Source organism: Diuraphis noxia, unplaced genomic scaffold, assembly GCF_037042655.1.
Source record: "Diuraphis noxia isolate RWA-SAM2 unplaced genomic scaffold, SU_Dnox_SAM2 contig0001, whole genome shotgun sequence".
In the NCBI taxonomy this organism is placed as follows: Eukaryota; Metazoa; Arthropoda; class Insecta; order Hemiptera; family Aphididae; genus Diuraphis; species Diuraphis noxia.
The window spans coordinates 63,365,053-63,508,006 of NW_028301711.1; the positions used below are offsets into that span (position 1 = coordinate 63,365,053).

The 142,954-nt window shown below is 27.7% G+C and overlaps 5 protein-coding genes and 4 pseudogenes across 19 annotated transcripts; 7 read left to right on the top strand and 2 right to left on the bottom strand.

Moving 5' to 3' along the window:
• The first annotated feature begins 1,961 nt into the window (after window positions 1–1,961).
• On the top strand, window positions 1,962–10,025 carry LOC107168905 (putative ATP synthase subunit f, mitochondrial pseudogene; annotated as a pseudogene). The gene is made up of 4 exons (XR_016192486.1): window positions 1,962–1,968; window positions 3,818–4,608; window positions 7,729–7,864; window positions 9,949–10,025. The product of XR_016192486.1 is annotated as a putative ATP synthase subunit f, mitochondrial pseudogene (transcript).
• LOC107168906 (voltage-dependent L-type calcium channel subunit beta-3-like) lies at window positions 8,355–86,513 on the bottom strand. The gene is made up of 9 exons (XM_015518458.2): window positions 86,188–86,513; window positions 43,663–43,779; window positions 42,144–42,263; window positions 38,536–38,695; window positions 29,313–29,550; window positions 29,000–29,174; window positions 28,846–28,944; window positions 23,557–23,860; window positions 8,355–18,050 (listed from the first exon to the last, which is right to left on the bottom strand). The coding sequence occupies exons 1-9, from the start codon at window positions 86,245–86,247 to the stop codon at window positions 17,473–17,475; spliced, it is 1,851 nt and encodes a 616-aa protein (XP_015373944.1). The 5' UTR covers window positions 86,248–86,513; the 3' UTR covers window positions 8,355–17,472.
• LOC149061240 (uncharacterized) lies at window positions 25,012–26,626 on the top strand. The gene is made up of 2 exons (XM_089215577.1): window positions 25,012–26,330; window positions 26,397–26,626. The coding sequence occupies exons 1-2, from the start codon at window positions 25,757–25,759 to the stop codon at window positions 26,624–26,626; spliced, it is 804 nt and encodes a 267-aa protein (XP_089071703.1). The 5' UTR covers window positions 25,012–25,756.
• A 23,106-nt stretch (window positions 86,514–109,619) lies between the features above and the next one.
• LOC149061241 (uncharacterized) lies at window positions 109,620–110,156 on the top strand (annotated as a pseudogene).
• A 5,100-nt stretch (window positions 110,157–115,256) lies between these two features.
• LOC149061242 (uncharacterized) lies at window positions 115,257–116,839 on the top strand. The gene has a single exon (XM_089216786.1). The coding sequence runs from the start codon at window positions 115,257–115,259 to the stop codon at window positions 116,823–116,825; it is 1,569 nt and encodes a 522-aa protein (XP_089072912.1). The 3' UTR covers window positions 116,826–116,839.
• A 5,948-nt stretch (window positions 116,840–122,787) lies between these two features.
• On the top strand, window positions 122,788–124,015 carry LOC107168901 (zinc finger BED domain-containing protein 6-like). Its single transcript, XM_089230896.1, has 4 exons — window positions 122,788–122,831; window positions 122,896–123,515; window positions 123,581–123,864; window positions 123,947–124,015. Exons 1-4 carry the CDS (start codon window positions 122,788–122,790, stop codon window positions 124,013–124,015), a joined length of 1,017 nt encoding a protein of 338 aa, XP_089087022.1.
• A 5,434-nt stretch (window positions 124,016–129,449) lies between these two features.
• On the top strand, window positions 129,450–131,018 carry LOC149061243 (uncharacterized; annotated as a pseudogene).
• A 3,100-nt stretch (window positions 131,019–134,118) lies between these two features.
• On the bottom strand, window positions 134,119–139,053 carry LOC107168904 (putative glycosyltransferase ALG1-like). 14 transcript variants are annotated; one of them, XM_089216761.1, is made up of 6 exons: window positions 138,762–139,033; window positions 137,851–138,399; window positions 137,644–137,767; window positions 136,412–136,572; window positions 136,246–136,329; window positions 134,119–136,141 (listed from the first exon to the last, which is right to left on the bottom strand). In XM_089216761.1, exons 4-6 carry the CDS (start codon window positions 136,488–136,490, stop codon window positions 135,969–135,971), a joined length of 336 nt encoding a protein of 111 aa, XP_089072887.1. In that variant the 5' UTR covers window positions 136,491–136,572; window positions 137,644–137,767; window positions 137,851–138,399; window positions 138,762–139,033; the 3' UTR covers window positions 134,119–135,968. The 14 variants fall into 14 exon arrangements, with proteins under 14 accessions (XP_089072887.1, XP_089072890.1, XP_089072893.1 ...); XM_089216764.1 differs by having other exon boundaries at window positions 137,644–137,715; window positions 137,796–138,399; XM_089216767.1 differs by having other exon boundaries at window positions 136,246–136,357; window positions 138,762–139,004.
• On the top strand, window positions 134,175–135,035 carry LOC149061244 (uncharacterized; annotated as a pseudogene).
• Window positions 139,054–142,954: the final 3,901 nt, after the last annotated feature.

The window sequence follows — 142,954 nt, forward strand, 5'->3', positions numbered from 1 at the left end:
ACTTGAAATTTTCACCAAATGTTTATGTTAGTGTTATCTATATACAGTTTAATTTTCAAAAAATGTTGACTTTTTTTGAGTTATTTATAGACCACTGAAATTGTCGGTAAAAAAATGTTGAAAGACTACCTAGTGGTCTATAAATAACTCAAAAAATCGCTGTAGATTGGTTCGGTCGTGCGGAAAACACGAAATCCATAATCACGAAAAATATCCACATTTACCGAGCACTGCGCCGGGTCGCGGGTAGGTAGGTAAGGTACCCGAGCGGTTTGGCATTCGTCTCGCATTAGTTCTCTCGGACATGAAAAAGAAATACGTTTACGCCAGTTGTATATTATTTCTATCGATATAGTATACCTAATAGCAAGGCTGGGCATTAACGAGTTAAAAAGTTAAAGTTAAGTTACTTTTAACTAAGTTATTTAACGAGTTACTTTTATTTTCAAAAGTAACATCCAGCTTAACGAGTTTTTTTTTTTAAACAACTTCTAACTTAACGAGTTAATTTATTAATTTGTCCTAATATAAATTTCATATATTTGATATTGTGGGAATAACCAAATACTTTACGATATGAATGGGAGTGTTTTGCATTATTTCTATATTTGAAATTTCAATATACTATCTAAATTTGGGAAACGATTTACGAGTAATAATAATAGTATTAGATAATAATATTTTATTTTATTCTGCTTATTCGCAGAAAAAATGAATATATATATTATAAAACAAAAATGTTATAGGACCATAATAGGGGTAATCATTATTTTGAGAAAAGAAAAACATATTATTTAATTTCCTTGTATACAGAGATAATATACTCTTACTAATTTAATAGTTGTTATATTTAATTTCACATAAATTACAAGTACATGGATAACTTGGCCTGCAGAGCAAATAATTAAATTTATACCCAAATGGTCTAATGTATTTAGGTACTATAAATAAATGAACAAACTAGCCACACAGTAGGTCGATTATTATTAATATTATTTTATATTTAGAAATTAGTAATGAATAAATAAAATAAAATTTTTAAGTTAAGCCATCATTTTGGAAAACGTGTAGGTAAAAAAAATACATTGAAATAATTTATTTGTTTTGTTAGATTTTATAATTGATTGAAGTATGTAAGTAGTACTTACCAAGTACCTACTGTAATTAATACAATTACATATGTTTATTGAAAATAGTTAGACTTCCATTATATTGTGTTATTTGTTAAGCTTTGATAAAAATGTATGATAATTTATTGTACATGAAAAAAGAAAATTAACTTTTAACTTTTAACGAGTTAAATAAATAAGTAAACTAACTTTAAACTTTAAACTTAACTTACATTTTTCTGTATTAACTTAACTTAACGAGTTAAAATAATTAGTTAACTTGCCCAGCCTTGCTGATGTCTGATTATGAGTTAGACAGTTAGACAATATACTAAATACTCGTATCAATAAGACTACATTTATTTTTTAGTAGCTTACCGTACGCCGTAGTGCCTATAGTGTGTTTTAAGGTATAGCAAATTTTAATTTTTAACATGTCTGAAAAAGCGACGTTTATTGAAAATTCTCGAGGAAAACCTTTGATAATTCGTGATACCTAGTTATAAATATTTCTTAGCATATAAGTCAAAATCTGAATTATCACGTTGGTGATGTTGTTTAACGACTTGTCAAGCAGTTATATACCCTAATAAAAATGAAGAAATAGTAGCCGATGAATTACACAAAAGTGTACATAATCATTTGCCATCACCAAAAAAAGTAAATCGACAAATAGTGAATAATGCGAATCATGTAAGCGAAAAGCAATTGACGATTTATTCTCACGACCAAAAAAAGTGATACTTAAGGAACTAGGACAAAGTTATGTAAGTTTATTGGAGGAAAATGGACAGTGGAGGAAAACGGTATCTCGTTTTTGGAGGAAAATGGCTACGGCCGGTATATCATATCATGACAGGTAATTGTAATAATAACGCTCGGTTTTAGGTAAGTTGTCTGTTTGTTTTATTACACATATTATTTTACTTGCACATAAATATAAATTAAAAAATATATAAAAATTAATAATTATAATAATAATATAAACAAGCTGTGTTTATATACTTATATTAAATCAAAAGCTGTAATTAAAAACCCAATTTTTTTGGTTGGTTAGATTTTTTTTTTTTAATCGATACTGGACGCTTATAATTTCTATGTTTAAAATATAAAAATATAATGTAAAAGCATATTGCATAATATATATATTATGCTCGTTATTACTGTTTTAACGAAAATATTTAATTATTTTTGGTTAGGTAAGTATAGCTAATAAGTTGGTAATACCTACACCTAAAATTGTTTAAATCTTAATAAACTCCGGGGAGGTACGTCCAGACCAGCTATACTAACAAAAAAGTATCTATAGTAAATTGTAACTTGTAACCAGTTACAAGTTTAGAGTAACTTGCTCGACCTATATATAGATCAATGATGTATAATATGTATATAGATCAAATGAGAGATGAAAGTTATACGATGACTGTAAAGAAGTTTTAAATGTAAACCATTCATGTGAAGTTAAAATTGAATTAACTGTAATTACAATATTGATTATCTATATTCAATTTAAATATATTTTTAAGCATTATTATGTTTCAATTATTCGAATTAAATGATGTATTTTAAAAAAAGTATAAATCATGAAAATCTCATTTCGATTATTATTACCACGGAAATTGAATTTTATTTTTTTGGTAGGAAAAAATTTAGCTAGGTACCTACATATTAACACGTCATATAGTTCTTCATGTGGTTAAATTCAAGTTAGAAGTTTCAAATTTGTGATAACGATTTATTACGAATGGGTAATTAATTTGTAAAACTATTTATCAGTGTGTGACCTCAATAAATATTTATGATTTTAAAGTATTTTAATTTGTATTTATTGATTTATTTTAACATTATCTGTTATCATGCCGGAAACTAGTATTATTTTGTTTTTATTGGATAATATGTTACTACTTTAAGCAAATGTGAAAATTAAATTATATTAAATTAAATTAATACATTACAATGGTTACTATATGAATATTATAGGTATAGTAGGTACGTAAGAAAGTTTTTATTTTTTTTAAATATTGTTTTTGTTGATTTAAAAATTGACGTGGCAATTACTATTTAAAATGGACCATGTTTCGTCGATGTGCAGCAGATAGTAGTTATTGTTGACAATTAGTCATTTTTGTTTATCTTTGATACTCGTATTTATAGCAACATAATGTAATCAAAACTCGTTTTTCAATATTATACTAGTCAGCAGTCCTAAAAACTTGATGGAAAAAAAAAAGTGTAAAGTTTCAGCTCCATAATTACTGTTTTTCCTTATTGTGTAATTCAAATTTCAGTAAACATACATCGATTAGGTGAAGGCGTTTAAATAATATACTATCAAACAACATTTAAGAAATACCCTAAAACTCTTAAGACCGTGATTGCACACACATCTGATTTCCAATATGAATGATTACTTTCAGAGGATTTCCTGCTATTGTAAGTTTAATGCGCAATACACTGGCTGGCGAGTCTCGATAACTCAAAACTCGATTTCTCAAAATCCTTAAAAACTCAAATGATTTTCTTATTCCTTGAAACGATTTAAGTTGTGTTTGGGACGTATGATGGCAAAAAAACCTGATTCAAATAAATTTGTTTTTATTCTCCTTAAGATCCGAGTTATCGAGACTCGATTGCGAATAATACAATATTAAATATCGATAAGACGCGCAACCGTGGCCAATATCGATGTTTTTATCGTCTGTTCTCAGTCAAGACTGCGGTGAAAAAAGTTCAGGACCATCCCGCCACAAGATGGTACAAGTTCAATGGCATTGGTGACTATCCCGCCGAGTACAATCCCAGAGTGCACGGACCCTACGATCCTGCCCGTTTTTATGGCACTCCCCACACGCCGTTTTCGGAACTGAAACTCTGCGAGGTCCCCCAGTGGCTGAAGTGCCGGAACAAATCGCCAAAATCAATGGCTGGGTTGTTTTCCCGCGCATATTGGCGATGGTCACACCGATACGTACAACCGAAACGTACAACAGTCGCTCCGCTGATTCACGGCATCGTTGGTATGATGATAGTGTTCTACGCGATAAACTATGGCAAGATTATCCGTCACCGAAACTACAAATACCATTAAAATCTAATAGACTGCCGAAATCATATTTTATTGTGCGAGTGTTTAAACCGTGCTACAACGCTTACGAAACGAATTATAAATAAAAATTTTGCTGTTTACGACTACATAATATATCGTCCGTGCGCGCGATTGTCGCGAACAGCAGAGTTTATATTTTTAGCTCGGTAAACGCGGCGGTTTAAAAAGCATTCTATAAATCACATAAAATGTGTAGGATTTGCAGCAAAAATAATAAATATAGTTTAAATATCGTTACAATTGTTTTGTTTTTTTTTTTGAAATTTTTTGTTTTTATATTTTTCTACAAGCATTTAAAGTTGGAATTTCGGGGAAATTCGTCATAAGATTCCCCATGAGTTTTCAGAATTGCTGTTCAAAAATATTACAAATACATAATTATGCAAATGTTTTGTAAGTATTTTAATAAATTTGCTTATATTCTTTTGTAGTTAAAAATTCATAAGATGTTAATAATTTAAACTGCATAGGTAATAGATTAGTCTCGAAAATTTAACTTAAGGTTCCTCATGTATCAAAAAAAAAAAATAATAATAATAATAAATAATTATATTTTTTTTTTTTTAAACATTTCTGCAAGTTCAAATTTGGAAAAAATTAAATATTTTAACAAATAAAAACAGTATTAGTTTATTACTTATAATAATTAAAAAATATTATTATTGGATGCTTAGACTTTTAACGTTTATATTATTTTATTTTGTACATAGTATAAGCACACTATGATATTTTTAAGTGCAATATTTGTGGTAAAATTAATTCAACTTAGTGTATTAAGTAAATTAAAATACTTTAATGTCAGTCAGTATTAATATACCTAAAAATAATAAAATATACTTAGTAATATAATGTAGTTGGCTTACCGTCTTTGCTCAGATTCGATTTTCGTATGCAAATCTTATTTTATTTGTCATTGTATTAGGATTCAACATATTTATTTTATTAGATATAACTTAACTATAACGATTTTTGTTATTTTGTTGTAGCTCAAAAGTTATTTGGCATTCAATAACATAATTCTACATAAATTATCATTTTTCATAAATGAATTTTAAAATTTTCAGACTAATTAATATCCTAAAATAATTAAACCGCTAATACCTATATATTTAAGATTACTATATTTTGAGATTATACCTATAGACATTCGGACAAGAAACATATTTAATTTTATAGATAGTATGATAGCATTTGAAAGTATATAATATTTTGGTTTATTTTAATAATAATTAAATTATTTTAAAATAGGTAGGTATATATAATATAATAAACGATTTCGCTTGGGTATAATTTTTTAAACAATTATTAAAATATATATTATTACTTATTAGATAATGAAAGAAAATTAAAACATATAGCACCATCTATATATTTTATACCTATCAGAAATTAAAGATGATTAAAATACGATTTATTAATGTGGCCTCGCCATTATAATCATTATATTATATTTATAAATCGATTTATATAGAGAAGTACAATAAAAAAAAATGGAAAAAAGTAATTAATTTTTTTAAATGTTTTGAATTCTTCAAACATTAAACATTTTTTGTACAAAAATGTATCGAAAATAATGACAAGTATTTTCCCATTAGTTTTGAAAACATTGCTGGAACGTCGTTCAACGAATTGACATAATTTATTATAGGCATTCTTAGAAATCGTTAACACCAGAAGTATTGAAAGTGTTTAAGTGTTATACAATACACCGGAAATCGGCATTAATGCAATCCATATATAATTAACATAAATATATATTTATAATTATTTAAGCGATTGTTATATGGAAGCGACAACGAAACCAGACCGTTTGAAGATTTATTTCTAGTACTAAAGTCAGTGTTATTATCACTCGCATATTGGCCATATTGTATCCGCGTTGTTTCGATCGTCTCTTAATCATTTGGGAGTCGTCAAACCGCCTGTGAACATCGCACAAAAAAGAGCTGTGGGATGATTATAAAAAGCTTGAATAGTTGAATACCTCTGGTTTATTATAAAAAACTTTGTAGGTATCTATACACATTCTACACAGCAAAGCACACGTCGTAAGGTGTTTTATAGACGTGCGCAGACACTAAAAGCAATAAGTGGTGCCCATCAGTGGCGTGCAGAACATTTTTCAGACCTGAGGCAAACTATACAATTTGACACGCACTCTACAACAATAACAATAGGTTATTATTGTTAACAATTAGGGTTTTCACTTAATAAAAAATTGTATACATTTATATGATATTTAAAATGTACGAACAAATTAGTGCCCAGTTGCACCCATCACCCACCCACCTATATTTTCCCTGAGACAGTTGCCTCAAAAAATAGCTGTTCAGCACGCCACTGGTGCCCATACAATTATCATCGGCCCTCATTAATTTTACAAATACATGTAAATTTTATTTATTTTTTTAATATTTTTACTTGTGAGTAATAAATCACGTTTTGAAGTCTTATATTAAAATATTATAGAAAATATAAACAAACTATAATTTTATTTATAAAATCAATTATAAAAACTTAAAAATTTATAAAAATAATTCCGAAACATTCAATATAGCCAATTTGTAAATCTTATTTTGAGAAACTTTGATATGGTAAAAAAATGTATTTAAGTCAAATGGCTGATTTTTTATACAATTTTTTGAATATCAATCTCGTTAAGTAAATTATACGATCGTTTATGTTAGAAACATTATATAATTTCAAAAAATATAAATATTTTAAAAATATTTTTTATGAGCATTTTAAAATACCATATGCACCTAGATAAATTTATATTTTTTGAAATTATAATGTTTCTATCGTAAAGTATATCATAATTTAATAAACGAGAATATTGATAATTAAAAAAGTTGTGAAAAATCAGACATTTGACTTAAATACATTTTTTTCAAAATAAGAATTACAAATTTGTTTTATTGAATATTTCGGAAATTTATTTATACATTTTTAAGTTTTTTATTTTCAGTATTAAAAAAATAAAAAACGTTTAAATTAATTTGAAAATTATAAATTTTTAAGAGATATAAATATATAATATTTGATAATTTGCTAATATGAGTATATTTATTAAAATATTTACTTATCATAATATAATAGTATTAACAATTTTTGTCATACGTTTAATTAGCATAATTTATTTTATTTATTTTTCGTCAAACCTTTTTGAGACACCCTGGCTTGTATGTAGTGAATTTACATAAATAATACGTATGGTACCTATATCGGCTATATCCTAAGTCTATTAACTGAACTAAATACATAGGATGTGTACAATTATATTCTAATATAATATGAAAAAAATAAATAGCAACCTATGTATAGATTGTTAACAATTATTATTGATTAACTATACACTATACTACTATAGGGCCTATAGTATAGGCGGTTATAGTCAGTTTTTTTTTTTTTTTTAGTGTTAGGACTTCGACAACTGAGGTCATTAGCCTATAGTTCGTTAAGATAAAAATGTATAATTCACAATTTTTAAATGCATATTTGTTATTTCTTTAGATTTTCAGTGCATAAAAATCCGAGCCTTATAGAACGATCATTTTGCTATGCGGACAACACGCAGGAATCTATTGTTATTGCCTACACATGTTTCCTTACAAACGGTGCGTTTCAAAGCTTCTTCAATAAGGCAAAGGTTCCGTACAGTTGGTACATTTAGCACATATTTGTTAGTTGATATATATGATAGTCATATACATAAACGTTCTTTACATGTATAATATTATGTTATGTTACGTTGAAAGCGAAAATCGGTAAATTACGTCATTTCAAAAAATGATTAAATTGTATAGATAAATGTTGTAAAAAACACGTTTTAAACTCAAATGTACATCTTTCACCGGCCATTGAAGTAGCTAGTTTACCGATGTGTGGCCAATGATGATTAGGGCCCGGAATTACATGCATTACAAATGAACGAAATATGCATGCATATATATGCACTTAAAATAAGCATAAATATGTGAACAAAAATACATTTTAATTAAATTTATTTCGTTTAAAAATGTATATAATTCATTAAATAATCAGTATGGAACAACAAAAGTGAATACATTTCAATGACTAGTTTATATAATTTAATTGTTATTTGTATGATGTCTCATCTAAATAAAAACTCGTGAACAAAAATCAATAAAAACAAATTTGGTATATTTTTTTAAATATAATATTTCAAAGTTACCCGGGGAGTTACAATTAAATACTAAAGAGTTGGATAAATTTTCAAATAAAAATGCACGTCGATTTTTAGCAAAGTTTTTTCTTTTTGCATTCGTAGGTCTTACATTTTACATAGGACATAGCGTTAAGTCTTAGTACTAATAACTTAAAACTATTTTTTTCATAAATATGCATTACATATTTTTTTTAAAAGGTAAAATATGCATAAAAATTAAAAATGTTCCAAATATGCAAAAATATGCAACATAACCACAATAACACATTAGGTCAAGAATAAAATTTGTGTCTTATATATAGCTATTTTTTAATTTAATAAATACAAATATGCAAATGCGTACAATTCCGCCGGGCCCTAATGATGATAAATCTCAAATAATACATCGATTGATTTTACTATATGGTCCACGTAGTAAAACATTCTCTATTGGTTAAGTTAATTGAAATTAATAAGATTGGTGCTTATTATAATTTATTTGTTGGCACAGTTATGATTGTTATAAAATGTTGAACAGAACAACATTTCCGTTGCACATTATTATTGCTATATACTTGCGAGCACATATTTTGTTAGTGCCTCAACCAGTTTTGTGCGTGCGCCTAAACTTATCTAGTTTTCTTTAAATGTTATTTAATATTACCGCAATGACTTTGCCATATTACAGTCTTTTTAATAATACAAAAATAACATTGTAGATTAATAAATTACTAGTTTCACAATAAAGCGAATAATGTTGGTTTTTTGAGCCGGGAAAACATTTCGAATGAGCATTAAAGTTATGAGATAATATTTTCCCAATTATTATAGAAATATTATGTGAATCCATTATCTAGTCCTTCACGTTACGTCATGTTAGTGCGTTAAAAAAGTATTAAAATATGTGCTTTGTTTTTGAATGTATGATTAATAATAAAAAAATTATTTTATAGGAGGTTATAGATTTTGACCTAAATTAGATTAGTCATTTTTTTTTTTATGATGCAGTTTCAAATCGTGGAAAACGCGCCAATATTGTTGGCATTTTTACGATGAAGGTTTTCTTTTGTATTTACATAATATCTAATGACACGTCGCAAAATTCACTCAATCGTGTCGTAAAATATATGTTTTATGCTCAATAATGTGATAGCCTCATTGCGTCAGTACTTAGGTTAACAAGTGTCAGCCCAATAAATAATTAAGCGTAATTACGAACTATAACAACTAATAAGTCAATGTATTTCGTTTCTATATTTTTATTCACGTGTCTATATATGCGAACAAGTTTCTTGAAAACATTACGTTTTTTTTCTCATTTCAATTCTGCATAATATTTCTATAATAATAAACATATCCGTTTTCAACGCAGAGGCGTTTGTTTAACACAATTTGTTTTAATCAATAATATTGTATATGTTGGTATACGTAGGTATTATTTTATAATTTTGAGTATTTTTATAATTATTATAGACGTCATACAATTTCATTGTAAAATGGGTATATGATGGATTTACATAATATTAAATAATATTCCGGATTGTTGAAGGATTTTTTTTTTTCAGGCCGTGGAAATTTTGGCATACATTTTTACATAAAATATGTTCGGTCAATCGTTCACAAGCAAAAAGTATATAATGTTCAAGATAATAATGTTATTAGTACATAAAAAATGACCATAAGACATTTGTACAAATCATGTATGTATATATATATATATATATATATATATATATATATATATTATATTATATATATTATATATATATAACTTTACATGATAATAAAATCGCGGAAAATCATTATATATTGTATTTTTTTTTTTTATACTGGAATTAATGAAACAAAATTATATAATTTCATACAAATATAGTAATAATAGTAATAATAATAATAATAGTAATAATAATAATAATAATAATAATAATAATAATAATAAGGTCGACATTAATAGTGGAGACACACATATTAAGAACTAAGAATAATATAATAACACCTTTATAATTAATATATAATAATAATAATAATATGCATACATTATCCTTTAATCACGTATTTTGTGGAATGTCATAAGTCCCGTAAAAAGTAAAAATTTTAAGTTTGTTCCAGACAATGTTTTATTTTTATTGATTATTATTTATCATTACTATATAGATCGCGTCTAACCTCGTTTTGAGCATGATCTCGTTTATACTATTTAAAGAACACTTCAGTTAATCACTTGTCTTCAGATACAATCACTATTTTTTGTAAAATCTTCAATCATCGACATCGTATTTATGTAAAAAACCAAATCTCAAACAAAAAACAAACAATTACAGAGCGTACAAATATTGTAGTCCTGCAAGGAAAATGATATAGCAAAACACAAAATGAGAAAAAGACCACAGACCAGCTGCAATTGATCTCCGGAACGTCAAATTAAAATAATTCGATCAGTAAACGATGAGAAAAGATAAGTCCGGAAGAATAGAAAACAGAAAACTATTCGCAATTTTTGCACATAATATCGGAAACGGAATAATAATAATAATACGGTTAATATTCACAGATTTTTCACGCAGACTTCTATATATATATATATATATATATAGGCAGGGAGAGCGGAGTTAGTTGTTACACGGGTTAGTTGTTACAGTGAAGATATTTTATACATCCAATTATTATGATAAAACTGCGGAGACTGAACGAAAAAATTACGTTATCATTAACTACATATGTTTTGTGATAATATCGAGTACATTTTATCTGTGTTTTGAATTGACAACGTTTTTCTGTAATTTGTTATCAAAAGTAACTTTTGTTCCGCGACTAGCGTTTTTTTTTACAACTCATAAATTCAAGGTGAGATTATTTTGTCATTTAATAATTCTTCATTATTATGTAGTACTACATCATATTCTAACAATAGAATTCAATTTCATTAATCCATTTCGAATAAATAAATTATAATAGAAAAAAAAAAAAAACGATATGATGCACGTTGTTACATTTCGCAAGGGGCATGTTGTTACTTATTAATACAACGACTTATGATATAACTTATATAATATAATATAATACTTTATAATATATTACTTATAAATTATAACAATGTTATTTTAACAATTATTTATATTTTGATTTTAAATAAGGCAGTTACCTATATTTATTTGTATTCAATAGGACTACATCAGTATAAATACTCATAAAAAGGAAAATTGTTTATTTATATTTTGTTACTATAAATATATTATATTATAAAATATGTTTATCATTACTTTTACTGTTGATTTCTTATTTATTTTGGGTAATAATATTTCAAAATGTAGAATGTAACAATGTGCCCTTGGACTATCACAATTTACCCCACACCCGGGGGGAAGGTTGTTACATTTTGACTTAGTGACTTTACCAGGGTTTTTTTAGTATTAAAAATTAATTATTTTTATTTTACTATCATAAAAACATACCCAAGAAGTTACTTAATAGAATGGTATCACAAAAATTATGATCATAGTAAAAGAAAAATTATAAAAAATCGATAAGGAAAAAGTGTAACAACTAACTCCGCTCTCCCCTACAGGTAATACCTATACATATCGGACAATAAGAACTCGTGTCATCAAGTTGATTTTTTTCCTCTCAATTTTCTCGGTTGAAAAATCGACGCGAATATAATGTAAATACCTAATACTTCAAATAAGTATACCTATAATACCTTTCGGGGACTGAAATTCTAACAATGATCGTTAGTTTTGTATTTAATTCTGTGATAATTTATACCTCCACAAGGATTGCTTATCTTATATAATTTTTGTTAACGGTCATTTATTCGCTCGGAATCCTTAAAAATCAGACGTATACTTATTTATTTATTTATTACTTTATTAGCGTATAAACAAATTAAACAGATACCTAAAGTTCAAATTTAAGCAAATCGAAAAAAAATTGCTTTAGTGTGAATAACTGATTTATAGTTTTAAAAATCGAAACCGGACCAGAATCTTTCAATGGAATTGTTGAGTAGGTACCGAAAAGTTACGGTGTCGATACGGAAAAGACAAAAAACGTAATAGTTAAAAATTACTTAAAAAAAATTAGTTTAAAATTAAATACATTTTCCAATTAGAATCGTGGCGGTCGACCTATAGGATAATGTTTAATTTAACCTAATTAATTTTATCCAGAATTCCTATTCTAATAAAAAATACTTGCGAGTAGGTACATACAGTATAGAAATCTGCGGTGGTTATATTAATTCACTATTATATATGATTATTATCATTGGAAAAGTACCTAGATTTCGGTATATATGTAGGAAATTCTTGCAATGAACGAAAAAAAAAAAAATAATATAAATAAATAAAGCAAAAAACCAAGAAATCGAATATCAGAAAAAAATATAGAACTCTCGTCTCATATATATTTATGTATTCTTCGTATTATATTATGATACACAAATGTCGAACAATCGAAAACCAATATTCATACACTAAAACTCAATAATCTTGTATAATAATAATAATAATAGTAATAATATAATAATAATAATAATATCAATAATACGTTAAATAAATGAAATAACAAATCGATGATGATATTATTATTGTATTATTATTATAATTATTTCATACTAAATCAACACGAGCGATCTACATAATAATAAAAAATAATAATAAATGTAGGAGGAAAAATATCAAACACATCAACAACCAAATAATAATAATATTATAGAACTTATTATCTCATTCGATAGATATACGTATATTGAAAAAAAAAAATAATAAAACAGCTTAATAAATTAAGGAATCGCGTACTATTACACATAATAGTATATATTAATATTATTCGACGTTCCTTGTAATTATTTATTTGTTCAACGTAATTATTAAAATATAATTTCAGTATACAATATTAAGTGATTTTCATAATCGGTAATATATTATATAATCGATAAATATATATTATTACAGAAGGTGTTTAAAAATTAATAATAAAGAACTAGAAAATAAAATATAAAATCAAAGGGAACTCTCATCGCAAATCAGCATATCAACAAAACCATTAAACATAATATAGGCAAGCATGTGTCAATATAATAATACAAATATTCACTACAATAATAATAATAATAATAAAATGCAATTATAATAAACCTATGAGTGGTGCAATATATATATAATTATATATTATATATACTGTTGACACGTATTGTAGAGCGGCCAAATCGGAAATAATATACTTAAAAAAAAAACATCCGTTATACACCGGATACGGAATAGATTGAATGCTTATAATAATATATATTTTGTATTGCTATAGGATGACCAGGCGTCCTTTCTTTTGATCCCATATATTTTTTTATCCATTAAAATGTCCGTGAAATCGTCCGTAGGCGTTTTAATTATAATCGTTTTAAAAGTTATATTTCGTTATACAATAATAATAATAATAATATATTGTATCGTATGGTCATCGAATTCTGTATTGAAATAATTAATATTAAAGGCACGATTAAAAGCCAAAGCGTTTAGAAACGTTTAAAATAGTGGCATTATAATATTTCACGTAAAAAGTATACAAAAAATTGCATTCGTATTAATAGTATCTGCGTTTAGCCACGTGTACCTACGCGTCTTTGCTACCGGTAGTCATCGAACAAACAAAATTAGTTTTTGTTTAAAAATGCAATTATATGTAAATCGAATTATGAAAATGCAATCACACGGTACACGTTGCGGTCGAATTGACCAATCTCCAGTTCACGATGTCTTGTATAATACTTGTAGGCAGATATTTTGGGGAAAACGTTTCTTTTGTGCTCGATGATACAACGAATATTCTCAAAATGTTTAAAAAAAAATGTACCTACTATATTATGTATGATATAAAATATCGCGGTAGTAGGTTTGGACACGACGATCGGAATAATCACGGATGAAACAACGGTATAGTTGATAGTTCAGATAGTTGGTGTTATAAACATTAATCCTAATAAGTTACAAGTATGCCTTTGAATAATATCTACTATATGATAATGACGACGTTTAGATATTATTACTATGGAAGTCGAATGAAGACATACATTATATAACAAAAGCAACTAACACACAACGACACTGACGTCTATATTAGGTAATAATAATCGTGTACGGTAAGTAAAATAAATGTTTATCAATAAGCGTTAAGAGCGTGTACCTACTATATGTGTGGACCCCGCCAACGAAAGGGGAAAAAAATTGGTCTATTTAAAACGGGAAGTCTTCTCAAGAGTAACGACAACTACTATTAAACCTACTTTTTATTATTTTTCGTTAAATTTTATTTTCAAATTGACTTGATAGAAATCATTAATAATTACTTCCAATTGTCCGATTAAAATATTAGAAAAAAAAAAATTAAAACCAAATGAATGGTAGGTACAATAAGATAAATTATTATTACATATTATAGTCCTTAATAATATAAGTAAATAAAACCGGATGATAATAATATAATATAATATATATACAACATTAACGTTTAATTTCCGTTCCTCTAGTTGAAACTTAGAGATAGGAAATCATAGGACCGTCAATTAATTATTATAATTTATATTACGGATAACAAAAAGCAATCTAATTTAATAATTAAATTACATTTATACACAGTGATTTCCAAATTTCATGTTACAAAAATCGAGGGGATTGCGTTATGCTCTATTAAGTAAGCATTACCCGTTGTTTTTCTATAACGTGAAATTCGGAAAGACCCTGTTTACAGTGTGTGTTATAAAATTTTGGAAACATTTTTCAAAAACCATAGATTTGTACATCAGTAGGATAAAAACCGCTGTTTTTGAACACCGTGTACGTAGGTATTTGAAAAAAAAAAACAAAATATTCAGAAAAATAACGATAAAAAAAAATGTAATTCAAGTACCTAATTAGAACTAAAATTAAAATTAAATCTTATATTTAAAAGCAGTTAGGTACTATAATCAAAAAAACATAAAAAAAAAAAATAAAACAACACAAAGGCGATTAGGTAGTATAATATTGATAATTTTATCACGTTTAATTTGAATAAACAAGGACAAGCATTATGAAAAACAATTTTCCTTAAAATTAGTTATTAGTTATTACCCGTCATAATTTATTATCCGTAGGCAAACCTACTCTAAGAAATCTATACAAACCATTGATAACACTAAACGTTATATATTTCATAAGAGTAATTAACGCTAGCTTAAATAAATGTTGAGAGTTTTATTTAGGGTTTAATGTTTTCAGCTACATTAATACAACCCAACGGCGGGCATTTATTGACTGGATAAAAAATTACATCTAAAACAAAAGTAATGCACTTTAATTCAATAATATTATTTGTATGAATTTTATGCTACAATTATATTTAAAAACTAGGTATTGAAATTGTTCGGATAATCTCAGCCAGATTTATACGTTATAAAGTTGATATTATACGAAATACGATTGTAAATAATCAGTGACGTACTGGCGACTGGGGGGAGGGGGGGGGGGTATCCGGCCCAGTGGGAACACGGGGTTACCGCGGCTCAAATAGTGTGGAATATGAAAGGGCCGTAGCCTTGTCTTTATAGTTGACAACTTGCATTTATAACCATATTATATTACCTAAATTATAAATTACAATATTATACATGGATTTATTTTGATAATCATTATCGCCTATTTTAATTGAAGCTTAAAATGTACATAATAGGAATTTTCCCACTTTCCCATCTGGACAGTCCACCTCTGTAAATAATTATAATAAGCATTCAGAAATAATTTGTTGGTCCAATTAAGGCAATTGAAGTTCAATGTAATATTAATAACGTATTAATTAAATAATAATAATAATAATAATAATAATAATGTATTTACACATATTATATCATATTATTATTGACTATCATGTAAGGTATACACCTCCATAAACATGTATATTTTATGAACACGTACTTTAGGCTATACAACTGTACATGGGTTTACCTGAAGTGCCGCGTTTTCTCATAGATAATAAAAAAGTGGATAGAGTATCGATACTTATCAGTTTTTCCAATAAATATTATGTACATAAATTTATTATCTATGCTTATCATACGATAATTGAGTGATAAGTTATAGGATATTCTCCACAGACAAAAATATATACTCGTTGATAAGACGTTTCCAATTGAGGTGTGAGGTCGTTATAGCACAGAATAAATTGAAAGAATCGTCGTGGAATGAAGGTAACATGGTGGTGGTGGTGGAGAAGGGGAGACTTGAGGGTTTAAAAAGCGTATCTGACATTGTTTGAGACTCGTGATGCCAGTTTAAGAGAAATAATTATTCTTTCTTTATGTTTTTTTTTTACAATTCGGTCAACAATGTGCATCTGAATAATTGAATTTATACAAAAATATGAGAAACGATAAGCTGCATAGCAACACGTCACAGAAAACTTTAAAAAAAAAAAAGGATATATGTGTCTATTTTCTGGAACCAATGACCTTTAGGATTATTATTGAAAATATGTTTAGACGAAATTCCTTACCGTTTATTCTGTGCTGTTATGCTACTCTTGCGTTTAGTAAAGCGGACACGTCCTATTCATTTATACAGTCGAGTCTTAGATTATTTTCTTGCTGCCTGAAGTGTTTTTAAGTTCTGTTTGAGTATACAACTCGAGAAGTACATAAGTCAAATTTATTTTTATTTCCCTTGAGATTCGAGTTATTGAGAGACACGACTGTATACTATATTTTATACCTATGGTCCTATCAGTTTCTTTATTATCTACCACCTACAAGATGTGTTGACTAAAATTAAAGCAGGTAAATATAATATCGCAATGATACCCAAACGGAATTTTACATGACATTTGTTTTGATTACGGCAATATTAATGACAATCACGCTGACGACTGTGTTACTACAAATAGCGATCGCTATGGCAATAACAACAACAACAACAACAACAATGACAACTTCGTTCAAACACGAAACACAAACCAAAGAGTACCCACACCGTTATTATTATTGTTGTTATCGTATCACCTGACGAACGCTATCGGTCACCCTAACGTCACACGTGCTGTTATTAAAATTCCGTCTGTTTGTACTAAATGTTTACGTTGCCACGCCATGTGGACGAAGATGGCCTGAGCGTAGGCGACATGTACGACATGAGATGGTCGGACGAGTTCTCCGGCGGGCTGTGCGTCAGCATATCGGTCTGCGAGCTGAGCTGGTACGACAGCTGATGGTGTACGTTGTGCGAGCTGTCGCCCGGACGGGGTTGTCCGCGTTGCGATTGGCCCCGTTCAAACGACACGCTGTGCTGCCGTCGCATGGGTGGTTGCTGTTGTTGCTGCTGATAATGCTGTGGATGCTGCTGTTGCTGTTTTTGCTGTTGATAGTGCTGTTGCGGATGGTGCTGCTGTTGCTGCTGCTGATGATGATGTTGTTGTTGCTGATGATGATTTTGTTGCGGCTGGAGGTGATGCTGCTGCTGTTGCTGTTGCTGATGATGATGATGCTGTTGCTTGTGATGCTGTTGCTGCTGCGGTTGTTTCGACTGGTACCCGATGGCCGGTGGCACGTACACCATGCTATCATGATCGCCGAGTTCGTAGTCGTCGTATTCGGTGGTGCGCATGCGCTCTAGACGCGGTGGCATGCGATCCATCGATTGGTATTCTGCAAACACATATTCACGGCGAAAACCGTTTGTTATGAAACAAATTTTATGGGACATATTGTATTGTTATCATATTATCAGGTCCAAATTTATGTTTATGGGTAAGGGGGGCATATTGTATGGCTCACTGATTTTAGTTATTAAATTAAATAATTTAAAGTTGTTTTGAAGTGAGAAAGGTTGATATTTAGAGGAGTTAAGGGGGATCCACTAAATGTCTGGTGTTTCTAGACCATCATAGTAGTGTAAGGATGGGTTTGAATAATACACAGCAAAGGATACTAGCAAAACTTAGTTTGTTTTTTCATTATATTATATGTATAATATTAAGAGGATGTCAGCGCACTATTTTTTTTCTCTCTGGCCCAGAACCATTTTTCTATGTTTTTAAATAATCTTAGAGTAAAATTACCCGTTTCAAAAAATATAGAAAATGATATTTTTGAGGGAATGACATATCGTTATTGCGTTATATTGTTATTTGATTTTGTATTCGACTTTCAAAAAAAACAAAAAATATTGTACATTTAAATGTTATTTATATTGTTTCGAGACAATATTTTATAGATAAATTGATATGTCATAGCCTCAAATATTTTATTCTCCATCTTTTTATAATGAGTAATTTTACTCTAACATTACTTAAATACATAGAAAAAATAATTCTGCATGAATGCGTTTTGTCTATGTTCAGCGTAGGCTATAGAGAGAAAATAAATAGTGCGCGTACATCTTCTTAAGTAAGTCACAAATAAACGTCGCGGACGAAAATCGAGCTACCCATGCATACACCAACACACATAGGGGCATGGGTATTTATGATACACCTGATTGAACTATATAGTCATGAACTCATGAACCATGGATAGTAAAGGAATGCGTGATATGACATAAATGCTTGTAAAGCGAGATTTAAATGAGCTTTACTTTACAAGCTATAAGAACATGGATTCAATCATTTTCATTATAGGTACTAGCTAGTGCTACAAAATGTAAGAGAACAATTGCCGCAATTCCATCACTGTACTTATTTTTAAGGGTATACTTCATCATCTACCAATCATATAAAGTACTCTTTATCTCAGTTTATAATTTTTGTAAACAACATCAAAAATCTTTATATTGTGTATCTCTTTTTAACAAAAGGCAAACACTTTCCATCCCTCTTCTCCAAAAATGACGGCGACTCCATATGTAGTTGTCCCTTACTAGCGATATACTATTTATCCAATAAAACAAACAGTTATAAGATTCATAAAAGCTGCAGGGCATTGTCTCAAAAAAAGAGGTTGATAGAACATAAACACAATGTCAGCGGATACTCAAAATCGTTTGATAGAAGTAGATTCAGCGAGAAATCAAAGTGTGTTATTCTGTAGTGTGTAAAGACACACAACAAAGAGACATTTAAATCCTACAATATAAATATCAAAATCCGTGATTGTTGGACTGGATGGCAAGAGAAAGAATTAAAGATATATAACAGAACCTAAGGCACTATAAAACCTTAAAAATTCACTGAAAGACCCTGAAGTTTAATTTAAAATTAAATGACAGAATTAGCTTAAATTAAAAATTTTGCTATATTATCGAACAGCCAACAAATGTAAAAGAAGATTATCAAAATTGAATTCGTTATATATTAAGACTTTCTGAAGCCCAGTTTTACTATAAGTTAATATAAATGCACTTGGATATAAATGAATAACCCCAGTGACTACGTATATATTCATCTATGGACGAATTAATCCCTAGTCTACATCTGACCCCACGAGAACAATAGAATAAACTACTATAAAGCGTACAAGTTTTTTTATATGTAAAATAAATGCTATCCACGTGATTATACACAGCCAAGGACATGAAAAGATATTTTGATGTTCCCTAGGACTTCATGACCCTAACTCGATTGTCGTCCGCGAATAAACTGTGCTGGCATGTTACGAAGAATGACGATAAACTAATTTTTCGGCCACTCCATTAAAATATTCCGACTAATTCGTTGATAACATTGATAAACATAACTTAACAAATGATCATGTGAGCGTATTATGAGAAAGACCTAAAGTTAACTTGTGACAATTATAAGACACATCGAACACCAAATAAAAACATGCGAAAAACTCAACTATTTTATTGTTTTAGATTAAATTATATCAAATTGTGTGGTGGACGTATTACATTAAGGAGTTCAGATTTTTGTATTCTTTGTCGTGATTAATTTTGAAAGCAAAATATTAGCATTCGACTTAAGGGTTGGGTACAGAAATTTAAAACGGAAAGGTTTAGTTTTTAAACTAGCGAGTATAATCGAAGGATGCAATAGACAGGACAACAATAGCTATATAGTATGGGAAAATTTGATGTCACAGTTAAGTTATAAATTAACAAGTTATATTAGTTACCAAAAACATAAACATTAAACCATAAAATTCTTGGAATTCCAGCTATACTTTTTAAATAAAAAAAAAATCATTAAAAGTTAAGGAAAAAATTAAAATTTTTAGAAAACGATTTTGCTGGTGATAGTTTGACTCTTAATAATTTAAAGTCCGTTGAACTAAACAACAAAATTATAAATGATTGCAAGTTCTGGAAAAATATAACTAAAATTATCGCGCTATTTTATCTAAGATAAACAACTATCCAAAGCAATTATTTTAACGTTGTAATGATGGGTTAAGGGTTTCCATGATTTTCTACAAATGTTAGAAAAAAAAAACAATAAAATGAAAGTCGTTAGTAGTATATGGAACAAGTGTGGAAAAAAGTGACATATTGTACTCTATACACAACGACAACGATCTCAATAAAGCAGATAGGTTTTGAACGGAAATGTCGAAAGAGTGGGATATTAAGTTGTGATCGATGTCGAAATGATAGTGTATAAACAGTCCGAATTTTGTGCGAACAGGTTGTTTCAGCATTCAATATCTGGATTAATTTCAATCGGACACGTACCTGTTTAATACATCCTTTCAGAAATTATTGTAGCTCATAGTGTATTATCTACCCAAGTTATATTAAAATATCGCATTTTGTTCCTTCACAACGCGTTGTTTATCCGTTTTAATGACAACGCACGATAATATAGCCTCATTATAACATTAAGATATTATTATATTACCTTTAAACGAACTTCGACCGCCTAAGACTCGTTACAGTGTTGCATGTTCGTTTATTAAAACAAATGTAGTTTGTAGGACATTAGGTAACGCGCGTTACTCTCGATGATAACATTTATATTTATCATAATAATAAGCATGTAAAAGCACGATTGAGCATAGGCTGCTGTGAGTTAATGTGATTGGGGTTGTAAAAAATACTTATAAAAAGTATTTAAGTACAGGTATTTGATTATTATATATATGGAATAGATATATTTGTGATACTTAGCAATTATATAAAACGATAAGATTTTAGTGGTGATCGTTTATTTACTACCTAAACAATTCTAAATATTTTAAATCTAAAGTAGAATACACAATGTTATATGGAATTATTCAATACAGTAAAATAGTATTTAAAATGTACTAAAATATTTCACGACACTGGTTTTAAGAGGACTTCTCTACATCTATCTAATCAGTAATAAACAATATTGGAAAATTCTACTAAGTGAAATCGAAATCGTGGCGCCAATGACAACGTTACGAAGTTTAAACATCTACTAATCAAATTTTAAGGGGATAATATTTTTAGGATAACTTATAATTTGAAATTGTTTAATACATCATTTACAACGAATTAGTTACGAATCTTCTACGTAATTGATATACCTATAGTATCTGATCATGTTCTCTTCAGATTTGGTAAAGGGTAAAGAGGTTGTTAACTGCGTAATATTAACTTAGAATTCATGGTTTCGATTTTCATTGTTGGATTTAGTTATACTTTTCGTACTTATTTAATTTATGCGAATTAAATGTATTTCAATATCACAACATTACGGAAACAACGATCTCCACTCAATATAGTATATTATTATTCTATATTATTCCGACAAGATTGTTGGAATATCTTACAACAGGATGGATAGAAGGAACCAATAATATACGTTAATAATGCGAATACTATAATATAGGTAATATATATAGGAGGACTATAGTGAGGGGCCTTGTTTGTTAAAAGCTCAATATACAGCCAGGAAATAATTGTATATAATTGTTAGGTATATATTACGGTACCTAATCGAAATATTCAAATATTATGAAGCATAAAATTTCTTTTTAAATATAACTCGAGACACTCGTTATTGTACCTTGGGCAGTTTTATGTGATTGAATATTTTAGTTTGACTTGTACCAATAAAATTAACATTATCCAACAAAACATTGTGAGTTTTTTTTAGTGTTTTAACTCTTATTAAAAGCAACAAATTTACGTTAATTATTTTTCCTAACTAACTCAACTAACTAAACTAACTAAACTCACTGCTAACTTTCAAAATGCCCAATCTTGCAAAATAATACACAAGCAGGATTATTTTTTAATCTACTCGGAATAAACGACGTTACAGTAGCTGAATATAAATATAATATAACAATATTTGTCTCTTTCAAATCAAAATAAAACCAATCCATACAGTACTATAATATAATTTTAATACAACAAAGCGAAATCATATGAGTACACTTTAAATACAGGTAACATAATATACGTTTTGTTTAACGCGTTCATACACTGTATAGTGTATACCTAAGAAATGAAGTATATCTAGAGCTCTAGATGGGCAATACCGAGGTTAAAGTTTTATAGAAATCTCAAATTTTACCATGAGTGCTGAAAAAAATAGCAAAGTAAGCTTAAAAGATGTTTTGTAATTCCATAGAATCAAAATTAACATTTTTATTTTGCATATTCTTAGATTTTTCTGAGTTAATTTTGGAGTTCTTTTGAGACCAGATTTATAATTAAAATTGTTCATATTTTATGAATTAATGAAATTTAAATGTAATTAACATGATTCCCAATACACGTGTTCAGAATTATCGTGAAAGGAGGAACTAATGAAATAATTTGTTTTATAAATCTGCGTTAATGCGTTGTCGGAAGTACTCATTTTTGCACACGTGAGACTATTAATATAGATACTTTATCTACTTGTTCGAAATTTGTTTGGAACTTTATTACAATATGTTTATTTTTTTTTTTTTTCATATATATATAAAGTATTTTATGTTATTTTCATATGATAAAAATTATTCAGAAATTATGATATAAAATAATAATTAATACTAGATATAATATAACTATTTTTGTTATTTATGCAATTAATATTATGTATAATTCCAACTACCGTCATTACATCTTACGATACGAATAATAAGTATTATACGTAAACATATGTGGATGAAAATAATTGTTTGTATAATATTATATATAATAACAATGTAATAATATATTGAATCAATATAATAATATATATATATTATTGCATCCGGATGATGGGACTAGCGAACACGTTGATGCTCGACACCAACGAGTACGACAGTTGCGACTCACCTGTCGGCTGATAGTTGTTCATCATTGACGACATGATGGGCATGTCCATGCTCGGCGAGCTCCTGATCGGCCTAGTCAACAGCTGTTGTTCGCTGGGATCGGGCGTGACGGGCGGGTGGGTTGCGCGCCAATACGCCTCCAAGTACTCGGATATGTGTTCACACGCTTCTTCCAGCTGATTCTCGTCCAGTATTACGTCGAACATCTCAGGTGGACATTGAGCTAACTTCTCGGACGCCACCATCTGCACGTTCAGGTGTCGGGTCTGCGACTTGCCCCTGGACTTTATCAAGCGCTGAAGTACCTGTAACAGTATATGCAATGGAAATTGTAAACTCAACATCTTTTTTGTTATAAGCTCGGCACTGATTTAACAGGTAATAAAGAAAAATAGATAGTATAAGCTCAGTCAAATAAAATATAATAAACTTGAAAGTTTGAATTAATTTGTTAATGATAAGGTACCTATATATTGTCGCGGACAATTTGTTGTTAAAAAAAATATCATTAATATTACATATCTTATATCATCTACCTATTAATATATTATTACAACTGTATTATATTATGTGCTTGTTATTAATGAAATCTTTACTACTTTAAAAAATGTCTCCTTGTAATGTTAAGCAAGTGTAACACCTACTTACGTTAAATATATACATTTCTGTCAATTATATTATGCTTTCTGACTGTAAATAAATAATAAAGTTTAAAATAAATAGATTAATTTTCGTTTTGGAATTTTGAAATTACGTTTCAGTGCTGTTTACAAAACCATCACAATAATTGTTGATTCAATGAAATCATTTTTAGAGGATAATAAGAATATCCTTTCTTTTGGTTATGCTAAAGCTAAATAGTCAAATGGTTCTCAAAAATATTATAAGTTAATAGGTACCTATGAGTAAATAGAGTACTATTTTTAATTCTAACAGGATTTAGATATCAATAATTTTTCATGAACTATAAGTAATATAAGTATTCAAAAATCGGGAGCAAACGTGTGCACATATTAATAGATATATATATATATATATATATATATATATATATAATCAATATATTTCGCTATATAATATTAATCTTCCGATTACCGAGTATAGTATATATATTAGAAGGTACTATGTCAAGTGTTCGAAAGTCATGTGTTAGAAAGTCAAGTGTTATAAATTTAAGTCTCATAAGAGTCATGTGTTATAAAACGGATTTCTCATAAAAATCATGTGTTATAATATAATATTTTTAGAGCGGCCAATGACCTATGTTGTCGAGGCTTTGTTCTTTATAATAATAAAAAAAAAATATATATATTATTAGAGTACCTAAATGTAGTAGCTAAATGTTATCTTTATTTGTTATCGGGGCGGCGTGGTGATGCACAATTATATCGTGCAAGAGGCAGTTAAGAATATAGTTTGTCATTAGTAACTCAGTCTACGAAAACGAATAGTCACTCAGACTACAAAAAGTTATTTTTTAAAGTTTTTGTATAATTTAATGAAAATGGAATTAAGTTTGACCGTCACTCCATCCATTCATGAGAAGCGTGATACATTGGATATTAATGGCTATTTATATATATTCAATAGACAATATCAACGAAAAATTGACGATAATCTTGTATTTTATTGGATTTGTCGATGCGGAGCACGGATATAGGCTATCATAAAAAATAATATTCATATAATTGATCCAAAAGGTAAGCCTTTTTCAACTAATGATCATTCTCATGGGCCAGACCCACAATATTTACAAATAAAAAAAGTTAAACAAGGCGTCAAACGAAAAGCCGATGAAACAAATGATACTGCTTCAAATATCTATCAAGAATCTATAATGTCAGCGTCTGTCGCAATTTCTTCACTAATTTCTAAAAACTCAGTTAGATGTTTAATTAAACGACGGAGAATGGGTAAGGAGTGTAAAGAGCCAAAATCAATTTCCGAAATTATTATTCCCGAAAACCTTCAACATACATTAGACAATAAATTATTTTTAATTAAGTCATTTTATCGTAAGACATTCTATCGTCATAATATTTACTACAATAGAAAATTGTTTGATTTTAAAAAATGCGTAATTTTGGGTAATGGACGGCACATTTAAATCTTGTCCTGCATTATTTAATCAATTATTTGTTATTCATGGATCAGTTGAAAGATGAAATAACAGAACGTTTGTTCCATTAGTTTATGCGTTAATGACTTCAAGAGATGAAGATTTATATATTCAGTTGTTCAAAAATATTAATAACTTTGCAGCTGAAAATGAAATAAATTTTGAAGAAAATTCAAATTTGGAAATAATTACTGATTTTGAGTTAGCATCAATAAATGCAATAAATGAAGTGTTTAATTTCGCAACACATTCAGCGTGTTTTTTTCATTTTACACAATCAATTTACCGAAAAATTCAAAATGTTGGTCTTAGCAATAAGTACCTAAATGACGATAATTTTAATCTTCTTGCTCGTCAAATACCAGCTTTGGCATTTCTTCCTGTTAATATGGTACGTGATGCTTGGAGTAATTTAAAAATGCAATTTAGCAATTACGAAAATGAACAGCAACTTGTATCATATTTTGACGAGAACTATATTAATGGTAAAATTCGAATGCGATATCGCAATAATAGAACACCGAAAAGAAATGAACCAATTTTCCCTCCTGAAATGTGGTCTGTTTCATCAAGAACATTAACCGGAACTCCAAGAACTTCAAACTCTGCAGAAGGATGGCATAATAAAATTCACCGTCTTCTTACAACTCACCCTGGTAAATTTTATTATTAATTATTTTTAATTATATTGTGTAACATAATTAAAATTTATTTTATTTAAGGTCTATACAGATTTATCCGAGGAATACAAAAAGAGCAGAAAGAAACAGAAGTAACCGTAGAACGCTTAATAACAAACTCAACGTCCATTTCCAAAAATACAAACGACCAAAATATCCGACTACAAAATATATGTAAACGATTAGAGCAGAACAAATTTAAAATTTTAAACATTTTTACAATTATTCCTTTTTTTAAATTGTTTAACATTAACATTTTAATTCACACATAATATATAGTAATTCAATTTTTTATATCTACTGTAATTTTTATAATACATAACTTTTATGACATATGATTTTTATGAGAAATATATTTTATAACATTTGATTTTTATGACACTTAATATTATAATATCTGACCTTATAACACATGACTTTCTAACACTAGACCTAGATTCTATTAGAATTGTTACCTATGATAGATATGGAAATTATATGAAATCTGATGGGGAGACGTTTTGCTCAAAGACGTTTTATGGGTGATATTCATCAGCGCACTACATAACAACATTTTTTTGATTGAAAATTGACAACTTTTAAATCATAGATTCCATTCTGAAAAATTATGCTTTTCCTGACTCTGATCTCCCTCCAGTTATGCGAGGAAGTGTATGGAACAACAATCCAAAGACAACAAATGGCGTAGAACATTTTTATCATTATTATAAAAGCTAATTTTACATGAGACATGTCCATTGTCCAAATCTAAAAATATAGCAATATTACAAATTCAATCAAAATAAAACTTAAAATTTAAATCAATAAAGATAAATATTATTAATGTTCAGTGATATACGTGATGATTAAATTAAATTATTTGGACAGTTAATATTGGTAAGAATTATGTAATAAATGAATAAACCAAATGGAATATTTAAATTAAATATACACAAAATTACGTTGCACACAAATTTCATTAAAATTTTAAATTGAATCAACAAAAATTAAAACATTTTTCATATATAATATAAGGAGTATAAACAATAGCATAAATTAAATCAATAAAAAAAATATAAAAAACGCCTGTTGATGCAGACAGTCCTAATTCCTAAACCTGTAAAAGTGAAAAGGGCAATTTTTGAAAACAATTTTACAAAGTAACTGAACACGTGTCATTTTCTGTAACTTCTTTTGAGTTTTAGTTGACTTTTGATATAGTAGTACGCGAACAGTTTTTATGTTTGAGTCATTTTAGAGCAGTTGTAAAAATTCACGTGCACAATCGAGTTCTGAAGTTTTGCGCTAACTAGTCGCAAAAAAGGGCTAAAGGGTGTACCCAAATTGTATAGTAGGCTAGCTGGATACAGAAATATTTCCCACCCCTCCTCTCACAGTTTAAAGACCTGATTTATAGTACATAACATAATAGGTAAATACATTTTTATTTCTAAAGCATATTTGAATTTTGTGGTTTTGTGTGAGTTTAACGATTGCTATGGTTAGTCAATAAAATATTTATCAACGGTGAGAAATTAACTTGAGTGAGTTTATTTAAGTTCATAACTTAATATATTTTTACCAAATAACTCTAAAAGTTAATATAGAACAAAATATTGATTAAGTTGTAAATAAGTTAGTAGGTTATTTTTTAGTTATCACCCAGGTAGGTAGGTACAATACATTATTAATTGAACTCTTTAATAATAATTGTGAAACTCTTAATTTTTTTAAATAACTTATTTTCCTAGTACTTATTATTGAATAATGTTCTGATTTAGGATATTAAAAGTTTAAGTCTACTAAATTATTGAGTCAAGAATTATTTATTATTTGATTAAGTAGATACTTTTATTTAAAATTATTGTCTATCCAGCGCGATTAAAAAAAAAAAAAAATAATTTGAAACACAAAATAGATTTGTTTAAATATGATTTAAATTTAACGTGTGTCTGTTATTTTTCAAATTAACTGAAAATAGCTGAGTAATTAAAATATTTAGTAATTACGTTCATTAAAAAATTAGCTAGTTAATCAAATTTAAAAGCTTTTAAAATTACCTTTTAACTATATGACAAATTTGCAAATAATAGGTACACTAAAAGTTTTTCTATAAATCGTCAATAGGTATGAGTATATAACATCAATGATGGAATATGAATAGGTAGGTTTAAATTTTACGAAAAGACATTCCCTCGCAAAACACCAATACACCATGCTTTTTATTCAGTCCCTGATGTTACATTTATGTAATAATTATATTGCAGTGTTATAGTGATCAAAAAGTCGTTTCATCATTTCAAATACCTAAATTTATACCAAAGCTTCAATTATAATTATCAACAATAATAATTTAACTATTTGTTAAAAATATGCGTTTTAGGGTTCGATCCTCAATGTCTGCAGGTTTATAAAACAACAATTATTATTTATATTCGATTTATTTTTATTATTAATATTATTACACGACTACGAGGACACCCTGGTAGTCAAATAAATTTAAGACACTTACTTTAGGTGACGAGACTTTTAAGTAAACTATGGTTGGTGCCAAAGAAGTTTTTGCTAATTGCGATGGGTGATTGATTGTATCACAATCCAAAACGACAAGCTATAAAAAAATTAATATTAAAGACGGATGAAATTATATAATTAGTTAATTGAACCTGTAGTGTTCGCGCGAGCTCGAAAATCCGTTCGATTTCCTGTTGTACGTCAGCCATAATATTCGATCTTGAGTTTGAACCAGGTTTACTTTCGATAACTGTTCTTTTCGAAGGATTATTGAGAAGAGATCTTTTGGCCAAAGATATATCAGCCATTACACGTGTAATAATTATTCTGAAAAAAAAATCAAATAATAATGAGAATAGCTGATTTTTCCATATCATAATGAAAGAATGAAAATCGATAAAACGTCAATTTCGTTTAGTAAAAACATTTTCCTTTAAATACAATTACAACTCTATAACAACGTACCGTCCTTCAAACCGATGTTTCAAAAAGTCGAACAGAGCTTTTTGCATCATATCAGTCACTTCGTACCCTTTGAGAGATGGACCAACAAGCACAACTGGTCTCATAGATGGTACGACATCGTATGGTGGTGTGGTTTCTTGCTTTTTAAAGAAAATTTTGCGTTTGTCTTTAGCTGTGGGAGCGGTTAATGTTGTTCTAGCGGATATCCGACCACTTCCAATAGGATCATCATCTTCAGCTATTATAAACAGAAGCATAGATATAAACAACAGTTTATTTAAATCGTATTGAATACTCAAATATAGATATTATTGTAAATTTAAATAATAATTTTAAACATTTAATAATTATTAGATTTTAATAACACAATACCTTTGAGCAAAACGTGATAAGCATAATGTTATGAATTTACGAGTGTGTCTAAAATATTTATTTCCTTATAATCATTTAATTCCATGGTCACTAACATAATACGTTATTGTTGTTATATATTATAATTTTTTAATATAATTATTTTCAATAAGATAACTCTATACCACATATTGTGTTGTTTGCGCCTTACAAACTCTCAACATATCAAATTTTGCATTAGGAATAATATATTTAATAATGTTATTTTTAATATTACAATGGATCGGCATATTATATAATTTGAAAGTATAAGAATACTATAGGTACAGATTTTTCTCAATATTTTAATTTTCAAGAATGTTATGGTCATTTTAAATTTCGCAAAAATATGTATAGTTTGTAAAATACTCACAAGTCACTTAAAAATTAAAATGTAAAAATATCAAAAACCTAACCTTGAGAATTACAATCAAAAATTTAGTACGAGTTAGGTAAAAATGATACACAGACCGCTAGTTGCCCATCTCCATTCCCCGCTATACAGCAAAAGCTAGTCTTTATTGATTATATTTCAGAAGAATTTTAAAAATAATTAATCATATTATGGCTAATATGATACGCGTTTCGTATTTATAAATACTCCATTCAATAATAAAAATGTCATATATAAAATATAAAAAAAAAACAGGTAAGTAGATGTCGCTCTTCTGTACAGTAAGAAGTGGGATATTAGTTACAAGTGAATAACTGTAACGGATGGTATTAAATTTGAATTCAATGATATAATATCATAACGAAAAACGATTCTGAACGGAGACGGTTTGCCAGCCTAAGATATTTTATACTATATTAATTATATTGTTATTATTTCAAAAACAAGTGTAGGCACCTATAAAAGAAATTCCAAATTAATCAAATCAGATTATATGTACCTGAATCACTTAGTCATTCATACTATATACAATAAACTATAAAGTATTATAAGTCATTAACAACATTACAATCAGAAAATAAATACTTTATTTTACACTAAAAATTTCAAGTACTCACGAATAACATTTTTAAATTGCGACAATATAAAAAGGGCCATGGTTCATCAAACTCATATATACAATTCAATACTCAGACTATCATACTTTCCACTGCATTCAAATGTAATCTTGATCCAAAAGCCAAATAAACCTCCTGGTTCTACCTCTTCCTACAGGCCAATAAGTCTCCTATCTTTCTTTGCAAAAATCCTAGAAAGACTACTGCTCAAACGTATCGCTCCAATCATGGCTGAAAAACAAACCCTCCCCGATTATCAATTTGGTTTTCGTAATTATTCATATTCAACTATACACCAAGTCCACCGCTTGGTAGATGCAATTTCCTACTCTCTTGAAAAAAAGTTATATTGTACCTGTACTTTCTTAGATATTTCTCAGGCATTTGACCGTGTTTAGCATCAAGGTCTGTTATACAAACTGAAGTCCTTCCTACCTACATCATACTTCCTACTTTTCAAATCTTATCTCTCTGATCGCTCTTATAAAATTTGCTATGGAACTGCCACGTCTGAAATAGCAAGTATAAATGCTGGAGTTCCTCAAGGTGACATTTTATCTCTTTTACTCTACAATATCTTTGTGTCTGATCAACCCACGTCTCCAAACACCTCAGTCGCCGACTACGTGTATGATAAAGTGATTATCTCGATTAACGATGACCCGTTTTTGGCCTCCGCATATTTGCAAACCCATCTAGGCATGACGGAAAGAAGGTATACCAAATGGAAATTTAAAGTAAATCAAAATAAATCAGTGCACACTACTTTTACACTAAGACAAGCACCTTGCCCAAGGGTACTATACTTTATGGCATCTCTATTCCCTCATCACCTTCAGTAAAATACCTTGGTCTAACTCTCGATCAACGCTTAACCTGGGATCAACGAATACTTGAAAAAAGACTATCCCTAAACAATCGGCTACGTATGCTTAAGAATTTAATTGGTAACAAAGCCACCCTATTAATATTAAACTCCTCTTGAATAAAACCTTATTAAAACCCATTTGGACATACGGATTGCAGCTATGGGGAAATGCTAAAAAGTCAAACCTGAATAAGATTCAAGCTTTCCAAAATATGACCTTAAGGAAATTATTTAACGTCCCTCCATACAAATCAAACCATACCCAACATTTAGATTGTAACTTAAATTCATGACGAAGCTAAACGTTTTTATAAAAAATTTCATAACTGTCTATCCTCTCATTCAAATCCACTCATTAAAAACTTATCATCCCTCACAATCCCAGGTAGCCCTCCAAGGCGACTTAAACGTAAATGGTGCAGAGATTTATTACTTTAAATAATAACATATAAGATATAATTAAATATTTAATATATAATTTAAATACTAACATATTACTAAATCACTAATATGATAAACCAAGACGAAAGTGTCATCAGTGGGTGGCTTCTTTCCTCAAATTTATGTAAATCACCCTATTATTTGTTTCCCTTATCGCACATACACTTATTATTTCTAAGATATAGATTGTATATTTTCTTCTAAACATAAAAAAAATTTTAAAAAATGCAACAATATAACTAAAATTGTTGTTCTGTTTTATAATATGTAATTTTGTCCAAATTTGAACTTAAAAAAACTATTAAAAAAATGTGTTTGAATAGTTTTTCAGATTTCTTTTTGTCACAGAATTAACTACTTACGTGAAACCTTGATTAAAATTTTCAATCCTTAGCTATTAGAGTTAAACGTTTTATAAATTTTTAAAAACTAAATAATTAGTAAATTTTCAATTTAATAATTTTATTGACATTTATAGAATAAAAAATTTAAAAAATTTAAAATTTAAATTTGTTCTATTATATAATATATGTATTCTAATCATTATATTATTCTAAATAACTTTAAAAGATTTGAAATATTTTGAAAATGTTATCAAGTAAGTATAGGAATTTATAAAATAGGTTATTTACATATAGTGCAAATTTCAAGTATTTACGGTGATTCATTTTTGAATAATAACAAAATAAGAATATCGACACAAGAGAAATCAAGTGAATATCCTATTATGTTGTAAAAATTCAAAATTCAAACGCTCATAAAAATTTAATTTGACTTTCCGGCAGATATTTTGTATTTGATTAAAGTAGGCAATATTTATGAAAAATATTGTATTGAATTTTAGATTCTGAGCGGAGCGATGAATGTATTGATTTTACCATGATGTGCACTAAGGATATTCACTTTTTACATAGGAAACCACCCCCAAAGTTTGAAATTGAAGCATTATTTCGACTAGTTATGCTGTACACAGACACAAAAAAAACACATCATTGTAAAATCAATACATTCATCACTTCGTTCAGAATCTAAAATAATAATAGGTAGAACATTTTTTTTCAGGACTTAAACGAATAAAAAGATAATCTAAATATTTTTATATAGATAAGATAAAATTAAAAATATGTTTAAATAGATAAATTATCTAAATAAATTTACAACACTACAGTAATTATAGTAATAACAAAATCAATTATTAAACATTTAAACGTATTTATTAATTAATTACTCGATAATTGCCGTAGATAGACTAAGTTAAACGTAGTGCATAGATGATAGAATGATTGACATTTGTAACGGATGAAAAGTCCTAGATAATAGTTTTCAAAAGTCAGGAAAAACAAAGAAAAATTGAGGGTAAATTGAGATTTTTATGTAAAATTGGTTTTCGACAAAACCAAATTTTGGTTTTTAGCGTGTAACTTTAAAAAAAAATGACTATAGATACATGACATTTTCACCGAATGTTTAACTATATTATCTACACAACATAAAATGTTCAGTTATTATACATAAGTTTTTTTTAAATTAATGTTGACAAAAAAATTTTCACTTGTAAAAAACCTTGAAAATGTAATAAAATGTTCCTCATAAGTTGTTATTAGCGTAAATTAAAAAGCGATGAATGTATTGATTTTACCATGATGTGTGTTTTTATTTTTTTTTTTTTTGTGTCTGTCATCACGTTTTGGGGCAGTAAAAATGCTTCGATTTTTGACTTCAGTACCTCGTTCGATCAGAAAGTGAATCTAGTTGGTACTTTGGGGGGTCAAAAGTAAAAAATTCTTAATACTTTTCTAAATAATCGAGAAAAACAAACTAAAAATTAAGGGAAAACCGGGAAATTTTACACACACTAATTTTTCGACAAAATCGATTTTGGTTTTTGATGTAACTTTAAAACGAATGAACATAGATACATGAAATTTTCACCAAATGTTTATATAAGTATATTCTATCCACCATGCAATTTTCAAAAAATTTCGACTTAAGTTGAACTATTCATAGGCATTTCAAATTTTCGATCATTATTAGTTTTTTTTAAATTAATATCGATAAAAATTTATTTGTTAGGCAGAAAAGCTTGAAAATTTAATACAAGGCTCTTAACATATTGTTACAATAGCAGTAGCAGTTGAAAAATAAAATAAATTCATAGTCACAATTTTTTTTTATAAGCATTCAAAGTTTGAATTTTGACAAAATACGTAAAAATTACGAAAATTCACAAATTATTTTAAGCTAGAAATTCATAAAAATTTTCTTTTTAAATCTAAGATTTCAAAATTTAATACAAGATTCCTTACAAGTTTTTCAATCTTTATCACAAACAAAAATTCCACCGGAAATTCAAATTAAATTTTTATGAGCATTTGAAATTTAAATTTTTACAACATTGGATTTTCACTTTTAGCGATTTCCTTATTTTGCTGTAACTCTAAAACAAATGACCGCAGTACTTGAAATTTTCACTGAATATTTATATAGGCATTTTATATATTTGATACAATTTTCAAAATAATTAGATTTGTTTTGAGCTGTTTACTGACATTTTAATTATTCAACTTTTTTAGTTTTTTTTTCTATAAATATCGATAAAAATTTATTTGTTCGGTAGAAAAGCTTGAAAATTTAATACAAGGCTTCTAACACATTGCAACAATAGCAGTTAAAAAATATTAAAAATTCGTAGGCACGATTTTTTTTGATACGCATTTAGAGTTTGAATTTTGACTAAATACGTAAAAATTACGGCAATGTTCAAATTATTTTATGCTAGAAATTCATAAAAAAATTTTATTTTAAATCTAAGATTTGATTTTTCATAATCTATAATATATCCTAGACAGATAAACCGTCTTCTCTCAGAATCGTTTTTCGTATACAATGATATAATATCATTGGATTCAAATTTAATTACATCCATTACAGTAACCTATTTGTAACCTACTGTACAGCAGAGCGACATCCACGACTTACCCGCCTTTTTAGAATTAAGATTTAAAAAGATAGAATTTTGCGAATTTCTAACTCAAAATAATTTGCAAATTTTTTTGATTTTTACGTATTTTGTCAAAGTTGTAATAAATATTATTGTTAAAAATACACACATAAAAATATTTACTGTGAAGGAAATTATTGAAAGACTTATTAAAAATTAAAAATTACCAAAATTTATAAGAAGTTGTGGTATGAAAATTTTAGGATTCGTCGAAGATACACCTTGTTTGTCTGAACGTCCTAAGGGAATTGGTCGATGTTATTTATGTGGAAGAGCAAGAAACAAAAGTACGAGAAAATCATGTGAACGTTGTTTCAAATGGGTGTGTTCAGATCATTTGGAATATATTTGCATCGGGTGTTGTGATCAAGAACAGAGCGAAGAATCGACGTAAAATAATTCATTATAATTAAAATGTATTTATTTTTATGATTAAAATACTTAAAAAGTAAAAAGTAATAAAGTACCTACTCTTGTTTTTTTGTAATTTTTAATATAGAGAGCTAAGATACTCGTATATGTAAAATACTTAAATATTAAATAAAATTGTGATTATGTATTTTTAATATATTTTTATAAATTGTAATGATAAATTAGGACCCTTGTATGAAGTTCTTAAGCTATTTTTCTTAATGAATAAAATATTATGGACATTTATAAAAAAAAATTTTAAAAATGAAAATTTTAAATGTCTATAAATAACTTAAAGAGATTTGAAATAATATGTTGAACATTTTATCAAATATAGTAAATTCCAACATAAACATTCAGTGAGAAAATTTCATGTATCTAAGGTAATTTGTTTTAAAGTTACACCAATGCTCTTAATTTTTTTTCCCAGCGCTTTTAAAAACTATTGGAAACTTTGTTAAATTTTGACCTACTCAATGCATCAACTAAAATCATTTTCCCGCCTGAAAAGCTACTGATATTTCAAATCAAAGCATTAATTCGACAACTTATCGTGTAGGTACACACACACACACACACACAAAAAAAAAACATACATCATTGTAGTCAGTCAGTTGTATTGTCCGCTCAGAATAATCTAAGATAATTCAAATAAATACAAACTAGAAAGATCAAAAATGAAATAAAGTTAAATACTTAAGTCGATTAGTAATACCTATAATATAATATACTGCTGTGTCAGTGTATATTACAAAAATTAAAAAGTAAAACCTATAATTTATAATATAAATAAAATAGTGGCGTATCTGTTTGTACTTTGTAGATGCATGTACACAATACAGAAATTTGATTATTACTTAGGCATATAGATTAGAGGCACACCGTCTCCACTCAGAATAGAGCTTTTCATAATATACAAATGATTTATATTTAAATTAAAATCTAATAAATTCATTATTACAGTGAACTACCAATGTCAATAATGAGGTAAACTCGAAACACAACGAAACAACTGTATACTGCAAAAGCGAGTTATCTCGGTATGTCTCTTTTAAATTAAACTTTTTTGACGGAATACATTGCAACGGATACGTTTCAATTTCGATGTAAATACCAGTAGGCACTTCAACTAAACGTTTAATATTCAAATCCGGTGTATAGTAGGACGGGTATCGACTGAACAGTTTGAAGTTTAATATTATAATTAAACTCTGAGTATAAGTAAATAGGAATTAAACTCAACTAATCTGCAATACGAGAATGATCCGTATTTTATTCGTTTACTTTTAAGTACTTACTGATAATTATATTGCCATTTTGCGAGGGAAATTCGTTTTTTATTTTGGTTTCGGAAATTTTTGTTAATCTGTATCTTAAAACTTTGAAGTGGGATTATTATAGACGGGTTTGATATTTATTTTACTTTTAACTTAACTTATATTTATGAAAGCTATAAGTTTTATTCTGGAGTTAATACATAATATGATAAAATCTATTTTAATTTTATCATACCTACGATCTTAATACATTTGAAATTCTTTGGAGATAAAATATATTATTCATAATTATGATTAAGCCAATGTGTTATGTACTAATTAATCGATTAATAGCTAAACCAATTTGGCATTTATTTCTAAAATGTATGTATAACCATAGGTGCAACTAGGAACTTAGCCCCTTAAAAAATTTGTATTTTAATTAATGTATTAAATCATTCATTAGTTATCTAATCAACATAATTATTCAGTAAACGTTTTTTGAAGAAATTATTTTCTTAAGCTTAAACAATGATTTATTATCCATGTGTTATCGATAGTAGATATCAGATCTACCCACAGAACATAATATAGGTATAATAATATTATTACAAATTAGCATTTACAATATATTACTTGTATAGACTACAGTTGATACTCGATATTAATTTTTTTTTTATACATTTGCAATTTTGAAGGTATACTATAAATATAGGCAATTATTTTATCATTGAACACTCATTATTTCAAAAACAATTGTTTTGCAAAAAAAATCTTAGACGATGTCTTTAATTAAAACCATGTTTTCGAATATTTTTTATCCTCATATTAAAAGTTTTTAATTTTTTGAAAGGCAAACTACAGCTTTAATTTTATATCCAAAACCAAAATACATTTCTTAGTTTTCTAATGCATAAAATTTAGGACGATTAGTTTATGAGATATATGAGTATTTAAAGTTTAGATTAGTAAAGCGATACGCGGCTACCTCATAAAATATTAGCACACTATTTTCCTCATCTAAACTTTAAATAGGTACTTATAACTTATAATCCATTAGCTACTCGTCCTAAATTTGATTTTTATGTAACGAAATCCTTAGAAAAATGTTCTGATTTGGAATATGAATTTAAAACTGTATGCTTTTATTTAAAAAAGTAAATACTTATTAAAATGATGGGGATAGAAACAATAAAAATATTTGTAATATATATTTTTCAATAGTTGGTTTTCTAATGATTAGAGCCATGTAAATTTTTTTTTCAAAAACATTTACATTTTTTAAAATGATGAATGTTTAATAAAAAAATAATAAATTGTTATAGGTAAGTACCTGAATGTTGTAATTTGTTTTACTAAGAAAAATTTTTATTTTAGTAAATGAAAATGTACCTTTTAAAAAAAAAACTAAATTGATTTTGTCAAAAACTTGGGTTACCTACGTAAACATTTCTGTACTTCGCTGTTTATTGTTATTTATGAAATTTTCAACTTTTAACTTTAATAGTACCAACTTAATAAAGTATTTGGTAGCAGATAGGTGATAACATAATAAAAGTTGAAGATTGAGGTACATTTTTGTAATAAAAAAACACAAATCATTGTAAAGCCAATAAAATTGTCGCTCATCTAAAAATTCTTAAATGCAAATAAATGGAATGAACCTCAAATATTATTCTGTCTGTTCTTAAATACACATAACACTCATATTATAGGTTACGAAATCAAATTGAAATCATAATAGTATTGTGGTTATTTTTCACAATTTAGGATATTATCGGTGAACCCTGTAGTCAACCCCGCCCTTATTTTTAATGATAGACATCAAGTAATTTATTACACCACCTAAGTTTGACGATGACGAGTTTTTGGAAGAATGATTTTTTGAGCTTCGTGACGGGTTCATCTGACGCAGGAGTTCGAGTTTGGCGGGGGATGGTATAAAACCCACATCAGAGCCCTCTTTCACCAGTCGGCCTATCCACCAGTTATTGTCATATTTCTCCTGTAACGATTTAAAAACAAATAATAACAATAATAATAATAATAATAATAATAACATAATGATACAAAAACTAATTTTTCATTAAATATTAAAATGGTTTTTATAAATCTGTAAAAAAAATCGGGTTGGTGAAAATATCTAGGTTAATAATATATGTATTCTAAAACGTCCACTCTATTCGTGACCTTTTGTTTGCGATACCACCATAATACGCAAATGAAAATACAAATTTTTATTTAACTAACAATTATATATTGTTTGTTGTCTTGTATTTATGTCTACCATAATACAACGATTTCAGTGGTATTAAAATTGTTTTAACACATGGTCCAGAAACATGTGATTTACTATGTACATCGCACACTAATCTATAATTTCATTGTACAACGTTAAATATTTATTATTAGTTTATAGTATTACTTTTAAAAGAATTAGAACAATTTAATTTAATAATCCATTAAATCTGCGAATGCTGTTGAGCTACCATACTGAAAAAAGTATACATAAAATTAAAATAATAATTATGAATTACCTAGTATTTATTTGTTGAATTGATCATGAATTATAGCAAAACATTGAAACACTTCAATGGGCATAATACGATAAATTAAGTATTTTATATGCATGATTAGTTATCAAAACATTTTATTAATTACGCATTTCTAACAGAATTTTTATCGTTTTCTATTAAATGGGCCTTTTATAAATTGAAACAAGATAGCACTTTCGAAGTTAATTATATACGACTAGCATTAAACTGTTTTGAAATAGTTTATTCGCTAGTTCATTTTTTTCCATAATATAATTTATTAATAAATAATGTTTAATGTTAAACAAAAAATGTAAAATCATTCTGTAAATAATTTCACAGAAAATAAACTTTGGTCAAAATTGTCTATGGAACACAAGATTCCTAGTTCAAAAAGAAATGAAATATTTTATTATCTTTTTTTAGGTAAATATATCAGTTTAGTTAATGCCAATTAAACGTTTTTCAGTACTTACGTTAATGGCACGATTAAATTATATATTATGTAGTCAAACAAGTATATAGAAGGTTTTGATTGTTTAATACCTTCCCAAAAAGTCTGAAATATTTTTGCCATCTCAATGTAAGGAATAATGACGTGTTTCCTATGCATATTATATTATTTATAGTTTATTTATTGATTCACAATTTTGAAACAAAATGTTGACTTAAAAATGTTTTTGCAAGTACCCAACCGATTTCTTTTTGGTATATAATTCTGTTGATTGTACAACATTATAAGATAATATAATATATATCATCAGATTTTATATTACTTGCATCCCGTGAGATTTTTTGGTAAGAAAGCCGTAGTCATTTTCCTTCAATAATGAGATACGAGGTGATATTTTCATAAAAGAAAAAAATTAACTTTGAATTATTAACAATTATATTATTATTATTTGTCATGTTATACAATATGAATAAAATAATACCAAAAATATATTTTCAAGTCATATTGTATAAACGAAGAAAAACAATTACCTTTGAATTTTGAATAGTTATATATTTTTTTAATTAGGTTTATTAACTTTTTGTAAAAGTACATTTAATACAAATAAATTTAATAGCCAAAGGGGCTAAAAAAGGTAAAATATCAGCTAAATAGTTTAATATTTGATATACACTGCAGGCTATCATTTTAGTCCAATAAAATTTAAGGAGGAAAAAAGAGAAGTAATCAATAAATAAAATTGAAAGAACTGAAACTATAATTAGTGAATTTAAAAATAAAAGGTGTTTCACGTTATTCATAATTGAGACATTTTGTCATATATTTTTAGCCAATATTGACTTATAATGTTTTATTTATCAATATGCAATATTATTTGAACTTTATTATTAAATATAAGATATAACTATATACCTTACAATATCCTATATATAATTTTTTTCTTATGTACCAAGCTGTCAAATTATATTGATACGGTGGTAATTTCGTTACGAAATTATTAAATTATCGTTTAGGACGCGAATAACCCGTCAGTACGACAGGTATGAGTTTCCTACTCTTATCAATTTGGGACGCAAGTAGTATGCACCGATATATCATTATAATGTTCTATATTTGTATTGTTGTAAACCCTTTATCCCCTATAAGCCTTTATATAGGATCAATAAAAATAAAAATAATATTCAGTATAATTATATAGGCTGTATCAGGAAATTTTTACAAGTGGACATTAGAGTGGTGTAAAGGTAAGTAGTGAAAAACATTTTGAAGATACTTGAAAACGTCACACAATTCTATTCACGAGACATACATATAGCTTTACACTATATGCATAGTGCTATAAAATCACAAAGACGAATTTCGTATTTTTATTTTTAAGGGCGAGAAACTTTGTGTAAAAGTAGTTTTACAAAGATAAGGGCCAACAACCCTCTTTTTGGTCATTTATATACATTTTTCATCATACTTTTCTTAAAAATAAAAATCTTTAGGTATATTATGTTTGAATTATTAGAAGAATGTGGGTTTTAAAATGCATTAATCACCTAGTTATATTGATGTTCAAATTGATTTCTTTATTTTATGTATATTCGAATCGATTTATATGATATTACATCATATCAGACTATATTCGGACTTTGATTAATTCTATCAATAATTTATATAAACGTAATACGAAAATATGTTGATTCATATTAAATTCATTTTCAAATTAATAAAATGTTCCTTAAATCTTTATATTATGATTTCAATATAAGCAATACAACAAAAATAAATAATTAATAAAACAAAATAGGTAATTACTTAAAAGACAGTATAATTGGTATACATCAATATTTCTTTCATCACTTTTTATGTACAAAATATGTATTTACATGTATTATTTTAACCCAAAGCTAACCTTTTGTAATTAATCTTACGAAATAGATTGTCTTTAACTCTCATCAACCTTGGTCTAAATGTATATAATTTTTAACTGAATTCAACTTTACATGTTTAAGGCAACAAACTTGGTTAATAAACTAGACTATACACATTATACTAAGTATTAAAAATAAAAGATTATTGTACTTTGAAAACTAATGTCTACTTATTTAGTATGTTGTTGAGCAAAAAAATAAAACTGAAAATCATGCCAAGTGTTTTACGAACTAAGCTATGTGTATATATTAAAAGAAAAAAACGTACAACTTAAAACACAATATGACTGGCTGGTCCATATGGCTTTCTTCAATTTCCTGCCAGTCTGACATGTTATAATAGTATAAAAATATAATACGAATAATAATCTTGTAAAAATCTTTCTACAGTGAACTACATGTATCGTCAAGAATTTAAGTGTATTATGTATCTAGAAAAATATTAATTATACAAATATACAAACGTATTATTTTATATTAATCTAATATTATAACCAAAATACTACTGTGATATTTATTTTATTAGAAAACACCAAACTACCATACCTTGATATGCAAAAAATCTTTAATATCAAATGTGATCGCACAGCCTTGTATTGGTGAGTCATCGTCCTTTTTACCATCAAATGCGACATTTGTGCGAACGGCAAACGCCACCGGTTTTGTCTGAAAATCACAAATGCTTAACTTTAACACCATCGTCACCATCGTATAAAAATACAATATTTGCACAACCATTTAAATGTCGAAAACATAAAATCACATTTAACAAACATGTTAGTGGAACATTTTACATTATACTTTAAAAATGAAATAATTTTCAAGTACTCTTATAAGAGACAATGTATTGCTAAAGTAAAAAAAAAAAACATAAACAATTAAATTTTGTATGATGTTGATAATTATTAATGTATAGATTATAGACGTATAGTAAGGTCTATAAAACTCATATAATTATATAATTATTTTGCGTAACCCAACATTTTCATGAATCTATATAATATTAAAAAATATTTTAAAATGTACTTTTTAATGAAAAAGCATGATATTTGAGTAGTCGTTTTGTTAAATATTACACCTAATGCATATCAATATTTCAACTAGTTACAATTAAAAAAAAAGTTATAGTTTAAATGCATTTTAGACTTTTAAATTTTAGAGTACTTATATTATAGTCGACAACGAAATTATAATTTGCATTATTTTTAGTTATTTTGGGTAGTGGTATTTATTATAATTAACGAAATCTTTAAGAAGTTTTATATTTTTTAACTGTTTAAAAATGGTATTTATCGTCCATCGTATAAATAAATATTACCTATTCAGTATTTATGTTGCTATTTCCAATTGATTAAAGGTGGTTAAAATGCGGCTTCCAAATCGCATGCCAAAAAAACAAACATAAATTGGAATATCCAAATTGCATACCATCTCTTAGAGAGGTATGTCCGGATTGCACACTATGTATAATTTAAAATTTTGCTAAATAAAATAATTTATTTTACTTTCCACTGAATAAGGGCTTATGTTATACTGCAATAAAGTGTATACATATTTTAGAAGGCAACATTGTGAGTATTAAATATTATATAAAACGATCGTAGAAATTCAGTGAATGCATTTCACATTTTGAAATGTTATTTCAAATAAATTATAATAAAAATCTTTTTTTAAATAATAAAACAGTAATATTATTTTTCAAAATCGTTAATCTTAATATAATATATTAATATATAATTTTAATTAATGAATGAATTAACATATAAATATTTTAATATAGAAACTATACAGTTGTTACAACCATATATACAGAGCTTTTATATACATGTGGTTTTTTTTTTTTTAAATTAGAAAAGTTCAAAAAGAAGTTTTTGTGCATATAAGTGATGTATGATAAATAAATTTTTCGTTACGTTTCATTAAATTCGGACACACCCCACTAAAAGATATGGCATGCAATTTGGACAGACCTATCTATTAGATAGCATGCATGCGATTTGGACTTTTTTTCGCATGCAGTGGGTTAAAATAATAAAATTACAATATTTATCTTTACTATACTTACACGACTGTTAAGTAGTTGTGAACGAGCTCTGTGCTCATTTTCGCGCCGCAGCGCTTCCTTTTCAATGCCCAGAGACAGGTCCGCTGTATTTGTTATAACGTCTGAATCTTCAGATCCCTATAATAAAAAATAAAAAATAAAACCATTAGTAGGTACCTAATCTAATAGTAATTTATTATAAATATATTATAAACTTTGAATAACATGTACAGGTGCAAGCGTTGTCTCCGTCTTACAAGTTAGAAACATATACTGCGCTCAGAAGATCACGTTTAGCTCAATTAGTTTAGAATTTAAAGTGAATTGACTTCTTTTAATATTTAAAGTTAATATTATTGTCTAGTCAATATCATAGGATTTTTATTATATTTTAATTTAAAAGTGAGTTATGAGTATTTTAAAATTGTGAATTTATCGTACATATTAAAATACTCATAATTCAAGTAAAATAAATATGATAAAAGCCTATAAGATTGACTAGATAATTATCTTACCTTTAAATTGTATAGTTATTCTAAATTTTAAACTAACTGAACTAAACGCAATCTGCTGAGCAGAAAATTTGTTATGATGCGCATTTGTAAGAGAGACAACACATTTGAGTATCACGTATTCATGTCCTCTTAATCAATTAATTTATATTATAAATGGAGTGTCGAGTTGTACGAAACTTAATATTTTTCTACACACTGATGTTCCAGGACAATATTAAAAAATATTCTCTTACAAACTTATTCAATCCGTTAATGTCAGATGTTGGTTATATTGTGTATATTATTTTATAATGTCAAGCTTAATATAATCGTGTGAGACATTATATAAACGCTTAAAAATAATACACACTTATATATTAATTTATTTATTAAATATTATTTTTTAGAAATTCTAATTTACAAAAATTAGCGTCATCTGATATTTTATAATTACCTAATTACAAACACAATTACTAACTCTTTTAGTTTATTTGATTTCTTTATTTAGGAAATAAATGAAAATTTCGTTTCTGTGTGTTAGAGGAACATTATTGTTATTAATGACATAATATTTTTTTCTTATACATTATAAATGATATACTGTATATTAAATTGAAGGAGGTAATAATTATATATTCAGTTGATAATGAGTTTCTTTTAATACTATTTCATTGCATATTCATATTTCACCATGGCTTTCACTATGTACGTCATATAAATTCAATACATTATTGATCCAACCTATACTAAATATTTAAGGCATATATAGGTAGGTATTCGAATAAATATTTAAAACCGTTTTGGCTACATCCTTGGCTAAGTTCTACTAACTTTTGGAAAAGGTCTAATATCTCATCCTTAGTTTTTTAAGTAAAAATAAAAATAAACCAATTGATAAGTAAGTACCTACTAATAAAGAAAAAATGTATAACATTTCATATAAGAAATGTCATCATAAAAAATACTAATAAGTAGAGGTAATATTTATATAGTTAACACAAAAAATAATAATCATCGAACGAACAACAAAAATACTTAATCATTCATACGGATATTATATAGGTAAGTATAAGTAGGTTACCTATTCAAGTGTGGTTTAAAAAAATTGAATTGTGTAATATTAAACAAAAAAATAAATTCGGATTTTCTTTCGATTAGTTTAATCTATGTGATACCAATTAAATTAAATTAATCACATCAGCGTATTCATTTATGAGTATACTATATGTATACATATTTATTTATATTTACATGTATAATATATTAACGCTGATAAATTAACAAAATTATGATTTGTGTTTGTTTATCCATAGCATTGATAGTATTGATGTTAAAATACATGCCAAGCATTTAAACACACACGAACAATGTTGAATTCTATTTATTTATATTAGACATCAATATATTATTGTTATCTTACAATTAAAATATAATATTGATTTATAGATCAATTTTTAATTTTACTAGACACTGCGTTAGAACGCTACAGATATTAACCCGTCGTACGGCGCACGGGGTAAATAATTACCCCAGACATTTTAAAAATATTTATAAAATATATAATACGGTATGTGGATATTTGATCATCTCAATAGCCTCAAATATTACATCTAAAAGTAGACTTTTATTGGTCATATGTTGTTTATGTACGTTATGTTTTATCTAGAACGTTATAAAGTCGTAATCGGCCGTATCTCGAAATTATTTGCCCCGTGCGACCTTCTAAATTGTAAATATTATTATTATGTAATTACCTATGACGACAGCTATTAATTGTTATTACCTGAGTTTTTTGATTTATTACAAATTATACGAAATATTCTTTTAAAAAAAAAAAAAAAAAATGTTTTTATAATCACTCTGTATAATTTAAACTCTCTTTTTATACCGCCAACATATTTTATATTCTACTGAGAAATGTAAAATAAAATGTTTTCATAACAACAAGTTACTATTACCGAAAATAGTTATGTACTAACCATAATATAATAATTAATAACTAGCTATCTTTGAGGGGTAAATTTTTACCCCATGCGCGTAAATGAGACATCTAAATCCGTGCGCCGTACGACGGGTTAAAAACGCATCATTATACCTAACAATAAATTAATAATAATTAATTTTTTTTAACATTTGAGTTGTTCCAAAGTTCAACTATTCTATTTAGAAAATAGTTAAATAGTATAATAGAATTATTGGTCTTAAAATTTTATTATAGATGCTTATTATATTATTTTTCAATTTGAGTTTCGCTGAAATTCATATTTTGAAATACTTTTATCAACATTATATTATTGTAAATAATTTAAAATTAATAATTAATTGCGTCTCATTATTTTATGAAGGTTGTATTTACTTAAATAAATTTATACTTTAAATAATAAATATATGTTTATTTTACGAAATGGGCGTTAGGTACCACTGTGAAACAGACTGTGTAGTAAATAAGTTCAGAGGTGATTTAAGTGTTGGGGTAGCGAAAGTACAATTCTGAAAATTCAAAAACACAATCATATTTAATTTAATTTTTATATCCTGCTCTGTGGCACTCGCGTAGCTGATAATTTGATTATTCATGAAGTAATATATATACATGAAAAAGAATTTCAGACAAATCTAATTATAATTTATACTAATGAATTTCACTACTGATCTTAAAAATAAATGTAATATTCCCAATAAAAATTCGTAGCAATATTAATCAAATTTAATTTCACCGTTTGAACTTAAAGAATATGGTTATTTCAAATTCAAATCAAAACCCACTTAGGTATTCCTGTTTGGCAAATATAAAGTATAGATGGATTAGTTACAGAATTGAATCGCATTTAATTTTCAATTTTACCTTGGTGGTTACGATTATTTTTGGATTGATCGATGAATCAAAAGTTTCGAACATTGATAAAATCAAATATGTAACCATAATATTATAAACCCACCTAGGTACCGATATTAATTATGCATCAAACGCGCACTGCAGTCCATGAATAATTGGTCTTGTATAATACACGCTATGTGATTGGTCGACTTCTCGCATATTACTATAATATACTCCTGGCAGCTTTATAAGCGGGCCGTATTGTAAGTCCCATAAGGTCGTGATATGCACAACGTCACATATAATTTGATACGATAATTACGGTAATCTGCGTACTGTGTATCATGTAATATTAATAACAATAATATAGTACCTATATATAGTCTGTCGAAAATTATTAATACCTACGTGGCAAAAAGGATCAAACCGAACTATAACCTATAGGAAGGTACCCTTCACCACATAAATAGCGTAGGTACCTACATAATTAATACGTATATATTTAAATTAAACATTTAAGTCGTTATAAGTCATATCCAATTATTATATAGGTATACATAATGTTCAAGTATATATGGGGCGAAACAACTATATTATAAACAACTTGAGATTTGCAAACTCTGCAGATAAGATGCTTATAAATATATAAGGGTGTATGTATATATAGTATATGTTTAATAATGTATACACATTGGCTCGTACCTGTGTGCAGTTTACGTTGAAACGTTAATTAAGACAATTTTTTCGACAATCGCGCCAAGCAAGATGAGTTTTACTCTATCTGTACTGTAACTGAGAAAAAAAAACAATTTCATAATAATATTATGATCTTTTGTAATATTTGACCTGCTAACGTGAGACATAACATATATAGCCATATAGAACAAACCACGCACCGAATGACGTATTTGCAAAGATTTGTAACCTAAAACTATAATAATAAAACTATCCACGATAAACAACAAACAATTAATTGGGATATTATACAGATAGTGAGATATAGAAAACTCAGATAATTTAGATATATCATAAAAATGATTTAAAATTCCATTAGTACAATACTATTTTTGCTATACTTAAATATAATAATATAAAATATAATACATACGTTTTGATTGTCAAACTTGTATAACAAAATAAGAGTGTATCGAATCACTATGATTTACAGCCAGTTTTTACAGGTAATGCATAATATTATACTTACTACAAAATAGCTACAGTAAAACGTAATATTCATACGCAATGAAATAATTAATACGTACACGAAAGAAATTTAATGAAATTGAAAATAAAAGAACAATCACACAAAATTTCACAAAAAATTATCGGATATAATTTATCTCAGATAAAATTTTATTTATATAAATAGATAAGTTAATTAAATTATTTTCATTTATGGATAAGATAAAATCAAAAATTAATGCACATTTTTATCTAGATAGGAAATGTACATTGGTGCCTAAATGTATATCATACGACCAATGATATCGAAATTGAATCTACATTTTTTAATTCCCACTTTAAGGTGCATAACACAATATACGTATGTTAAACCACGGTTATGCGTGTGAACTGGAGGGTAACGATTTTAGAATCGCATTTATGCGCAATGCTCATGAGTTATGACAGACAAATTATTCGTTTTATTATACCATACGCAATGTTATAATGGTCATAAAAGTATAAAACATATTATAGCCGTTATTAAAAGCCACGGAATAAAAATGTATACACGCTGTGTTGTACATTTATTTCCCGATAGTAAATTACCTAATTATTTATATTCATCTCTCTATATCTCTGAGCTTAGATTATATTTTGGGGAAACCAAGTTATATACAATTGAGCTATTTAAAATCGAGTTATATGTAACAAAACCCTATGATAGGTATAGACTATAGGGTAATGTTAAATAAAACGTCAAATTTTCAAATTACTTAAATTAATCCACATTAATCAAAAAATTTTTTTTTTAATTAGTTATTATTTCTATAGATATAAATTTTTTTTTTTATGGTTAGGGCTTTGACAACTGAGGTCATTAGCCTGGGGAACTGTAGAGGAAGGTACTGTAAGGTTTTATCTCGTGGGTTTTTTTTTTTTTTTTTTGGCAGAATTTTTGAATGGACACCCATGGGTTTCTGCCATGCCCGGTTGGGGTCCGGCGGCCTCTCTCTCCAGACATCACGAAATGCCCAAAGAGCGATGCCGCCCGTGACCGAGATTCGAACCCGGCGACTGCGTGCGTTGCAACCGACGCCTTAGTCCGCTCGGCCAATCCACCCCCAGATATAAATTGTCTTCAGATGTAACACCAATATTCAGTGGAAATATATTAGGGATTTAAACAGTTTATCCATGATATTATATTATTTCACGCAAATTCTCAAGGATTAAAGGCTTTTTAATATTGTAAATAATGTAATGAATAGGTACCCACGTAACTATTAAACAAAGGATTTGTTATGAATTCAAACATATTTGCGATTGACCTAAACTAAAAATGAAAGTGTTTGATTTCGCATTATTTATAGACTCAGGGCTCGGGACTTCTAGCATTTGCTTATTTTTTTGCTCAACATAAAATCTAGCACAGTGCTATGGAGACTCATATCACGTTACAATGATCTTAAATATGAATTTTGAAAGTGTTTTTTTTTGCTTATTTCGATTGTTTTTAAACAAATTGCTTTTTGTCAAGTTTTCTATTTTTTTCCACGGTAAAGCTAGAATTAAAAATATTTTTATCTACTTTGTATCAGAAATCCTAATAATAAACACTGGGACCCACATTTGTTTGCTTATCTACTAATCGGCCCGATCGTCTCCGCAATAGGAATCATTTTTACTATAGGAAAAACTATTTATAATTCGATTTACTATTTATTTCTAGATAAAAACAAACATTATTTTTCGATCAAGATGTGATCAACACATTACACAATAAGCATTTAGTCGACTTTAGGTCACACCATCGCGTTGTTGTATTTGTTGAAACTCGTAGTTAGTGTCCGCGTTTATGATTATTTTTTTTATAATGTCAAAACAGAAGTTAAAGAAATACGTATCTAAATATGGGGCAGCCTTTTCAACCGATGGTCGTGTTCTGTACTGTAAAATGTGTGAAATTAAAATTAAATTTGAAAAAAAGTTTAATGTATCACAGCACATTAAAACGGATAAGCACCAAAAAAATGTTTAACGTAAAAATGATCAAGCTCAGAGAAAAGTCCAACAACTTTTAACCAATCAAAATTCAGCGAAATCAGATTTTAATATGGATTTATGTCAAACAATGGTGTCTGCGAACATTCCGTTAAATAAGCTTTCTAACAATAAACTTCGAACATTTTTAGAGAAGTATACTGGTAAAAGTATTCCAATGGAAGCGACATTAAGAAAAAGTTCCATTGACGATATTTTTAATTCTACTTTGAACAATATGAAAATGGAAATACAGCAAATAAAGTTTGGGTCTCGATTGACGAGACATGTGATATTGAAGGACGGTTTATAGCCAAATTTAAAGTCGGAATTCTTAGATCAGATTGTCCAGGTCGTATATTATTACTGCAGTCACGGGATTATTAGAAAAATAAATCATTTTAGGTACTATCTGTAAATTATTTGATAAAGCTATGGGTGTTATATGGCCAGGTAATATAAAGTACAATAACGCATTTTTATTTATATCAGACGCCGCACCATAAATATGGTGAAACCAGGCAGAGTTCTAAAAAACTTTTATACAAAAATTATACACGTCACTTATTGTTGTGCGCATGAACTTCACAGAATTGCCGAAGAAATTTGCGGACAATTTGGTACAGTTGATGAATTAATATCTAATATGAAAATAATATTTCGCAAAGCTCCTTATCGCGTTGAAATGTTTAAATTAGAAGCTCCCGGTATAAAATTACCTCCTGAACCAATTATTACCCGCTGGGGGGTCTTGGATCGAGGCTGCAATCTATTATTGTGAAAATGTCAAAGCAATTCGTCACATTGTAAATTGCCTAGTCGAAAATGAGCAAAAGTAAAACTATACATTGTAAAACCTTGTTTGGAAACAAATTTAGCTTATATAAAAAGTAATTTTGAAGTTCTTACTAAGGCCATTATTGAACTACAAAAAAAAAATGTTTTATTATCTAATTCACTTACTGTGGTTCAAAATGTGCAACAGAAATTTATTTTGTTAAAAGGAAATCATGAAAAACCAGTTCTCATTAAACTTCAAACAGTTTTTGAAAATAATAATGGCCTAATGGCTGGAGTGTTAGAGAAAATATCAAAAATACTCAATGGTGAAGATAGCAGTGAGTTGATTGAATTCAGCAAATTTCACGGTGATTACTCCAGTGACGATATCGTATACTTTAAATACGCGCCAATCACATCCGTAGATGTTGAACGTTCATTTTCGCCTTTTAAAACAATACTATCAAACAACAGAAGGGCTTTTGAGTTTGAAAATTTAAGGAAACATCTTCAATGCAACAGAAAAGGTAAGAGACATTTTAAAATACATTTTTTTTTAAATAAAATTAATCAATTTTTCTTATATTATTCCTAAAAAAAATTTATTTATTTTTCAGAAAATCTATAACTATAATTATTGAAGTACCTATAACTTACTCAAAAAGATTTGATATTTGTAACATATTTTTTTTTTTATTATTATTTAAATTGTTGAAATAATGTAATAAAGAAAAATTGCATTTATAATTTTTGTCGTGATTTTTAAAATTTTAAGTGCTATTTTAGTGCTTATAATCATGTTTTTAAGTGCTTTTTCAAGCGCTTATTTTGATGATTTTAATTGCTATAAGTCCCAAACCCTGCGTTATAGTATAAAAGTATAAGGGCCAGTAGATTATAAACATTTTAAAAGTCACGTTGTTAATTTTCATTACATTGTATTAATTTCCAAATAGTTGTGCAAGTGTTAGAGTAATGGTTATAGGTACACTAACGCAACTATATTTATAATAATGAAAAAGTTGGGTACGTGAATCTTATGGAATTTTTTGAATTATTCCACCATATTTTAACAAAATAAATATATAAAATACTAGCTCCTACTTAATATTTTTAACTTTTAAGATTATATTCCCATCTAAAATACATAAAACTCCTCGAAATTATTGATATAGATAATAAAATTACATTAAGTGTTAAATTATAAAAATTCATATGCATAAACTATACATTGATATCGTTATAAAATTATCAATAAGTAATAAAAAATTGATTCATACACATCAATAATATATTTAGAAAACCAGCATACCATAAGAGGTTTTTTATTAGGTACCTACTTACACAACATGATTTATTAAAAAATGTTAGTTATAATTATAAATGTATTCAGTAAACAATAAAATATAGGTAATAGATTATATTATATGACCCGGTTTGTTATTTACAATTATGTACATTATATTTTATAAATTATTATGTATGAGATACCTAATATACTATAATTATTGTAAGGTAAAACTAACTACAAATCATTTGCGGTCCTGCAGTTAAATAAGCGTCAACATACAAGGTAGAATATTATCAGGAACCGTACCCGCGTGTCCTCCCACTTTGATTTCAATAGTTCTATAAAACAATAAAAACAGAATTTAAATCAGGGTCCCTAATAATAGACTTAGTCCCGTCCCTAGTTGCAGGTTATGATGGACTGGGGCGTACGTATACGAGGACAAACTTTACGAGTGATCAGTATAGTAATATAGGTACTTATATGACAACTAGAAAGGACAACTGTATTGTAGAATTTATTAGGGTCTAGGACATTTTGGCGCAAAAGTAATAATTAGGTATTTAAATAAAAAATATCTAAATTAAAGTAAAATTATATAGCAAAAACGGATATTACATAACATAATAATATAATAGTAAACTGAGTTTAGTTAGGTTATAACTATAATAAATTGGTTAAATTTAACACATGATTAAAATAATAATATGCAGGTATTATAATTTTTCTATAATCTACATTATTTTATAAAACATAATTATATATATATATATATATATCTGATTTTCATTAAAATTATGATGTACCTATTAGGTATCACTTATAATTTTACTGTGATTTTTATATTTTACTTAAATTATTTTTACATTTACCAATGGCCAAAACGACTTTCGGCTAAAATAATGTCACCAACAAGTCCCATTCCCAACTTATAATCATACATAATAGCATACAAAGTGGTTATTGATTCTTAAATATTGAACAAAGGAAATATAAGACATATATTATAATATATTTATTATTTTTTTAAACGTTTAAACACACACTTATACGTTGTACGATGTGATTGGTTCATTCTAATTTTGTTTACCATTAACTTAATAATTTGTATATAAAACCCAACATGTAAAATTGTTTAATTTAGGTACTTCAATTATTTTTTTTATTTTTAATGAATATACATACATGCATACATACATATATATATTGTAATAATACATTATACAAGGAAATCAATTATTTTTATTAAACATAATAATATAATAGTTCATTGATTGATTTAACATAATATCATCATGTTATTAGATTGAAATTTGATTTGTATATATTTAAAATTAAATTGTTATTAATTATTATACAATTGTATATCACAGTAGTTACCAACCAAATATACCAACATCGGGCTACATGACAGAAAATGTTTATTTTATTTTATTTTTTTTTTTATGGTTAGGGCTTCGACAACAGAGGTCGTTAGCCTGGGGAACTGTAGGGGAAGGTACTGTAAGGTTTTAACTCTGGGTTTTTGGCAGAATTTTGAATGGGCACCCATGGGTTTCTGCCATGCCCGGTTGGGGGCCGGCGGCCTCTCTCTCCAGACATCGCGAAATGCCCAAAGAGCGATGCCGCCCGTGACCGAGATTCGAACCAGCGACTGCGTGCGTCGCAACCGACGCCTTAGTCCGCTCGACCACTCCACCCCCAATATGTTTATTTATAGTTCTGAAAAGTATTATATTTATATAACGGTGGTTTATATATATATATATAAACTAGTAAATTGTTCCTTGGTTATTGAAACATAGTTTAAAATGAGGCAAAAAAAGTTATTAACTTCCGAACTTTAATCATCAATGCTTGTAATAAAAAAAAAAAAAATTGAATCCATTGAAATTCCTAAGATATTGATTGCCTATTCACAACATAATCACTCTATACATTGTACATATTATTATATAAATATAATTATCATGTTCTTGTGTGTGTGTGTGTGTTTGGCAATGCCATCGCCGTACGACATAATATAATATAATTATATAGAGTGGTGGGTGCCACGCGCCACTGCAGGCCTTCTACGTTGGGGGTATAATATTATATAATAATAAATAATGATGTCGTAATGACGACAGCGCAGCTATAATACAATTCGCTGCGGAATTGGCTTTTATAATTGTAGGCGCCACGCCTGCGTGGATTCCCAGACGATGGTTTACTTAATGATATTACTGATAGGTATTTTAGTATAGAAAAGACAACATAACAGTTGATCCATCCGACTCGAAATACGATCTAAACACGTTTAAGTTTTCCTCCTTTCTCCCAATAATAATATATAGTTAGGTTTAAAGTGCCTGAAAAACCGATTGAATATTTTCAGCATAAAATATGTATACTAAGTTGTATTATATTTCGTATTTAGCGTTCTTTTGACTGCATCGTCATAGTCGAGTCGAATAAAAAAGCTATACATTTTTTTTACACATAACATTGTATATATAAAAGTGAGTTTAAAATATAATGAGTTAATGAGTGATATCAAATTCGCGAATTTTATTTTTGGGGAATGTTTAAGAGGGCATTTTTGAAACCAAAATCTAAACTGATATATATTAAAAAAAAGCTTATTGGTTATTAATTTACTATAAACATATTTTCCCCAATTTTACATTATTGTATATTAATATTAATTTATTAATTTTTATTTTATATTATTTTATTTTTATATGATTTTACACTTTATGGCTTGTAAGTATGGTATTAACCCACTGAATACCACTAATTACTTGTCTACAAACCCTATAAGACGTTATAATGTCTAAATAATGCCAATACAAACCCATCTTAATTATTTAATCATTTACGATTTCATATTATAGCAACATTTTGTAATATTTTTCAACTGTCAACTATATGTGCTTTAATTGTTTATTTTACTTTCATCTTTTATTTCTATTCCTCTTTATTATCTAAGATAATTTAGCTTTGTTTTCTTTTTGGATAATCTTTGTAATAAAAATATATAAAATTGTTTATTTTTTACTCATTAGTCATTAATTATACTAAAAGAGCTGGTCCATACATAATACGAGTATATATTCGCATTATAAAATTAAATATTTTTGAATATTTTAGAAAAATGTATGATTTTTTTCTGAATTTTTTTTACTCTTACAATTACAAATATTACATCACTATAATTGAAATAATTTGAATGATCCGAGACCCAGTGCTGGACGTATGAGACTATGACCGGAAAACGTATATTTATAATAGGTAGCATATGCATCCTCCTTGAGTTTAATCGTTATTAAATTGTATAATAGGTTTTATTAAATGTATATATAATAATATGTACTTTATAGATATATATATATATATATATATATATATAGGTAAAAGCTGATTCTTTTAAAGGAGACCATTAATTTTCTAAAAAATATTAACGGTTTTATTTTTTACAAGTCATTACAAAACAATTTTTTTTAAAGAAATAGTTTTACTGTCATTATTATTTTTTAAGCTTTTTACATTACTAAGAATGATAAAAATTATTCATTTTTTATAACATATTCTTAAACAGAAAATTTATACATCATACATATAAATCGAAGTTTTAACGAGTAAGTAATAGTTCATTATACCCAGTTATAATGCAGTTATTATACGCGTAGGTACTAGGTATAGGTAACTTATAAGTATTAACTACTGCTTCAAGTTCAAAATTCCATTTTTTATGTATTGAAATTCTCAGCAAAATATTCTACTTCAGAGCATTAAATTTAAAAAGTATACTGTCATTAAAAAGTAGAAAAAACTTTGATAAAATAGCTATATGAAAAATTGGGTAAGTAGCTGATAATGCTCTGCTGTGCATTCCATGTCTAGAGAAGTCAATGAAATTAAATTTGAATTTAATGATATATAAAAAAATTATTGTATACAAAACCGATTCTGAGTGAAGATAGTTTATCAGACTATAATATTTTAAAATATTATTTTACTAAAATTAATTAAGGTTTCCACGATAGATTATGCGCGCAAGATTTTTTCAAAAACTCCAAAGATATATTAAAAATGAGCTACCTCGAAATGAACAATTCGAGTTAAATGTACAATCTGTATGAATATATACGTCTCGTCTATAATGGTGTTGTGTTATTCTTTTTCGGGTATTGACCCGAAAGAGAAAAAAAACATAAATAAAAGGACACATCCAAAAATATCGTAGATGGTGCGCATTGTAAACATGGTTTTATACTGCAAGGGCAAATACCTCGGAAAATATACAAAAAGATATTTAGATATTTTATTTTATTTTCATTCATTTTCCACGACTTCATTCTGTACCAGCTTATACACTTAAAATTCCAAAAAATATAAAATATTCTTCGTATTGTACAAAAAAATGCCATCTGTTTCACGATAAAAGATTCATCCTGTGGGTCACGTACCATGTATATTATAATAAAATAAGATCATGTATACGATTTTTGATACAATTTGTTAGAATTCACTAGTAATTTATATTATCTCCGTCAGACATTTATTATTAAAAAAAAAAAAAAAAAAAAAAAATGAAAACGGACTACACACTAAAACATACATTTGGTGATAGATATTAGATATTATATTATTATATTACTATTCGCGGAAAAACATCACGAAAAAATAATAATAATAATATATACCAAAAATGTATTGTTATTATTTACTCTACAAGACGCTTAGCTTGACGTATAACAATTTATATATGAAATACATTTTTTCGTTAAAGTGGCTTATTATTTTATAAGACTGAAAATATATAGTGCCCATCCTTAAGAATAAACATTTTATGACATGTATTTGTTTTCTGTTACATTATATTTATACGTACATGATACGTTGTATCAAAATAGCCGTAGTTTTCTTACTATTTTTCATTTAATATATGATCAATCTATTTGAAAATTTGAATTATGTGTTCCACATACAACAATAACATATCTACAGGTTCAGAAATTTAATTTTCATAATAGGTATTTAATATAATATATTTTCAATATAAGAGTTCAGACTTATCTAACCTAACCCATTAGATCTCTTCATTTTTCATTTATAAATACCTATGATTCCTTAGATTTCTCTACGTATAAATTGAATAAACCCAAACCAGTAAGTCTGCATAAAAATGTCATGATATTCTTGTAAAATGTTTTTGGAAGCACAAGTAATAACAAATTATTATTGCTTACCTTCATTATACGTGCAAATATAATATTATTTATGATAACACTTATATAGCCAATTTTTTTTTTCATTAATTTATTGTTATATTATTTTTATAGAATAATTTATCGAAGACACAAGTATCACTCTTGTCTCCTACATTTTATCATATGCATATTATTATAAAAGGAAATATAATAATATACTTATTGTATAAAGAACAGCTACAAGTAGTCATATAACTATGATGGGTATTTATTTGCTAAGTACAACAAAATAAATTGCGTGATTCACTACAACTATACTTTGCTGGCTTACACTGAGTTTCGGTCCATTTGGGTCAAATAAAGTCTAACTACAATAATTATTGTTATTTCCGTTCTGCAGAGACACCTGCTATGATAGAGTAAGCCAATTTACTATTTTTATTTTTCAAAGACATTGATTATTATACAGAATGTTTTATCTGTCATGAATTAAATGTATGGACAATACATTTTTCAGATCACGAAAATACCTACATAATTTTTAAATTTGTATAATTCAAATATTTGTCTCTTAAGAATTAATAAAAACAATAAATTAATGCATTCGTATGATATCAAGAGTAGATTTGGCTGATTCGTCTTAAAAAAAAAATTATATTTATTAATTATTAGTATATATTTTATAAAAATATGATTGTATTAAAATATATATTTTCGAAAGAAAACTGAAAAAACAATAAACACCGTATCGAATAGAGTTGAACTATTAGTATTCATAATATCGGTCGATCGCCAAAATAACTGTGACGTATTGAATGGATTTTTTTTTTAAATATAGCTTTTATAGTTTTCAAAAATATAATGCCATTAATACTCATGAATCGAATATTAATTATTCACATTACATAGTTGTCATTTTCATTGCTAATCAGAGGCATACTTGAACTACTCATAATAAAAAACCATAACTTAAATATCTCAAATTTTTGTAACTAATAATAACTAAAAATAACTACATGATATAGCTCGATGTATTATGTGAAAATATTGTTTGCTGACCTATATCGTTTAATTTGTCCCGAGTCCAATCTGGTACAAATTGGAAAAATATTTTATTACGATATAGTACGCGTGCGTCGGTCGGCTTGTAGTCGATCGTTAGGCTCGTACATATAATAGGACATTATACGAAAAGAAGGTATACATAATGGAAATTAAAAAAATCAGATAAATCGCTTTACTGTATATACTACATACAGAACCAAGATAGGTTTCAAGTGCACAAAAAGTCACTACAATGCCTATAATGGAATACGTGCTAAATCTAAATTTAATATTAAACAATTATTGCAGTGAGCCAGTGACACGAAATCACTCAAAAACAAGTTAAAAATATTTAATAATTAATTTAATTTAATTATGTGAATAGAGTGTTCATTTTCACTTATTTAATTTCATAAATTACAGTTGAATGCACAAATTATTTAAACATAAGTGTACATTTTTAATTCACGTGATCCTGGCTCCCCATAAGTGCTCCTACACAGATTGGGAACCACTTTTAATATTGAACAAATTTTACATATCACACAACACAAATTATATTTTAATATACAATGTTTAGTGGCAAATTCACTTATTTATTGATATTGTTGTATTCATTATTTTTTTTTAATTTGAAAACTTCGATCAATGATCGGTATATGAAGGTATAAAAATTAATATTGTTATCATCAAGATTCCACTGGAAATGATTAACTGCGTGACCAGTCTTGTGTAAATATAATATTTTGTTAGGGATAAGTGTCATTTATGACGGCTCGCATGCCGAGTAAAATATAACTATGCGTCTATGCTCGTCTTCTAACTACTTATCAGGAAATGGAAGACTGCAGCTCACGTATTTTAAGCTTTTAATCCCCCTATAGTTCTTATCATGCCCCTTCAGTTAAGGTGACTACATCATATATGAAAAAAAAATCAAAAACTAATAACCCAAAAATGTCATTAAGGGTAACTCGTCATCGTCCTCACCTACATTAAATAAATAAGGTAAACTGTAAACTCTTATTCCACGAATAAGTTGTTTACGTGAAAATGATAGTGTAATCTAGTACACAAAACTTTTTACCTGGCCAAAAAATAATAGTATAATCTTTTACACAGACCTTTTTACTTGCACGACTTCACAAGTTTGAAATATCTCAAAAAAGTTCGGCCTTTAATGGGCAAAATTGTAACACTTAATACTTATTACATAATATGTTCACTTTGAAGGGAATTTAAAAACATTATAAATATTTGATAAATCTTAAATTACATATAGACAATAAAGTTAATGATTTATTTAAGTCATAGATTTGATATATGATTTAAAAAATAAAAACTGTAGTGATATTAGGTTTTAGTGCTTTTTTTACTACCTATAGGCAGGTATGTTGATAAGATTTTTTTTCATTCTTAATACCTAGCTTAAATATGTAATAAATAGTTCCTCAAAAGTATAGCAAAGAAAAAATATCGTTAATACAAAGGTACAGATAGTCATGACTTTGTTTCAAATAGGTGTACATATATATATTATTACCTATTACTTATTAGATATTGAATGGAATGATGACGTATTTTCATTTAATATGATAGTTAATATTATTATAGTATGTCACCATCATCTTTTTAAGCAGAAAAAATACTTCAATAGACAATAGTCGATTTCACTATATTTTCTGATAGGAAAATAAATCTAGTTGGTACTATGGGGGGTCCAAAGTTAAAAAATCCCAGAATGTTTTTAAAAATAGTTTCAAAAAACAAAATAAGAAAAAATGGAATTTTTTAGCCAAAACTAGTTTCTGTATGCATTATTTTTTGAACTATTAAAAATGGGCATTTTAAATTTTTTTAAATTTTGTTTTCAGAGCGATACTATATAGTTAGGCACTTTTTTTTAAATTTAATTTTTACATAATATAACTATAATTGGTTTTTGAATAAGTTTATCACTTAAATAAAAATGTAAATAAGAAAAGTGGGGGGGATGTAACTATATACAATACATTTATTATATATCATAATATTACAAGACACACATCAAAAAAAAAAATTACCTACATTTCTGGCTAATAGAAATTTTATTTTTTTCAAACTTTCTTTCATTTGATAAAAGCTTGTATAGGAGTTGATACTATCTCGTGTATAAGTTACACTATATCAATGTTTGAGGTTACCTTATTTTGTCGAAGTTTACAATTCTTCATAAATAAAACCCCCCGTGGGGTCCAATAAAAACAATATTATTTACCTACCTACGCAGAACAATGCCACGACCTCGAGGCACTGATAGATTATATAAAATTATATATGCAGTGTTGATTCATATCACGTGTTTAGACACATTTCGCTTGTCCGGGAATAATACGTTAAGTATAAAGTAGGTACTCAAAAATCAATTTTAGCTTTGTTGTATAATATTAATAATTAATACCTAATACAATATTGTATAATATTGTAAGCCTATACTTTTATACCGTTTCGTCATATTTATGATAAAACATATTAATTATTTTATCTATAGACAATTTTATCTACACTTAGAATTTTGATTTTGATTATAACAATACGAAAAATTTTCTGTCAAAGTTTTTAACTTATGCGCCGACAATGAAAGATAATTGGCCGGATCGCGATGATTCCGATAGTCATTAAATAGTAAAAATTTTATAAAAAATCACATACCTTAGTATACCTATATGTAAAAGTTTATAGTCCATATGGACAATAATACTTTTTAAATGGGATAATAGTTATTAAAGTTTGATTTATAATTAATTCATACAGGTGAAATCGGTAAAATATATAATCGGTGAAATAAAATAGAGGATTAAAAAATCTTGATTCATCTATTAACATGTAGCCTATATGATTAATTAAGTTATATAATATAACATATTATATACATAAACAGACGGCATTTTGTCGGTCACTCTTAGTCTTACTAAATTTAGTATTAATTCCTTATAACTTATATTTTTATAATTATTTTTAAATTTTATTTAAAGACTATTATTAAGTTGTTATACATTCATTTTAATCAAATATAACATTTACTAAATTCAATTATAGCCCGGATTATAATGTCGAAACAATTTTTTGGAAAATCAATTAAAAGTCGTTATTAATTAATTTTGGGATTTTCATTTTTTTTTTCATTTTTACCACATTCTACACTATAGTGAAATTCACCAAAATATATTTCCATGCTGTGCCATTAGAAAATAAAATTAATTGTATAATTTAAACTTTAATTGAGAAGCGGGTGACCCAAGTTAAAGTTAGATCACTTGGGTCACCTCACCCGTGGGCTAGTGGCAGTCAACTCGCATTATAACAAAATATTTTGTTCAAAATACATCCTATATAGTATAATATAATTATTAGTATATTATTTAACGTCATACTATTTCTTTTTACTGAAAATTGGTTGTAGTAGTTATTAAGTTAATAATTATACGTTTCTGTAATTACGAAAAAATTCCATAAATATTTATTTGTACCACCTGACACGGGCAGTTTGAAAATATGATACTAGGTGTTGCAAGACACATGGTACCTATATGACATACGTAGCCACCCACCCATATCTTCACTGGACTTTATAATAAATGTATATTTTGTACATATTGAGGTCAACATCAACCTACCTAACCCCTAATATATTTCAGAATCTATATCAAAAAATATTGCTTAAGTACTCAAACCGCCTCTGCCACCTGACCACTGCTGATTTAAAACATACCCTTCCCCCTGAGTTTCTTTAAATTAATAATGTTTACCTACCTATCTTTAAAAACAATAGTTCAATATAGGTAACACAGAATATAATATTTACTCTTAATTCTTAAAGTATTATGTATATAATTCACAGCTACTGACCCTGATTCTGAAATAGTATCAACATATCTAAATGATAAAGATCTAACATGGCCAGAAATAGAAGACATTTGGAGAAAAACCATTAATTACCGTCTAAACTATATAAAACAAAATAATGCTACAGACATTTTAAATAAATGGCAACAGTATACTCAACCGATGGGTTATAAACTTGTAAGTCTGAAATATTATTTAATAAGTTCATAGAATATGTTGTCTTAGGTCTCACCTTTGTTTTATTATGTATTCTAGTTACCTACTTCTACATTGCAATGATCACTATATAATTTTATACTGCATTTATGATTTATATGCATTTGAAAATAAATTTATTATTTATAATACAACTGTAATAGACGCCTACAGTTGTATTAATGTTGTCCTTACTAAAATAATTAAACTAAAAAAATATATATATTTTTATGTATTAATAGATTGTATACATAATATAGGTAATTATGTATACATTATTATAGGCATTTAAGCAACCATTATTACATTTATAATTTAGGTACTAAATATATTTTCAGTTGTACTTAGTGTAAAACTCTTATAATTAAAAACACTGAAATTTACAAAAAAATTAAAAATTGTCTGGTTTAATTGTATAAATTCTTGTATGTCTATAATATCATTATTTTTATGGTATAATAAAACACATGATTGCTATTATTGTTTGTTCTAATTAAAAAATAAATAAAAATTTCTGTCTATTTCATTCTAGGTTGATATAGATTTTCAAAATTTGTTTAGCGATTACACAAATTTCAAAACTGTTTTTGAAGGGAATATGGATAATTTAATCAACATTTTGAAAGAGAAAGTAAGGGATTGTGAAAGCAGAAAATTATTGGAAACATTTGGTAGTTCAATGCAAGATATATCAACTGGTAATTATTTATAAACCTATATTTATTTAATTTAAACATTTAGTGTTATAATTGTCTTTATGTACCAAAGCAGTATTTATACATCTTAGATAGATTTATGTTGTATATTTTAAATATATTATATTTAAAGCTTATACTTTGTAGAATAATAAAAATAAAATTGAATAAAATTAATTTTGTTTCCAGACTCAAAAACGTTGATAATAATGTATTTATTACATTGCATTTTCATTCCCACCTCAAAAAAATCAACTAAAGATAGTAATGGCAAAAGAGGATTCATCAAATTTAGTATAAGGGACTCACAGAATTCATTCCTGGTTGTAACTCCAACAGCGATGGAGATGGAGTTAACGTTGAAAAGATGGCTGAAAATAGTCCAATACAACCATGCTTGTTAGTTGTAGGATCATTATTTGACCTTAAACAAATTCTAGTATACTTCGATAACATTAAATACAAAATATTTTCTGCTTATAAGGCGTTTGATATATGCTTCAAGATATTCCATGTCTTCAACGTGGAATATCCTCTAGAATCGGGTGACGTATGGCTATTTATACAAACTTTTTTTTACAACATACAAACTAAGTATGATAAATCAAACGTATTATCAAAACAAATTTCAAATGAATTAAAATCAAAATTAATATGATAAAATGCGTAGAATATAATATGAGGTATACACGTGGTATAGACTGTAGAGTAGGTACCTAGGTATATTACTATTAGATAATACATTCTGTTTGTGATCGTGATTATAAACAACTTAATTATTATTTCTTTGTAATCGTGTTGTAATTGTGAATACCTATTATACACCTACCTATACAGTTTACGAAATTATCAAAAAAAAATAATAATAAATAATATACACAATAATAGTTAATATCTGCTCGTTTTCATAAATAATATTAGTTTTTTTTGTTTTTGTTATTATAACATTATTTAATAACCTGTTACTTACATTATTTTATTTTAAAATTTGCTTATTGTGTAACTATTTTGTATTTATAATCTATATATAGTCATATAGGCACATTATATTGTTATTGTTAGTTGTGCACTTGTATATACCTACTATATAGACTAGTGACTATAAATACTAATTATGTATATAATTAGATTGCCAAACTACAATATTATACATACTTAACTAATTGCATGTACATCTATACTTCTATAGGTAATAGGTGCCTACAAGTTTAATATTTTATAAATTACCTATATAATACTAAATATGTGTATTCTTTAATAATTATTATAATATTATACACTATTGTTAATGTTAATATATGTATTTGTATATCATGTGTTAGGACTATTATATATTAATATTATTATATGTTTAATGATTAGATAATACGTTTAATAAAATATTTTAAAATTTATTCTGTTTTTATTTCTTTCAAACAAATAAATTATGACACTAATCTACTATTTTACATATACCCTCTGAAATCTCTATTAAGCAAACACTGAGAATGTCTGAAGTGTCACTGAAATTGTGTGCGCTATTCAAAGGGTTTAGGTTGTAGAATGTTTGTAGTTTAATCCCAAAAAGTCCGTTATTTGGAGGTAACCGTTGGGAGAGGTTTCACTGTACTTATAAATAATATAAATATTTTTTAGATTTAACAAAACGATATTTATATGATATATGAATTTATTAATAATAAGAAAAATAAATTATTATCCGTCATTTTAACTTTTGGTATTAATAAAATATATTGTAGAATGAACAAAACATCTTATTAATTCATTGGTTAAATTAACAAATATAAGTATGTGCCAACAATATAAGTAATAAAGGTAATTTGTAGTTTTAACAAAATATTTTGTTTTTTAAACAAATGAGTGTTTAAATTAACAAAACGATGGTTGATTCAAATAAATCCTCGATCAATTAAATCATAATCTTATCCGAAACATTGATAAACATATTGTAGAATCAATGATACATATTATTGATTTATTATTTAAATTAACAAATATTGTACTTCAAAATTAATAAAGATTTTATTAACGCTATATTAACAAACAAATTGTTAAATCAACCTACATTTTTATTGAAAACACCAGCATATTTGGTTGAGTGATAGCATACAAAATTAATTGTAACTAATCTTAACTACATGTCTACATCTATAAGTTTATGTGTAAAGCGTATTTTTAACTTAACGTAAATGTATACAGTGAATTCTAGTGAAGTTAAAAATTAAAAAATAAAATAATCTCATTAAGTTAACTTTAACTTTTCAACTAGATACGATGAGATACCTAGATAAATGGCCGCCTTTGTATACACGATACACGACGTATTTATATATGCCGTGCGTGACGAACATTACTCTGTATAATATAATTTTATAATATACGCATCATTGTCACCAAGCGTTTATTTTGTTTTATATGATATATACAGATAATGATATAGGCAATTGTATTTTAAATATTATATATCCTCACGAGAGACATCTGCACATTAAAACAGGCACAGAAATTTACTTATATACAGCCTATACAGGATACGTATAGGCATGACAAAATTATATTAATATTTACTTGTTTTCGATTTATTGAATCCCATTTTTGACCGTGTATAATATAATTTATAAATTAAATCTGAATTAATATGATAAAATATGTAATATTTATGAAGTATTATGATTCTTCCTGTCCTCGTCAGATATAGCTTTGTTATATGAGCACGACATCCAAAGAAATAACGAGAATTTTTAACTATAAAATTGAGTTAGACTAATATTATTCACTATAATACAATTTATAAATTACTATGACACTCGTATATCCTCCAAACTCATTATCATGGGCCTATAATGTCTAGTACACAAAGTTAAACAACTTGTTGAAATTTTAATTTAGATTTTAGATACATATTAACATTAAAAAAGAAGTAATTTTTTGAATAATTTATGAGAATAACAAGCGATTTGCATTTGAAAAAAAAAATAAGTTGGTATAACCACAACCCTACAAACAACTCGTCAATAAATGAGCAAATCTAAATAATTTAAAAACATGGTCCCTAAGTAAATATAATCAAAAATTCCAAAAATCAGTATTTGAATAAATATTGAATTCGTTATTATAAAGCAAAAGATAAACTGTAAGTAGGTATCTATTATATAAAGCGCTGCAACAACAAATAAAAAAAAACCCGACCGTGCTGCAAAAGCCAGGACAGGGGTTGGAACGGAAGGGATGTCGGATGCGAACTGTGCAGGGGCAATATAGAATGTGGCCCCCGGGAGGTCACGTGATGATTGTATAACCGAACGATTCTTATACGAAAGTAAATAATAATATATAGAAAAGCTCTTAAGCTCGGTGGGGGACAGTAGGGGATTACTTCCCCGATGTCGGATAGTAAGCACTTTAAGTGTACCATCATAGGATCAGAGCCTGCGGGTGTGTTGTGCAAAGGCTTTTCGCATCCCGGCTACACCGGTCGTCACGATTTCGTATACCGCGCCCACTGACCGCCGCCTACATATACATAGGGTGGGTCACATGACGACCCGAAAAAACAAATTAAACGTACAATTTTCGCACATCTTTTTGACGGGCACGCCTCTTTTAATAAAATTTTAATAGGATGTAATCCTAATCCGAGTAATAGTGTATTTTTCACTATTCAGAGCAAAGGGATGTTTACAACTTCGGCGGTGTGCCGGTGTATCCCGAAATTTTAATCAATATTTAAACCAATATAATAATTGGAATTTTCACTATCATATCCATTAAGATGGGCGAACAGTCTAACCAGAACGTTAGAACCCCACACGGTCGAAAGTTGAATTATAATATCCAACTTTTGGTAGATACGATGACATTAGTACAATCACATTTCGGTAGGTATATAATAATGGTATGGGTATACTTCACTTCTGTGCGTAACAGTGACGAGGAAAATAAAATATACTCGTAAAAATGGTCGTCGATTCATGTTATCGACGTATCGGATATCCACAGGCTACCGTGAAAGTTGATATATTCCAACTCCAAATACGTATAATATATAACAACTCACCGTGCCGTGTTCAAAACGCGCGCGTACCTGGTACATATAGGTATATGACAAAATGTTGTTAACTATATACATATATAATATATATATACCTATTTGTACCTGGGTACCTTATATATATACACGAGTTCGTCTCAAAACTGCGAAACGGTGCACACTTACCTCGCTGCGGCGATCGGGAACTTTCCTCGACGTACCCGTTTCAATGTTGAGCGCATACGCCAACGCGGACGAGCGTTTTTACCGGTCGGTCGGCAACGAGCTTTTTCGAAGCCGGAAATGGAAGCGGATGGGGGGGTTGGCGGCAGCGACGACAGATCGGCCCGCTTGTACGACTTGACTATAACGATCAAATAATTGACGGTAATGATAATATCACAAGGAGCACTGCTGCTGCTGCTGTTGCTGTGGCCGGCTCGACGTCGTGTGCAACTGATGCAGCTGCAGCCGTTGCCGTGGGGTTAGATAGCGACGACGATGATAACGCGACACCGCACCGTGATAATGCACCGGAATGAACAGTTAATATGCGAATACTGCGGAAGCGTCACGACGTTTTATGATGGTATATTACCGTGATTTATTATATTTAAAATCAGATATGATAACGTTTGTGACGACTACCTACGCGATACCGGTCGCCGTAATAACAATAACAATAACACGAAGCGGCGATATTACTATGGGTGCGTTGCATATACACGATGTATAATACATACACGTATGTATATACACGCGTATATATTTTGTTATTAACGAACGGAAATGATATTATAATATTATAAAATTAACAATAATATATACGCGCGCATATATATACATATACACACACCTATGTATACATATACGTATTTACAATACGACGATATTTAATAATATTATTATTATTATCGTACGGTATCACGTCGGCAGTCATATGAGAATGTATTTGCGCGTGGCGGCGTCGTCGTCGTTGTCGGGCGACGGTGGCGTCAGTGGCAGCGGCGGCGGCGGCGGCGGACGACCTGACGCGAGCGTGACGGGTCCGCGGGGTGCCCCGAAAATGCGTGTGTAAACGGCACGAATGTATAACGAGCGGCACGGCGAGGGGGCCCGTTGAAAAATATATTAATGAAACCCTATTAAATCAATAAAACAGAAATAGTCGGGCGCGATGCGCGCGTCGTCGTCGTCTCGAAGGGAGGGGCGCAGAGCGACCGTCGCGCGGATCGGCGTTACGCCATCTACCGGGCAAAGCTTTCCTCCTAGTTGGCCGCCGCCGCCGCCGCAGAGAGCTTTTCGTCCGGTTGCGTCGCGAGCGGACCCGACGCCGCGCCGGCCCGAAACCGTTCGCTCGCAAACGCCGCCAACATCTCGCCCGCCCGCCCGCTCGTCAGTGTAAAATGTTTTCCCGTCCGCCTTTTCCGCTCATTAGCCGCCGCTGTATTGTACATGTACCCGTTGTCCCATTATCATGCACAGGTCGTTTCTTCCAGCGACGTAGTCGTCGCGTTTTATTATTATTATTGTGTGCACAAACATTGCGTGTACCTAACATTAATATTATTATACAACCGAAAACGCGGTTGAACGTTTACCCTGTATGTAATACGTATATATATTATACACATAAAAACCAACGTTCAAACGGATACTAGTAGGAGTAGGATTTAAGGGTTGGGAAAACAAGCGATAATTATAGTATAATATATTAATTTACCAGAGAACATTTCGTACCGAACAAAATTAAAAATTAAATTAAACATACGATGGATTGTGGAATAGATTAAATCGCAAAACTTCAAAGTTTTCATAATACTGCAAACATTAAAATTTAATTTAATTTTGTTTAACTACATTATTTGTAATAGACAAAGTATATACAAATAGGTACCTATAATCGGGTATATTTTCAAGAGAGACCATTGGACCAATATTTTTAATCTGTGTATAGAAAAGTGGACAGTATCTATAGTGTTCGTTGATATTTTTAGTGAAGCAAATATATCGTTTGATATATGTCTAAGGGCCATTCTTACAATGCTCGGTTAGTGCCTGATAACACTAACCGGAAGAATTTATCATGAGGGACGACTACGAATTGGTTCCCAATTGTCGAATTGGTTCCCGGGTTGTCTACAGGTAACATACGAGTTGGTTCCCGGATTGTCTACAGGTAAACATACGAATTGGTTCCAGCAAGCTTTCATGATAATACAATCTTGTTAAATTAACTTTTAAAATTATTATGATATATTCAACAAGCAACAATTGCCTTCCCATTTATTCAGACTTAGGACTGTCTAGAATTCAAATAAGTTCGAATAGTTCAAACGCTATCTGGAATTTTTTTAGTTGTCACAAGACTGATGAAACATAATCAATTTATTAGATATAAAATTATATTTATAAACTTTCCCAGACATCGTAAAACCTAATAAAATATTATCAAGATTATCGATTGTACATATACGTATCTATAGTAGTATCTATAGTAGATAAGTAATTTTATTCGGGAACCAATTCGAACAGTTATATACTGGAAAGTTTTTTTTTCGGGAACTAATTCGTACACATTTAATTGACCCGGGAACCAACTCCACGTTTGCCATCATGAGTTAACCGATAGAATTCTACCGGTTAGTCTTAACCGACACTTAACCGGAGATTGTAAGAACGGGTCTAAGTAATAAATCATTGAATAATATTACATCACATATTTTTTTTTTAAGTCAATATATTTGAAACTAATATAGGCTCCCGAAATTCATTTTTAGACGCAATAAGTAAAAATAATTATTATAAAAACACACAAATTTACGCCACTGAACAGAGCCATGTTACTAACTACTAATTATTATGAATTTCCTCGTATCCCTTTAAACGGCACGGTCTTAATATTATAATGACTTAATCCTCAGCAACACGCATCACTAATACCTATAAGTTTGATAACCTCTGATTCTTCATATGGATCGCTTAATATTCGCAATCCCGTCGATGAACCTCACACCACCCAACCACACCGAGCCATCAGCTCTGTATCGTCACATTCTGCATCCAAACTTCACTTTACAATAAAATTTCGCGAGCGCATTTAAATATAAACACTTTAGGCGGCCTTCTCCCCGTCGCGCGTCGCGCGTCGTCGTCATGTTTGACTGTCTCAGACGTAAACGCACAATAGACTATAGTCTCGCGTATAGGTATTTATATTTTCTGTTCGATTTATATTTATCACGCACCGCACATAAATTATTAGAATATTATTATATAATTTTGCAGCTGTCTGACCATTGGCTTATAGATAGGATTTCGAAACGGACAATTTATCATGATGATAAACTTATTTTTATTTCCACGTATTAATCGATTTAATAATGACATGCGGATTTTGAAAAAAGCTTTAAATTCTACGAACAATTTTTAAACAAATTTAAACATTTACTAATCAAAATTCGAATAAAAAATTAAAAAATGTTGACTAATTACTAAATTACGCTAATTTTTGTTTGCAATATAAAATTAGTATCGATGGAATGAAAAATGATCAATTTGGCAATAAAATTATACCGAACATATAATAAAATTGTAATCATGATGTTTTAAGTGCGATAAAAGTTTCTCCTCTAACACGAAATCACTATATACACACTATTACATTCAAGACTAGGGTCGGGTTGTAATTTGTGAAATTAATGCATTTGCATATTTTATTTATAACACCGTATAAAACGATGAATTCGGACAAAAACTGTTTATAGTTCAAATACGAAATCTTATTTTGTATATTTTACGAATTAGGGCATTTAATTGCATGTTTTTCTGATTTCTTCGTATTAATGCTTATTTACAAAAAATATTTTTGTTTTTTTCGGTCTATCTAGTCTAAAGTGGTCTAACTGACTAACTACCTTTTAACTAAGAAGATCTATAATATGATGTGTCAAATATTGTTTTTCAAATGGCAAAGAACAATATTACACCATTAAAGAATTTTTTACAAATCATTTTTATTTTTTTGAACATTTTTTTCAATTTCAGGTAAATATTTTCACATTTTTCGAATTCTAATAAGTGCATATTTAACACCTTTTTATTGCATTCAATTCACAGCCCCTCTTAAGATAATAATTATGAGATTATGACCATTCCCTAATACGTATAGGCGTACAAAAACACACAGTACACGATCAGTACGAAAAAAATATTTTTATTGCCTACACAAAACGCCTTACAAGCGTTTCGATCGCGTATCTTGTGCTTAGAGGTAAACGTGGATGTACCTAGTATTTTGTATCTATTTATTAACATTAATTGCTTATTTCATAGTGTTATGAAATATTATAACATTGTGTGGATATTAATTGTGTTGACACAATTAGCTGTTTAAATGTATAATAGATCAATATAATCAAAATTACAAAATTATTCATCCTTACAATATTATTAGCACATTCCAGTGTAATAATGTTTGCATTGTTCTACCTGCAATAAATAAAAGGAGTTATATAAGAAAACATTATTAGGTAATATAATTAATCAATACATTTTAATCACAAATTTATTAAATGTTAAATAATTTAACGTCTTAAAAATGATTCAAGTTCATTAAAAAGTATAAACGTCGATCACGTTCACATTCAATTTGAAAAAAACGAATGACGTCCACGTACTTATCTTTCACTAAAATATATGAAATGAACATGAGCCTGCAGTGAAGGTACGTTCACGAATGAAGTTCTTTCCAAACACAAGACAATATTATTACAACTATTATCAATGATAAACGGCTATACAGATTAGCAACTATTCAATTTCTATACAATGAACATTTAATTTTTTTTCAACCATTTCTATGTGAGATATTTTTTGTTTAACTCTTGCATCATTTTCTTTTTTAATTGCAACTTTTTAATATCATAATATGCACGATGCATTGTATGTTTAAATTGTACCTGATTGTAAAATTCGAATTGAAAATTGAAATAAATCTACAACGTCATTTTTTGTTAAAGTCGAGTCCCATAAATCATCCATGTTGCCTATTACGGTATAAAAACATCAACGATATATAATAATTAAATAATTTTAGAAAATTACTGATGACATGACGTGACATTTGTTATCATTAATTATAGAAGGCAATATTTCATACCTACATAACCAATAAATGTCGTGGATAATCGTATAGCCGTATAAATAACTAATAATTTAATAGGTGACATAATATAGGTAGAAGATAACCAATAATAATAATAAGTACCTATACTGATTCAGAGTGTGTTAAACTGTTAATTATTATTATCGTACTTAATAGTGTCGAATTGTCGAATAACGAATCGTGGTAAAAACGATAATAATATACAGCCATAGCCATACCTATACAGGTGTAATATAAATGTGACAAGACTCGTACGTATTAATATAAAATACAATATAATATTATTGTTATTATGTTAGATAATGTGCAAGTATTTTATAGTGCGATGGGTAATGATCCATTGGTGTTAAAGTTTATCATGTATTCTCTGTGTTTATAAAGTTTAGAAGCCCCTCCGTAATAGGATTAAGTATTAATATATCGTGTGTTTATATATTATATATATATATAGTATGTGCATATATGTAGGTAGGTATGCGCTTAATAAAGTGCTCATTCGAGAAGCCTGCAGCTGCAATGTATGAGATAATACATTCTTGAATTCTTCGTCAACTATAAAGAGTTTAAATACGGCCGCAATGTCACATATTATTATTATACGTTCATAAATACGGGTTGTATACCATATAGGTATAGGTATATTGTAAGCAATAAGCACTGTTTATAAATAATAGGCTACCATTGCGTTGCGTTCTTATACAGCAGGTTTCAGTAGTTTTTAGGAGTTTGTGTTTTTGTAGATGTTCTCGATTTATATGTAGATGACAGCAGATACTAGAATGACAACTGTATACAGCGATGTCATGATGACGTGAACAATTAAAATGCATATTACTTTTTAGCATATTTTCATTAATTCCAATGAATAATATATGGATAGGAACTAGGCATTCTCAATTAGTAAGTAATTTCAGATTTTTATGAATCATATTTAATATTTTTTTCAACATTTTTCGCTTAGTACCTAATTTATTTTACTATTAATTATTTAACATGTATTTAACTTTTTTCTTCTAAAGATTTGGAAAATTAGCTAAAAGAAAATTTTTCGACAATTTTACAAAGCTTATGATAATATCGTGTTTTTGTTATTGCTTGATATACAGTATACCCTATGACAACGTATTATTATTATTGTCCAATAATTTATTATTAATATTATAGTTATTTTAATAATATTTAAAATAAAAAAGAGTAGTATTATACTAGTTTACTATTATGTAACTAATATAGGTTATATTATTCTTTTTCGAATTTTGAATAATTGGTTTTTGCACATTATTTGATACATTTTTTTTTTTTTGTATATTTGAAATTTGAAATTTGAATATTTTATTGATTTTAAGTTGTATAACTTCCGAGTCCTATAGGCTTATTAGAATTAAGCTAGGTTAAATTGTTACCTTATTAATCTAGTGATGTGGTGAACTATTCTTTCGATGGGGCCGACGATTGTTTTTTCTCATACGAAATTCAAACACCTTAAAGGTAACATTATTTTTGAGGACTTCTCGTAGGCTTTTTATTAATTATATTTTAATTTTAAAGTGAGTGTTTTAAGATATACAAACAATTTACAATTTTAAAATACACATAACTCGTTTTAAAATAAAAATATAAAAATCCCATGAGAAGCTCTCGAAAATAATGTTACCTTTAATTTTTATGAGAGGTCGATTCAATCTAGATTTTAAACTAACGTAGCTAAACATGATCTGCTGAGCGTAAAATTTGTTTGTTATGCAATTGTAAGACGAAGACAACACATGTGGGTGTAGCGTCCTCTTAATTTTACTTTTACAATCACATTCTACTAAAATGCAATTAGAGAATTTATGATTTAATCCTGTTACACTACTAGATTTGTTCATGATTATTTTTTTGGTCCCTGCAATTTCTGTCTTTGTTACTGTCCTTGTTATGTTATGTAGGTTCTAATATGATACTATACCGATGAGTATATAATATACCTACCGAAAGGTTTCTCTCAAAAATTAAGTATGTTTTGTTTCATGCCTGTCTGCAGTTTTGAATTAAGTACCTATACCTTACCATGCTTTGATAAAATAATTAATTTATATGGTGTTGATAATTAATTGTTTGTTCTATATTTAGCAACACTGCAAAATTAGTTTCTAACATTCAAAATATGGCTGCAAATGATTATATTACATGGATTTTTATACAAAAGAAATTGCACAAAGAGGAGGCCTAGAATTCAACACTATTATTAGTGTTCTTTCATTTAATACATTAATGAAGAATAAAATTGGCTATTGTTCGATGATAAAATAAAATATTTTCAAAGAAAAACTACCCTCAATTATTATTGAAATAATTATCGAAGGGATGACGATACATGATCATAGTTGTAAATAGATACATCTAATAATTCTAATGAGTAATGGTATCACTGTGAAGTAGGTAGGTATAATACAATTTATTTCACGTTTATAACGAAAAGCTCAAATTTTTCGCTTAAAAACTCATTGATTTTTTGGTGATGAGGATATTTAAAATTCAAGTGATGTTTCAAAATTAATTTTAGCAATTGTGATTAAAGTGAAAAACAATGCTGCTTTTGTTGATTATTAATTTTAATTACAAAATGAATGCAAATATATATAATTTAAAATATTTAGAACTGCATTATAAGCTATTGCGTATTTATACCACTGAGTAACCAATTTCACACCGGTTTACTGTAAGTTGAAGTTGACTCAAAAGTCATTAATAATTATTTATAAATGTAAAACATTTATGATAATATACTTTTATAATTATTGATATCATAATAAATACTAAAATAAATACTAAAATAAATTACTTATAAATAAGTAATAATGTTAATTTATGTACAATAAAATATAGTTAGTAATATTATGGATTGTCGTCGTTTCAATAAAGTAGTGTGGCCGGGTTTCAGTTTTTATTAATAACTAATAAGTATATATTTACGACGTCCTTTAGGGCTACAAATTTGTTCTATAAATGCCTTTTTTATTAATGGTCTTCCACGACCGTCGTCTTCGGGTATAAATAAAACAGCAATAATAGTGTATAATTCATTTATTTTTCATCATATTGGTACACAAAAGTAAGTCATTGAAATGTTTACCTAGGTAGCTTATTAAATTTTCTCATTGACGATTCGTTGTTTTTACAACGTACAAGTGAGCTATTATTTCTGATTTTCGATACTGAAAATATTTTCATTTTAATAAGGGCATTTTGAAGTATAAACTTAACAACTGTGGAAAAAATACCCACATTTTTGCTATTCAACACTAGACCAACAGTTAGTAAAATTAGTAAAATATAAAAACATTTTTGTACCTATTATATTGTCTTGTAACGATTTACATAAAATCAAAACAAAATAATCACTGCAGTGGCAACAAAATGGACAATTATTAGCACGATGCTGATAAATATTTGTGGCATGTTTAGTTATTAAATTATACTGGCGTAGGAGTGGAAAGTGCAATGCATAATAATTATTACAACCATCGTATTAATTATTTTACACGTGTCAAAATACTGTTAAATGCAATTACCTATTATAATAATAACGTAGTACAATTATTCGAACTGGAGGTATTCAAATATGTAACATTATTACATTATTATTATACTATTTGCTATGTTAGAAAGGCAATTTTGTTCAACGAAAAACACAATGCACAGGTACAATACCAGTATTATATTGGTACAATACCCATTATAAGGATACTTAGAATCAGAACATACGTAAGACGTATACATTTTAATTCACCTAACTTAGTCGAAATGGACAAGTGAGAATTAATTAAGAACATTTTCATAAACAAACAAGTTTTACATGTAATGTTAAGTAGGTATGTCTACCTAAATACTTATTAAATAGTATTATACTTATAAAATTATAACATACAATAATAAATGCGGAAATAAAAGGTCTAAATTTAAATAAGACGACTATTACCCTTTACATTCATTAACAATCTATAGTTTATTAACTGTAAACTGAACATTACATAAAAGCTTATATCTATCATCATATCTCAAGAAGCCAAAAAAACAACTCATGTAAATGAGTATAGCAAAATATTATAGCTATAGGTAATGTTGATCATTGTTATATGTTTAAGATATTTAACAAACTTTAAAAAATAAGAATTATTATTAGCCAAATAATATAGGTACCTAATAAACAAATTTATTGTTGATTACTTTTATATTTAGGTACATTTATTTAACAAACTCTTATAAGAATTATTAATTAATATAATTAACAAAATTAATTACTGTTTACTTCTTAACAAAATGTCCGATTAATTTAAATATATTAATTTATTGCAGATAATTGAAAATTAAGGGGCTGGAAAAAAAACTTGTAAAGCGCTGATGTATGAAGTTGGCCCCCGTAATGATTTTAGCTTATAATATTTGATTGACTGATATATTTTTAATACTGACATATTTTTCGAACTAATCGAATATAAAGTTGGTGGTCTAATTTTGCGGGCACGTATTTTACTTATATTAAACACAAGAAATACCGTTTATACTATAGACTCTATAGTCACGTTAGGGTATAGCCACAAAATATGTGTTCATGTGTACCCTTTTAGTTATTTTAGATTCTGAGCGGAGCGATGAATGTATTGATTTTACAATGATGCGTGGCTTTCTTTTTATTTGCGTCTGTTTAGACGATAAACGGTAGAAATTAAGCTTCGATTTTCAACTTCACTATATTTTCCAGTAGGAAAATGAATTTAGTTGATGCAATTGGGAGGTTAAAATTGAAAATTCTCAACAGTTTCTAATAGTAAAAAGAAAATAAAAAACGAGAATTGTTACTGAAAATCGGGTTCTAAAAAATATATTTTGGTTTTGGGTATAAGTAAAAAAAATTACGTTGATGGCTGAATTAGCATTTTCTATACACTATAAGATTATCAAAGATTATCAACATATTTTGACTCAAATTAAGCTGCTATTATATAGGCATATGAAATTTTCGATTGTTATTAGTTTTTTTTTTAAATTAATGCCCATAACATTTTTTTTTAACTGATTGAAAAAACTTCAAAATTACAAGGTTCCTCATAAGACTTTGAAAGCGGAAATTTAAAAAAATTAAGAATGAATCCACAATAGTTTTTATGAACAGCTATATTTCAAATTCTTAAAAAATTTGTAAATCTTTTCTAACAATATGTTAGAAATTCATATAAAGATTTATTTTTCAATCTAATATATGAAAATTCAATACAAGGTTGCATTTAAGTAGTTATTTCTAAGACCAAAAAATTGTAAAAATACATAAACACAGTTTTTTGGATGAATTTGGATGAAATTACATATTTTAACCAAGAATAACGATTTTAGTTATTTTGTTGTAATTTAAAAATATGTTTGAAACTTTTAGAATTGGTTTTATATAATTTTAGTTAAAAAACACATACATACATTTTCACATGCAATTTTTCGACAAAAATGATTTTAACCTACTATAATAGTTGTGCTAATGCCTATAATATAGTAAAATCTACTTTAATCATAATAATATCATAAAATATACCCACTGAGTACTTAGTAATATTATAGAGTATAATAGACAAATCGACCGTCTACGCTCAGAATCGTTTTTCATGTGCAATTCAAATTGAACACATTCATTATAATGACTCTCAGATATTATACCCACTTATTCACTTTTTTAACAATAATTTTAAAAAATCACGATTACATTTTTTGGGGGGAGTTGGACGATCATTGATTTGAAAAAAAAAAATCATCAGCAACAGAGACAATATTGACTCAAGTGGCCAGGATAATGCTGCAACACGATCAAGGTAAAATATTAATTTTTGATATAGTTTCAATGTTAAAAATTATAAAACAACACCACATTTATAAACATTTGAATGATTTCTTTAAATAAATTTAGAATTTTTTTTTAATTAGATGCGTTTCGGGATGTATATGACTTTTATCTGATCACTGTATAAGTTTATGATTCGAGTTTAATAGGAATATGATCTGAGAATTCAAGTAAGGATTTCAAGGTGCACACTACCATTATACAAATTAAAAAGTTAAAACCGCTGAACACTAAACACTTATATATATTAAAAAATTTAATGGAACAAGAGAGAGTATTAAATTACGTACGACAACTATATATATATAAACAACTTGAAGTTCTGATTTCAGAATATTGTAATAAGTGAATTTTATTAAACTAATAAGTAATAATTACATAATGGAAATCAATGAAAGCAAATCGAGACCAACACTTCAATATATTCACAGTATATTTTTTTAATGTTCGTGTCTTTACAATAAATTAATTTAATAAATTAATAATACATATGATATGGGCGCGGCATTTCCATTAATCGACGCCCAGATTAGAGTATGATACTATGATATCTGATATATGTAAAATGTTGTATAGTAATGATATTATTATTATTATTATTACTTAAGTGAGAAAATAATTATCGTGGCATTTGGGAGTTCATTGTTTTTAAAAATATATTTTATAATATTAGTGTAGCATTGTAGGTAATATTTTTCTTTTTTTATGAAGTAAATTTAATACAATAAAAGATTTGATTATAAATAGTCTAGGTCACAAACATGTCCATAGATAATTTGTTTTGGTTCTTTGCTAGTTGCTCCACAGGAATAAATTTAACAAAAACTAACGAAACGGCACTTATTGGTTAATTCAGAGGTTTCCAAACTGTGCGCCGCGGTGTGTTGGCAGGGGAGCCGTGGCTGTGCCTCGCTTCCGACTATGTTATCTGGTCTAAAAATAAACAACAATATTTTACGATGAAAAAAAGGTCGTAAATTTTATTAAGGGTGCCGTGAGAAAACTTCAGTTCTAAAAGGGCACCACGAGTATGAAAAGTTTGGGAACCTCTGGGTTAATTGATAAATTACATCAAATGGTTAATAATTCTCTATAATACCGAGAAAAAAAGTTGGTTTGTATCATTGTGAAAACTAAAAGTATATGGGTAGGTAATAATATTAGGTAATAATGTGATTATGTAAAATATCCCAACATTCACAATACAAACGACGGGTGTACTCTCCCCCTCCCCCGCTCTTCTTAAACATTCAGTATTTATTGTATTTTACACGCAGGTGAATCATGTTTAAATTAACTTTTGAGGAAGTCTCGACATAGTATATTTTAAAATTATTTTTATGATGTACGTATCTATACATCATAATTAGTAATATTTTTATTTATTTCTAGTGCATCACGATGAGCCATTAATTCATAAGTTCTGATAATTTTATGACTAATTTATTTAACGAATTTTAACTATTATACCATGACAATATAGTATAAAACTGTAAAAGTGTAAGAAGTAGGTACAATTAATGTAAGTAGGTACGTAATATAATTTTATATCATACAACCTACCACTATTTAATTTATTTTCAAATTTCCTGAATAGTGGTGATATCGTTAAAATTCGCAATTTTTTCTTTTTAAAAAGATTATCGACGTTTGACTTTCAATTGAAAAATTAAATTTACATTTATTTTGAGTTACTTACTTTATGTGTACAATTTTATAAAGTTTAATCACCAACTATATATTGTGTCAGACAAGTTATCATATCAATCATTGTCTCTATAAAAACGTCAATCAAATGATATCATTATCATATCATCAAATGATATTTGTGGCAAAAATAAAAACTTTATAAAAAAAAAAATAACAAATATTTTCCTCATCGGATATACCAAACCCCTTATTGAGTAGATTTTGCTGATGGAAATGAAATAAATTGAGTGCATATATTTTATTCGGTAACTTAATAAAAAGATAACAACTCAACTACATAATATAATATGAACTATAGGTATATTGATATTTTATATATATATTATAAAAAATATTGATGTGTTGTTGTACAATTGAGAATTAGAATAGAAAGCAATTCAATATTTAAATTTTTTTTTTTTTAATTATTCATCAAAGAAAACATCGTTAGTTGTTATACTAACATTATTATCACTATTGTGAATAATAAATACCGATTATGTAATTATCTTCTTTCAGAGATCTAACTCATACGACATCTAGAATTTTAAAACTTATTATTTAATTAAAACATGGTATATATACTATTGATAATTTTACAAAGTTAATTAATTCAAATTCAAACAAAAATAGAGTCTCTTAAATACATTATAAGTTTATTTTGACCATGAAGTACATCTGAAAATGACATTTAAAAAGCTAAATTTAAAGATGGAGATAAAACATAGAAAAAAAAGGAATTTTTAAAATGACTCTCAAGGTTAATGTTTATGACGTAAACAGAGGTTCTCTGATTTCGAAATATGCAGATAATCCATGAAGAATTACGAACAAACTACCTCATATTATCATAATATACAGTGCTGTGTTACGTTTAAAGTCTTAACATAACTAATAAGACGCAGACAATTTGCAGTACCTATTATGAAAAATAAATTGAGAAGGAACGTGAAATTTAAGCTTTATATAGTTAATTTAACGAACATTATTTAGCGAGGAAATAAATTAAATATTATATACTATGCATTGCTTGTGTACTCAACTCATAAAGCGTATATTGATTATGTAGGTACCTGTTGTTGGTAATAAATTAAAAGTACAATACTTAAACACCACTACAATTATTAAATTTTGTACCACGTATAGTGTATACATACACTTTATACTAATATTATCTAATACCCACTGTTTTTATGTTTTAATATTCAGGAAATTATACTTGCGCGTGTCGTTATTGATATTGCATATTTTAACAATTTTTAAATTAATATGTCATGATGTATAAAATAACGCTATAATTGTTTTGTTTACCAAAAATAAATCACCCTTAGAAAATAAGAAATTAGTGTTGAGTACATTAAATGAAGTATTAATAATAGATACTAACTAACTGCCTAGTGTCTACAGTACAAAATATAATAATGTGTAATATTTAGCACACCGAATAAATAATATAACTATCTACAGAATGATTTATCAAGCATGCTTATTCTAGTTTTTTTCTTTAGTAATAAATTTAATTAAAATCTAATTTTTAACTTCTACAACTTCTATTTTTTTCTTTTTAACGAACGCTTACCACCCTTTAAAATATTATTAACAAATTATTTTTAAACGTTTTGTTAAATCAAAATCATGATTCATACCAGTAGCTTTTGAATTAATGAAATATGTGTACCTATAGTAAGGATAAGTTTATGATAATTATCATTTTGGTGATTAAAATTATTTTTAATCTGTCAACATTAATAATAATTTTAAAAACAATTAAAGCAGTATAATGAATGTACTAGATTCAATATTATGTCCGTTTCATATTTTTGTACTACCACTTTATTTTTAAACATTATTATCTTTAGTATAAATATTTTAATAACTGAGATACTAGATACTCGTTCAAATTCTGAATTAGGTACATCTAAATTATTTTTAAAAGAATTATTCACTTAATAATTAATAGTAAGAAAGGGAAGTTATCATATTATGAAAACCAGAATTTTATCGCCACAATATGCTCCTTAAGTAGTACAAACTGCAAAATTCTAGAACTTAAAAAAAGAAGCCTGAGTATATTTAAAAATTCCGAAATCAAATTTTGAATAAATTCATTATCAACGAAGAAAATTGGGGGGGGGGGGATGAACATGTAAAGTAGACGTAAACTGGGCCCGCGATTATCTTTTTCGTCGTAAAATCATCCCGGAAATAAATTTCATATTTTCATGAAATACAAAAGGTAGTTTGTAAGCTTGATCCGATAATTTTTACTGATAAAAATTGATAAACATGATAAAAAGAATTAAAAAACAAAAATTATGCTTAAAAAGTATAAAAAAAACTAATAAGTATGGGTAGGTAGTATTATAGATGATAGATGAAATCAACACGGTGTACGACTAGAAATGGAACATATAATAATAATAATATGGACAATCGAGAGGAAAATAATATAGGTATTGAACGGACATTTTTAGGGGTAAATGGCGCTACAAAATCAAGATCATAATAATATTATATACCGTGAATATGAGTATTTAATTAAATATTTAATAGATTATATATAAAAAAAGTGTTTTAGTATTTTAGTATATAATTATAACATATGATAGACAGACATTTTGTATGCTATTATATTTCAAATGGATAGGTATATATTTTTCAGATTTAGAGGGTAAAAGAGTATATTGATTTTACAATGACGTGTGATTTTTATTTTCCGGTTTGAAAATACCAAATATATATCTAAATCGGAAAACATCAAACGTGCATTAAACATGAACATCTACAGATACTAAAATTTTGGTTTTGATCATAATAATTGAATATCAGGCATTATATAGGTATATATACGGGTATATAATAGTAAATAAAGTTAGTTTTACCTTTATACTCTGTATTTTTAATAGTCTGTAGATTTTGAATTATATTTTTTTAGATTGTTTTTATTGCTTTATTTCTTTTTAGTGCATTAAAATCCCACAATTTTGAGTATAATATATATTATTGTATAGCAATTGACTGTAGTAGCTAGCCATTATACATTTTATAAGTGACCCAAAGAAAAACACATATCCCAAAGAAGGTCACAGAAATATAATAGTAACTGATCAAAAGAAAAGTATTTTATAAAAAAAAAATTCATCACCCACATATTATGTTTTCGTGTGTTCATATAGGAAAATATTATATTTAATTCTAGGTTTAATTCTTTTATAATACGAGTATATAATGATGCCATTATATTTATAACAATCACAATTTTCACTTACTTTTCAATATCCTATAAAGGATAATTAATTCAAAGGTACCTACAACATCCAAAATATATTACCATTACCGATAATCAAAAAATGTTAACTTTTTAGATTTAACATTCATTGGTACATTTCAAACATATTATTATCAAATAATAATATATTTACTAAATTTTAACATATAATATTGAATATACAAAATCAAGAAAATGTATAAAATAAATAGACAAATAGTACTATAACTCAAGTTTCTATGGATCTATTATTTGCTTAAAAATGATTTATTTTAAATAATTATGTTATTTTGTAGGCTTGGTTATGTACTTTTTCATCTTTATAAGAATTAATTAAAGAAAATGATAGAAGCCTAAAGGTAAAATATATAATTTTGTAAAAATTGGTTTTTTTATATGTATACCAATTTGCCAGTGGCGTCAAAGTCGTTTTTAAATTATATTGAAAAATAAAAACTTATCCTTCTTAGAAATATTTTCCGTAAGATACACACAACGAAATTTTCAATAAAAGTCTGTTCTTATTTTTTAAACTTCAATAAATAGTTTAATTTCACTATTCAACTAAAAAAGTTGAAACTTGTAAGTGCATTTTTTCATACCTTATGGAATTTGTCTGCAGGTAATCTGCTCGTATATGAATTCAAAAATCACTGTCCAAAATATAATAGGAATATCATATTATATATTATGATAATAAGGTTCATAATAGGTACCATCAAAATTCGTGCACAATCCCGCAGCGTATAATATTATACTTTGTTTGCAAATGGCAATATTAAGGGCAATATTTGATAAAAACTTTTTTTCCACAGAAAACTCAATTTTGAATTAAAGAACGCGTTTTTAACTTCATGTTTTTTTTTCATTTTATAACTATCATCGATCTAGGTTCTGAATGATTGTTAATTATTAACCATAATAATTTATGGCTAAAGTTTTCGAGATATTAAATTTTAAAACGTCTCAAAAAGAGTAGGTATAAAATTAGTTACGTCTTGTCGGTTGACAAGTAATCATAATTACTTTAATATTTTAATGGTTTATGTTGTTTATGATATAATTTATTAAGATAGATAATGAAATAAAGTATTTGAGTTTATTGATAGAAATACATATCTGGTTCGTTATTTTTTTCATACTTTCAGACATATTTTATACCTATATATATTATTAACCTAAATGTAAGGACCATTAAATTTGATCAAAAGCTATAGAATATAAGAGAAAAAAATACAATAACGAAAACATTTAATTATAGACGCTGTAGTGAGTATTAAAATTTATTATAAAATTATTATTTTAAAATTCGCTTAATCATTCGTTGTTTGGACATAAATTAATACATGATATTTAGATTCGTGATGAGATTCAGCTAGATGTAATTGTTATGTGACATATGCATGCGTATATTTTACGTGTACCACCTACTATTCGATGTAGGTAACAAATTAATACAAATACATTTCATCGTAGTGCAGAATAATGTTTGCATTAATGTATAATAGTGGTATATTTTTATCTACAGATGTGTATGTATAATTGCCTAATCACATTTGACAATAAAAACGTGATTTAATGCACATTATTATTGAATATTAAATAAGCATCAACAAAATGTCGTAGAAAGTAATTTTTACTATTTTTAGCGGAATATTAACCTAAGCTAAACACATAAAAATATTAACAATACCAGTTTAATATAGAGTAGCTTGATTTAATACTCGATCGCGTAGTAAGCTATAATATCCTGCAATAAGTATTAATAATAATAATAATGTATAATGTACATGTCTCAAATAATGGGATTGTGTGAGTAATAAAGTGGCTGTACTAAAAACAATAACTTATATTATATTAAATTTAAATTAAAATTTTAACTTGTACAGTTTTAGATGATAAATATGAATAGCATAAAGAGTATCGGGAAACCACTACTATTAGCTAAGAGGATCATACTAGTTCAAATATCGAAGTAAGATGTGTATGTAAACATATTTAGTCATACAATTATAAAATTAATGTACATTAATCTCTTTTCAAAAATAAAAAATAAAAATGATACCTTAATTTTACCTTAAACGCTTAGTTCTAAAAACGTTATAAATCAAAATATGGATTGTATTACAAATATAAATTAATAAAAATAATTCAAGATCCATTGATTTTGGAAAAATGTTTTTCATATTTTCGTTAAGATACAAAAATACATTTATTTTTTCCATATATCGTATTTTTACTTTTTCAATTTTATGCTTATTAATATTTATTGTGTACCTATCCATACATTTTTACATAAAAATGTTGATATAGTCTAACAATTTTCATTTTTCACTAATATTTTTTAATTTACCATACCTGCAATAACTTTTTTACACAATTGCATAATATGGAAAATCATTATGTGTTTACTTCGAGTTTTTTGTAAATGCAATTAAATTTTTACACAAATAAATCAATAAAATATATTAGTATTAAACAGGTATTTTAGTTAACACAGTGTTAAATCAGATTAATAGCATCCCAATAAAATATAATATTGTCATTGTTTTTCCTTTTAGATTTTATTTTATATTGATTTTAAATTATAGTAATTACATATTTAATTGTTAAAAGTAAAAAATAATAATAATAAAGTGAAAAAAATCTATTAAGAATGTGTTTACACATGACAAAACTTATAACATTCGTGTGTACTTAGTATTTTTTGGCCAACTTTGTTTATAACAATTTATACATCATTACTAGCAAAAATTGATACTATGATTTCATGATTCGATGGAAGAAATCACAATTTATTTGATCGATGCGCGTTAATAAAATATTGCCGTCTATAAAATACACCAAATATAATATTCACCCATAAAAATAATATTACCAAACACGACTGATACGCGAGCGAAATGAAAACGCACTTACCTTTCTTGAAATGACGAACGCTTTGTTGTGATCTTTTTTGGTTTTTCGGAAATGAGCCATCTCTTAAAATAAATGATTTACCTAATAATAATAATAATAATAATATTGTCGGACAGAGGGGAAAACGAGATTCTCGTCGTCGCGTTAAAGACAATATTATTATTATTATTATTCCAATGGCGTTATTATTATCGACAAATTAATAAGGTTCGGTGGGAACATGAAAAAAAAAAAAAAAAAATTGAACAGTATCCGACAATGACCGCCGTACCTACACACTCCTTTGTGTGTGTCGTCGATACGGATACGGATGTAACAGTCGAAGAAAAGCGAATGCGCGAGACTGAGCGGACACGGACGACTCGTCGTCAGCAGGGACGGACGGAGTTTAGGCGAGTGTAAAAATAGATCATCGCATCCGCGATAACGCTGCGCTTATTAGTGAGTGGTGGTGGCGACGGCGGCGGCGGCGGCGGCTTCGACGGCGGAGAGGGCGGAGAGGGTGGCTTCGCATAACGAGACGGTGGTGGGAGGGGGGATGCGAACGCCGTCGTAGTGTTGCGATAGTCTTTTTCTACGCTCGCAAAACTATAACCTGTCGCGCGCGCGTAATTATTAGATTTTTACAAAAATGTAATACTGGCGCGTCTGTCTATCATAATATTGTAGAGACAAAAAACAATTGGTATAGATAATGATATCATTTATAGATCAACAATGGTGGTCAAATGATTTTTTTTGTCATAGTGACTTGTGACGACGGACGAGTGGACAACGCTCATTTTTTAACACGCACTTTGATCTCTAAAAATATAACCCAAACATTATTACAGATAGTTGCATCGATTAAAAAAACTTCAGCTAAAAAGTTTTAGTAATAATTACGCGAAAATTACTAAATCGTTTAAAACCTGAGATGAATCAAGAATAACATAATTAAGCAATTTATAAATATTAAAGTTTTAAATTAACATTTTTATCATATTTTTGATTCAGCTGTAAAAGAAACGAAAACAATTATAAAAATTTATATTTTATAAATTATGATAAAAATGTTTTATGTTTGAACTGATAGTTTAATATTTATTAGTTATTTCGTATATTTTAAACAAATATTGAAATATTTTCTTTTAGCCAAAAGCACATTTAATAAGTAGGTACAGCATATACATATGTAACTTGAATAGAGTTCATTGTTTAAATAGGTAAATATTCATATTTTATCAGATTATAAAACAATGTTTTATTGTTCCCATTATTTTTTTTTTTATAAAAATATCAATATTATTTAATGTTATTATAAAATATTAATATTAATAAAAAGGTCATGAGGGGTATATCCACCGTCATCCCACAATCGTTTGACCACCCGTTTATACCATACCTCTATATGCTCTATACAATATAGGTACTTATACTTACACATCATCATATTATTACGTCTTACCACTGTTACCTATGTACCTACTTATTTATTTTCAGCACACAAACCATATAATATCTATATACAATAGTTAGTATTATGTGCATGTTCTATTGTTATCCAACATGACGGTCACTATAATATATCATTATTATTTTATTATTATTGTAATTATTTTTTATTTTATGTAAATTATTAATTTTTTAACATATTAATCAAAAAACATAATAGGTACTTAGTAGATGTCATGGGTACATTCCGAAAAAAATATCAATACGTGTGATTTTTATTAATTCGTGAAGCATAATGAAAATAATGTTGTAAATTTAAATTTTAAATTTTTTCTGAATATTTTATAAACATATTACATGCTTTTAACTATTCAAAAGCGTACGATTGCACGCGAAATAATTGGATCCGATGTTGCCAACTTATTATTAAAATTTAAAATTATTACTATAAAATAAATTTGTTATTTGTCGTATAATATGTTGTTGTTGTATTTATTTCTAATAATATAAACGTGCGTTATACAACAACTAATCAGTCAAAAATAGTACAAATAGTTACAAAAAATAACAGATACTTTATATTCACACTCAGCCTACCGCATAAGTAAAAAAATATTCAATAAAAAAAATCGTTAAAGTAAAATAATTTAAATTTTAAAGCCCTGATACTCGTTTACAATTACGGCTAAATACTTAAGTAAGTTTTCTGGTGATTTATTTTTTAGATATTCTTCGTATTGTTTACTCATAAATTCGATTTTCTTTAGTTCTTCCTTTGATTTTGGCTATTGATTATTCCTTTGGAAATGGTTGATAATTTAGTGACGGTTTCTGTCTGAGTTTCCATAAGGATACTTATAACAACAAATGTCGGTGGATGAGCACTAGTAAACTGGGCGTTAAATGTTCTATGGAAACTTTCAGCCCCGTTTGTAGCTAAAACACGAACACGAACACAACTGAAATTTCAATAAATACGTATAGACATACAATGCGAGATCATAGTTTAGGTATATTCGTACATGCATGCAAGGGAATTTACAATAAAGATACAAGATCCAATATAAAAGTATGATCTAAAATATAATTATACCTACTTCTTAGTGATGGAAAGTTTGTCTAGTATCGGCAATAATAAGTAATAAATAACGTCCGGATCGCCACAATCGGGACCTAACCGGATATTTACCGTGCACCAATAATCTGTATATTTAGAAGCAAAAATAATTTAACACGCGCAATTGTACACCTAAAAAGGTACCGTTGATAAGGACCGCGCGCAATCGTATTTCAGCCCCTATTTTGCTGTAGGTACATAGGCGCCGACTCCGCGGGGGCAAAGGGGGCAAAAGTATTATTTCGCCCCCGTGCCCCGTTGTGTACAATAATAATTATTTGGTTAAAATACCAGATTATAACATGAAAATAATCATTAGAACATCGACGATTGTATATTTGTATATTACCTAAATATGATCTATAAATACTATAGATCGCTCGACGCTCATTACTATTTGGTTTTATATTTTGTCTAAAAATACATCTGTCATTTCAATTTTTCCCGAAATATAGAGACGGAACTGATTTTATTACCATTATAGTATATAAACTAAAAATTTTCAATTCAAATAATATTATTTATAAATTATAAACAAATATATTTATAGCACCCCAGAGGAGTATTAAAATAGAGTTAAGGGACAATTTGGTAATTACTCCTCCCGGTAAGTAAACTTCAGCATACTATAGAATTTTTTTTCACTTAATACAAGAGTTTGCCCCCGCGCTAATATCTAAAAGTCTGCGCCTCTGTGTAGGTAAACACGTATTTCAATAAAATATTAATTGAAACAACTAATTTATATTTTGTTTATTTGACATTAAATTGTTTGTAATGTAAGGTCATTTTTAACCAATATTCACAGATTATAATATAGATCTCTACTTTTTTGGTGAACTTATCTTACTAAGGAGATTTGGGAAATTTTGTTTCCATATCGTCGAAATGGAAATGTGTACCTATACAGAGGCTGCAGATAATATTTACGAATAATGTTTACAGTCTACTTAAAAACAGTAAATTATTGTTATGAAATATATTTTTCTGAAAATTCTCTCCGTTAATTTTTCATTTTAATATATAATCCCCCGTCGGCCGTTTTTGCCATTGGAGCTAGCACCGAAGTTCTGCATAGGCAGAACGTATAATAACAATATGTAGCACGACCCTTTGGAAATGTGTACTTACTACCTACTCATATTCATTTGCACATAAAAAAAAAAAATGTAATTAATGTGAATACCAACCAACTACGTTTATACATACAACCTAATCGATCGACGTGAATCACAATTTAAAGGCACCGAATATTGGTTCTTATTGCCTAAGGACCCGTAAGCGATTGAATGTTTTTATAGGCTACAGAAATATATTTTCATTCTCGCCCGAACAGTTAAAAGTAGCCGGCGGTGGTTAAACTTTATCCTGTTGTCACTATAGTGACTTTTCAAGTCAAATTAAACCCCGTCACCACCCATACTTACCGTTTTCAATAAGATTCAGGATCAAGAATTTCGAATTTTGTGTACTCGCTCGCATAACGTAATATAAAGGATTATTAACTAAGCATGCCCCATTTTCCTTTTAATTATTTATTTATTAAAATATTCTGACTTTTGGATTTTCAAATATACTCACGAATCATATTTTAATATATGCTAAATAAGGAAGGAGCTTTCTGTACAAAGTTTTTTTTTAATGAGAAACCTACATTTTAGTGTATAAATATGATAAGGAGATGAGTTTTGAAAACTGTTATGTATTTGAAATCGAAATTCAAACGATGATTTTGTTAGTAGTTCAGTATCTTAATTTTATATGACGTACTAAGGATACTACTGATATTAGTCCATGATAATATGTTTAAATCTTTAAATATAACGGAAATGATAATCCTATTATAGTCTATGGACAATGGCTACGATTATTAAAAAAAATACTAATTTGACAATAACTAAATTAATAATAATATAATATAATATTTACAATAATTTATGAGCATTTAAAGTTTAAATTTTCACGAACTTATAATACGAACGGATAATCATATAATATTTGATTATAATAATAGGTATATTATTTTTAAGATAAAAACGATTTTATAGTTCTGTTTATTCTAATCACTTATTCAGAATCCCTTCGTAAACTACGTGTAAAAATGACTAAGTAAAAAATATATTCGATCTTTAGGCACTATAAAGATGTGATATCATGAATAAATGCTAAGAATATTGAATTTAACTAAACTTGTTTTATTTCGATAATTTATTTACCTGGCGAGGAATTATTTCTTAAGTGTGATGAACAAAATAATTAAATGTCAAAGAACTATTAAAATATAACTTTTTATTATTTCAAAGATATTCAAATTTATATTTATATATTATATTCTACATGTCTTTCCTCACCAAGTAAATAAATTATGATATATGAATAAATGATTCATGATATCACATATTTATAGTGCTTAAAGATCTAATATTTTTTTTTACTTAGTTATTTTAACACGTAGTTAACGAATGGTTTTTGTTGTGATATCACAAATTTTTATTATCAAAGCAAATAATAATAATAATGATAATGTATCTATATTTTATCCATATATTATATAAGTAAATTCCTTTATTTTGAACTTTTTTATTTGTACAACTTATAGTTGGCAAATTTATAATCAAATAAATGGAAATATTTTTTCTTTAAGATAATAAATACAACTATTTTTATAATAGCTAACTTAGCTCAGTGTAAATAACTATGTTAGTTATACCAACGTCACAGTTGCACGTGACGTGCGAACACATATTATACGCAGTGTATATTATACTTAGATCATATACTATGGATGGAGCTATGTGTATATCGAATTGTGTCCAAAATCATCCCCACCAACTTCAACATTTCAGGGTACACGACACAAATGCGCATGCCAGAACTATACTTGACACAAACATGCATGCCCAGAACTTCTAGGCATGCGCATTTGAGTCGTGTACCGTGAAAGTTTTGAAGGTAGTGGGGATGATGTTGGACACAATTCGGTTCTATAGCAATCATACGCATAGCTCTATGCCTCTATCATTGTATATGATCTAAGATATTATAACAGTGTATATACACTATTATAATAATAAATAATCTACACGATAGCTACAACGGAAGATAATGTGTAATAACACTGATAACCAAATTAATGCATGGTTATGATCCGCCGACACTCGGCACTCAATCCGACAATATTGTCATGTCATCATTATATTTTCTCCCACACAGGCCTCGAACTGCATACACGAAATAGGGAAACCGGTCTTTGCGACGACGACGCTAGAAACGGCCGCCCCGATTCTGAATTTAATATAAATTTCCATTAAAAAGTTCGCACTTTTTCATTTATATCGTAATTTCTTAAGTACGGACCGTGTGACGCTGCATTCAAAGAGTATTAACTGTAGAAAATTTAATCAAGTTCCAATGTTGCTTAAAGTATCATTCTCAAAACTCGATAAAATTTTCAAAATCTTTAGACTAATTTTAAGCTATTTATTGACTATACATTTTGAAATATACGAGTACATATCTATATATTCAGTGTTGAGGAAGCTAACTAATATTTTTTTCTAAATTGACGATAGTAAATAAACTTTCAGTTAGGTATCTAGATAAATAAAAGATAATAGATAATTATTTAAAATAACATTAAAAGTCTAATTTTTACTTATTTAAAAAAAAATAAATTTAAGATTCAGTAGTATAATCTTATTTTTTTATAAATTAATTGGTAAATACTGTAGATAATACTATAGTAATTACTAAGCATACACAGTATATATTATATTAATATTACATGCTAAACAGTTTTTATTAAATATATATTATATTGACATAAACATAGGCGTGCCCAGATCTCAACCGCAGACCATGCACAACAGTGACATATCTACGGGAGGAGTTACTGCACCCCGTCCCACCAAAAAAATTAGATTGTGCTTTGAGAATATTACCCCCAAAATAACTAGGTATATTATATTACGAAATTGTATTTACATTTTAAAATATAACTTTAATACTAATAATTAATGTAAATAAGATTATGTAAAATTCTAACCGTTGTTTTGTTTATAATATATTTCTATGATCATTAGTAGTAAGAGAAGTATAAATTATCAAGCAATCCACGTGATGAAAATCAAAAAACTTAATACGAAATCAGTAATTTACAAAAAAAGTGTATATTATCCACCGCAATTTATAATGTACCTACCTAAATTGGATCAAATTTTGCAGGTCATGCCTGTGCATGACAGGGATGACCCGTAGACACGCCTATGAATATAAATGAAGTGAGGTTTAATCACAATTACAATACACGCAAAAATAATAATAGGTAGAATTTAGAACTAATAAATGCATTACCGAATTCGATTAGAGATATCTTTTAAATATTTGTATTACCTTATTGTAACAATTTAGGAAATAGGAATTGAAATTAAGAGTTTCCCTAATTTAGATTTTTTAAGTACCTTGTGATATATAAAATATTTCCTTTCGTATAATAATTGTTAAAATATTATTTTATATAATTATGTTGTAGGTACTTTAATATTAAATACAAATTTTTAATTATTATGTATTTTATTGTAGATTTTAATACTACCTATTATTTATATATTTTATGATAACTAAATTTGTTAATATTAGTATAAACCACTTTTGTTTCATCTTTGATCTTTATGTATATTAGCTATATAATTTGGAACTCTTGTTTCCTACTCAAACATGTTTTTGGAAACAAATTATTTCATTAATATTTTATTTAAAAACTTTATAATACCATGATATTTTGTGAAATAATAATAATAAACATATATAATAGTTTAAAATATACATTTAGTTAGGAGTAATTTTGTGTATATGGCACCGGCCATCATCATGTTGTCGTCTGATTCAACAAATTTAATTTTTTTGATTATTTTGGTGACTTTTACAATAGTCGATTGAAGAACGTACTATATCGTTATCGATTATTAAGGGGCCTGCTGTCTGAACGTGACTTAATTTTTTGCTCAAAAACATGCTTTAAAGGAAATATGCTCACTCCTTGCAGAGTGATCCGATTTCGATAATTAATGCCAACAAGAACAGGTAAATAAAATAATAAAAACCAATCATTGGAAATTGTAATTATTAAAATGTAAATGGAAAAATATTAAGATTGACAGACGATCTAGTCGTCGATTCATTAATCTAAGATCTCAGATCTTGCCGGCATTAGATATACCGTCAGTTGATTGCTAGTAGTGAACCACTAGTCTTACACGTCGCATGAAAACTGCTATTGGTAAACCGGTGATGGATTGCTTCTTTTGGTGAATAGTTTATAGCTCTATAACATATAGGCTTTCGCAGATTTTGTCAGCAGGGGGAGCCCTCATTAAAAAGGTCTAAACTTTTACCAAAGATTCTCGAACTAACGCGCGACTACTAATATAGTTAAATATTAAATTGTAAATTTCATAACATACCTGTTTATTTAATTCAATATGCAAACATAAAAATAATATAGTATAGTATGGATATCAGATATCTATGCATTTATTAATGAAAAAGTCAGGGGCCGCAAGAAGGGCCGCGGCTTACTCTGCTCCCCCCCCCCCCTGCACACAACTAAGCGCTCAATTCAAATAGGTTATGTCTCCGAGTTCCGACTCACCTTGGCCTTTGTACTCCAATACATGAACTATTGTTAATTTTATTTTATTCCCAAATTGAAAATTATTCTGTTATCTCTATAGTTTATTTACGACACGGCAAATAATTACTGCAACGACAAAAACTATCAACACCTGACTCTTATATTTATTTTTCAATACAACTTACACAGTAACGCTTATTTATTTTTTATGATTAATTATAATTTATACTCTATTCACCTTAAATTGAATCTTTCATTCGACTAAAACCGGTCGCAACGAGTACCTATTTCACCGCATCCTCGGAGCACTTGTACGATGGAAGTAGTTAAAATAGTTTCGTCCATGAAAATAATCTTGTTTAAAATTATTTTCTTGGTTTAATATAAAAACACTTAAATATCCTAATCATATAATACAAATTTTGTTAATAATCTAATAATAATTAGTATTTTATAACTATTGTTTATCTTATTAAATAAAATTTATAAACAATACATTTTGCATATAATGTGTAGTAGGTATGCAGTACAATCAGGGACTACACAAGGGGGGGGGGGTGTCAGAAGGTGTACTGGGACCTGGAATTTTGAGGGTGTTCATGGAAATAATTACTTCAATACATTCAATACCTTCAATAAAATGTTTCAAAATCAATTGTTATTTCAAGAAGGCCCGTGATTTAAATTATGTACTAGGGCCAAAAATATGATGTGGGGGGGAGGAGCTGAGTACAATACATAGTTTAAGTATATGTTTAAGTATATTTTGGTTTACTCGCTAGGTTACAGAGACAAAAATTCAGTTGGAACAAACTTAAAACTATTCACGAATACCCAAAGTTTTTAATTCGAATTTTTAATTATTTAATGTTTGGGCTGCATGCCGTAACGTTGTCCTGGCACGCGGAATTCGGAATACTGTTTTCCGTGGCTCCAGTGTGGTTTGAAATCATTACATAATAAATAACATAATACCAAATAGTTTTCAAATTAAAATTTTGACTTTGGGGTGCTAGGGTAATACATCTGTAGCTGCCTACTCCGCCTTTACCACGATGAGCAACACTAATCTCCGAACACCACCTACTAATCACAGACCACCGGTTTTCAATCAAGGGGTCTTGAACGTTTGGCAGCTTTGCATAAATGTGCGAAAGTGTGACACTTATGGTGAACAGTGTATGTGTTACGGGCAAAGTAGACTTTCAGACAATGTTTACATTTCTCGGTCTATACTTTGCCCGTAACATCTCGTATATATTCCTCAATTTTAGGTTTTCAAGCCAGTGTTTGTTGTAGATACTTTTAAATCAGTAATAAAATTATAATTAAATAAAAAATTCTAAGCAAGTAAGTAACTTTCTTAGTCTAGCGCTATAAGGTGAAGTTAGAAGATTGATTAAACTAGGAAATTCGAGTGTTTGGTTATACGAAAATAATCGCAATTGCACTACCTACTGTTTCACGATAAAATATACGCACGGTTAGTCATTCCATCGAATCAGGTTATTGTAAAATTTATCTTTTTTCAATTTAGTCGTACCTAATTTATTAGCTAACTCGTGTGTTATTAAATAACTTTTGGGTCCCGAATCGAGCAGCGCTCGGACGAAAGATACCTTATCTGATTTACCTCGTATGTGTTTAATCACTATCGACAGTAATACTTGTGCATGTTTGACATTGTTGGCTGCGTGAGTGGTAATTAAAGTCGATGCTGCTGACTCGTCGTCACTATCATCGGTGGGCGTATGCAACTATGTATTGTGTTTTTAGTTACACTTGCGACCGCCTTTAAATTTAAATTTATTTTAAACGTTATTTGAAAAAAAAAAAAATACACTTTTTTGATTGGTTGATTTTTGGTTTTTGTTCGGGAATTAAAAGCAATAAATTAAAATATTGTACAATGATAATATCGGGTGATGGACTTCACTGCATATTTTAATTTGCTGGTCGTTGCGTACATTTGTACTTTGTCGTTTGTATGTTTTTATTTTGATAAACAGTTCCGTGTATTCATGAAGTTGGCCTTCAATTAGGTTTAAATATTTTGAAAACTACGCACAGAGTTAGTAGTAGGTAATAGAAGTTTGCAAAAATGTTCAAAGCTGTATTTTGAATTTGCAAGTGTTTATAATTAATACAGTTATTGGAGGTAGGGAAATTTCAGGGACAACTTCACGCAGCCCTTCAAAGTCAATCCAGCAAGTCCAAATCAATATTAAAACATTTTCCTTAACAAGAGTTAGCTTAATGAACACCATAGTTTCATTTTTTTTTTATTTCGATGAGGACACAGATGAATTTTAAATTTTTTTGAGATTTTGTATTAATTTAGTATTTACACGCTTTCTATCGCTTCCACAACCTGAAATATTTTTTATAAAAATTCAACTAATTCATCCACTTTGGAAAATCAAATCAAAAATATTTTGTCTACCTCTCCTATAAGTGCCAATTTTAAGTAGACAAATTATTGCATATTACTTAAGGTCTTAAGGCTTCGTTTTAATGTATGAAATCCACAAATAAATATCGTCACCCAGTCCTTATCGTCGCCACTATATTTTGGCACAGTTAGATTAAAGGCACCAATTTAAGTATCGACGTTTGATTTGATGTAGAAAAACTACTCTTTAAAAACATATTTATCGATTGCCGAGGAGATTTTTGATTTAATTCATTTCCTTTTCCACTTTTTTCACCCAACGAAAGAAATGTTAGACTTTTCCTTTTTTTCAATCAGTATTTCGTAGCTGCATCCAATTACTCCGAAATAAAAAAAAAAATTTCGAACTTCATTCTAAATATAAGACTCAAATTTAGTAAATTTAATATTAAATAGTCAATGTCAAATTGTTACATTAATGGCCAATAGAAATAAATTTCTACAAATTTGTAATCGGATTGAATTTATAAGATATTTTCTACAAATTCCAATCGTGATATTTTACCTGAGCTGTATTCATACATTTTTTTTCTAATACATTTTCCTTTATGTACGTAGTGGTAGTATAACTTTATATAGTGGTTTATATAGTGCTTCTTAATTGTATGTAGGAATATTATATATTTTAATGCTACTTAATATTTGGATGAACATGGTCAAACATTCCATTGGATTTAGAATGAAATGATTTACAATTATTTGTAGCACGTAAAATTATATACGAGGTGGAAAAGTAGATTCAGTTAAAATATATAACTATCAACTAAGTACCTAATTCAAAAATAAAACTATTTTTCCATTAAATGGTTTGATTCTCATCAGATCAGAAACAAAAAATCATCAACTTCACCTGATATTAAAAATGGCAAATCAAATATCTACGTTAAAAATCTACCAATCTCAAAGTTATAATTTATACAAAATGTGGGCAACTTTAGATCTTGAATTTTACGCCACCATGATTGTCCTAATTGCAATCTACATCGTCTAAAAGCTATTTCTGCCTAAACTACATATACGACAGAATATATAATTGGTTCGGTATAGTTTCAAAGTCTGTAAGTCACATCCCAACGTATACTCATTTTTATATTTATATGAAGAAAAAAACAAGGTACCTATACAATTTTTTTTAATTGATTTTTTTAGTTACAAAGATTACACCCCATATAAAGGTACAAACAAATTTTCCTTCTTTTTAATCTTTATGATATTATTACTATAGATAATACACAGAATAGGTACCCATCTTTATATATACATAATATATTATTATTAAATATTTTATAAGATTGTGTTGTATGTTTTTATGTGATCGGTTAAAACTGACTCGAACTTATAATACCTAAGGCATTTAATTATCCCCCCCCATTTTTGTCAGTTGCAGCTTTGATACAAAGAAATTATATAGCAGGAACGGTAAAGAAAACTTGTGCTTTATGGCGTGAGATGAACGAAAGTTTTTCTTTTTGAATACAATATAATAATATTTCATAATTATTCACATAATATTATGACGTTACATCTTTATACTTCGAGACTTCGACAAATAAAATTTGGCTAACTCTGGACTATTTATACCATACATTCCTGTTAATTAATAAACCTACCTAAAGTTACTAACATTAAGATTGCCAGTGCAGAAAACACCTATGTAATAAGAAGGTTAACCTATGAAGGTTTGAATTCCATGTTGTATTTCGTGTTAGCTTAATTCAATGAAAAAGAGAGTAAAGATAAAAGAGTAGCTTGGGAAGAAACAAATTCTTTAAAAAGAGAAATACCAACTACTCAATTAGTTGATTTATAAAATCAACATTTCCAAGAATAAAGATTGCGGCGTAGGTAGATTATTGTACAATACCTATATATACATCGTCATTTATTAGTTTAGACGAACATAGTACCTATAATTCTATAGATACCTACATTTATTTTATGAGTCATCAGTTGGATACATTTTTTTAAATTAATAAACAATTGTCTAATTTAGGTTTATATTTTCAAGGGATTAAATTCAAATAATTGAACTGTTGATGCGTTATTAATTTATTATAGTTGGGTTGTTTTCAACATTAAATTTTAGTTTTTATTTTTGTTGGTTATTTAATATTTTAACGAAATTGGTTTCTTCAATATGAAAAAAATGTATCATATTCTGATACCAACATAATTTTTTACTGTACAAAATACAAAGTTGTATTAATTATTATCACTCGAGTTATTTAGAACAATGTAAATTCTTATTGTAAGACCTCTTTATAATAAAATGTTTTTGTTTAATTTTATTATTATAAAATCCTATTAAAAAATATTACCTAAATAATATATTAATCTAACTAAACTCAGTATACGATATGCACATTAATAATATGCTACTATGCATGCATGCATGATCAAAGTATTATGTACATTGTAAATTTAACAATTTTCGCTTGGGGTTTCCGGATGGGTAACCAGCGACCGCCTTGGACATTTAACGATGCGTGTGCCCACATGTTATACCGCGAATACACCCTTATATGTATATTGATAAGTATCCGCGGTATCCGTGAGAGTCATACACATTATATGAGTAATGAGTGTAAATATTTTATTATTATAATAATTTAATATATGAATAATTAATGTTAATCGTTTTAGTCATGTATGGCGTTAAGACAGTACTATTTTTAAGAATAAAATAAAACAGAATTTCATAAGCTGATTTTATAACATCTATATTTCAATTTCTTTCAAAATTTGCCTTAAATAGTTAAAAAATATATATTTTAGCTACTTATATTTCTAATTTAATTTCTTTCCTCTATATGGCAATTTGTAGAGTAAATTTAAATTTTTTTTCAAACAAAGCATAGATACAATACAATCTTATTTACTTACATCTTTTTTTTTAAATTCATTAAATTTCAGAAAATAATAAATAGTGAAGTAGTTGATATTAAAGCAAAAAATTAGTTATATATCAACTATAAATAGGTACATCTAAGAAAACTGTTAAGAACATATTGAAAATTTGAATTCCAATGTAGACTTTTAGTAGGTATGCATATTTTTGAAATATTATGGCAAAACTTCTTCAGAGAACGTACCAAAATATCATCAAATTAATGCAGATAGTGTCATTTTTTTTTGGTAACAAAAATTAAACATTAAAATACATAAATATTTAACCAGTTGTTAAACAAAAATTTATTCAAAATAAATAATAGGTAATACTGATCTTTATTCACTGTCCCTGGGATTTATAGAAAGATTCTTTTGTGTCTACTATATTTTTACAAAATTCGTAGTCAAAACCACCAAAATAAGCAAATTTTGCAAATTTTGCAAATTTTGCAAATTTTGCTGTATTATTTTGTTGTATAAAATACATACAACAAATTTTAAATTTAATAAAAAGTTCTTTACTTCTTTATAAGGTTGTAGAATAATAGAACTATAAAAAAAGTTATTGTAATCACCCAAATATTTTCCAAAAGCTTCTGAACAAAAAAATTTAATAAATTTGGATACTCACGCATACAATCATGATTTTAGTACATTTATTATTTAATGTAGTTCTAAGATAATTAATCCAAGAATATGAAACATCCAACGGTTTCTCAAATTATCACTTTCTAAAATTAATGAAAGGTTCAAAATATTTGAGTTAATTTTAAGCTATTTTTTTCATGTTGATAACAATCTTCAGCCATGGTAAAAATTCTCGACATTTTAATACATGGGTTCTCATAAGTATAATTCTTATAGGTACTGTTTACCAAAACCCAAAAATCAAAAAAATATGCATATAATTTATTATAAACTCGGTTTTTTTTAATTTATAGACAATTCAAATCTCTAATTATGAAAAAGAGGTATACCTAATTAAAGAGTTTCATTTATTTTTTGTTTTTGTTTCAATTCAAATATATTTGCAGATACTTGAAATAATATTATAATTGAATATCTTTATTAGTTTATTACCATCTCCACAAACATTCATCTCAACGTAGACAAAAACGGGGCCGCTTTCATAACCTATTCTTAGTAACTTATATTAGTTAACTATGTCACAAATATTGAAATAGGTATCCGATATATCGTGTAATACAATTATTATATTATGCTATATTGATAATAACATACTCTGCAAGAAGTGCAAGACTTCGTTATGACGTAATGAAATAGCTACCTAATCATCATGTCTGGCAGTACACCTAATATATACACTAATAATAATTATTATCAATCATAGTTTTGCTGCGTATTTGTGTAAACACAAGTTCGAAGTTTATGTAGAGCACACCTATACTTACCTAAGTATATAATGTGTAGGTACGCAATAATGCGGCATAGTGTGCTGCAAGAGTTTAGAGTGGCCCCTCGATCGCTGCTAAGGATCATCATCATCATCTGTTCTGTTATTTACACGGTGACAACACTATAATATAGTTTAGTGTGTGCAATTAGTTAAGTAGGTAGCACTTAGGTAAACTACAAAATATTTTTCAGGTAACAGACTCGACCGTTTCGCTCTGGTCGTATAAACTTAAAACGCATATAATCAACTAAATTGATAAATTAAATATTTACAATTTTATTACTTTATATGATATTTCGTAGAAAAGTATATATCTAATATATTCTGTTTTAATGATTACGAAATAAGAATGCATCAAATTATAATATTATGTATGTAAGTTATCATTAAAATAAAGCATATATTAAAAAAAAAAAAAACGATATAAAAATCTATGTTGGTGTGCATTTTTCAGAAACTATTATTATTTATTTTTCAAAAATACAAATATTTACATGGAAATTAGTTTAGTACAGTTAAATGGACTGCCCCACAATAGTATACTTTTTATAGGTATCTAAGGTATCTTATATTATTATAGGTACACAAAAGCATCATACATCGTTCGTATTTACTCGAAATAGCCGTCTCAATCTTGACATACAAAAGGGTTAGGTTGGATGTGCATGTTTTATCATGTATCTATCGATATACTCAGATCTGAATTTCAATTGGTTACAAGTGATAAGAGTGTTTTATTTTAGGACCCACTTCTCTTTTAAGGAAAATAGCCTTTATAAATTACTATGAACAGGGGCGTCTCCAGACCTTGGCTATGGGGGGGGCGAAATAATAAAAAAATAAATATTAATTTACATGAGAATATGGGATTCAGATACTGAGTGATGAACCATTTTTTTTTCAACTTTTGTAATTTAGAACTATAATAGTCTCCTATCTATAAAATATTTGTGTCACTGAAATGTTACAATATTAAAAACAAATTGTCATAGTCATCATAGTATACAAATTTATTTTATTGATTAATAGTTAAATATAAGTAGTTTATAAAACAAAAATCTAAAATTCTTTTATTTTTAGCAAAAATAATTAATAAACACAAGGCACAAGTCAGTTGTAGACTACTATTTAATTTATCATATTATCATAACGACATAACGTATTATCATATTTAAATCTATAACACTTATCAGTTGACTCCACTTATCAGTTATCATGGCCATGTGGAGTAGTTGCAAGGTTTATAGATACTAGTATGATACTATATGATCGCGAATACGTGTTTTGATAACAAGATGATAATATTGTGAAATTACTGAAATTTCATATTATATAAATGTCAAATAATTTAATATAAATTATAAAATTTACTAATAATTACTATGCAAGTCAGTCACCTTACGGGGGGGGGGGGGGGGCGATCGCCCCTTTCGCCCCCCCCACAAGGACGCCCCTGACTATGAATATTTTTGGTTATTTTTTGTTTTGTATTAGTTTCATTAAATCCAGCCCCAAATGACGACAGACTATATTATAACAATTAGGTGCATAAATTATTGACTTCGATTATTACTTAATCTAAATCACAATTTGTTATTCTATAAATAGTAGAAATAATGATTCCAAACGGTTTTGGCTATTTGGGTTTTGTTAAGTACGGCTTTTACATATTATTATAAACAATAGTTTTTAGTTTGTACGAGGCGCATATAATATAAAACGTTGTACGTAATTAAGTGCATTATAGAGAGGTACCTATTTGATATGTTGACGGAACAATTTTGATATAAATTTTTTTACCGCATGTTTAACATTTTATTTTATATAGTAGACAACAAGTGTAGGTATAGCAATTATTATTATATATTTTATTGACAATAAAATGTAGAACCGAGACACACCCAACAACCTCATCATGCATTCACTGCGAGTATTATTATAATGGTGTCGATCTCTGTGTGTCGGGGTTATACACTCACACACACAAATAGCCCACCAGTAAATCATATAATATGCACACGATTGGAATAATATATATTATTTGTCTGTTTATATACGATAAATACATTGGTGCAAATCTAGAAGAGCAGGGAGGCAACAGCTCCTCTTCGTCATCATTGAGCATTTGGTATAAAAATATTTTATACTTTTTTATGATTAAATGAAAATATAAAAATAAATTTGATAGAAAAATGGGGTAGGTATTAGTTTAGTATTATTTATTTTTTTTTTTTTTTTAATCTGGTGGATACAGTTATCTCACATTTTAAATTCTATTATATATTCTATTTTTATTTAATAAATTGTATTATTAATTATTATTATTGATAATTATAATTCCAATATATATGTTTTTATTTTTAGAGTAAGGTTGTTATTAAGTAGGTCAGTAGGTGTATATTATTATGTGAGCGCAGTGAACATTTTTTTTTTTAATAGGTATATAGGTATGTATTGAATAATGTATACCCCCATAATTCGAATTAGCTTGGACCACTGGATAAATACAGTATATACTGCAGCCTACGAGTCACACGCATAGCTCGGAATCGAATTAAATAATATAAACTCGACAGCGCGGATTATGATGTTCCAGAATATTGTTCAATGACTTTATTAAACGCGACTGAATTCGGTAAAACACTATTTGTTAAAGGAAATAATTATTACTTTGGCGTCTCTGTCGCATCACGTCGTAGTGTTTTTAATGTTTGTAGTTTGTACGTACCTATATAGTATATAGTTTGGGGATGATAATATATATTATTATTTATTATTATTATTATCATCATCATATAAATGATTACCTTAGAGTCTAGGTATATTCCTTTCTACCTGATGGATGCGATGACGTGAAAGTTTCACGTCATAAACAAATAATTTATTCTAAAAGTATCCACCTCCCCCCCCCCCTTACCATTTGAAATTATGCAAGTTTTCCCGTACAATCGTATATCTAATATAATGATATAATATACAAAATTATAGAAGGAGAAAAGTTAAAATAAACTATTCGGCGTGGGTAGGTAAACATGTATTATGTAATACTTATATATATTATATTAGATAAGCATGCACCTATATATAACTTATAAGTAATGTTTTGTATTTTATTCGACAAAACTTTTCTCTCCTCCCGAGCATACATAATGATTGTTCGAAATCTGTGAGGTGTCAACAATATAACGACAATAACTGCAGAAGGTAGGTATATATATAATATATGTTTGAAGGGAAACAAAATAATATAATATAATAAATCCTATAGGTATCAAACACCTAGTCGGTATTTAATTTAACTGTTTTACATTTAAATTATGATAAATTTTTTTTTATTATTTAAGTGGAAATTTCAATAACAGAACCATTGGCTTGTATTTAATTATCTATAATATTATTCATTTAATTATTTCATAAGTCAAGTGATTATTCCATATTTTTCATTCAACATTTTTACAATAAATTTTATTCATTTACACAAGTATTAAATTACAAATTTAATTGCTTCAATATTATCTGACCTAATTAAATTTCTTTTTGAGCTTTGATATAAATAATAATAATATATTAAATTATTCATTGTGATGTACATAATTTAATAAACGTGTAAATTAAAATAATTGTATTCACTGAATCGTAAATTATGATAAAATGTCAACAATAGGTATTGTTTAATATAATTTAAGAAACTATTATAACGAACACAATCACTATTTATGTGGTCCACGTACCTACTAATTTATCAAAGAAGTAGATTACATTATTTTTAACCAAGTTAACACCTTCTCAACACTTTATTTTTCACTTTATATTTTAAGCTTATTTAAGTGGTTACATTTATTATTTGCTAACTTTTACGTTTTAACTTTATTCCTTCAAAATTAACGATCTTGTGTTCAATTATAATTTTTACTATCTTATTCAATTTTGTTAAAGTGTAACGGGTCAAAAACTCTCCAACAAAATATATGTTGTCAAAAATATCACCACGTATGGTACAAAAATGTATCCATTTAAAAATATCTCTAACTGAAATATTTCCCATGAAAATATTCTCATGATTATTATACCATTTAATAATATGTTGTTATGATTATTACAAGTATGAAATAAATTATTTATTATACAATCGAATGTAGGTATTTATAATTCAGTGAGTTTTAGTAATACAATCAAAAAACAGAAAATAATCCACAGACAATAAAACTTATCACAAAAAATATATTTTATTTACAATTTAAAATTGTTGGCGGTCCATACTGTATTATAAAATTGTATGTAATAAAATTAATATAATACAATTCAAAAAAACTGGTGAAGTGAATGTCACTCTGTTGTATATAGTATATAGGATACAAGTTGGTTACTATAATGGATGGTATTAAATTTAAATTCAATGATATGATATATTTGTATACGAAAAACGATTTTTAGTTGAGACGGTTTGTCAATCTACGATATGTTATACTATATTTAATAATATTGTTATTATTTAAAAAAAAAAAAAAAAAAAAAATGTAGGTATCCATAAAATTAATTTCAAATTAATCAAATCAGATTTATGACACAATTTATTATAAAGTATTAATATAAGTCATTAACCAGAGGCGTGCGCAGGACATTTTTGCTGCGGGTGCATAATACAAACAGATTGAACATTTTAGTAGGCACACATAACAAGTCAGGCCAGGATAGGTTAGGCCCCAGGTCAGGCCTTAAGTTAATCTACCCGTTAACCACTAATCTAGTTACTCTAGTTGAATTATTAACTCCTATCATGTATAATTTTAATTCATGTAATTTTGATGAAATGTGTACATTTTTATCAGAATTTTATTTTATTTATAATTTTAAAAATTTGAGTTTGGCTGCAGCTACTTCTAAATTTTATGAAGTTATAAGACATACTTTTGATGTTTATGTTACAAAATTAAAATTTAATCCTAACCATAATCAAGGGCGTCATTTCAGATTTTTTCGTGTGTGCAAAGTTTTAAGCAGGCAATTTTGAAATTTCACCTGACAATATAAAAATAGATATAGGTACACATACGTATAATATGTATATTATCCTGCATTCAATTATTTCCATACATTATAGACAGGTTATTACAATTTGATTTTAATCATATGAATAATTGTGCGTTCGTGGCTCGTGCATTATTTTAGGCTTCAGCAAGGCGCAGGCCAATTTTAACATTTTAAAAGTAAGGGGTGCAACCGCACACCCTGCCACCCCCCAAATGACGCCCCTAACCATAATCAGAACATTACGTGGAAAGATCCTGTCTTTCGAAATCTTATTCAATTAAAAAAAACGGGTAAGTGGATGTCGCTCTGCTGTACATTAGGTGGCGGAGTGGACCTCTGACTTGGGTAGGTTAGATTTGAATGCAATGATAGGTATCATTGTATACAAAAAACGATTCTGAACGGAGATGATTTGTCAGTCTAGGATATATTATATTTAAATATTGTCATATATAATATATTCTATTTTGAAACAAATATTTTATTTTTCAATTAGAACGCATTTTGCATTTTGCATGGTTAATCAATTTTTCCAAAAACATTGCATGTAGTTATCATAATTCATAATACCTTATATTATCATAGATGTACATATACCTGGTTTGAGGATAAATCGTTATCGTTACGCGATTTCATAAAAATTTAAAACTCAAACGCTCAAAACATTTTTTCTATAATGACGCTTCAAATTTCCTTTATAGCTATTTGAAGAAATACTTATGGAAAAATTAGTGTTGTATTTTTAATCCTTAGTTATAAACAAAAACAATTTTATGATTTTTCAACTTCAAAAATACTTTAAATTTTTGCGTTTTCGACAGATTTCGTAAAAATTTGAACTATAAATGCTTATAAAAAAAAATTGTGACTAACGATTTTTAATTTTTTTTTTTAGCTACAATGAGAGCAACTCATAAGGAACCTTTTATTAAATTTTCAAGTTTATTTGGGTCATCCAAAATTTTTTTACGAACACTTCAAAAAAATCGAAAATTTTAGTGGTCTATAAATATCTCAAAAAAAAGTGAAACATTTTTGAAAATTAAACTGTATATAGATAACTTTAACAAAAACATTTGGTGAAAATTCCAAGTATTTTTCAGTGATTAGTTTTTGAATTACAACCATATAAAAAAATCGATTTGGTCGAAAACTGGTTTTGCGTAAAAATTCCCGTTTTTCTGTCATTTTTTTTTTGTTTTTCTCGATTTTTTTTAAAACTGTTTGGAAATGTTTACTTTTGACCTTTATAATACACCAAGGATATTCACTTTTACATCAGAAACCACCCCCATAGTTTGAAATTGAAGCATTATTTTGACTAGTTATGCAGCTTATGCTGTACACAGACAAAAAAAAAACAACACACACATCATTGTAAAATCAATGCATTCTTCACTCCGTTTAGAATCTAAAACAAGCCCATAAACAATTTAAATTAATTCTCAGATTATTTCACTTTTTCTGACTTCGTAAAAAATGTAGAGCCTTATCTATCCATCATTAATCTTAAAAATTGAAAATAATATAAAAAGTGATTCGAAGTATTTTTGGAAATATATCCAATCCTTGAGATCAAATAAAACTAACATCCCTGCTACTGTATACTTGGACAGTGACGGCGCTAAAGGGGGGGGGGTGGCATTCCGGGCAATTGTTTGGGGCCCCACACTCGGTGTGGCCCCGTATCTTCACTGCTTTAAGAGAAACACCCCCACGATTAAAAAAAATTTTTTCTTAACTATCAATAATAAAATGTAATAATTATAGGTAATTAAATTTTATTACATTTTATGTTTCACGTGTGTTAGACAAAGACAGAAAATCACCGCTTCCAATCCCCTTAAGGGCTAGAACATTTTTCTAATAGGTATAAGTAATTTAGTCATTGTTCAAGTTTATTTATGTTGGTATATTCAAGTATATAAGTTGTATACAACATTCATTCTTAGAAATATTATGATTGTGTAAAAATAAAAGTATTAACCGCAGTCGAATTCAGAACGAAAACAACCAATATATATATACAACCAATAATTAATCTGTTATATTATTATACACATTCACGTCTAAAAATAGAAAATAAAACCTTAAATGTCGGGACGTCGAAATATTATGTTATTGCTAATATTGCTACATGTTTTGAGCGATTTTATTGTACTGTGCTTTGTGCCGTCGTGCCTCGTGTCTGTACTTTGTAGTGTGTATCAGTGTACCTACGTATTAAAATTTAATAAAATTTAATAAATAAATAATTTTTGATTCAACAATAATCTATCAAATATTAAATATATTACTAATTATTATATTAACATAATAATTAATAAATATTAAATTAATAACTTATTATTATAAGCCGAGAAGTTTTTCACGCATACTCATAAGGTAATTATTCTATTATTTTATTTTATTAATACCCATAATCCATATTTTATATTATTGGTGAATATAGTTATTTTCATATATGAAATAAATATAATTGTCTGTAATTATGTTAGAAACTAATGAATAATTTTAAAATTACCTACCTGGTTACCTAAATAATTAATATAGAACAATATTAATTAATAATTTTAAATTGTATATTATGTTTTAAAAATTTCAATTAATCACAATAATAGTCTTCTGTGATTATAACTTATTAAATAACCATATACCTATTTGAGTTTTTAGTACCTATACTCAATGGCCAGTAGAAATAAGTACAGAAAATATATGTCTGGTAACCTCAAACGAGCAATAAAACAAAAAAAGATGATTTTTTGAACACACAGCGTGGGTCATTGAATAAATATCTTGACTCCTCGAGTACTCCTGTAGTTGATATAAATGAAGTTGAGGTTAGTATGTTTGTTTATTTGTTATACTGTAAAAGTGTAAATACTATACTAAATTGTTGTATTTTGTGTGCATACTGTACAACTAATTTATGAAAAGAACCATTTAAATAATTCATTAGCAATTTGAATGTTTATACTATATTTGCTGCATCAACAAGTCGATGGGATATTCCTAATAAGCATTGTGAATTTTTAACGTTGAAAAAGTGGTCTGAGACTAGGTGGGAGAGCCGTGTAAATAGTGTAAAAGCCCTTCGTCAGGGCTTCCAAATATTATTGAAGCTTTGGAAAAAGTATCAAGAGAAGCAAATGATACTATAAGTGTCTATAAAAAAGAGTGAAGCACAGTCATTGGCTAATGAATAAAGTACATTTGAATTTGTTCTCAGTTTAGTGATATGGTATAATATTTTAATAGAAGTTAATGTTGTTAGTTAAAGTTTGCAAGGGAAAAATATTGATTTAGACATCTCTTCTAAAATGTTAGAAATCTTTTAATTTTTTTAAGAACATTTAGACCAACTGGATTTTAAAATTCTATTATAACTGCAAAAGAAATTTGTGGAGACAATTGTATTGAAGCCAATTTTAAAACTGTTCGTTTAAGAAAAAAAAAGAGAATGTTCAATTATGAAGTGGATGATGAAAGAGGTAGTGATGCTCAAACAATTTTTCGACAAGAATATTTTGTTTATATTGTTTATCAAACTATAAGCTCAATGGAAACCCACTTTAAACAACTAGAATCTTACAATGATTACTTTGGATTTTTATTTCGAATAGGGAAATTAACAGAAATGGCAGATACAGATATTTTAAAACATTGTATGGACCTTCAAAACCGTTTGACAGATGGAGACTCCAAAGATATTGGAGCTATAGATTTACACGCAGAATTGATAATATGTAGATCTCTTGTTAATAAAAATCAAACTCCTCTCGAAGTACTTTTAGTTATTAAAAATTCCAATGGTTCATTTCCTAATATTAGTGTTGCTCTTCGAATACTTTTAACCATTCCTGTCACTTCGGCCTGTGCAGAAAGAAGTTTTTCTAAATAAAAAATAATAAAAAATTATCTTCGCAATAGGATCAGTCAAGAAAAGCTTTCCGGGTTGTCTATGATATCTATTGAAAGGATACAATCAATAAGATAGATACAATAGATTATGATGATATAATAAATGAATTTGCGGCCAAAAAGTCAAGAAAAAAATTATTTTAATTTGAAAATTATATGTCAATTTTAGTTTATACATTTTATTATATTTTATATTTTATTATATATTTTATATTGTATTTTAAATACTTAATACATATTATATATTGTAGGTATATAGTATAAGTATGTTTATTATATATATTGTATTTTTGATTATATCTGTTGTGCCTGCTTGTGATCTATCTAATTTTTACTAGAATAATATATTAGTACTAGTACCTACTAACTACTCTGTTGTATAACTATATTTTTTTTAATATTTTTTTTAATTTTTATCTTTTGAATTATGCTTTATTATAACTTTTTTCCTAACCATTGAAAAGTAATTTATATTGTTTTTCACTGAGTGAGTGATTTAAAAAAAAAAATGTAGTATAAATACTGAATACTAAATTAGGCCCCCCCCCCCCCAAAAATAAAAATTGCCCAGGGCCTCATAATATGTAGCGCCGTCACTGTACTTGGATAATATTGTTCATGACAATATTAATTATACAACAAAATTATTTGCTGATTATTTCTCCTCTGTATACGTTGATTATTCTAAAAATACTAATTTATATGATGATACCCAGATAATTAATCATGATATTAATTTGAATACTTGGTTTATTTCGGCGCTTGAAATTGCAGATATGCTCAGTGCATTAAATGTGTGACCTGGTACAGGACCAGATGGTATCCCTTCATCATTTTTGAAATCATGTAAATCAGCATTAATTAAACCCTTATTTTACTTATTTAATTTATCACTCAGCACTGGTATTTTTCCCGATATTTGGAAAAAATCATTTATTACACCAATTTATAAATCTGGCGACAAAAGTAATGTACGTAATTATCGTCTAATTTCTACATTATCCGTTATTCCTAAATTATTTGATGCAATCATCACAAAAAAATTGACTACCCTACTTGTAAATTACATAAGTCCTGCCCAACATGGCTTCCTGCCCAAGCATTACATTCTAACGAATCTTTTAACATATCAAACACATTTATTACAGTCATATGATCAAAATTGTCAAGTAGATTCAATCTATACAGACTTTAAAAAAGCTTTCGATTAGGTGAATCACAATGTTTTATTATGCAAGTTAAAGGCTTTTGATTTTAATGGTTTATTTTTAAAATGGATCACCTCCTACCTAAGTAATCGCTCTCAATCAGTTAAACTTTCATTCCATGTCTCTAATGATTTTCACGTACCATCAGGTGTTCCTCAAGGTTCGCATTTTGGTCCACTACTTTTTCTAGTTTTTATTAATGATTTGCCTCGTGTTTTTAAAAATTCTATAAAATTATTGCTTTTTGCAGATGATGCTAAATCATTTTGCTCGATCAATTCGATCAGACTCTGAGACATTACAAGATCAGCTATATAAATTTTATACTTGGAGCGTGAATAACTGTCCTGAATTAAACATTGATAAGTGTAACATTATTTCATTTACCCGTTCTAAAAACCCAATTATATTCAATTACTAACTTAATAATATAAAATTAGTCAGAGTAACTGTGATTAAAGACTTAGGAATCAGATTTCTCTTTTAAGTTCAATAATAAAATTTTTTTAAATAAATCCTGTAGAATGCTAGGCTTTATTAATAAATTTTAAACAGCCTTCAAGCTTAAAAACTTCTAGTAATATACTAATCTCTAGTAATATACTAATATATTTAAACCCATCCAGTTATCAATAGGTCTAAATTCTATCGATCTAAGAAGACAACTCTCTGATATATTATTTATACCTATATGATCATTATGATCTATTAAATGGTTTTATTGATTGTCCACATCTACTGGCTTTACTAAGTATCAAGGTTCCCATTTTCTTCTCCAGGACCAATGATTTATTTGTCATCCCCTACTATCACAAAAGTATGGTGCCGATTCGTTTTTCCCTCGCACTCTGTCACTAGCTAATAAAAAATCCCCATCAATAGATTTTTTTGATTCTAGTCGTAATAAATTTAAGTGCGATGTATAATTATTATTGAGATGTATTAACGATGTTTAATAGTTATTAATATTTTCCATTTAAGTAATCAGTTGTTTTCTTTTTGTATTTGTACTTTGTATAGTTCTTTGTTATTTTTCCTTTTTGTTTATTGTAATCAAAATATGTAAGTTTCCGTTCATGTAATATGTCAATTGTATTATACCTTATATTCAAAGGGCTCAAGCCAGTTAAATCAATTAAATAAATAAATAATTTGGAGTAATTCTAAAAAAAAAAAAATAATCATATTGCCTACATTTGGCCTCTTTTTTGCAGCTATCAAAATGTGATAACATCATTTTCATTATAAATTATAATACTATATTTGATTATAATTAAATTTAATGATATTATATATTGCTAAATTAAAATTAAAATAGTTAAATACATTAAGAGCTTAATAAATTTAATAATATAGACAATTCGTTACGAATACTTCAAGCGAAAATATGATACAAATGTTATAATTAGGCTTTATTTTGTATTTTTTTTTTTTTAAAGAAAAATCGTCTTGTCCAGTATTTCAAGTACAAAATTGGATTATAAATACATTTTACAAACTATTTGGCCCATAATTGAACACTCATAGTATAAGCGTTTCAATATTATTCCTTCCACAGAATCTTGAACATCATTTAATACTCTTTGAATAGGAACCAGTATAGGTGGTACTGTAGTATTATATAAAATAAAATAATATAGCTACCTGCCAATTTTTCTCTACCAGCTAAAACATTTGCAATAAAATAAGTGAATCACTTACAAACGAATCAAAACCTATGCAAACTGAGGATATAAATACAATTAACATAAAAATAAAATAAAAAATAAAACGAAAAACAACTAAGTTCCTTCGCTCAAAATAATACAAACGATGTTTTAAATGTTCATTCATATGACGATCATTCTTATAGCGTTAAAACAAAATGAATTTCTTAATTTTTGAATGGTACCTACCTTAAACGACCATACAAGAATAATGTGTTTTTTTCGAATTGTGTATTATTAAATTTATTTAACTATTTGAATTTAGCAATATATAAAACCATTATATCTAATTATAATAAAATATTATATTACAATTTATAATGAAAAAGATGTTATCACATTTTGATAGCTGCAAAAAAAAAGGGGCGACATGTAGGCAATATTATATACGGACACAAAACATTTTTAGTATTTTTACCTGTGAAGATCCATTCGTATAGCAATTGGGCCACGAACTCATCACTAACCATGCGCATGCTCAAAACTGTTTGTGAATTGCGATAAGCTTAGAAATAATCTGTAATCTGGGTACACCATTGGACTTGTACTATATGATAATATCATAATATAGTTCAATGAATCACACTTTCCTATCCCCATTCCGTGTGATCTATTTCATTTCAAGCGCAAGCGCAATAACTACATTGGGGGCGAACTGGTAGGCTTCAATCACGGGCTCCGCAAGATATACGCTAAAGCTCTATCCAGTATCACATTGTATATTATCTAAGTATCGAAGGCACAACATTAACATGAAGTTACAATCATTCTACTACCACATACCATTTCTCCCACGGTAGTTAGCACGGTAGTCGTAAAGGAGTTGTAGGACAAGGTGGTGTATAAGGAGGTTCTACACCCCTAACGAATAATACCACTTGTCAGCGGCTCACGCAAACTATTAATATAGACTTTATACTTTGTATAAGTACCAACTAATACATGCGAAACAACCACAATAGTAAAGAGGGTGTGGACGTAGCCGTGAAGGGAGGTGACGAACGAAAGGGATCAAGGAGCCAAGGACGTGCGGCGTTCGCCGTGCTAGTGGTTGGACGGTTGAAGTTAGGGACGTTTCGTTGAGTCGACCGACGATGACAACATCCTCCCATAACAACAGTGTCACAAAATACGAAGAGAATAAATTACCCACATTATGCATTGCTGGGAGACGACACACAGATTTAACCAAGTAATATTCAAGTCAGGTGTTGCCGTGTTTGGCGTACGTGGTCAAACTGATTCGGACAGAGACCATTGAGACCAATGAGAGCACCGTATTCGTTTTTCTAATGTGTGATACGAAATGTCGAAATGTACTTTTTGTTGTACTTACGTATTTTGCTTTGGTATTGATAATGACAATGACCATAATGTATAGTGTTGTCGTCGATCGTAAAGCTAGTTAAGCCAAATCCATATCGTAGTCGTATGCCGTAATTTTGTGACGATTGTCCGATTATGCTCGTATGACGATCAGATCAGAGATCACTGAATCTACAGATATTTTGTTGCTAATTTTCGTAGTGAAAAGGAAAAACACAGGTACCTAATTGTTTTATCATGGTTTATATTATTATTATTAATTTATTTGGCGGTTGACTGTTGCAGCGGATTGAACGAAAAAAATCGCAACACCCAAGTTTTCTTTGATTTTATAATGATTAATAAATGTAAAACATTTTTTTATGGTTTATAGTACCTAGGCACCTACTTAAAAATGATTATTATCTTTCGTTCCATATTGTTAAAAATTATTATTTTCAGTATTTTACAAATGATAATATTAATAAAAATCAATTTTTTTCATATTTTTACTCTAAAACTTACCGTTGGATCCTTGTTGGAAAGTCCTTAACTTAAAAGTGTGATCAGAGCTATACATTTATCTTTCTTGTAAAATTTGGAACGATTAATTGATGAATCATCAATGATGATATACTTATAAATAAAGTTTTAACCTGAAAATTTTAATCAAAAGTTTAAGTCAAACTATAAAATTCGTCGGTTTTTGTTAGCTATTTATTTAATATTTCCCTTTTTAGTTTTTTCCAACCACAAGGTCAATCATCTGTATAGTATTTGTCACACATATATATATAATATAAGGGTATTAAAAACCTATAAACTGAATTACATTGTAGATAATGGTGTTGTATTGGTATGGTACAATATGCATAATAAATAGTTAGGTAATAAAAATGTAGATTTTTATCTTTAAACAATTAATATTATATACATCTACTTTTACAGATTAACAAAATGTGGGTAGAAATGAAAACATATTCAATACAAAATGGAGAAGATATTGATGCAATATTATTGGATAATATGGATGAATCAAGCAACGCTTTTGAATTATGTAAAAATAATATCCGAACATATAACACAAACACTATAGATGGTAAGGATCAAATTTTGATCAAAGCAATCCTAACTCCACTACAAATTCAAAAAACAAACTCATCAAAAACATTATTAAAAAAAAACAATAAAATGTATCTAGTAAGTTGTACAAACATCAAAAATGAAAACGATGAATATTTCAGTTCAATAATAGATAATTTATATGAAAATGATAGAATATTTATATTAAACGGAGTTGTAATCAAACAGTTTACTGCTTCCAATCCTAACTTATTAACCGTTTTAGTTGAACCACAACACAACACTTCAGTCATCTTATTTAAATCTAATAATTCATTAGCATCAATTCCAATAATTGTAAAAAATCTTTCCCTATTAACTGGTTCTGGTGATTTTTCGATTTTTGGGAAAATACAAAATATTATAAAATGTGGTGAAGTGTTTATGGCTTTGACATTACTAAGTTGTGATAAATCGATGATAAAAACTCTCAAATATTCTAATTTTTTTAGTGCTGAAGACAATCAAACAGCATCTTTGTTGAAATTTAATTTTTTTTCAGAGACTGTTGACATATTAGTTATAACTCCAAGTAATGATTTTACTTCATTGTCACTTAATCAACAAATATGTTTAAATAACGTAAAAGTGAAAAATGTAAAAGATACAGGAATATTTTTACTCTTTGTTAATGGTTATAGTGAAAATATAAAAACTATTCCAATGGGAATTGGTTGTAACAATTCTCTTAGACCACCTACAAGAAATTTTCCAATATCAGATGAATTAAAACCAGAAGTTTGTCACTGTAAATTCAAAAAATTATCAACTGATCTTCAATTGGTTTTAAAACATAGTATTCAGGATCCAAGTAGAAAAATAATGAAAACCTCACCAAACGCCTCCTCTTTTGATTCATTTAGTTTCTTTAAAATTCAACCAAACTTATTTAACATAGAAACTCATCAGTCAAACGTTTTTCAATTTCAATTTAATATCGAAACAAATACTGTACGGGTTATAAACAATTGCAGACTTATTTATAGTGAGCCAAACCTATTTGATGACAATGAAATTGTAAGTGGATACTGCATAAAATGCTCAGCATTTGTTCAAAAAGGTTTCCTCGTGGAAACTATTGAATCTTCTAATGTTGTCTATAATTGTCCTGAATGCTCTAGTATTGTACATCTAACATTTTTTTTCATAATGTATTTTTTGTACCAACATGATGAATCAAAAGTTATACAAGTATGCTGTTTTGGTAAAAGAGCTGAACGTATTATCAAAAGAATATCAAAAAAACACATAAAACTCGAAAAATATTTATCACACCCAAAATATAGGCATCAAGTTAAAAGTTCCTTGAAATCACTTATAAGAAACAAAACTAAAGTAAACGTAAAAGTTTATTCACCACCAGTTGATAACATAAACATACTAAACAATATGTTTATTTATTAATTATGATTTTTCCATATTATAGTTATTAGTCTATTACATATTATAATTTAATGTAAGTATGTCTGAATATTACTGTGCAGGTATGTTTACATACTTCTAGGATTAAATACTATATACAATACAAACACTGAACATTAAACTAAACTATTATTTTTTCTTTGTACTTGTTTATATTATAATATTATTGTTAACAAGTCTTATATATATATTATAGGTAATATAGCCTTTATCGTATATATTAAGTCTCATAATTATATAATTTTATTATGTTGCTATACTAAGCTGATTGGTAACAATTAATAAATAAAATATGATTTTAACTTATTTAGTTGAATTAATTATATTCTTTGTTCTTTATCCTGTAAATAGTTAAATGTTAATTGTATTACCTATATGATGTATGTGATTTTAATCATCAGTATTTATTTTAAGTAGTTTAAGAACATGTAATCGTCATTAATAACTTAATTATTAATTATTAATCATACAGTATTTGTGTGTTTTTAATCAATAATATTAATTTTATTTTTGTCTCGTATATTACATACACTATTTGTACCATATTCATAAATAATTTTTAAATGGATGTATCAAAAAAAAATTTATGATTTTTCCATATTATAGTTATAAGTCTATATATGTTTGTCTCATTATATTAAAAATAATAATTCTGTAAAATAGAACTGTGTATGTAAATCTGTGCTCTACTTAAAATAAAAAAAATAAAAATAAATGTAATTATTGTTTGTCTTTCACCAGGGGATAATAAAAATATACAAAATGTATTGTTACAAACACAGCACTATGAATGAAATTATTATTTTAAGTTTGTACTTGTAACTTGTTTGTATGATAATACTATTGTAAATAAGCTATACATATATAATAGACAATATAGCCTTAATCATGTATATGATATCTTATTATTATATAATTTTATTAGTTTGCTATATTTCTAAAAGCCAATTGGTGTCAATTTATAAATTAAATCTGTTGTTTATTCTTTAATTAATATTGTAAGTACTTCATTAATAAAAAATGTTCTTTCTCTATTTGTTTCATTTCAATAAATCATAATCATTTGAATTTTATCAGTTATATTATATTAATCATTCTATAATTTTACGACAAATTTATATAAATTCTAAAAAACATAAAGTTTCAGATAATTTAAAAAAGAATAATTGTGATTAATAACATATTAACAAAATAAAGACAAAAAAATATCTGTCGAATTGTCAGTATCTTTAGAAATTTGTTTTTTATTTCTTATAAATATTATACTTTATACTGCTTATAAAAAAAAGCAAATTTAGTATTATCTGTTAGAGAGAATTTGTGTGACAAGTTTAATAATCTAAGAAATTAAATTAGGAAACAAACCAAAGGTCAACTTAGGAGATAACACCTGAAAAGTATTTTATGCCCTGAGAAGATATAGTAAGAACTGTGAAATTTTTTCATCAATATATGTATTAATATTATTTGTTTTGTTTGGTTAAGAATTAGTAGAAGATAAAATATGACTCAAAAATTATCACCATGGAATATTGTTGAACAAAAATGGCTTAAAACATTTCATGTAAGTCGAGAGATACAATTTCTCCTTATAAAAAACAATGATACCAACATTGAAAAGCACGCTTGGTTTTACATTATAATGTAGTTAGTATCCAATTAATATATGTATAACTGAAACTACTTAATATATTTTTCTACGAGTTATTTAAAGAACAGGCGCGGATTCAGGGGGGCTATGGGTGCTCGGGCACCCCCTGTCATCTAGCCACCAACAAAATAAATTTTTGTTATAAATTAAATTATTTGTTATTTTTCAAAATAAAAATAATAATAATATCGGTGCTTTTCGTTATCACCGTCACATATGACAATAATAACTATTATTGTTAATTGTTTTTGAAGTATACTCGTATGAACGACACGGCGCGTCGATGGCGGAAAGCACCGATAACAATTATTATGGAAAAAAAGTTAGAACTAATAAATCAAATAGTAAATGGTAATATTTAAATAAATAGTAAGGTTAGGTTAAAGAATAAATAGTTATTTGATTGATGCGACCATTAATTCTCCAGAATCTGGTATGTTTTAAAAAATTATGATAATATAATAATTAATAATAGTCATAATATTATAATAAATACCATAAATAACTATCTAAAAATTCTAGAACTATTGTAGAATTAAATTAGGTACTTTAAATTAATTTCTAAAATATAAATGGTTTTTCTTTCTCAGTTTTGACACAGTTGCTGCATTGAATGTTCTTGTAGAATTATTCAAGCCAATCAATGTGTGATGTGTCTAAAATAAAATGTACTGTATCAAAAAAAGTAATTTACTACACCTTTTAAATTGGAAATAAAACAATCTTTCTTTGTTATATAAAATTATATAATTATGTGAACTCATAATTTAATTTATTTTTAAAACTACTAATTTATTAAAATAAATAATAATAGATTGGTTTTCTTTTATTTAGAATGTTTCACAGTTGAAAGAAGTAGATGATGAAAAATTAGACAAGGTGTTGAGAGTAAGAGAAAGACTCCAATCACACATGGTCTTTGTAGAAACCGGCAGAAAGGTGACTTATTTTTATATTGTAATCAAAAAGTTTTATTATAAAGTTGAGAGTGCCTTAAAAGCATTAGATATATTATGCTTCCAATCTATCTTTATTTTTAACTTACATTTACACCACAATGTGATCAAATATATATGCATTATGCAAACATTTATTTATGAAATTATTACTTGGTTTGACAACAATAATTAAAGTCCAAATGTCAAAACTTAAAGTAAAGACTTAAATAAGTGTTAGTTTTCCAACATTTAATTTAACTTTAATCATTAACTTAAAATTTATGAAAATATTTATTTAACAGTTAAAAAATAAAACTTTTATATTTTAAAGCATTTCACTATTTGTTGTACAAAGGTATCATTATTTTAAATATATCTAAAAAGGCAATTATGAAATGCCTTTGTGGTTTAATTGTTTAGTTTGTGTAAATTCGTTTTGAAAATCTAATCAAGCATATAAAACTATTTTATTCTCTTGAAAGTATAATAAAATACAAATGTACAGAACTATCATACATAAAAAGTTATAATTCTTTTGATTCTTTTATTAGAAATTTGTTAAACTATACTATAGTAAACCAGGAGTTCTTAATTAATTTACATATTGAACCAAGGCAGGTTGTCGATAATTATAGTTTAAAAAAACTAATGAAAAACCAAATATAATTCCCTGTAGTAAGATATTCATACAGTTATCTAAGGATCTAGTTACTATGGATGTAATAATTCTTGTATCAAAATGGTATAATGAAATGGTTGTACCTAGGAACAAAGTACAAATTTTTATAAATCACTTAGATGTATTTAATGATGAATGTATGCAAATTCTAAAAAAAAAGTTTTAGATAATTTAAAAAAGAATAATAGTGATGAAAATTAAATTTTGAAAGCATCAGTTACCTATGTATGATGTTGTTAATTATCCCTTTATACATTTAAAAAAAATTCTAAGTACTTCATTAAGAGGATGTGATACCCGCATGTGTTGTCTCCCTCTTACAAATGCATAACATGGTACATTTTTCGCTCAGCAGAACACGCGTAGCTCCGTTAACTTAAAAATTAGAGTGAACTGACCTCTTATAAAATTTAATGGTAAGATTATTATCTAGACAACCTCATATGCTTTTTATTTTATATCAAATTTAAAGCGAGTTATGAGTATTTTAAAATTGTACATTTTTTGTGCATCTTAAAATACTCATAACTTCCCTTAAAATTTAAATATAATAAAAAGCATATGAGGTTGACTAGTAACAATCATACCTTTAAATTTTATAAGAGGTCAATTCACTCTAATTTTTAAGCAAACGGAGCTACATGTGTTCTGCTGAACGTAAAATTTACTATATAATGCACTTGTAAGACAGAAACAACACATGCGGGTATCACGTCCTCTTAATAAAAAAAATTTGTTCAATATTTGTGTGATTTCAATTAATAATAATAATTTTACATTTTACATTTTATAGTATAATATGAATCATTCAATAATTTTTACCATATCAATAAATTATACTATGGATAATAAACTGTTTTAATTTGTTATTTATCCTGTAATATTTGTTAAGTATTTATTTATAAAATATTAATTGTATATTATTTATATAACTTAGCCAATAATGAATATGATTTTAATTTTGTCTTGCATATTATATACCACATTCATAAATTATTTATACATGGATACATTTAAAAAAAGTAATTACTTTTTTAAAATTTAAGATAATTTTGTATTGTTAATTAAAAATAATACTTTTATATAAAATTACTAAAAATTGTGAAAATAATACATTTCCAGAAGTACTAATTGTATTGATGAAAAATGGTGATATAGTACTCAACAGGTTGATGGTGTTTTTTGTGAATGTAAGTCTTTTTTGAAAATTAAAACTCATATTGAAAGATCACATACAGGCTACACTATTACAGGATCTTAGCAAAAAAGTTATTTGCACACAAGGAAGGAAAATGCAAAAAAGACAGTTTTAAAAATTAATGGGGATTGGTCCGGATATATTTTGTTTTATTTTGCTGTATGAATATATTTTGGTTCGTAAGGAACAAATCAGTACTTTTTAATGCGATCACTGTGTTTGACCTTGATCTTGAAGTAAAATCATAATTTTGAAAAATAAACAAAATAGAACCAAACCAGTCTAGAGATTTTTATTTCAATCCAAACTATTTGAATTATGTATTACACCTAAATTTAACTTGAACAAAATTTGAGTAGATACAATAAAAACAATAAACGCAAAAAAATTTTTTTACTCATATTTCACTCTAACAATAGTTTTATTGTTAATGTTTTTTTTTACAATCCCCATAAAATTTGTTACACATTTTTAATTCATTGGTTAAAATTTCAAATCAAACTCTTCAACATTTGGTATGGTTTGAAAATCAAACTGTTAGTAACATAACAAATCATAAGGCAATTGTTTGTGACCGACGAGGCGACGAGCCTCTTACCAAAGGTTGTCGCCGCACACACGGTCCTCCGGATCCTTGTGAGAGGGAATGGTTTAAAGCAAGACACAATGGTAATTAATTGACAATTAAATATATTAGATATTTCTTAAACATATATGGGAGACGGGGAACACCGCTAGGCTGGACGACGGACAGCAACGTCGTGGTATGGCTTGAGATGATGACCAAACTGATGCCAATAATAATATAATAACGCGTTCCCGAGCCAGTGACTTAATACGTTAATAACGGCAAGAGCGGCCGTGAGCAATAACAAGTATAAAATACGTAAAAGCACTAAAAGCTAAGTGCATAAAACATGGCGACGGAGCAGACGCAGAAATAGGTATGGGCTTGATATATCGATAATATCAAATATCGATATTTTGCTTTGATATATCGATATATTTTGATATTTTAAACATACGATAATATTGATATATCACTGATATTTTTTTCCCGCCAGCCTGGCCTCACTGGCTCAAAATGGCTATAAAAATAAAAATACTAATTTTCATATTTAGAATAGCCACAGAAAATACCATCATTAATCGTTACTTTATGATTATTTTCCAAATGACTATTATCTATGTGTCCATTTATCGGCGATTTTGTTATTTATGTTTATTGTTGTCGTTGATATGTAATGCCATACTCCAGGATTAAGTATTAAGTAGTATATTTTATTAGTGTACCTATGCTTTATAGTTTATAATATATATTAGGTAATAAGTATATCTAGGCAGTAGGCAGTTACGAATTCAAATACAAATTTAAGATGTCTCCATCAAAGTTTAAAAAGTGTTTTACATCTGTAAATAAATCTGAAAACAAATGTAATATTTGTTTTAAAATTGTAAAAGGTACAAACACAACAAATATGAAAAAACATTTGATGTTGGAACATCCATCAAAATTAGCAGTGTTAGCACAAGAACAACACAATTTAATTTTAAAAAAATGTATCAAAACTAGAATATAAAAATAGCCAATCATATTTTTCAGACACTGGAGATCTTAAATCTGCAATTCTGGCAATAAAATTACTCGATGATGCACATACAGCTGTAAACTTAAGTGTACATCTTGAAGAAGTAATTCAACGTTGGGGAATAACAAAGGATAAAATTGTTGCAGTTGTTTCTGATGGTGCAAGTAATATTGTTAAATGCATTAATGATACATTTGGCCATGATAAAGCTTTAGTTTGCTATGCACACAAATTAAATCTCTTAGTACAGTGTGCATTGTCAAGTTCAGAAGAATTTACTAAAATTGTACAGAAAGTTAAGTCAATAGTCACATTTTTTAAACATAGTGTTAAAGCTTCTGACATACTAAGACTCATACAATTAAATGGAGGTAAAAGTGAAGGTACATGTTTGAAGCTTAAACAAGAATGTCCAACTCGATGGAATTCTTTATTCTATATGTTACAAAGATTTTTAGAATTGATAGAAGTTGTTAGTACTACTCTGTTAAGAGTTTCAGGTGCACCATTAATGCTATCCGAATATGAAATTAGAGTTCTTACAGAAGGAGTAAAACTTCTTTGTCCTTTTGAACTTGCAACTAAAGAGTTTTCAACAGAAAAGCATTTATCTGCAAGTAAAGGATTCCATTAAAAGCTATGTTGAATAAAAAATTATATAATATAACATGCACAACTAAAGAAGCAAAATATTTATTAGATCAACTCCAAATAGAATTTTATAAACGTTTTCATGATGTAGAAAAAATTAGATTACTAGCAGTATCTACAATTTTAGATCCTCGATTCAAACGTATTCATTTTGAAAGACCATTAAATGCAGCTAATGCAGTTGGTTTTATACGTGACGAAATTAAAAGCACAAATAATCATCCTAATAATTCAAATCAACCTGAAGCTGAACTAACTTCCAACATCAGGCCACAAGTTACCCAAGAAAGTTTATGTGATGACCATGATTTGCAAGTTTCCCAGCAATGTCTTTCTACTACAGATGACTCAACATATTTATCTTCCATTAAATTATATCTTCAATCTAATATTGAAGATCGTACAAGTTCACCAGTTACATTTTGGGAAAATACCCATTACAAATGTCTTTCAAATTTGGGACTGAAGTATTCATGTATTCTGGCTTCATCTGTACCATCAGAAAGGTTATTTTCTTCGGCTGGTAATATATTAACTGACTGTCGTTCTCGTTTACTTTCTAAACGATTTGAACAATTTACATTTTTATCATCAATGGATGAAAAATATTGGAACATTTAAATAAATAAATTTTATAATACAGTATAATATTATGTTGTTGTTATAAAAAAGAAAATTGTTTACCTATATATTATGATTTGTTAATATTAATTTTGTTTTTATAAAATGAGACTGTATCAATAAAACATCTTAATTATTACAAGTGGTTATTTAATTAATACTTATTAAGTTTAAATTATGTTTTTGTTACAAATAGTAAAAAAAAAATTATAAAAATACGATTTTTTTTTTATCAATTATCAAATATCAAAATATTGATATTAATGTTTAAAAATATCGATATCGTTAAATTGAAATATGATATATCGATATTGATATTATCGATATTATTTTTGTACAGAACATGCCTACGCAGAAATAAGTGAGAGCACACTTTTTCAAAATAATAATAAAACAAACGGCCGAGCTGCACGGAGATCACGAGCGAAAAACAACAACGCACACACACGCACAGTGCCGCTCGGCGGCGACCAACGCAGTTTTGCCAACATTGCGGGAGGTGGGCCGTGACGGCCACGCCAGCCTGGTTAACCATGTCGGTTACCAGACGGCGGGAAATTTAAATTGTCAGAGGGATCGAACACAAATTGAATTTATTAATGCTGATTTTCAGCTATTCAAGATAAACTTTGAAAATGTTATGAATTCCTTTTCCTTTATGTGCCAACAGTTTTGAGTTTTGTTTACTTCTCAATTGTTTATTATTATTTTTCAATCAAATTATTTCATACTTTAGAGTACATAAATTGTAACAGAACAAAATTAAATATTACTTAATCAACATCTTTTGGATCTATAAATAATAATTTATTGAAACAGAAATAATTTTAACACGATTTAAACATTTTAGATTACAAGAACTGCAACTCATCATAATATATAATAGTGGAAACATTGAACATTTTAACGGTGAAGTGACTTCCCTCACTAACGCCTATATTTTTAGTTCGACGACGTTGGATGACGATCAGGTTTATCAAAGGAAACGTTTACAGGTTTTATTAATTATACAACGTTAACAATTATTATTAAATGTTTATTAAGTTACAAGTGAAATTATATAAATTTGAGGACAGAACGTAAAGTATCTGTCCGAGAAGTTAGTAATCTATTCACGAAAATAAATGGAAGGAACTTAGTATGGCGGCTATGAGTGCCCGGACTCTATGACCAGGTATGTTCTACATATGTGTGAGATTCAACTAATTCTGATTCTGCTATGGACGAAGTCCCGTATTTTTGTAGAATCTTGGTGGCTAAAATATTACGCGTAAAAGACAAGGAGGTGGATTAAAAGGTACCGTCGTGGTTGCTACTGCCAAATGCAGTTGAAAATGGTTTCTATTCGTAGCTATAAAATATTTCTACGAATCTGAAGTGGTAATTAAATTACAAGGCTAAATATGGTCATTGATATATAATATTTAAAATAATAAAATGATGACGTGGGTTTATTTATTATTTATTATAATGTCTCCACGAAAATATGAAATGGTAATAAAATTAAATGGCTCTTATTATTTGTCACTATAATGTATTTTATTATTTAATATCACTAAATTGCAATCATATAATATATAAAATAGTAAATTAACTCTGTCGGTTTACTACAATGCTGATGAGTTGAGTTCAATTTAAATTATAACATTTAGTATAACTAAAAATGTAAACAATTATACGATTATACATAAAAATAATATTGAAATTCAATATGGGAAATATATTTTAAAAAAGCTATTAAAATGAAAAAAAATTTACATGATTTTTATATTGAAGAAAATTAGTAAAAGAAAAAAAATGTATTTTTTATTTACCTAAAAGACATCTTTAATAAGTGGGCTTTGATTACCAGAATCTGTTCTTTTCAAAGGAACAATAAGGTTATTATATTTTTAATCTTGTGTGGTAAGTACTTATGTGATGGTTGATAATCAATAATAATATATAGGTTATATCTTTAATCGTATGTAATAAAGTTTGACGTTCAAATGATAACCTAAAAGATCAAAACATTAAGATCTGAACATATTAAATCGGTAGAGAAACAATTATGTTTAATTATTTATCGTTGTGTATAATACATTATTACATTAATATGATTGAAGTATATACTACACCGGACCAAACAACCATATGAGTACACTGATTGTACTAAAGCTGAAATAACTACCTTTATATTACGCAGTATTTTAAATGTATAACAAGTACAAACATGCAATCTGCTGTAGCTAACATGCTGGTCACGTCTGTACTAAGACGAAGTTGGGCGTTTACTATTTACGGGTGCGCCGTGACGACCAGAGCAACATGACACTTTTCATAACAGACTGATGTGTACCGGTGCATTGTTATGTTTAGTGAAGAGAGAGAGTAAGAACGTGTTGTGAAAGAATATGCGCAAAGATGCTTATTAAATGACTAAAAGATATGTTTATTACTACAAAAACTACAATATACTGTATTCTATAATATACTCTTGACTTATTACTTAGATTTTCTGTATAACAAAAAGAGGTTCTGACTAAGCGTGTCTAATTCATCGACTGCCTGGGCAGCCGTGACCAAGGGGTTTCTCTGTGCAAGTGTAGGAATTGCTGGATCAGCAGATTCCAGCTCGAGCATCCGTTCCCGTAGTCAGGTTAGTAGTGAGGTTACGTACATATCATATTACTCTAATATAGCTACATGCTACGCTTAAATATAACCAGCCGCGAGAGTTCGCTACCATGGAGACAATATCTAACGTGCGGTAAAAGATAGCCTTTGCCGGAACAACTTAAACCTCAACCCCTGAGTTGACTATGTATATGACTTTCCGATCCGGATGTCCTTATCTCTTAAACTCTGCGAGATACACGAGCGATGGGAAGCAGAGTAACTTCCACCGCCTCTAGAGGTTTTTCGAACACAAATTACAAGATTCAGGACAATAGTTACCAAAACGGTTATGATAGTAGGAGCAGTTTTTGTTTCGCGGGCGTGGTTACGAACGATCGCGTGATTGAGAACGTGAAGAATTTTTTGATTGTAATCAGTTATCATGGTACAACTGCGATGTAACGAGAGCGTTGACCTGTGAAGATAACTTTGTAATATTGCATACTCTATCGCACGAATACGGCGTTCAAACAAGTTGGACGAGAAAACCATGAATAATTCGCGTCCATGACTAGATCGGCGAGTTCGGCCAACGAATCTAGGGATCCGCCGATTCTGGAAATGACGGCGAGGATGGCTGGAGACAACTTTTGCAGCAAACACTCTTTCAGAGCAGCGTTGCCAATGCCTTCGGGAAAAATACTACGCATATCCCGAAGTATCTGAGTTAGGCGACGGTTATACCTATATGCTACAAGATCGTACGAAACCGCGTCGCTTGAGGGACGATAAATTACGAAATAAGGCGATTATTTTAATTCCATCATACAGAACGTTCTCACTCAATAAATCCGAAACTGTTCGAATCTCATACTAATCTAATGCCGTGAGCACGTGGTTAAATTTTGTAAGGTCTGATTTAATTCGATAGAATTGACAAATCACTTCAGCAAGGACGAACCACTGATGCATGTAGAACGTCGCCAAAAACCAGGAAGACGGAAGTGCTTGATCGCGGGAGATAGATGATGTAAGAACAGAAACAAATACAAGCGCTGGTCATGAACATTCAGATCGGGGAATAGGTTTGACCGAGTGTTTTCTAGCGTACATATGTCCAGCAAATTATCTATATTGTATTTCGTTACTTAATTAGGGGCAAATTTCAAATGAGTAGCAAAAAAAGGTTAGGAAGAGTCGCCGTTTAGATGTATCTATGCACAACAGCCAAAACTCCGTTCAAAACACGTTTTAGTATGTATCAAGGCTGACCAAGTATAACGACTGTTCGTTTAAGAAACTTTAAATGAAGAAAAATAATATGACGAAAAGTCGATCAATAAAACACAATTCATGAATAACAATCACAATAGTAATGTGGAGCCGTGGAGGTGAACGTTGCCGTGAAGGGAGGTGACGAACGAAAGAAAGGGATCAAGGAGACAAGGACGTGCGGCGTTCGCCGTGCCAGTGGTTGGACGGATGAAGTTAGGGACGTTTCGTTGAGTCAACCGACGATGACAACATCCTCCCATAACAACAATGTCACAAAATACGAAGAGAATAAATTACCCACATTATGCATTGCTGGGAGACGACACACAGATTTAACCAAGTTATATTCAAGTCAGGTGTTGCCGTGTTGGCGTACGTGGTCAAACTGATTCGGACAGAGACCAATGAGAGCACCGTATTCATTTTTCTATTGAGTTATGCGAAATATACAGCCTGTATGGTGATTATAAACTTCAGTCCGTAAATCACTAAACGTATATATTGTACAATTCTCGTAGCCACCATTGTTCTGCGTGTTGTACTGTATAATTTCACGTGTTTTGCTTTGGTATTCTTGTGGTCGATCGTGTTAAACGTAAAGCTAGTTTAGCCATATCGTAGTCGTTACTTAATGTATGCCGTAACTTTATGAAGATTGTCCGATTATGCTCGTATGACGGTCAGGTCAAAGATCACTGAATCTACAGATATTTTGTTGCTAATTTTCGTCGTTAAAAAGATAAACACAGGTACTTATTATATCATGGTATATATATTATTATTTATTTATTTATTTATTTGGCGGTTGACTGTTGCAACGGATTGGACGAAAAAATCGTAACACCCAAGTTTTCTTTGATTTTATAATGATTAATAAATGTAAAACATTTTTACATGGGTTTACAGTACCTAGGGCACCTAATTAAAAATTATTATTATCTTTTGTTCCATAGTGTTAAAAATTACAATTTTTATTATTGTACAAAAGATATTAACTTAATAAGTCCTTAACATAAAAGTGTGATCAGAGCAATACATTCTATAGTATCTTTCATGTAAAATTTGGAACAATTAATTGATGATATACTTATAAATAAAGTTTTAACCTGAAAATTTTAATCTAAAGTTAAGTCAAACTATAAAATTCGCCGGTTTTTGTTAGCTATTTATTTAATATTTCCCTTTTTAGTTTTTTCCAACCACAAGGTCAATCATCTGTATAGTATTTGTCACACATATATATATAATATAAGGGTATTAAAAACCTATAAACTGAATTACATTGTAGATAATGGTGTTGTATTGGTATGGTACAATATGCATAATAAATAGTTAGGTAATAAAAATGTAGATTTTTATCTTTAAACAATTAATATTATATACATCTACTTTTACAGATTAACAAAATGTGGGTAGAAATGAAAACATATTCAATACAAAATGGAGAAGATATTGATGCAATATTATTGGATAATATGGATGAATCAAGCAACGCTTTTGAATTATGTAAAAATAATATCTGAACATATAACACAAACACTATAGATGGTAAGGATCAAATTTTGATCAAAGCAATCCTAACTCCACTACAAATTCAAAAAACAAACTCATCAAAAACATTATTAAAAAAAAACAATAAAATGTATCTAGTAAGTTGTACAAACATCAAAAATGAAAACGATGAATATTTCAGTTCAATAATAGATAATTTATATGAAAATGATAGAATATTTATATTAAACGGAGTTGTAATCAAACAGTTTACTGCTTCCAATCCTAACTTATTAACCGTTTTAGTTGAACCACAACACAACACTTCAGTCATCTTATTTAAATCTAATAATTCATTAGCATCAATTCCAATAATTGTAAAAAATCTTTCCCTATTAACTGGTTCTGGTGATTTTTCGATTTTTGGGAAAATACAAAATATTATAAAATGTGGTGAAGTGTTTATGGCTTTGACATTACTAAGTTGTGATAAATCGATGATAAAAACTCTCAAATATTCTAATTTTTTTAGTGCTGAAGACAATCAAACAGCATCTTTGTTGAAATTTAATTTTTTTTCAGAGACTGTTGACATATTAGTTATAACTCCAAGTAATGATTTTACTTCATTGTCACTTAATCAACAAATATGTTTAAATAACGTAAAAGTGAAAAATGTAAAAGATACAGGAATATTTTTACTCTTTGTTAATGGTTATAGTGAAAATATAAAAACTATTCCAATGGGAATTGGTTGTAACAATTCTCTTAGACCACCTACAAGAAATTTTCCAATATCAGATGAATTAAAACCAGAAGTTTGTCACTGTAAATTCAAAAAATTATCAACTGATCTTCAATTGGTTTTAAAACATAGTATTCAGGATCCAAGTAGAAAAATAATGAAAACCTCACCAAACGCCTCCTCTTTTGATTCATTTAGTTTCTTTAAAATTCAACCAAACTTATTTAACATAGAAACTCATCAGTCAAACGTTTTTCAATTTCAATTTAATATCGAAACAAATACTGTACGGGTTATAAACAATTGCAGACTTATTTATAGTGAGCCAAACCTATTTTATGACAATGAAATTGTAAGTGGATACTGCATAAAATGCTCAGCATTTGTTCAAAAAGGTTTCCTCGTGGAAACTATTGAATCTTCTAATGTTGTCTATAATTGTCCTGAATGCTCTAGTATTGTACATCTAACATTTTTTTTCATAATGTATTTTTTGTACCAACATGATGAATCAAAAGTTATACAAGTATGCTGTTTTGGTAAAAGAGCTGAACGTATTATCAAAAGAATATCAAAAAAACACATAAAACTCGAAAAATATTTATCACACCCAAAATATAGGCATCAAGTTAAAAGTTCCTTGAAATCACTTATAAGAAACAAAACTAAAGTAAACGTAAAAGTTTATTCACCACCAGTTGATAACATAAACATACTAAACAATATGTTTATTTATTAATTATGATTTTTCCATATTATAGTTATTAGTCTATTACATATTATAATTTAATGTAAGTATGTCTGAATATTACTGTGCAGGTATGTTTACATACTTCTAGGATTAAATACTATATACAATACAAACACTGAACATTAAACTAAACTATTATTTTTTCTTTGTACTTGTTTATATTATAATATTATTGTTAACAAGTCTTATATATATATTATAGGTAATATAGCCTTTATCGTATATATTAAGTCTCATAATTATATAATTTTATTATGTTGCTATACTAAGCTGATTGGTAACAATTAATAAATAAAATATGATTTTAACTTATTTAGTTGAATTAATTATATTCTTTGTTCTTTATCCTGTAAATAGTTAAATGTTAATTGTATTACCTATATGATGTATGTGATTTTAATCATCAGTATTTATTTTAAGTAGTTTAAGAACATGTAATCGTCATTAATAACTTAATTATTAATTATTAATCATACAGTATTTGTGTGTTTTTAATCAATAATATTAATTTTATTTTTGTCTCGTATATTACATACACTATTTGTACCATATTCATAAATAATTTTTAAATGGATGTATCAAAAAAAAATTTATGATTTTTCCATATTATAGTTATAAGTCTATATATGTTTGTCTCATTATATTAAAAATAATAATTCTGTAAAATAGAACTGTGTATGTAAATCTGTGCTCTACTTAAAATAAAAAAAATAAAAATAAATGTAATTATTGTTTGTCTTTCACCAGGGGATAATAAAAATATACAAAATGTATTGTTACAAACACAGCACTGTGAATGAAATTATTATTTTAAGTTTGTACTTGTAACTTGTTTGTATGATAATACTATTGTAAATAAGCTATACATATATAATAGACAATATAGCCTTAATCATGTATATGATATCTTATTATTATATAATTTTATTAATTTGCTTTACTTCTAAAAGCTGATTGGTGTTAGTTTATAAATTAAAATATGATTTTTAACCTGTTTAGTTAAATATATTATTTTAATAAAATCTGTTCTTTATTCTTTAATTATTATTGTAAGTACACCATAAGTAAAAAATATTATTTTAATATTTGTCTGATTTCAATTCATAATAATCATTTGAATTTTATCAATAATATTATTTAAATCATTCAATAATTTTTACTATATTAATAAATTACAAGGTTGTGAATAATATTCTTTTGTGATTTTTTTTTATCCTGTAATTTTTGTGAAATATTTAATTATAAAATATTTATTGAATATTAGTTATTTGTCTCCAGTTTATTACAATTATTTTAATTTTGGTAAAATAAATTGTTTAAAAACCGAGTAAATGGATATCGCTCTGCTATACAGTGTTTACTAAAGAGTTACCATGATGGATGGTATTAAATTTGAATTCAATGATATAACATCATTGTACCTATATGAAATACGATTCTGAGCAGATACTCATTGTGATTCACATTGTTGAACGCTTTTTGTAATTCAAGAAAGATGCCCAAAACTTAGAATTTTTTTATCCAAATTGATATGAATTAAGTATGAAGTTCAAAATAATGGATCTGTAGTTGTCATATTAGAATGAATACCATATTTATTTGGTGAAAAAAATGAATATTTTAATAGAAATGTCATTAGTCTTCCTTTTATAAATGTTTAGATATAATTAAAGTTAATGTAATGGGTCTGTAGTAACTACTTAGTTTTTTGTCACCTGATTTTTTTTGCCTATTAGACTTTTTTCATAAATATTCTACACATTTTTAGTAAAGATGAATTCTTTTTCACTTAAATAGTCAATGAGCCAAAAAAATATTTTTCAGTAAAATAAAGTATTTAAATATTTAATTGATAATATTTATTTATGGAAAATATTATGTTTCTAATCTATAAATAAGTTCTAATTATTTTTAGTTTTTTTTGTATAAAGGTAAATAATTTTCTTTTTGTTCAGTCAAGATTATAATACAAGATGCACTCTAAAACTTAGCTTTAATAAAATTAAACTTTTTTGATTTTGGATATTTACCATTAAATAATGAATTCTATAAAATATACATTTTATTTGATAACGAAAAGAAATATTTGGTACATAAATTTCTAAACAAAATGTTCAAAATATTTTGACGATCCAAACTTCCAATTTTTTAAAAATTTATTTAAATAAATATCAATACAATTTTATTAGTTTGGTTAAAAACTTTAAAATTTTAATACTTTAATACAAGGTTCCTTATGAGTTTTAAATTAAACAGTTAAAAAATATCAAGACACATGAAAAGTATTAATTTCTCTAGATAATATTATGTTAAATTAAAATTTAAACAAAATATTATTTATTTAATTTTAATACTTAAATTAAATTTTATTAAATTTTTATAATAACATTACTTATAATAAAAAAAATAGATGTGTGCATCGTAATAAATGTATATTGAATATAATATTATTTTGAATATTACCCGAATATTCAATAATTAAATGTTATACCACTTATCAAAAGAAAGTTCTAAATTTTCTATAAAATAATGAATTATTTTTGGAAAGTACACAATTCAAAGATATTATGAAGTAGATATTTTACCTCTATAAATAAAATTTATTTATAAAATTACTGGGGAAAAGACTAAAAAATTTAGGATTATCATGAAACCGAATATTTTCTTTTAAACTTTACATTAAAAAAATATTTGGAATACAAAATAATATTTATGTAACATTTCTTGTGCTTGCATTTTATCCTATATTTCCAGTAAGATTTTAAAAATGAATAATGTTCTTAGGGCCGTTATTACAATGTCTTGCTAAATTATAATTATCTGTCAGTTAAGCTAGCGTGCAGTTTAGCGTAGCGGGGACTTTAGTGGCAAGTTTAGATTAAACCATTATTACAATGTCACCGCTAGTAAGTATCCGTCAGTTAATTAATCTCAAACATAACAACGATTTTCATTGGCTACTGAAACCAGCTGTTGTGCAATAACTGATAATGGAACATATTATATTTTGATAACACTGAAAACTGATGCTATTTTTTTTATAATATCTGAATTTTACATGTTCATTTATTTTATGTTTACATTACCGTTTTGTCTTTTTTACCGTTGGGATTTTACTGTTATTAGTTATCTATATTTTGTAAAATGATTAACACAAAAAGAGATAGGCAGGTGAATTTCTCTTCTTGCGAAGAAGAAATTTTAGTTCAACTTATACTAGAAAATGGTTATATAGTAGAAAATAAAGAGACAGATGCTGATATGTGGAAAAAAAAAAGAAGTGTGGGAGAAAATTGATAAATCATTGGTAGTATCTACGGGTAAGTACCTATATGAATAGTATACAATAAATGTGAGCACAAAGGAATATAATACATAATGACATTTTTAAATTATTATTTTAGATATATTATTATTATCATCATCGGGTAAGCATTTTATTATAAAGTAAAATTGGTATTTTATTGGACATTTTATTATGTACTGGCTTCTTAACCTAACCTAATAAGAATATAATCTGCTGTAATCGACCTGCACCCAAAATCATGCACATGCCTAGCATTAGTTAAGCTGAAATTATTTTTGTCAAAAATAAAAGCTTTTGTAAAAAATATTCAAAACCAAAATTCTTAGGCATGTTACCAATAATAATAACACAGCATATTAATATATTATAATTTATCACTGGATTAGAAAAACTTGTACTATGTACTTGTTAAAAATATTAACAAATACATAATCAATTTTTTATTTATGTACCATAAATTAGGTGTACAAAGAGGTACAAAGTCAATTAAAAGCAAATGGGAAAAATTGAAGAGAGACATTAAGCAACGTTTAGCATTGGAGAAATAAGAAATGTACATGACTGGTGGAGGTACAGCTAAACAGTTTAAACCAATGAAATATTATAAAGAAATTGTTGAGTTACTAGGTGTTTCAGCTATTGGGTTAGACAGTGGCTTTGACTCTGACAATATAAGTAAATTTAAGTTAAAAATTTAATTTATTTTGATCGTACATTTTGTAATCTAATGTTGTTTGTAAATTTTTTTTTTATATTCATCAGAACTAGTTCCAAATAATTCAGAAGATATTGATATAACCGGCATGGAGGTGGTAGTACTAGAAAATATGATGCATAGCCCAAATATGATTGAAGATAGTCAATTACATAATGTAAATACATGCTTTAAAGAAACTGGACAGTTGAATAATGTAGTATATCTGTATAATAATAATATCTTAATACTGACTAATTATATAGAAATTGTTATTTATAGAAGTTGGTTACAGTTGAGAACAAGGAGAGTGAAGAGGATGATGTGATTATTCCTCAAATACCTACAACTAGTTATCAACACGATTGGAATACTTGGTCACCATCTTTATACACTTGAGGTCTTCTACGTCCAATATTATTAACATCATCAATACATTCAATAATATTATGAATATTATTCATTTTTCAAGAAAAAGATATAAATAAAAAGCTTTATACCTAATTAAAATATTATTAAAAACGTAAAAAAGTCTGAATAATAAATTGATAAGAAATAATAATCTATGACATTCTTCCCGCTAAATACCTTATCAAACACCAAAACCTGCCACTAAAATATGTGTCCGCTAACTCATAGTTAGAGGTAGCATTTAGCATAGCGAAACATTGTAATAACGAAATTTTAAAATCTAGCCGCTAAATGTGCTCGCTAAGCTAGTGGAAGGTTTAGCGGTCGATTGTAATAACGGCCCTTAGATATGGTATTTGGGAAGTAGTTAAAATTTAAAAAAATATATTATGAAATGGAAGTCGATTATCCCAACAACATAACATTATAATATATACTAATTAAAATGTATTAAAATTTTTAAACTTAAATATCTATAAAAATGGTAGCTAATCATCTATGTTTGAAAAAATTGGATACGTGTTATTCATCCAGTTAGTTGCCAATCGACTGCTCGAAACTTATCAATTTCTTTGCAAAATCTATTCTGTTTTTCAAAAGTCTGCAAAGGGATGTTTTTAAACCATGCCATAATTTGCAATGCAAGCTCATTTTCATCGGTGTATACAAGACCATTTCCATCGTGTTGAACCAATTCATCTAAGCTAAAACAAATAAACATTTGTTAAATTATTAAAAATTAAAAAAATTATTACATTTATTATGATAAAAATAGAATTTTCTATTAATGTAATCATTATTACCAAGCAAAATCATATGCACAGACAGGTATACCAACGCCAAACATATTGATGATTTCATCGGCAAGAGTAAACCTCTATTAGACACTTATACAAACACCAAGATCAGCACACGCTGGAATTATTCAAGAAATATATTACACAAAAAATAATCTATTAACAGTTTTACCTAAAAGAAGTGGATAGTCGTTATTCTCGAGCCAAGGTGTAATGATTGAAACCTTTTTGAATTTTAATTTTAAAATCATTTTTTAATAGTGACACTTAGTAGGTCTTGTCCAGTGATCACACAAACGAGTTTTAGGTAGATATCATCACTTTCGTCATATTCTGAAACAATAATTTTGGTTAATATATTGTGGTGACCTAGTTATTTCTTGAACTAAATAGATATTTAAAGGTACAGTAATAAAATTTAAGTCTCAACAGATACCCAGAACCATATCCACAGAACAATAACTAAATAAACAAATTTGTATTTGTGGGTAAATTTAAACTGTCCAATTGACTATCATAAATAAGTAGGTAGGTAATTGCATGGTTGAAATATATAATATTATTGCATATCTATTCATAGGCGCCCGCAGGGAGGGGGGCAAACTGGGGCATTTGCCCCCCTGGCTTTTTCAAAATATTTTTTTAAATTAAATGTTTTAAGATAAATTACTATATACTATACAACAAATTTAAAGTATAAAATAAGTTGTAATATAATAAAATATAATATATTGTATAAGAGTATAACAAAAAAGGTTATTATTTTAAAACACCTAGTAAAATTATAATATTTATCCTCAAATCCTAACATTGCCCCCTCCTAGAAAAATGTCTGCGGGCGCCTAAGTATCTATAGATATAACACATCTCAATAAAATATTTGATGATAAAAATACAAAAATGGCAGAGTAAAGGGTGCCTATAATTATAAAATATATTTGCGTGGTAATTTTTATGCCAGCCACTGAATTTTAAGAAAAGAAAAATATTATAATATTTTTTAATTTGTGATACCCCTTAATGCAGCCATTTTGTATCTGATGATAACTATCTTTGTTGATATACAATAACCTCTATATTACAACCATGGATAATTGTGTATATACTTTGTAAAGCTTTCAAAAGAATTAAAAAATCTTTGTCTAGGGTCCAGCTAGTACTGGACACAAGCAGGCTGGTTAGATTTTAATCGAACTTTTCCAATTTCTGATACCTCAGTGAAATCATTTAAATTTAATTTTTTTTAGTAAATCATGTTTTTCAGTTAATGTAATTGTTTTAAACTATGGTCCCGGACGATCATACAGGGTATAGTGGCTCTGAAATAGATACACAACATGGATATTTTCTTGACAAACTCAAAGGGGTAAAAATATTTTAGCTGATAAGAAACTAAAAACTTACTTAATATCCCAATTTGTATGCATGTCTTTTTTCATTGCTTTGGTAACACATAGATTAAAATCAAATAGTTTCCTAAAAAAGTGTTTGTAGAATATGGATAGATTTACCAGGGGTGTATTGTAACCTAAAGTCAAATGAGTATGCATAATTACCTATGCCAGTCAATTATAAATTTTTAATTGGTGAGCTACAATAAAACCAACAAACCTCGAGTGTTGGAATCACAGGAAGATTTTGAACTAGAACGATAAAGGAAACGGTTTTCGGACACTGATAATTGTGGCATTCTCCTTCAAGTCGTCAAGCACGGGGCTGTCTGTGTATCCGACGATATAAACGTCGAACCCTAGGCGGATCAAAGACTGGGCGTGATACTGCATCCTTGGGCTCCGGCCTATGTCACCCAAGACCACCAAGCAGACGTTTTTCTCACCATTTTCTCTGTATCCGCCGATTCATATACGGTTACGGCGGTTGCATGTCCACCCACAACGTCCGGTGATCACGAAACATTATGTTCTGAAGGATTTCTTCGTGGCCCTATTCTTAAAATAATAAAACGTCATTGAATAATGAATATTTATCGTATACGACGTCGTTCATTCGGGACTTAACAGTTGCACTCGTTCGTAGCGGCAAATACCTATTGCCGATTCTCGCTGGATGAGCGTTATTTTGTTATCACATATCGTTTCGCATTCACGCAAACATGATAATGTTGTTGACGTTATCTCATGGTGTTCTCACGATGATAATCTACAACCACGAATTAAAAGATAATAATATGTCTATAACTTGTCACTTGGAATTCAAATCGATTGTTCCCAAAGTGTAAGGTTATTACTGTACTTTTTTTTTTAAGTTTTATGTTATCGAAAATCCTGTATTACATTTTCAACCTTTAAGACTGAACGAAAAAATAGTATTGACGTTTATACAAAAAACTAATGACAATTGGAATTTAAAATTTCTATAAATTAGGAAAACTATATTTTCTTATATGTTTATAACATTTTTTATTTATTTTTTTATAACATATTTTCTTATGTTATGTTTAATTCATATTTTGGTGAAATATAATTAGTTTACCAACATTATATTTTTATATTTTTCCTTACCAAACAATTGTAAAATATGCATGAAAAAATGTCAAATATGCAAACAATTAAATTTATAATTATTCATGATAGGTATTTGTATTTGTGTCAGGAATTTTCATTAAATCAGGTACAACTGGTTATTATACACAGAACTAGTTTAATTAACACAAAAGAAAATACAGTAACGATACAACGACAGCGTAGAATAAAGTAAACATTACAATTTACTATAAAAAAAAAAAAAAAAAATAGGTCCGCACATAACACATAGGACTTCAGTACACACAGATCACTACTACCAGTTGGCTACTCAGTACTCGTCGAGTCGTCGAGTGCTAGCTGACTACTGCCTACCATAGGCGCAACTAGAGGCCAAACACTGGGGGTGCTAAAATATGTAGATGAAACAGACCCGTGGGGGCTACGCTCCCACACCCCAAGTACCATGCTTCAATTTTATAATTACTATAACCGATCTTAAATGCATTATAAAAACGAATGCCGGAAAAAAAGTCCCCGTTAATAAAATCATACGAAAAACATGATTGTACGTAATTATTAATTTTCTTTAATATTTATAACGATTACATCTATGTATATTGTATTATAATGTTAATGTATTACATTTTGTTTTAATTTTTTCTCAAAATAACGCTTATGACTAATGAGCGTATATTATTATTATATAAATTCTAGAGTTCAAAATCCCACATCCCCCCATGACAAAATCATTTGACCGCCACTGTAATACTATGTTTACATAATATATAATAATATACTATTTTACACTGTCTTATACTATTTTTCTTTTATTAGTGGAATTGAAATATATTTCCAATATTTCTGAAGAAGTAATTTTATTAACAACATATCTTTCAATATTTAAACAACCCTTACGTAAAAAAAAAAAACTTTTTCATATAATTTTTCCATTTTTTGTGTTTTTGATCTGGCAGTGCTAAATTAAAGCACTCCCCTAGTTGCGCCTATAGTGCCTACACTACACACTACAAACGTATACACCGGTTGGGGGGGGGGGGGGAAGGAGCCAGGGTGCCCACCCTTCGCATACATTATATCAATTGTTTTACCTTAGCTTTTTATAGTTAATTATCACTATTGTACAGTTAAGTTAATTTACAAGTAAATCATGTGATTTGGGTAGCTAAAGATAAATTATAGTTAATTTATAGTTCAACCTAAATAAGTTATATTTAAAATAGCTATAATGTCAAAATAATTTTGTATTAAATATTGATTCTAATAATTTTATTAATAAATGAGTTAAATTAATCCAAGTAAATGATTATTAATTAACCCTTAATAAATGTTTTGTTGTTAATTCAACACTAGATTTGTACGTGTGATAGTTAACAATACAATCTATATTATTATGTTACCACAAGTCCAGAAGCGTGAATATTTTGTATTTTTAATTTTTGTTCTTATGTTCTGTTAAAAATGTATTATTCTATTACAGAAATAAAAATATTATATGATTGTAAATCCATTGTATAATTATCAATCAACCACATTTTATAAAATATTACAATTTACAATGATTGCACTTTTATTTTCTTGAGCTTTTTTCCGTGGGTTTTTTTCCGGGGTGTATTTTTCAGTTTGGGTTTTTTTCCATGGCCATTTTTGCCGCCTACCAGTGTTACTATTTGTATTTGTTACAGCGTGATGCGGTAAAAAATAGTCCTTTACGCCATTTTTGTCATCTTCGTTTTTCACGACTTCTATATGATTTAATATAGGTACTCGAGTTTTATGTAGATCTGAATTTAAATCGTTTTTCCAAAGAAAAAAGCCGTCGTAGAGCAGTAGAGTAAGAGTTGACAATCTCTTTATTTAATTCAATTTTAAATGGTATTTTGGGAGTTTGTAATTTGCACCAAAATAAGGGTATGTAATTTGCACCACCCTCAGGTAGTCAAAAATAGAATTTGTAATTTGCACTAAAATTATTATTTATCTATTCGATTATCGAATATTCGATTTTTCCTCGGTATCTTCGTAGACGTCAAGACTAGATTGATGCGAATGACAATAATAATTTTAATAATAATAATAATACGATTTGATAACAAATAATTTTTTTAATTGGCCCTCTTTTTTTTATATTCATAATTATGCAATCAGGGGCGTATTTAGATATTTTTTTTGGGGGGGGGGGGGGGGCTGTGGTATTTTCTGCAACTGAAATTCCCCAATTCAGCCTATTAAAAATAAGAGTTAGAAAATTAATACACAATTTTAATTTTTGTCATGATTTTTAATGTTTTCAAAAAATTAATAATGAAATAATATATAATAATAATAATAATAATAATACGATATTCATATAACAAATCAAATCAAATTTAAATTTCTTTCTTTGCCACTGTTAGCAAATTTATCTAATAAAATGTCATCTGGTATGTCAATGTCTCTATGAATAGCTAAAAGGGCAAGTCCCACTAGTCTGGATTCTGAAGTTGTATTTCTTAAATACGTTTTGAGTCTTTCTCAAGATATAATCGTTATGATCAAAATCGTCATTGACACATTATATGAATAAATTGTTCGTTGTTAATAATAATTCTTTATAAAATTATATTGAACTTTTACGATTTTACATCTAATAGAACATAATAATTAATAAGTAGACTTAATACACAATTCCTGGATTTCGGGGGGGGGGGGGGGGCTGAAGCCCCCTCAGCCCCCCCCCCATAAATACGCCCCTGTATGCAATTTTATATAAACTTAGTATTTTCATCAATATGACAATATGTGTATAAGCTCAGCTATTTTATAGATAAAAACTAAGCTAAATTTATATTAGGATATAAAAACTTATAAGTTTGTACTATCGAAAAAATAATCGGTTTTAATTTTGGTACAAATTACAATTCCTATTTCTTACTACCTGAGGATGGTGAAAATTACATATCTTTATTTTGGTGCAAATTACAAACGCATTTTTAAAAAATTGTGCAAATTACACATGTTGTAAATATTTTGGGTCAATTTTGGTGCAAATTGACTACAACCGATATTAGATTCTGAGCGGAGCGATGAATGTATTGATTTTACCATGATGTGTGTTTTTTTTTTTTTTTTTTTTTGTGTCTGTCATCACGTTTTGGGGCAGTAAAAATGCTTCGATTTTTGACTTCAGTACCTCGTTCGATCAGAAAGTGAATCTAGTTGGTACTTTGGGGGGTCAAAAGTAAAAAATTCTTAATACTTTTTTAAATAATTGAGAAAAACAAACTAAAAATTAAGGGAAAAACGGGAAATTTTACGCACACTCATTTTTCGACAAAATCGATTTTGGTTTTTATGTAACTTTAAAACAAATGACCATAGATACATGAAATTTTTACCTAATGTTTATATAAGTATATTATATCCACCATGCAATTTTCAAAAATTTTCGACTTAAGTTGAACTATTCAAAGGCATTTCAAATTTTCGATCATTATTAGTTTTTTTTAAATTAATATCGATAAAAATTTATTTGTTAGGCAGAAAAGCTTGAAAATTTAATACAAGGCTCTTAACATATTGTTACAATAGCAGTTGAAAAATAAAAGAAATTCATAGTCACAATTTTTTTTATAAGCATTCAAAGTTTGAATTTTGACAAAATACGTAAAAATCACGAAAATTCACAAATTATTTTAAGCTCGAAATTCATAAAAAATTTTCTTTTTAAATCTAAGATTTAAAAATTTAATACAAAATTCCTTACAAGTTTTTCAATCTTTATCACAAATAAAAATTCCACCTGAAATTCAAATTAAATTTTTATGAGCATTTGAATTTTAAATTTTTACAACATTGGATTTTCACTTTTAGCAATTTCCTTATTTTGGTGTAACTCTAAAACAAATTACCACAGATACTTGAAATTTCGACTGAATGTTTATATAGGCATGTTATATATTTGATAAAATTTTCAAAATATTTAGATTTGTTTTGAGCTGTTTACTTACATTTTAATTTTTCAACTTTATTAGTTTTTTTTTCTATAAATATCGATAAAAATTTATTTGTTTGGTAGAAAAGCTTGAAAATTTAATACAAGGCTTCTAACACATTGTAACAATAGAAGTTAAAAAATATTAAAAATTCGTAGGCACAATTTTTTTTTATAAGCATTTAAAGTTTGAATTTTTACAACATATTATGTAAAAATCACGAAAATTCGTAAATTA

Coding starts and splice junctions, on each gene's coding strand:
- LOC149061240 (XM_089215577.1), top strand. CDS start 25,757: ATGACTTCAAGAGATGAAGATTTATATATTCAGTTGTTCAAAAATATT. Junction 26,331..26,396: donor TCTTCTTACAACTCACCCTG/GTAAATTTTATT, acceptor ATTTTATTTAAG/GTCTATACAGATTTATCCGA.
- LOC107168906 (XM_015518458.2), bottom strand. CDS start 86,247: ATGGCTCATTTCCGAAAAACCAAAAAAGATCACAACAAAGCGTTCGTC. Junction 28,945..28,999: donor AGCTCGCGCGAACACTACAG/GTTCAATTAACT, acceptor ATTTTTTTATAG/CTTGTCGTTTTGGATTGTGA. Junction 23,861..28,845: donor TAAAAGTCTCGTCACCTAAA/GTAAGTGTCTTA, acceptor ATACTGTTACAG/GTACTTCAGCGCTTGATAAA.
- LOC149061242 (XM_089216786.1), top strand. CDS start 115,257: ATGTGGGTAGAAATGAAAACATATTCAATACAAAATGGAGAAGATATT.
- LOC107168904 (XM_089216765.1), bottom strand. CDS start 136,490: ATGATTTTAAAATTAAAATTCAAAAAGGTTTCAATCATTACACCTTGG. Junction 136,330..136,411: donor CGACTATCCACTTCTTTTAG/GTAAAACTGTTA, acceptor TGTTTGTATAAG/TGTCTAATAGAGGTTTACTC. Junction 136,142..136,245: donor TGTGCATATGATTTTGCTTG/GTAATAATGATT, acceptor GTTTTAGCTTAG/ATGAATTGGTTCAACACGAT.
- LOC107168901 (XM_089230896.1), top strand. CDS start 122,788: ATGAAAAAACATTTGATGTTGGAACATCCATCAAAATTAGCAGT. Junction 122,832..122,895: donor CATCCATCAAAATTAGCAGT/GTTAGCACAAGA, acceptor ATATAAAAATAG/CCAATCATATTTTTCAGACA. Junction 123,516..123,580: donor AGAAAAGCATTTATCTGCAA/GTAAAGGATTCC, acceptor GCACAACTAAAG/AAGCAAAATATTTATTAGAT.